The 121819-nt window shown below is 35.0% G+C and overlaps 6 protein-coding genes and 2 pseudogenes across 6 annotated transcripts; 1 reads left to right on the plus strand and 7 right to left on the minus strand.

The window, feature by feature from the left end:
* Window positions 1–43338: 43338 nt before the first annotated feature.
* LOC142524094 (heparanase-like protein 2) lies at window positions 43339–46146 on the minus strand. Its single transcript, XM_075627830.1, has 9 exons — window positions 45696–46146; window positions 45559–45595; window positions 45046–45229; window positions 44796–44944; window positions 44477–44710; window positions 44214–44403; window positions 43952–44077; window positions 43769–43868; window positions 43339–43657 (listed from the first exon to the last, which is right to left on the minus strand). The coding sequence occupies exons 1-9, from the start codon at window positions 45900–45902 to the stop codon at window positions 43352–43354; spliced, it is 1533 nt and encodes a 510-aa protein (XP_075483945.1). The 5' UTR covers window positions 45903–46146; the 3' UTR covers window positions 43339–43351.
* A 584-nt stretch (window positions 46147–46730) lies between these two features.
* LOC142524093 (pentatricopeptide repeat-containing protein At2g20540-like) lies at window positions 46731–48650 on the plus strand (annotated as a pseudogene).
* Window positions 48651–48755: 105 nt separating this feature from the next.
* Window positions 48756–52380, minus strand: LOC142524095 (uncharacterized). The gene is made up of 11 exons (XM_075627831.1): window positions 52150–52380; window positions 51343–51496; window positions 51137–51208; window positions 50832–50903; window positions 50311–50382; window positions 50060–50203; window positions 49891–49971; window positions 49720–49791; window positions 49549–49620; window positions 49119–49190; window positions 48756–49029 (listed from the first exon to the last, which is right to left on the minus strand). Exons 1-11 carry the CDS (start codon window positions 52250–52252, stop codon window positions 48939–48941), a joined length of 1005 nt encoding a protein of 334 aa, XP_075483946.1. The 5' UTR covers window positions 52253–52380; the 3' UTR covers window positions 48756–48938.
* An 18735-nt stretch (window positions 52381–71115) lies between these two features.
* Window positions 71116–73510, minus strand: LOC142525525 (putative inactive purple acid phosphatase 2). The gene is made up of 2 exons (XM_075629838.1): window positions 72789–73510; window positions 71116–72548 (listed from the first exon to the last, which is right to left on the minus strand). Exons 1-2 carry the CDS (start codon window positions 73479–73481, stop codon window positions 71280–71282), a joined length of 1962 nt encoding a protein of 653 aa, XP_075485953.1. The 5' UTR covers window positions 73482–73510; the 3' UTR covers window positions 71116–71279.
* A 691-nt stretch (window positions 73511–74201) lies between these two features.
* Window positions 74202–76490, minus strand: LOC142524637 (putative SNAP25 homologous protein SNAP30). The gene is made up of 5 exons (XM_075628683.1): window positions 76246–76490; window positions 75198–75665; window positions 75031–75124; window positions 74772–74899; window positions 74202–74614 (listed from the first exon to the last, which is right to left on the minus strand). The coding sequence occupies exons 2-5, from the start codon at window positions 75615–75617 to the stop codon at window positions 74417–74419; spliced, it is 840 nt and encodes a 279-aa protein (XP_075484798.1). The 5' UTR covers window positions 75618–75665; window positions 76246–76490; the 3' UTR covers window positions 74202–74416.
* A 2773-nt stretch (window positions 76491–79263) lies between these two features.
* LOC142523621 (uncharacterized) lies at window positions 79264–82162 on the minus strand. The gene has a single exon (XM_075627322.1). It carries the CDS (start codon window positions 81256–81258, stop codon window positions 79708–79710), a length of 1551 nt encoding a protein of 516 aa, XP_075483437.1. The 5' UTR covers window positions 81259–82162; the 3' UTR covers window positions 79264–79707.
* A 14619-nt stretch (window positions 82163–96781) lies between these two features.
* LOC142523735 (beta-glucosidase 6-like) lies at window positions 96782–99149 on the minus strand (annotated as a pseudogene).
* Window positions 99150–101186: 2037 nt separating this feature from the next.
* On the minus strand, window positions 101187–102361 carry LOC142523736 (uncharacterized). The gene is made up of 3 exons (XM_075627468.1): window positions 102085–102361; window positions 101629–101809; window positions 101187–101334 (listed from the first exon to the last, which is right to left on the minus strand). The coding sequence occupies exons 1-3, from the start codon at window positions 102359–102361 to the stop codon at window positions 101187–101189; spliced, it is 606 nt and encodes a 201-aa protein (XP_075483583.1).
* Between the last annotated feature and the right edge of the window lie 19458 nt (window positions 102362–121819).

A 121819-nucleotide genomic window follows, 5' to 3' on the forward strand; every position in this document is an offset into this window, starting at 1 on the left:
TGTTTGCAGCAGAATAAAATTCTGTACGGAAGAAAAGCTTAAAAGTTAAAGGATCTATGGAAGGCATGGGAAGACTAGTAATTTTTATTTGAGTAGGTCTATTGTGAGACGGTCTCATGAATCTTTATCTGTGAGACGAGTCAATTCTACTGATATTCAAAATAAAAAGTAATACTCTTAGCATAAAAAGTAATACTTTTTCATGGATGACTCAAATAAGAGACCCTTATCAAAAAATACGACTCGTGATACCGTCTCATACATGACTACATTTCAAATGATGATGCAGATGTATTGCGGCATTCTCCTGCTCGTAACATTTTTCCTCATTCTTCTGCACCTCACTCTTTTAGATCCGGTTGGATCAAACGAGAAGGCTCAGACATGATTGGGTTGGCTAGACTATTTGAGCCAAATAGAATAATTAGTTTTAGTCGCATTGGTTCATAACTTAGTAGCTGGAGCTGGGGTTATAGGACTTCTTTTATAACCTAATTCCAATGTCCCTTCAGGGTAAGTACCGCACACTACTCAGGCGAGGCAAAACAATATATATTATATATGTTTATTATTTTATGTATATATATTATATGTATGAATAATATATATATATGTATGAATATTATGAATAATATATATATATATGTATATATGTAATATAAAATCATAATATATAAATAAATATATATTTAAGTTTTTTTTTTTAGTTTATATTTGTTTGTTAAAATTTTATAAAAGTAATGTATTTTCTAAAAATTAATCAAATTATTGTGAAATTTGACGGTCAATTTTTTTTATAAAATATATACCAGAAGCAGAGATAAAATAATATGTAATATATTTAATTAAATACGCCCATTGATTGAGTTCAAGCTACCCAAACCCTTAATCTATTTACTCATATTTGGTCACATTAGCGCAATAATTATTAATATTACATGTGTTTATGTATGGATCCTTAGACATACCATTTTGATATTATCTTAATGGTAACATCTCATTAACTCTCCACATCGATGTACTTAATCTTTAATTGAGTTTCAAAAAAAAAATCTTTAATTGTTTTTATTTTAAATTTTTTATCATGCCTTAGGTAAATATTTTTTATATTTTAAATTATTGTAAAGATGGATAATTAAAAATAATTAAAAAATAAACAATCCATCAAAGCAATAGTAGAATATATATTTGATTTACATTTAGATAAAAAAAAAAATTATTATAAATAGTAAGTTCAAAAATAAAATCTTCATAACTATACAAAAAGATATTATTTTTATATAATAAAATGAAAATAGTAAAAATAATTTATATTTATATTTATAAAAAAAGTATTACAAAAGTAAATTCTTAATAACTATAAAAAAATAAATACAATATTATTTTTATATAATAAAATGAAAATAGTAAAAATAATTTATATTTATATTTATAAATTGAAAATTATGTATAAATCAAACATATATTCTACTATTGTTTTGGCAGATTTTTTTATTTTTAATTATTTTTGTTTATTTTTAATTCCCCATCTTTAAATAATTTAAAATGTAAAAAATATTTACGTGAGTCATAACTATAATTTTAAAATAAAAATAATAAAAGAATAAGTGGAGATTTAATGAGATGCTACCACTAATATGTCTAATGTTCCATATCTCAACACATAAGGTAATATTGAACTCAATCAGGTGTATTGAATTAAATACATTACACATTATTTTATATACATTTTTGTATATAATTTTTTTTTAAAAAAATGACAGTCAAATTTCACCATAATTTGATGAATTTTTAGAAAATGCATTACTTTGATAAAAGTTTAACAAACAAATATAGACTAAAAAAAAACCTAAATATATATACTCCTTGGGCAGGGCAGCATGAATTATTATATTTTTTTTAAAAAAAATATCGTACTTTGATAAATATTTGAAAACCACGTTACTTTGATAAAGATTTTGTAAAAGTACGATAGACTAATAAAAAAAACCCCAATAACAAGAGCAAACCAATTCGTCCATATGGGGTGTTAGAGTTAGAATTAGTAAATGTTTGGCAATGATTATATGTTCTCTTTATCAACACTTTTTCGAATTATGATATAGCACAACGTGTACGAGTGCAATTTACCCAACCATCGTGGATTTCAGACTACTGTATTAATCTTTTAATCCAAAAGTTTATATCATAAGCATTGAAAAGTTGTGTGCGAGTTTCATCATTATCTTAAAAAAATAAAATGAAAAAGAACACAACTCAAGATCATGAAAATGTATGGATAAATATGTTTTATGTTGTTACAAAAGCATGCGGATATAGTCATTTATATTTTAAAATTAATTGCACAATAATAGATTAAACAATGATAAAAGAAAATTTATATTACATTATTTGACCATGTAATTTTGATGATTTCATCCTTTTGGTCGTTGATCAATCTCAGTTGTAACCATGGCACAAGACAGCGAGGCAACATTAATCACTTTTCCGTTATGTACCTTGACCTAGTCGGCGGGAATATCAACGACACTCTAATCCCATCAACCGAGCATCGGCCTTACATATCACCATATCCTTTCGATGGAAATTCGATCGTCGTGCTCCCTCTGGGGCATTCTCCCATAAACAGGCTCCCTCTAGGGTCTCGTCCCTCACGAATCCCCATTTTCTTACCGTCACAATTAAATCAATTTTTTCAAAACATTTTTTCTTGTTTCCATCACTTTAGAAAAATACATAACTTTAGAAAAATAAATATAATATTTTTTTCTTTTAAACCAAACATGCAACACGTCTTTTAGCATTATATTTTTCATCATAAAATCCCATGAACTTTCAATATAAATATTTTAGCATTCATTACAGCATTCAGCTCACTGTCAGGACGTCTAAATTTGTAGGTATAAAATGACCGTTTTGCCCCTGAAACCCCAACTTTCCTAATTTATCCTTAAGCCTTAAAACTACCCAAATCCATCCAAACTTAACATAACACCTTGAAATACACCCATAAACATTTCTTAGAAGTCAACTTAAGCTCCTCGACTAATTTCTTCGTTTTAAAAATTAAACCTACATCCCGATTTTAATCCGAATCAACTTGAAATTTAACCAAACTTGAACCATAACTTACTAGCACCTAACCATACCCACCCAAATAAATCCAATTATAACCCTTGAACAAGCCTAAAAAGTTACTGAAAATTCTGTACTCATTAATTTGAAACCTTAGCTTGATCAACCGACATGTCCCTCGACTCCAACCCTTAACCACCATGTCTAGACCCTAAAAAACCCTCTTATGACCATGACCAACCCCTACAGACCCTGCTGGACCGAGCAAATGACCTAGAAGCCACAGCCCCCCAAACCCGATGCTACATGATGCGCACGACCACCCTTCAACCTACCGCCCTTCCTCCTTGCACCAGCCTTCCCTCAAGTCATCTAGGACAATGACTAGACCCTATCAGGACCCCTGAATGTGACCCTACAGTAGCACATGGCCTGCTCCTTCTTGGCCCTCAAAACCGAAACCTTAGTCCCATAAAAATCAAATTTTCGTTCAGCATGTTGCCCTATCTTGTCCAACCCTTAAACATGCATCTATGGATCCTTAACCTTGTGGAAAAACGTTCCTTCCCATAGCCCTACCATGGCACCCTCTTTGTGTATCATAAACATGAATTTAGAAACATAAAAACTCAAGTTTTGTTCATGTTTTGCCGTAAAAACGAAAATATAAGAAAGTGTATCATATTTCTCATACAATAATATTAAATAAACATAATATAGTATGAACGATGAGTGAAGAAATTAAAGTGTGCATTTATGTGTTTCACGCACGAAAAACAATCCTTGACGCGAGGGACGTTGGAGCCGAAACGAGGGAGAAGACCTTGCTGAATTTTTCCTTCAAATTCATGTGAATAGGCCTTTAAAAATAACGTGTGTGTGGGTGTGCTGATGGAGGAGGGGTGGGGGAGAGAAAACCCTAAGTTACTTGTGTGATACGAAGTGCTTTGTGGTTTAAAAATCTCCATAATTTGATATAAATAATTGGATATTAGTTTAGGGCCAATAACCTTATTATAATTGGCCCATTAGGCCCATTTATTGTAGGTAAAATATTTCTTTTAAGAAAGTTTTCGAAAATATTAGCCGAGTTCCAAAAAAGTCCTTATTTTCGTCAAAAATTGATTACTGTGTTGTTGATTGGTGTTGACGACACTCGAAGAACAACACTGCGTGAAGTGTTGGGTGAAGAGTGATTTTGTTTGGTTTTAAGCAATACAATTTTTGGTTTATGCATCTAGTATTTTGTTTGATTTTTTGATGCATTTTAATTCCTTTAAGTGTCAAGTAATTTAGTTTTGTTAATTTCACTAGTATTGTTTTGTGTGAACGACTTATATATTTTCTAGTGAATTTTTTCCATGAGGCATTGAACAAATATGTGTACTTGTGCATAATTTAAATCTGGTGTTTATTTATTAAAAATTTGTGTGTGTTAAATAATTAGTTTTCGCTGCATGTTGTGTATTGGTGTTGACAACACCAGAGCACAACACTAATTCTGATACACATATCATAATTTATTTCATGTTCGTTGTTGATCAGCAACACCCTTTCAAGTGGTATCAGAGCGAACTCTTGATACACTAAGTGATTGATTCTGGTTTACTGTTTTTTTTTTTCCAGGAAATATAACAAGAGCTCAATGGACGCATTGGCTTCAAGTGCTGCCTTTAGACCACCGATCTTGGATGGATCGAATTATGCGTTTTAGAAAGTCAATATGAGGATGTACATAAAATCCGTCGAGGAAATATCTTGGCAAAGGGTTCTAGACGGTTGGTTACCACCTAGAATTGTTGATGCAGATGGTGACAGCCGAGTTAAACCTGAGAGTGCATGGTCCAATGATGAGGTTCAGACCTCAAATTTCAACTCAAAGGTACTAAATTCCATCTCTATCTATGTTGATCTCAACATATTTAGCCTTATTACCAATTGCACATCTGTCAAAGACGCTTGAGACATTCTCCAAAAACACTGCGAAGGATCAGAAAGTGTTCGTAGAACTAAAATGATGATGTTGACCTCCAAATTTGAGAGCCTTGGGATGGAAGAAAATGAGACCATTGTTGAGTATGATTGACGACTTCGGGACATAGCTAATGAAGCTTTTAGTCTTGGTGACCCTTTGTCTTATGAAAAGCTTGTCAACAAGGTATTGAAATCCCTTCCAGAACGGTTTAACATCAAGATATGTGCCATTGATGAGTCAAAGGACACGTTTACATTGAATCTGGAAGATTTGATAAGCTCCCTCAGGACATTTGAGATGAATTTAGATCTACAAAGAAGAGATAAGAGGAAGGCCATTTCATTACAAGTTTCTGCTTACTCCTTCAACAATCAAATTCAGGAAGCAAATGAATCTGATCTTGGTGAGGAGTCAATCTCCTTGATTACTAAGAAGTTCGGTAATTACTTGAAGAAGATAAGAGACAAGAAGAAAATTATGCAACCACCAAAACCTTCTTTTGGCTATTTTTGCAAAAATAAACTGCATACACCTGCTCAAGGGTATTTTAAACCGAGAAATAAAGTTATGGCTCGACCAGAAACTAAAAGGTTGGACTTCGTACAATGTAGAAAGTGTTCTGGATGTGGGCATTATGCAAATGAGTGTGTCAATCGACTTCGTAGAAATAAAAGCATATCAGTTTCCTTGAGTGATAAAGATTCTGATGAAGAACTTGAATCCAGTAAAGGAGATGATTTCACCTCTCTGTCTACCATTTTGAAGAATACACACCAACTGCAAGTCAATCCACTTGGTGTTGCCACTGGTGTTGAAACACCGGACCGCAACACCATCTCAAAGTCATTGTGCCTTAATGCCAAATCTCTTCGGAACTCAGATTGTGAAGAAATCCAGGAATATGACCAAGAAGAACTTACTATAGAGACTGTCAAGATGATGTATGAAGAACTGTATGATGATTGGCTCGAAAGAAATGAGACAAATTTGATACTTTCGAAAGAAAATACTGAGTTAAAGAGTATTTTGTCTCGACTTGAAATCTTATTGCGTAGAAAGGACTTTGAACTTTGCAAAGTCAAGGATGATCTTGACTTCAGGCCTCAAAAACTCTTGCAAAATTCAACTCAAATTCATCAAAGCTTGACTCAATGCTAACAATGGGAAATGTTACCAGAGTTGGTCTTGGATATGTTGAAAATATATATGAACATGGTGAATCTTCAAACTTCGGATCAAAATCAACTGTGTTTGTAAAGGGATGTGAAGACAATTTAGTCTCCTTAATGGTTGACCCTACTGTGAAGACTCTGCCAACCCCAAAGCTAGTCTTGGAACAAAGGCCCAAACAAATCTAAGTTCCCTCGACTCTTTTGAAAGTTGATACTTTAGTGAAGATGTCACAAACCAAGAAGTCAGTGTCAACTTCTAAACCAAAGCAAAGAAAACGACAATTTATCTGTCATTGATGCCATAAGACAGGGCACATCAAACCCTTCTGCTACAAACTGAGAGATGACTACCTGAATTGGCAATCAAATCGGGTGTTGCAAAAGGTGTTCCAAAACATCAAGCACAACACCGCAATCAAGAAATCTTGCACCAGGAAAATATGGGTACCCAAAACTGTTATTCGATGCAATGCAATTTATACTTCTTTCAAAAACAACATTGCAGGTGTGTTGTACTTTGACAATGAGTGCTCGCGCCACATGATTGGATCTAAAGAACACCTCACGGATTATGTTGAAGTAAAAAGTGGGCGTGTAATGTATGGTGGTTGTGCTAAAGGAAGAATTGTAGGCAAAAGAACCATGAATGTTGATGGACTTCCTGAACTTCATAATTTTATACACGTTGAAGGAATTGATAGGATCGATTAACGTATCAAGAGTGTTTAGAAGGGGGGGGGGTTGAATAAACACTCACAATTAAAACTGATCTTTTCGAATTTTGAGTTCAGTTTGGTGAAAAACTGATTCTCGGAATCTTGTTGGTCAATGACAATCAGTTAAACTAAAGTAGTTGCGGAAAGTAACTGACTGAAAGATAGAATACGAAAATAAAATACACAAGGATTGTTTCTGGATGTTCGGAGATTTCAATTACTCCTACGTCGCCCCTTCTATCTCAAGGATAGGATTTCCACTAAAAAACTTTGATCGAATACAAGATTTGTACTGACCCACTTCACTTTGGACTTATCACTGCCAAAGGCTGAAACTCTTATTATTACAAAATGTTCTCAGTGCGTAACTGATCTTAGCACTATCGAATTTAACGATTATTACAAAGTGCTAGTGAGCTCAAATTGTAGCCTTGACTGCTACGAATAAATCAAGTAAGAGTGAGCTAAGATTTTGGCAGAATAACAGCAAGCTTTGAATGGAATGATCTTCTCATTTTCTTCAGTTGTTCTTCTGTCATATTTATATGTTTCCCTTCCAACAGTAACTTGAGATATATTTGAATCTTTGTATCCGTTGATTGCCACTTCATTATTGTTTGCTTCATTTATTGTAATGCGGCGTCTTAACTGCTTTAGCCGAAATGCGTTGTTCTAAGCTGTATTGATTGAAGTGCGGCGTTTCATATTCAGTTGCAGTCTTCTATATCTCTTTGTCGGTTGAATGTTCTTTTCCGAGACATGTTCAGTTGAAGGATGCTTAGCTTAAAAGCATACGGCTGAATGTATCAACTGATCGGTTTTCAACTGATCAGTTTTCTTTATTAGATCAGCTGATTTCAGTTGTTAAGTCTAGTTGCTGAATATAATCGCGCGTATCAGTTGGTTGATCAGTTTAAAAGCATACGACTGAATGTATCAACTGATCGGTTTCCAACTGATCAGTTTTCTTTATTAGATCAGCTGATTTCAGTTGTTAAGTCCAGTTGCTGAATATAATCACGCGTATCAGTTGGTTGATCAGTTTGTCGAACTCCAGAATTTAGAGTCTGGTTTTCAACAATTTCCCCCTTTATGGTGTTTGACAAAACTTAGCAAATAATAATAACTGAATAATGAACTTTTTGTGGATAAAATAAGATCTGAATTTCTTGAACGGATAGAGGTCTTGATTCAATAACAGCTGAATCTAATAATCTGATTAACTGCTTTTTAACAAGATGGTTTCTTCTGCTGTTTCTCAAGATGCTCTTTGATTTCTTCCCCCTTTTTGTCAAACAAATCCATCTTCTCAGATAATCTTCGAACGTCAGTGGAAAGAATTTTGACATCTGAGGAGATACTTGAGACAGCAGATTGTAAAGAGCCTGCAGTAATTCTATTTTATTATAAACAGAAGTTTCCAATCGCTCAACTCGTTTGCTGATAACGTCTTGAGTGATGGATAGACTCTCAGCCAAACCTCTGTTATTTTTCATCTCAAGCACAGTTCGGGTAAGAGACTTAATGTTTGTTTGAATGGCTTTCAGTTTTGCTGAATCAAATTCAATTGAAGAATCCAATTTGACAGTATGAGACAATTGTGTGGATTGAATTTTCTTGATTTCAGTAATCATCTGCTGCATATTGTGCTGTATATTCTGGATTTCTTCAAGGACAAGATCCATTTCTGTGGATTGAAGAGGAGGTGACTGATCAGATGTTCTTGGTTCATATGAGACTTGATCAAAGACCACCATGGTCCTATCAGATGGTATCGTTTCAGGAACAGTCTGTGCTGGAACATCTGTTTCAGTTACTGCTACTTGGACTGGAGGAGATGAGGATTGATGTTGATCAGGCAATTGGGCTTTCCTGCTGAATAAGATCTTCAGTGAGAGGGTCATGAACTGATACATCTATTTGATAGTCCTCTGATATTCATGTTGGTTCATCAGTTGGAAGTTTTTCAGAAGAAATCAACAGTGCCTCCATATTTTCAGCAATCTGTTGATTTGGTGATTGTGTAGGCACCACTGTTTGCTCCTTTAGTTCAGAAACAGCAGGCTGAACTGGTGCTTCTGTTGAGATAGGAACTTCTTGAGTGATTTGATCAGTTGAGTGATCAACTTCTTCAGAAATGGGTTCACTAATAATAGATTCTGTCACCACTGCTTGAATAATTTCATCAATGTTGGCAAAATTCAACTCGGCTTCAGAGTACAGCTGATATTCCACAGCAGATGATTGTGGCACATCCTGAACTGTTTCTTCAGTTGTAACAATAGTTTGTTCTGAGGATGGCTCTTTCTGCTGAGAGGAGGGTTCTTCTTCTCCTTCTTCTTCAGAGGCTTCCTCAGGAAGAACTAACTCCTGATCCATTTCCCAAAATCTGATTTCCCTTTGTAGGCCACTAAGATCTGAGTCCAGTTGGGTGAACACAGCTCTATCATGATATGCAGTTGGACCTATGGGATTGTAGTTGAATTTCAGCTTTTCAACCATTTTGGTAAGCTTTTTGGCTCGAATTTGATCAAAGAAATATTTTTGCCTCTCCAATGCCTGGGCAATAGTAGCAGCTTTGACTATATCCAACACAATCGCTTCAAGTTTAATAAACTTTTTCTGTTGGGATTTGTGCTTCAGCTCTTTGGCAAATATCTCAGTCCTAAAACTCTTCCAACTATCAAAAGATTTAGTTTCGATGTGGCAAATGCATTTACCTGTTCCCAAACCAGGTCAATGTGAGTTTGGATGGCATTAGATGATCTTGGCTTTCCAACTAGCGTGACCTTTCCTTTTTCAGTAGTGAGAATGTGAGGAATATCCAAATCAGAGTGAGTGGTTTCCACTTGTTCCCTCAATATAACGCCTTTAGATCTGGCCGGAGGCAAAATGGTAGGGCGATTTACATGAGTCAAGGGAGCTCTTACTTTAGCGGGTGCCTTTTCTTCAGTAACTGAATCATCATGTGGAACAACCTGCAAAGGGATAGCCTGAATAGGCTGTTGGGCAGGTGATTGAGTCAATCTCTCAGTTGGAATGAATTCCACCGCTGTTATTGGTTTAGTTCTTTGCGTCCTCGATCTCTTGACAAGCTTAGGAGAAGGATTTTTCTCCGAATCTGATTCACTGATAATCAGTTTTCGTTTTGCAGTCTTCAATTGGGCCAAAGTTTTGGCCTTCTTGACTGGTGTTGGAGCAGGTGGTTGCGTCCCAACCTCCTGTTTGGTTTTCAAAAACTGTTTGGGAGAAATGTCCATTTTAGTCTTTGGCGGCAAGATGTTCTTGGCAGTGAATACCTTGAACTTTGATGATTTTCCAGCATTGTCAGCTATCAATCCCTTTAGTTTCAGAAGATAACTGATTGGAATAGCAAAGCCTCTTGATTGTTTGGTAGATTGAAACATATTTTTCAGAATATTGAAAATAATATGCCTCCAGTTAGCTTTCTTCTCTCCCATGATGATGGTCATCACTTGGAATTTTTCAAGAGTAAGGGCAGCATAAGAGCCGGCCTTACCCATTATGTCCTTCGCCACAATGTCGGCTAATAACTGAATTTCTGATTTCAGCTCTTTCTTTGGATCGAAAACTTTGATTTTCCGCCCATCAGAAGACAGTAAAGATTGCATTTCCTCAATGTCAGATGTTTTGATTTCAGAGAAGTTGACGTACCCATCAGTTGGCAAAGAGAAAATTTCTCCGAAGGCCTCTTCAGATAGGATCAATAGCTGATCATTGACAGTTACAGAGATACTTCCATCAGTAGTGACAAACCCCTTCAGATAGAATTCATTTACTTCCTTGGGGTATATTTCCTGCGAAGATTGTCCCAAAAACATCATGAGACCAGCAGATTCAATCTTCAGAAAGACGTTCTTAATTTCAGCTTCTTGAACTGATAAAACTGAGTCAAAATCAATGGCCATAGCGTTCAACACGTGAGCTGGGATTTGATTCGCCATTTGGAAAGATAAAACGATCTGAAATTCGTAAAAGATAAGCTCTGGAATTAGTATGCTCTTAGGAACTGATTGTATTCGTAAGAAAGAAAACTGAATTGAAGGTTGCATAGTACATTTTTACGTGACTATTCAAATTCGGGACACGTGTCAGTCCATGAAAAAATTTGAATAAAATATGTGTACGTGTGCTGCAAGCGTGTGTGCAAAAAAGTGAGCGGTTTAAAATAGGCCACGTTATGAAACTGCAGTCACGTCAGTTGATTTGGAATATAATATGATTAATAAGTTAACTTATGTGAGAAGATTAGTGAAATTCTCAACTGAACGATCAGTTGTAAGACTGTGTCCTTTCAGTTGAGAGTTTACTAACATTTGTCTTCTCAGTTAACCTTTTAAAAACTGATATTCCCCCTTAATCGGTGCATAGAATAATTAAAGTGACGATATAAAAATAAATTTAAAGGTCAGAAATATTATCGTTTGCTGAAACGTTGATGGCCCTTCAGCGTCCATGATTTTCGGCTATAAATAGAAGTAACACGGTTAGTTTCAGTCATATTGGTGAAAATATTCAAGACAAAAAGAATGGCAGATACGAGTAGCTCGAGTGCTTCGCCGTTTGCTCTGGAGATCAGGAAGGCTGTTATAGAAGATGAAGTCTTCTATAAGAGTCTTCACTACTGGGAAAAGTTACAGAAGCTTGAGTTCCTGTATAATACTGGAGATGCTACCACTCCCGAACTGGTGGCAGAGTTGAAAAGAGTGCGGGAGCACTTGAACATAGCTGTGTCGGTGGACATCTTTAAGGATGGTCATATCTATCAGCTAATGCTTCGAAAGGAACTGAAAATCCTTAAGCGCATAGTTGTTTCTCAGAGCTTTGTCAAGACATCTACCGCACCTTTATCCACTTAGTTGAAAATATGGATAATTTTTGTAGAAGAAAAATATGAAGATGTAATCCCTGCAAACGTTTATGGTTGAATGAAGTATTTATATAAGCTTAATTTTGCTTTTCTCTTTCCTGCAAATGATAAATTTCATTAGTTGTTATATATGAATTGCGAACTTAAGCAGATGAGTTGATGAAAGACTAACTTATATAAGTTGACTATGAACTGAAATCAGTTAAGCATTAAGTAATAAATGACAAACTGATATCAGTTGATAATGAACAACTGATAAATAAGAAGCCTGGGTAAATGAGAAAACGCTTCGGTTGACTTGAGACTCTTTGGTTTCTTCAACATTTAATGTCATATGTTTATAAACAAGACTGAGAGAGATAAAATGTGAGACAATAACAGTTCAATATGTCGGATTCAAGTAATTCTGATGCATGCAGCAGTACGCATATTCAAGTTACTGAACAATTAAGTCCTTATTTAGAAGAGTTGAAGAACACGATGGAGGAATATGTCTTGACGAAAGTGATGTCAACATGGTTCAAAATTCATGATTTGCAGAGGATAAGTAGTAGTGGTGCTGCTCCTTCTCGTGCTCAAGCAGCAACAGCAAGAAAATACATTGATCGTTTTGAAGTCAGGCATGTTACAGACCTGGTTGATGACAATGTTCTGTTACAAGCAATCCTATGGAAGGAATGGCATGTGATTGAGAAGATTTCTACAACTGAATCATTTTCTAGAATCCGAATTTATGAGTTGAATAATTGGATTACAGAATGGCAAGATTCAGTTGGTTCTAAGTTGTCTTCTGTAAGATGGAATCTATTTTATTCTTAATAAAGTATCATTTTCAATTTGTTGTTGTGTTCTTATTTTCTGCAAAGAATTTTATTAGTAAAACAACATCAATAATAATTTTTAGGACAAGTCAATTAAACCAAGAATATTGCGAAAGTAAGAAAACTTAGTCTCAGGTAATGGTTTGGTGAAGATGTCAGCTGCTTGTTGCTCAGTTGAAATATACTCCAGTCTAATGTCCTTCTTCAAAGCATGATCTCTAATGAAGTGGTGCCTGACATCTATATGCTTGGTCCTTAAGTGAAGAACTGGATTATAGGTGATGGCAATTGTGCTCGTATTGTCACAAAATATGGGCGATTCATTTGTAATTACTCCATAATCTCTCAGTTGTTGCTGGATCCAAATCAGTTGTGCACAACAACTACCAGCAGCAAGGTATTATGCTTCAGTTGTTGAGGTAGCTATGGATGTCTGCTTTTTGCTGAACCAAGAGATCAGTCTGTCTCCTAGAAATTGACAAGATCCACTTGTACTTTTACGATCAAGCTTACATCCTTCATAATCTGCATCTGAATATCCAACTAAATTGAAAGTAGAGTCTTTAGAATACCATAACCCAACATTTTGTGTACCCTTAAAATATTTCAAAATTCTTTTAGCAGCTGAGAAATGTGATTGCTTAGGATTTGCTTGAAATCTAGCACACATACAGACAGCAAATACAATATCAGGACGACTGGCAGTTAGGTACAACAATGAACCTATTAAACCTCGATATAATGTCGCCTCAACTGATATTCCCCCTTGATCAGTGTCCAATTTTACTGATGAGCTCATGGGAGTATTTGCAACTGAACATGATTCCATGCCAAATTTCTTCAGCAGCTCCTTTGTATATTTAGTTTGACTGATGAATATACCACTCTCCAGTTGCTTCACTTGCAGTCCAAAAAAGAATGTCAGTTCACCCATCATACTCATTTCAAACTTATCCTGCATTAGCTTAGCAAACTTTTCGCATAATTTGGGATTAGTTGACCCGAATATGATATCATCAATATAAATTTGAACTAATAAAATGTGATCATTCTTGGCAAATTTGAACAAGGTCTTATCAACTGATCAAACAGAAAAATCATGATCAGTTAGAAATTTTGAAAGAGTTTCGTACCAAGCTCTGGGAGCTTGTTTAAGACCATTTAAGGCTTTGTTCGAATGATATACATGATCAGGAAAGTTGTGATTGACAAAACCTGGAGGTTGTTCAACATATACTTCCTCTTGCAACTGGCCATTTAGGAATGCACTTTTTACATCCATTTGGTAGACTTTGAATTTCTTGAATGAAGCATAGGCAAGGAATATTCTGATTGCCTCCAGTCTTACAACTGGTGCATATGTTTCATCGTAATCAATTTCTTCCTCTTGCCTATATCCTTGTGCTACGAGTCTTGCTTTATTGCGCACAACTGAACCATCCTCGTTCAGTTTATTTCTGTATACCCATTTTGTACCTATAATAGTTTTTGAAATTGGTCTTGGAACTAAGTTTCAGACATTGTTATAAGTGAACTGATTTAGCTCTTCTTGCATTGCATTTACCCAGTTAGGATCAGTAAGAGCTTTATCAGTTTTTTTCGGTTCTAGTTGTGAAACAAAAAGCTGAATAGATAAATAAATTTAGCATTTGATTGCGAGTTCTTACTGGATCAGATGGATTTCCTATTACCAGTTCAGGTGGATGTGATTTTCTCCATCTGTACTCAGTATTTGTTGTATCAGCAATTTCTTCAGTTGGTAACTGAACACAGTTTTCAGTCTCAGTTGGTGCTTCGTCAACTGGTATTTGAATGTTATCATTATGCTCTATCAACTGATCATCAGCAATGACTTCCTGCACATCTGATTGGTCCAGTACTTCTGGTTCAGGTGTTTGAAGTATGTTTTGATTTCCATGACTTTCATTTTTGTCATCATCTTCCAAACTGATATCTTTAAATCGATCAACTAGCTAGTTGGCTTATCAGTTAGTTCAGTTTCATCGAAATCAACATGAGCAGATTCTTCAACATTTAGGGTTTTCTTGTTAAAGACTCTATAAGCTATACTAACTGATGAGTATCCAAGAAATATTCTTTCTGCTGATTTAGCATCAAACGCTTTTAAATAATTTTTACCATTATCAAGAATAAAACATCTGCAGCCGAATATTTTGAAATAAGTAATTATACTTTTTCTTCCATGCCAGATCTCATATGGTGTTTTCATATGATTTTTATTAATCATTGATCTGTTCTGAGTGTAACACGCAGTGTTTACTGCCTCTGCCCAAAATCTTTGAGAAATACCAGAATCAGCAAGCATCGTTCTAGCAGCTTCTTTAAGGGTCCGATTTCTTCTCTCAGCTACACCATTTTGCTGAGGAGGTCTGGCTGCTGAGAGCTCATGCTTAATTTCAGTATTTTCTAGGAAGTTTGAAAGAGTTTGATTGATGAATTCAGTTCCTCGGTCAGATCTGATTTGATCAATTTCAACTGATTTTTCATTTAAAAGTCTTTTGAAGATCTTTATTAGTTGCGAAGCAGTATGGTCTTTAGATTTGAGAAAAATAACCCAAGTAAATCTTGAAAAATCATCTACGACTACCAAGGTGTATTTCATCCCCCTAAGCTCATGACTGGTATAAGACCAAAGAGATCCATGTGCAACAGTTCTAAGCATCGGGATGAAAATTTACAGCCCTTGTTTTTAAAAGATGATCGTACTTGTTTACCATACTGACATGCTGAGCAAAGTTTTTCTTTTGAAAAGTCTATTTTGGGCAAACCAGTTACAAGTTCATGTTCACTCAGATAGGCAATGGATTTAAATTTTAAATGATTTAGTCTCTTATGCCACAACCAGTTTTTAGATGATTTGGAAGCAATAAAACAAACTGGTGCATAAGTTTGATCATTCCAACCGACTTTATATGTGTTTCCACAACATTTGCCAGTTAGTATGATTTTATCAGTTGAAGTTTTGACTGAACATGAATTTTTGTCAAATTGTACTGAGAATCCACTGTCGCATAACTGACTGATGTTAATCAAGTTATACTTCAGGTTTTTTACTAATAGAACATCTTTAAAAGTAAAGTTACCATGGATAATCTTACCCTTACCCACAGTTCTACCTTTGGAATTGTCCCCGAAACTGATGTTTGGACCACTGTATTTGATCAGTTGAGATAACGCACTTGCATCTCCTGTCATATGTCGCGAACATTGGACTATCCAAATACCGTATTGAGTTCTTGTTTGTACCTGTTACCTGCAATCACACACATAATATAACTTGGTACCCATGTCTATTTGGGTCCTGAACTGATTAGTCCCTTAAGAACCCACACTTGGATTAGTCTAACAGACTTTCCAGTAGCTGTATTCCAAATGGTTTTTCTCGGCTTTTGTGTGCTTGGTGTGTAGTGTACAGATGATACAATATGTGTTTTAGCTTTATTCAACTGATTATTCAGTCTATATCTCTTCTGAACTGGCTTGCATTTATAGTAATTGAAATAGCTATTTGAACAGTTCTTGTGAAACCTCTTTGATGATTGAATTTGTGAATCAGTTGAGAATTTTTTACTATAACTAATCTCATATCTTCTAGCCTTGTTCATATTCTCAGTAGATTTCTCAATCAGTTTACGGGCTCAATTTTTTCTTGTACCTCTGTTGTTTTGACAAAGTGAATGTATTTCCCTTTGTCTGTTTTTAACTTTGATTGAGTATCATTTGGATACATTTCTCCTTGAGTGTTGAACCCTAAACTAGTTTTATCAGAAACTGATTTTTGTGAATTCTGCATCTCATTCAGTGCAGTAGATGACTTGTTCCAAGACTGAATGAGCTCAGTCTGTTTTGAGTTTTCAAGAATCAACTTCTGGATTAATGATTGATTTTTGTCTCTTTCTGCTTTTAACTCAGCAATTTCCCTTTGTAGACTCAACCCATCAACTGATTCATCAGTTTTGGTTTTATTGTCTGTGGGATCAGTTTGCTTTGCTTTGATTTTTTCAAATGATGATGCAAGCAAGCTTTTGATACTCATTTACCATGTCATGTAGTGTTAGAATGAGTTCTTTTCGTGTGAAATCAGTTGAGCTGAAATCAAATACCTGTTGGCTAGATGATTCTTCTTCTGCATCATTAGCCATCAAGCACTTGACTTCCTCATCATCACTAGAGCTGCATGAGCTTTCTGGTTCTGACTCTTCACTGTCAGTTTCTGCCCATTTAGATTTTTTTTCTTCAGCTAAGAGTACCTCATGTTTCTTTCTGAAGGACTTCTTATCTTCCTTGGGTCTTCTTTTGTGCTCATATGATTTCTTTCTTCTATCAGTTGAGCCTTGACTATCCTTCTTGGGTTTAGGACAATCAGCAATAAAGTGTCCTGTTTTGCCACAGTTGTAGCAGGCATTTGATTCATCTTTGGAGCTGTTTCTTTGGTATGGCTTCTGGAAGTTTCCTTGATTCTTTCTCATGAACCTTCCAAATTTTTTGATGAACAATGACATAGCATCACTGCTCAATTGATCAGCAGATTTCTCGACTGAATTGATTGGTTCTGTTCTGACAGCAGCTAGAGCAGTTGTGGCTGCAGGGGTAGATGGTTCTCCTTCTCTGGTCTGCAGCTCAAATTCATAAGCCTTTAAATCAGCAAATAGATCATGAAGTTCAATCTGGTTCAGATCTTTGGACTCCCTCATTGCCATGGTCTTGACATCCCATTCCTTGGGAAGACCTCTCATTACCTTCAGTGCAATCTCTTTGTTGGTATACACTTTTCCAAGTGCATTTAACTCATTGATGATATTGCTTACTCTTTCATCATACTCGTGCATTGATTCTCCTTCTTTCATTTTGATGTTATCAAACTTTTGAACAGCAATAGAAAGTTTATTTTCTTTGGTTTGATCATTTCCTTCACACAGCTGGATCAGCTTTTCCCAAATTTCTTTTGGCTGTCTTACACATCTTTATTTTGCTGAAGGTTACTTTGTCCAGCGTTTTGTACAGAATGACTTTAGCCACACTATCAAGATTTGTTTTTCTTTTATCTTTAGTTGTGCATTCATCTCTGGGCTTTTCTATTCTTTGTGGTGCCCCTTCTGTTATGGCAACTGCTGTATTTGATTTTAGGATCTTCATGGGTCCATCAGTTATAACATACCACATGTCATCATCTTGTGCAGCTAAATGAGCCTGCATTCTGATTTTCCAATCATCAAATTCTTCTCTGGAGAACATAGGAATTTTGTTGAATGAAGTCATGCTAACAAGTTTATAGATCAAAAGTATTCAAGAACAAGATTCAACCGCTCTGATACCACTTGATAGGATCGATTAACGTATCAAGAGTATTTAGAAGGGGGGTTGAATAAACACTCACAATTAAAACTGATCTTTTCGAATTTTGGGTTCAGTTTGGTGAAAAACTGATTCTCGGAATCTTGTTGGTCAATGACAATCAGATAAACTAAAGTAGTTGCGGAAAGTAACTGACTGAAAGATAGAATACGAAAATAAAATACACAAGGATTGTTTCTGGATATTCGGAGATTTCAATTACTCCTACGTCACCCCTTCTATCTCAAGGATAGGATTTCCACTAAAAGACTTTGATCGAATACAAGATTTGTACTGACCCACTTCAGTTTGGACTTATCACTGCCAAAAGCTGAAACTCTTAGTATTACAAAATGTTCTCAGTGCGTAATTGATCTTAGCATTATCGAATTTAACGATTATTACAAAGTGCTAGTGAGCTCAAATTGTAGCATTGACTGCTACGAAAAAATCAAGTAAGAGTGAGCTAAGATTTTGGCAGAATAACAGCAAGCTTTGAATGGAATGATCTTCTCATTTTCTTCAGCTGTTCTTCTGTCATATTTATATGCTTCCTTTCCAACGGTAACTTGAGATATATTTGAATCTTTGTATCCGTTGATTGCCACTTCATTATTGTTTGCTTCATTTATTGTAATGCGGCGTCTTAACTGCTTTAGCCGAAATGCATTGTTCTAAGCTGTATTGATTGAAGTGCGGCGTTTCATATTCAGTTGCAGTCTTCTATGTCTCTTTGTCGGTTGAATGTTCTTTTCCGAGACATGTTCAGTTGAAGGATGCTTAGCTTAAAAGCATACGGCTGAATGTATCAACTGATCGGTTTCCAACTGATCAGTTTTCTTTATTAGATCAGCTGATTTCAGTCGTTAAGTCCAGTTGCTGAATATAATCGCGCGTATCAGTTGGTTGATCAGTTTAAAAGCATACGGCTGAATGTATCAATTGATCGGTTTCCAACTGATCAGTTTTCTTTATTAGATCAGCTGATTTTAGTTGTTAAGTCCAGTTGCTGAATATAATCGCGCGTATCAGTTGGTTGATCAGTTTGTCAAACTCCAGAATTTAGATTCTGGTTTTCAACAGGAATTAATTCGAACTTAATAAGCATAAGTCAACTATGTGACGATGATTTTCATGTTAGGTTCAATAAAAATAATTGTGAAATTTTTAATAATGTCAATGTTTGTGTAATGTTAGGTGCTCGGTCGGCTTACAATTGTTATCAATTGGGAGAATATCATGATTTTCTAAGTGCCAAGGTAAGTGACTTGGACCTATGGCATCAAAAATCGGGATAGGTGAGCTTCAAGACCTTGAAGAATCTGTGTAAGATTGATGTTGCGAGAGGTATGCCGAATTTAAGTTCAGGTAATGCATATGTATGTGGTCCGTGTCAGAAAAGTAAACGAACTCATGTTGCACACTCGGTGTTGCAACACTTTGGTACAACACGGTGCTTTGAACTCTTGTACATGGATCTAATGGGTCCAATGAATGTTGAAAGTTTGGGTGGTAAGAAATATTTATTTATTTGTATTGATATTTTTCTCGTTTATTTGGGTAAGTTTTCTTATAGGAAAATTTAATACTTTGGAATTTTTTTTAAGAAATTGCATGCTAGACTAACCAATTTGTCTGAAGTGAGGATGGTTAAAATAAAAATCAATCATGGTAAAGAGTTCGAAAATTCTCATTTTACTTCTTTGCTCTTTAAGAAAGGAATCATTCATGAATTTTCAGCCCTGAAGACCCCACAACAAAATGGCATAGCTGAAAGGAAAAATCGAACCTTTCAAGAAATGGCTCAGGTAATGCTAAGTTCCAAGAATGTATCAAAACTTTTTGGGCTGAAGCTTTAAATAAAGCATGTCACATTTCCAACCGTGTATTTTTAAGGAATAGATTTATCATGACATCCTATGAAATCATCATGGGAAAGAAACCAAACCTTAAATATTTTCATATATTTGGTTGTGTTTGCTACGTTTTGAATGATCGAGATCATCTTGCCAAATTCGAGTCTAGAAGTGATAAATGCTTATTTCTTAGATACTCAATGAATAATCGGGATTACCTTGCGTTTAATTTGAGAACTATGACAACTATTGAATCAATTAATGTTGTGTTTGCAGATCTAACAGGAAAAACCAAGGATGATGATACTGAAGAACTGCTGGATGTAAGTGAGCCACTGACCAGAAATGGTGTTGAGTCTGGGGTTGAAACACCCAGCACAACACCACCACTTGAACAGAAACACTAGAGAATGATGACAATGATGATGGGGTTAATAATGAAGGAAATGATAGTCCAAGCAAGATTCAGAAGAACCATCCATCATCACAGATCATTGGCCAGGTGCATGATGATGTTCAAACAAGAAAGAAGGAAAAAGTGTCTACCGCAAAATGATTGGTTTAGTATGCATGAGCTCCAGGTTTTCCCAGGTAAGTCACTTTTGTTTTGTGTCTCACATTGAACCAAAGAATATTAATGATGCACTAAAAGACGAATTATGTGTCAATACAATGCATGAAGAACTTGAACAAATTGTGCGCAATGATGTATGGAATTTGATTCTTAGACCATCGAATATCAATGTTATTGGAACAAAATGGATTTTCAAAAATAAAACAGATGAATTTGGTAACAATGTTCGAAACAAGGCTCTGTTGGTAGCTCAAGGTTATACACAGGTTGAGATGGTGGATTTTGATGAAACCTTCGCTCATGTAGCCCGAATTGAGTCAGTCCGACTGTTGCTTGTCACTGGCATGCCACATGCGCATCAAATTGTCTCAAATGGACATTAAGAGTGATTTTTAAATGTAATTTTAATTGAGGAAGCATATTTAAATCAACCAAAATGATTTGTATATCCAAATCGTATGGACCATGTCTACAAGCTGGAGAAGGCTCTCTATGGACTGAAACAGGCTCCTCGAGCATGGTATGGTAGGCTGATTTTTTTATCAACTTGGGCTTTAAATGAGGTGAGGTTGATAAAACCCTCTTTATTCAAAAATTGAAGCATGATATTTTGATTTGTCAAGTTTATGTAGATGACATTATCTTTGGTACATCATCACAAAAAATTGTTGATAACTTTGTTGAGTGCATGTCATCGCAATTTGAAATGATCATGGTAGGAGAGTTGAATTTCTTCCCTGGATTGCAAGTTAAACAAGTACATGATGATATATTTATGTGTCAATCCAAGTATGCTAAGAATCTGGTTAAAATGTTATCAAATGATAATTCTAAGCATATGAAAACTCCCACGGGGTCAAGTCAAAATATCTCTAAAGGTGATGTTGTCGACGGTGTTGACAGCACCATGTACCGCAACATCATCGGTAGTCTTTTATACTTAACTGCTACATGCCCCCAATATTATGTTTAATGTCTTTTTGTGTGCTAGGTACCAAGAAAATCCAAAAAAATCACACTTAAAAGTTGTGAATCGAATTCTCAGATATATTGCAGGTACACTAGAGTTAGAGTTGTGGTACACACAAGAGACAAACACAAATTTTATAGGTTTTTTTGATGTTGACTGGGCCGGAGACCTAGATGATAGAAAGAGCACATCGGGTGAGTGTTTCTACCTAGGAAATAACCTTGTGTCTTGGTACAATAAGAAGCAAGATTGTGTGTCCCTATCCACAACCGAGTCTGAGAATGTGGCAACTGCTAGTTGCTGCTTACAACTTGTTTGGATGAATCAAATGATTGAGGACTATGGTTTTCACAGCGACATCATGACTGTATATTGTGAAAACTCTAGTGCTATAGACATTTCTATAAATCATGTTCAACACTCTCGAACAAAGCACATATACATAAGAAATCACGTTATTCGAGATTTGATTGAAAAAATGTGTAATTCGACTGAAATTTGTTAGTACTGAAAACCAGCTGGCTGATATATTTACGATATCTTTCGACTTTGAGATATTTTCCAATATTCGGAAGTCTCTCAGCATATGCATACAATAATCACACATCCATGTTTCATTGGTGTTGCCAACATCGATGATAACACTATTCATGCATGTCTATTTTTAGGATGCTAGTCATACTGCATAATTATAATCATCCTATTTTAGTGTGTTATGTGTACAAGTGATGGCAATCTCCTAGTGTGCACCCTGATATAGATCTATCTTCCAATTAAGTTTTGTAGGTGTTTTGTGCTCAATCTCAATCATCAAATAATTGAGGAATCTTAAGATCTTCTTGATCATGTCCAATATGAAAATGGTGACTTAAAAAAAACTTGAGCGGTTTGGTGAAAAACAGAAAAGATGAAGAAAAGAAAATTAAACAGATTAGAAGAAAATGAAAAAAACTACTTAGAGGAGTTCTTTGAAGATCGTTCTTCTAGTGTGAGAGCTACAACGTCTAATTCAAAATAGAGATGGAAAAAGCTATCTAGATGAGTCCTTTGAAGACCGTTCTTCTAGTGTGAGAGCTATCATGTCTAAACCAAAACATTTTTGTGGAAGTATTGACTCATAACCAGTGGTGTTGCATGATGGTGTTGCAAACTCCAAGTTTAAACACAACACAAATTATACATTGCCTAAAAATTCGATAATTCATCATATTGGAGGCATATTTAGGACATCCATATTGATTTTTGTTCCGTGAATTCATCATGTGCAGTGACAAATCAATGTCTGACCTTTGATAGTTGATAAAAACCTTGATTACCAAGATTTTGAATTTATGTGACAACTTGTGTCAGTGGGTTATAATCGACGTGGGTTTTAACTGGATAATCTTCTGAAATCGTCGTAATACGAGTTTGAATCAACATTACTATATGATTTAGGGGTAAAACCGTGATTAGTGTTTTTGGTTAATTTCATAAATATTACCGTTGGGGCTGAGGGCATCTATTATGGGAGTGCGATAATTATGTTTTTTTTTACCATTTCCCTATCTTGTTATTTATGCTGAAAGTGTTTGCATCAAAATTACTTTACCGATTCAGGATTTTGTTCTCTTCTTCTTCGCATAATCGCACTATTCTTGAATTATGTTTATGTTAACTCTCTTTCATTCTTGCTTAATCTTATAGATGGCTGACAATCAATTCAACCCATTGGATATAAAGAGTGAGATGACTGCCAGCCGTGGTGTTCCACCTGGTGTGGAAACACCGCCCTCAACACCACCACCAACACACCCCACTGAGAATCTGCTACAGATGGTTGATGCTGTCCCGGAGGCCATCCACTAGAAATTTTCCCTCCGGGTGAACCTGGTAATGAATGGGACGTCTAAAATCCACCGGATTACGAGGCCTATCAAAGGACTTTTCCCCCTCAATCTATGCGGAAGCGCTCCAAATGACAAATAGGGGTATGACCTTGATTTTACTCCAGCGAAGAAACCTCGGTCTCCTTTTTCACTACAAATGTTCTGGACCCATATTTCTCTTCTCGAGATGATTCCAATGATGAAGATTTTGAACTAGTGGCTCGTCCGAAACCATTTATTGCCGAGAAGCCCTCAAGTTCATTTTCTGCAGGGCCAAGTAATGTGTCTACCTCCTCTATCGATGAACAAACACTAGCTAACATCTTTGCAAGCTAAAAGGAGGAAAAAAATTAGAAAGCATGTAGAGGAGGAGTCGGATGATGAGCCAGACCAAGAAATGATGCGATCATGGTAGCCGTTAATGGGTTTATGAGCAGGCGAGGAGGGCTTACGTGCAAGGAGCAAAGTGCCGAAGGGGTCGTGATGCATGGAAGTACGTCGAGAGGCCAAAGGAATATCATTCAAGCATTGTTGGAGACGGCCGAGACTACACGGACGTGTACACCGACCTGCACACGGGGTCCGTGTCCTTTACAGCCGAGGATGAAGAATTCCAGAGTCTACACGGACCCGAGCACGGACCAGCACACGGGGTCCGTGTCCTATGACATTTGCGAAGACCGAGTGTACACGGACCCTTACACGGAGGTGGACACGGGGTCCGTGCCCCTTGTTTCCAGGTGAAGGTGATTTCCCGAGAGTACACGAACCCGTACACGGATGTCTACACAGGGGTCCATGTCTGAGACGGCTGCGCGAGAATATTTTCCTTTCTAGAGTTTTAATTATTTTGGAGACTGATTTTTGATATCTTTTTGACATATAAATATGTTTTGGACGAAATTTTACACACAATTCAGATTATTATTGATATTTTATCATTGTTCTTGAGTTTTCTCTCAAACAATTAAAGCTTTTGCTTTGTCAAACAAAAATCAAACTTATCAAAGTTTTTAACTTTGTGGCGTTTGTCGATCGTGCTTGTGCGGATTGTCGTCGACTTGTTCTTCGAAGGTTCGTTATAATCTCGGTTGTTTATCTCGTGATTATTTGTTGCTAGACTTTTCATAGTTTAGAGGTGAAAATCACAACACACACACTTGATTCAAAAGATCGGGACAACAACGATTCTTTGTTCGTTATTGAATTGAGGGCGCTGATTTGATTTTAATCGTGTTTGCTATTCGTCGTACAAAGATTCACATCAAGAAATTGCTCAGGAATTTGAAGAGAATTGTGCGGGTTCTATGTCTGGTTCATCCTCTGCCTCTGAATTTGAGAGTGAAGAACACATTGAATCAGATTCCTCTGATGAAGATTCTGAACCAGCCGAAGAAGAAACTGATGTTGCTGCTGATGTTGCCGCTCGTGTTGGCAACACCACGGACGACACCATCATTGAAGATTATGATCTATCTACTGGCTTCTCCAATGACTTTTACTCTAAAAATGTTGTAGCCAGATTGTATCTCTATGTACGCAGAGAGTTTGTCAACAAAAGGAATATCGATACCGACGCCTATGAAAGGCAAAATCCAATCTCATTCATCACGACTCAAGGCCTACTCGTCACGGTGACTTGTGTTATGCTCTACCCAAAGAGGCCCTTGCGAGAATTTTACTGAAATCTCACTGCTGATGTCGGAGATATGAACTCTGTCTAGTTTGGACGAGTATTTGTTCGTGATGCTATTTGCCAACTCTCCCCTGATATTATCAATGAATACTACCAGACTTCTTCTTTTGCTAAAGACCTTCCTCATGCTGATATTGATGCCATCACCACTGTGCTAACTGGAGTCATCACCAAATTTCCAATCCAACCGCACCGACTTGCTACTGCAAATTTGACGTCTTGTTACTATGTTCTCCACAAGACAGCGAGTAAAATTGGACACCATCGTCTAATACGACAGTGGTGACACGTCCACTGGCGTTCATCCTGTATGCCATTGCAACAGGTGGCGGATTTAACTTTGGCAATCTTGTGTTCCAGACTGTTTTGCAGTTTGCCGAAGGTGAACTGAAGTCCACTCAACTTTAATTCTCATCTCTCATTTATGGAATTTTAGAGTCGCAAGGATTTGTCAAGGAAGATGATGAACACTTGATAGACATAGGTGAGTTGCTGAAAATTTCCCCAGCTTATTTCAAAGGAAATCGCAAATTAGATCTTCTTTAGTCTGCATCTGGTGTTGTCACTGATGTTGACAACATCACTTCCTCCTCCACCATAACACCGCATGGTTATCTTCTAGTGTCTCCTTCTGTTTTGCATGCTCAAATAGATGTTGGGTTGAAACAGATCCAGAATGCTAAGGAATTGATCGCACACTATGAAGACTAGATTGCCGAGTACAGGTTGCTCCTGGATGTGGCAGTCCATTCTGGACACAAAAAGGGAGTAACAAAAACAACTGATGCTGATTAAGATAAATCTGATGCTGCAGAAGCTGCAACAGAGGATACTGATTGCTGATTGGTTTTGTTTTGTTTATTTTTTGTCATTGGTGGTTTTGTCTTTTTTCATTTTTCTGGTTGTTTAGAGCGTGAGTGTGTTAATGTGTAGGTTGGGTCCTAGGTGTTATAAAACTTTCATTTGATTCTTTGTTTCGTAATGTGTTCTGTATTCGTGTTGACTCACAAACTGTGCTAACTTGTTTAATTCAGGAGGATAACTTAAAATGAATCAATTATTCAGGGGGGGATATTCTTTTGCTCACGGGGAGCTAGACTGAATGCGTAGAAGACCATTTGTGTCATTTTTGGGATGCTGTGTACAGAAATGCAAAAAAATGGAGATTGAAAGGAATATTATATTCCTAATTAATTTTGTCTTTTATACAATATGGAAATATTATATTTAAAGGTTTTGCAATTTTGAACTAATTTGACTTGATCTAATAATGAGATTTATTCCTAGATAATTTATTCTTGGTAATTATCTTTAGATAATGTATCTTTGGTATTTATCTCATATAAGTTATCTTTGATTTAAAAAGAGTTTTGTTCTTAATAAATTCTTGTTTCCATGTTTTTAGGATTGGTTTTATAGGAAGATAATTAGGCCAAGATATTGTTAAAGGATATATATGAAATATTCAGAGAAGAACTGTGTGCAGCTGTTGAAGTTTTCTCTGAGCATAAGAGTTCGGGGTTGAAGATTTTCGTATGAAGAGTTTGTGCGATTGATTCACATAATTACCGTGTTGCTGATTGGTGTTGACGACACTCGAAAAAAACACTGAATGAAGTGTTGGGTGAAGAGTGGTTTCGTATGGTTTTAAGCAATACGATTTTTGGTTTATGCATATAGTATTTTGTTTGATTTTTTAGTATATTTTAATTCATTTGAGTGTCAAGAAATTTAGTTTTGCAAATTTCACTAGTATTGTTTTGTGTAAATGACTTACATATTTTCTAGTGAATTTTTGTCATGAGGCATTGCACAAGTATTCGTACTTGTGCATAATTTAAATCTTGTGTTTATTAATTAAAAGTTTGCGTGTGTGTTAAATAATTAATTTACGCTGCATGTTGTGCATTGGTGTTGACAACATCAGAGCATAACATTAACTTCTGATACACACATCATAATTTATTTCATGTTCGTTTTTAATCGACAACACTATGATGCAAGAAGTGAATATCACAGTATGTTGATTTAGTGATGTGAGGTTACTAAATAATTAAAGATTTTTAAAATATTAAGTATGACATATCTTGGATATAAGAAGTCCAAATGATTTGAAATTTGGAGATGACATAGAAAACTAAAAAATATAGAAGTTTCATGTTTTGAGTTTTGAAAAATTTGATCGTTTAACTGGTCCAAAGAAATATATCGATGTTAAAAATGTTAAATATTTTATATTATATTATATTATATTATTAATATAATATTAAAAAAAATTTGAAAGTGACGTACATGAATTCTATAGAATTCAATTGGCAGATAGGGACGAGAGAGGTGAGAGAAAATAAAAAATAGAATTTTCGATTTTTTTTTTCGATCTTGAAACTTATCGGTTTATCCAATCGATGAATCAAATTCAGTTCAAAACAGAAAATAGAGTTTTCGATTTTTCTTTTCGATCTTGCGACTTATCCGTTTATGCAATCGACGAACCGACTTTAGTTCTAAAATTGTTGACATGAGATCTTCGATTTGAGGTATAAATTTTATATTAGGTGATGTTTGAAATTCGTTGATTTCTGAAATAAATTCGATAAATTGTTAAATCATACAGAAATTGAAGATTGTTGAGTAATGTATGATTTTAACGAAGTATAGAAGATTTTAGTGATATTGTTTTGAATTATTCTTAATTTATTATAACTAGGGATTTTAATAATTGAATTGAAACTGGAGAGTTGTTTGTCAATTGTTATTAATTCTGATTATATATTCGGAGTTTACGAAATATAGACTACATGTTGATTTAAAGTTTCCATAATTTAACAGATCTTGTAAAATATCCTATTATTTGAAATTAATTGATTAGGGTGTATTTGATGATAGTATTGTGAATTAAAAACATCGGAATATTAAATTGATATAAGATAAGAATTTATAATCTCAAGATTATATTTTGTTGAATTAATTGTTGTTCGGATATTTGATGTTATATATTGAGGCTGTTATGATTGTGTTGATACAGTGACAATGATCTGATAATTTTTGTTAAATTATTTAGATAAATCACAAGACTCAGGATCACAGAAGTAGCCAGATTTTATAAATATACTCGATTATCAGGTATGTGTTCACGTACGAGCATACGCTGTTATTGTTTAGTAATGATAATATACTATTGTGTTGAACGATGATAAATCACCGGAAATAGGTGGTTTGATATTATATTTGTCGTTGATTATTATTGTTGATGTTATTGGTTGTCGTTTATTGGGAAAAGTAGTGTTAATGTTGTTCGATCAACGATATTGTTGTCGTCAGAGTAGAGGTGTGACGTATCATTGATGTTGTTCGATCGACGATATTGTTTTCGTCATAGTAAAGGTGCGACGTATCGTTGATGTTGTTGGATCGACGATATTGCTGTCGCTGGAGTAGAGGTACGACGTATCGTTGATATTGTTATTGCAGTAGTATGGGAGTGATGTCGTTGATAGTTTGATTGTCCAGAAACAAAAAATAGGTATTTTTGTTATGATTTCAGTTATATTTTATGTTGTTATTAATATAATTCTTATGTATTAAGATGATAATTGTTGTATATGCTCACCCTTTGGGGGCTGTTTCTGTTGGATATGTTACAGGAGTATGCCGTGAGACATGATAGAAGTGAAGGAATAGGTGTGTCTAGTCAAATAATCATGTAGTTGATAGTAGATAGAGATAATATAGTTCATTGTCTTATTTGAGTTGTGTGTGTATCTATTATACTGTATCTGCTATACTGATGTAGATAATGTGATAATTGCACTATTTTGTCGTATATGGGTTATATTATTGCGTTGTTGAAAAGAAAATTTTTATACATATGACGTCATTTATTGTATGATTACGTGACGAAGTTTGGGGCGCCACAAACACCCTTTCAGAGTGTAACAAAAGATCTTTACATGTATATTATATAAAATATTTGAACGGAATATCGAACCTTTTTCCTAAAATTGTCATTATAATGCATAGATATGTAAATTTAATTATTTATATATATGTGTGTGTAATATATCATCAAATATTTCATATTTTTCTAAATATGATAGGTTAAATTTATTTTTAATTTATCTCTATATTATTTTAGATGTAAAAAAATTAAAATTAAATCAAATATTTGAGAGTTTTTTATATATATGTATATACAAATCATGACTAAACTAATTATTTTAAAAATTAAAAATTACATTTTATATGTAATGTATAAGACTAAATATATTATATTATGAACACGCATCGCGCATTCGGTGATGTTAGTATACATAGACACACAGTCCTCTCCAAAAAGATTATTACATGAAAAATTGAAAAGGAAAAGTCCAAAATGAGAAGCATGTTGAAAATATGAAAAATATTTGTGTTGAAAATTATAATGTTAAATGTTGAAAATTAGGTAAAATTAGGTGTTGAATATTGAAAATTAGTGTGTGATGATGTATGTAATGATGAAATTGTTTTTGGATTGTTTTCCAAAGAAATCCTATAAATAGGTCTCCATTTGTAAAGATTTGATACAATTGAGTAGAGAGAAAAATATTAAAAAGTGTGTAGTTTGGTAAATTTTGAGAGTTTGAGATTTTTACTTTTTACCATAAATTTTTACTTTTTCACAACACATTATCAGCATGAAGCTCTAAAAGTCCTTCATACTTTTCCAAGCTCCAAACAGAAGAAAAAGGTAACAAAAGTAATAATATTTATTTTACTGTTATTTATTTATTGTGTATATATTTAATATATAATATAATGTTATTATTAGAAATAATAAAAATAAATTTTTCAAAAACTTGTTATAAATCCTGGGAGGATGTTAAGACGACATCCCACACTCCCGGTAAGGGATACGACAAGTATAAAAGCCTATAAGGTTTTTAAACAAAATAACTTATGACACTTCATTATAATAATGTGATATGATATACATAATTATGACTAATATTATATACACCATATTATTACCATAAAATTATACAAATACATACATTTATTTTTTTGTTCACCAACGGTAACAAATGGTTAGTTTTTGCCCTATAAATATGATCTCACAAACTCTTTCAATCACTCCAACTTTCTCCTATTCTCTAAAAATTATTCTTCATCAAATTTTCGAAGAAAAAAGAAGATGGCTTTATCAAGGTTATTTTTAATTATTTTGATTGTCATACTCACGGGTCTTTTATTTATCGGAGAATATCCTCCTCGTGTTTTTTCTTTATTTTTACAAATGTTTGTACTTGTTGTTTATCCATTACTTTGTATTGCAATATTCATTAACTAATAAAATGCATCGTAAATTTTTTTTAGTACCACCATGTCAAATTTGACAAAGCTCGAATTTGTTGCGCTCGACATCACGGGAAAAAATTATATGCCATGGACTCTCGATGTAGAAATGCATCTTGAGTCATTGGGTCTAAGCGAGACCATTAAAGAAAATGGTATATCTTCATCACAAGAAAAAGCAAAAGCTATAATATTTTTGCGTCGACATCTTGATGAAGGTTTAAAATGTGAATATCTCATCGAAGAAGATCCCATGGCTCTGTGGAAAAGATTGAAAGAAAGATTTGAACATATAAGGGAAGTTATACTTCCGACCGCCCGTGATGAATGGAATATGTTAAGATTCCAAGATTTTAAGAAAGTCAGTGATTATAATTCAGCGATGTATCAAATAATCTCGCAGCTAAAATTTTGTGGACATGAGGTTACAGAATCGGAAATGCTTGAAAAAACATTTTCCACGTTTCACGCATCAAATATAACTTTACAGCAACAATATAGAGTGCGTTGATTTGCGAGATATTCTGAACTCATCGCCTGTCTTCTTGTGGTGGAAAAGAACAGTGAGCTATTAATGAGAAATCATCAGTCCCGATCCACTGGATCAACAGCATTTCCAGAAGTAAATGCTGTGAGTAAAAATGAATTTAAACCTGGAAACCAAAATCAAATCCAGAGACAAGGTTTTGTTCGAGGTCGAGGTCGTGGTCGTGGACGTGGACGTGGAATTGGTCGTGGTCGTGGTCGAGGCCGTGGTTTTGAAAACAATAGAGATAGTTATTTTTATAACTCATCTCAAAAGGGCGTCACGAACCATCCACAGAAAAGGCATCATGAGAACATGAGTGTTAATGAAAATCACTCGGAAAGATTTAAAAGTTCTTGTTTCAGATGCGGCACTCCAGGACATTGGTCTCGTATTTGTCGAGCCCCTGAGCACCTTTGCAAGCTCTATAAAGAATCGATAAAGGGGAAAGAAAAAGAGACCAACTTCACTGAACGAAGTGACCGTTTGAGTGATTCAACTCATTTTGATGCTGCTGATTTTATTAATGATTTCTCTGAAAATGATCAATATGTTGGTGGGATAGAAATGAAAATATTGATGCTACAGATTTTCTCAATGATTTCTCTGAAAATGAACAATATAATGGTAGAATATAAATGTACAATAATTTATTTTTCATGTATTCATATAATAATGTTTTATTGTACAATTATGATATGTGTTATATTTATATATGTATTGTCAGTAATTTTATTTCATGGCATATTTTTTTTTAAGTTCAAATATGAAAAATGCTATGAGCAAAGCTGAAGTTTGCATATCTGATAGTGGTACAACGCACACTATCCTCCAAGATAAAAGATATTTCTTGGAACTAAAACCAACAAAAACAACGGTGAATACAATATCAGGTCCTGTAGACTTGATTAAAGGATGTGGTAAAGCACAATTTTTGTTACCTAATGGTACAAAATTTTTGATCAATGATGCTTTATATTCACCACAATCGAAAAGAAATTTGTTGAGTTTTAATAATATATATTCACATGGTTATGATACTCAAACAATGAATGAAGGGAATGAGAAGTATATGTGTCTTATCACATATAAATCAAGAAAGAAATATGTGATTGAAAAACTACCAATGCTCCCTACTGGATTGCATTATACACATATAAGTCTCATTGAATCAAACATGGTAGTTGATAATTCTTCAATATTAACCAATTGGCATGATCGATTAGGACATCCTGGTTCAACAATGATGCGAAGAATTATAGAAAATACACATGGTCATCCGCTGAAAGACCAGAAGATCTTTCAGAATAATAAGTTTCAATATAAAGCATGTTCTCTTGGAAAACTTATTATAAGACCATCACCAGCCAAAGTCCAAACTGAATCACCAATGTTTCTTGAACGTATTCAGGGTGATATTTGTGGACCAATCCATCCACTACCATTCAGATACTTTATGGTATTGATTGATGCCTCCAGCAGATGGTCACATGTATGTTTATTGTCAACTCGAAATGTTGCATTTGCAAGATTACTTGCTCAAATAATAAAATTGAGGAATCAATTTCCCGATTATACAATCAAGAAAATTAGACTTGATAATGCTGGTGAATTTACTTCCCAAACTTTCAATGATTAATGTATGTCTATGGGAATCATTGTTGAACATCATGTTGCTCATGTACATACACAGAATGGATTGGCTGAATCATTGATTAAACGTCTGCAAATGATTGCCAGACCAATGATTATGAAAACAAAGCTCCCTATTGTAACGCCCCGAAAATTTAAAGGTCCACGCGAACCACATGCATACGATTTATTAAATTCTTTTGTATTTTAATTGCATGAATTAATTATATTTTATACATGGTTGCATTAAAATGTATTTTTAAAGGTTATTCGAGTTGCGATCGAGGAACGGAGACCGAGGCTGAAAAAAATAGAAAATGTTTTTATTGGAATAGTTGCTTTTAATTATTTAAATTATGGGTGATGCTTTTTTCTTATTTTTGAAAATATGGGGTTTTGAGATGATTTAATACGCCGGGACGAAAATTTTATCGGTGCTGGTTTTTCATCAAAAATGCGAACTTTTTAGCAACCCGGCTATTTAATCTACAAACTAATTTATCAAAAACTATTTTAATATTCTATTTAAATCCTAATTAAACTAATGGGCCTAATTGATGGCTTAATATGCCTAAAAGCCTTGTTAGTGTTAATTAGTATATAATATATGATTAGCACCCCAAAATCCTACAATTCCTACACAAACACACGGCCACAATTCTGAAAAATTGCCCCACCCTACACGGCACACACATGCTTAAACATTGAAGTAATTTTCGAGAATTTGCCAAGGGTGATTCAAGCCAAAGGTCTTGCTCCGTTCTTCGTCATCGTCAACGGTTTTTCGTGCGTTAAATACGCAAAGGCACTCCATATTCTCCTTTTACTCATCATCACACCATATTATGTAAATATGTTTGAAATTGCATGAAAATAAGCTTCAGCCTTGGAAGATTTTCGTAATTGCATCCTACATGATTTTTAAAACATGTATCTTGATCCAAAAATCATGAAAAACATGTATTAAGGGGCTTCCATGATTAGGGTATGGATTAAGGGTTGTTTTATACAATTTTACGGGCCTAGAAACATGCACAATTAGCTGCACAAAAATTACAGAAGTGGGAATCCATTCACGTATATGCTATCTTGAGGGCTCGATTGATGGGTGCTTGTGGCTTGGCTCGGCTGGGGCTGGACCAGGCTGGGTTAGGGTCATGTGTGGGTCAAGGGAAGAGTCCTAGCCATGTTAGGACTCGAGACCATGGGCTGGGGATAGGACTCCTCCTGAGAGTTTACAAGGGTAGCGCAGGTGTTAGCTGGTTCAGGGAAGAAAGAGGCTCGGTCAGGGGGCTTAGGGCTGGGCTAGGCTAGGTTCTTAGGGTCCTAAGAAAGTGCAAAAGGGTCTGGACATGGGTTGGTGCGGCTGGGTTCGTTGTTGGCTCAGCTGGAAGTGGACAGCGCAAGGGAAACACTAGCGCGCAGGCAGTTTTCTGGTTCAGGTGCTTCGGGCGCGCGGTCCAGGGCTTGGGTTGGTCTGGGCTCGGTCTGGGCATGGTCCAAGGAGGGTTAGTGTCGTGAGGGGTCGAGTGGTTAGGGCTTGGAGGTGTCCTAGTTGACAAGGGAACCTAATACACAAGGGTACTAACTCACGCACACATGCAGAATAATAGAGTCTAGTTTCAGAAGGTTTTGAGCGAGCATGGGCCGAGTTTTTGGGGCTGGGCTTGATCAGTAGGGTCCCTAGATGGGTTTTCTAGGTTTTGGCTCAAGGTGGCTCGGGCGTGGCTCGAGTAAATTGGGAGATGGCTCGGTGTGTTCGTCGAAGGGTCAAAAACGAAAATTTAAGTAGGAAAAATTGATCCAAGGGTCCACGGGGGTGGCTCATGACTTGGAAGGGTAGAATAAATCATAAAAATGCTATGTTTAAAATTTGGGATCAAAATAATGAGTTTTGGATTTATTCGGGTTTTAATCGCCGCACGAAACGTTAATTAACAAGTTAATTGAAACGCCTAGTTTTAATCTTTATAAAATTATAAAAATTAGGTTTAAGCTTAAATAATTATTATAAGTCTAATTTTTTAATTTGTAAATTTTATATTAAGGTTTGGTTTAATTTGGGATTAAAACGCATTAATACGTCACATTTAAAGATTAAATTAAAAGTCATCGATTTATGCCAAATAAATATATGAGAAAATTAATTTAGGCTTAAATAATTATTTGGGACATGTTAGAGTCAATGAATTCAAGAAAATATCAAAAACTAGAAATTATACGTTCAGGGGTAAAACGGTCTTTTTACACCTAGAAATTAGTAAACGTTGTGGCAGTGTCCTGAATGCTGTTTTATGTGATAATATGATCATTTTCAATGGTTATGTATGTTTATGAATTTTTATATGTGTAAATATGATTTTGAAATGTTCATGAATTATTAAAGATTAAATTGGACATTTAAAAGATATGTTGCATGCTTGGTTTCAAAATAAAAATGATATTATGCATGTTTTTATTAAGTGATGATAACCTGTTGAAGAATGTGAAGAGATTGTGACTACTGAATATGTTGGAAATATCGTGAGGGTTATGGTCCCAGTGGGAGCCCGACGATCGTGTTTCCTTGGATACGGATACGAATACGAATACGTGATACGAATACGAATATGTTAATACGTAGGCCAAGGACCAGTTGACCGGTGAGAGTGTTGCTGGTGTCCCCGCCGCCCAGTACTATGGTTTTTTAGATGGATCCATCGCCCAATACGTTTAAGAATACGAGTCACAATCACGATCTGAATTCAAGAAACACGAACATGAATATGAATACGAATATGAATATGGATACGAATATGAATATGAATATGTTTATGTTTTTATGAAAATGTTTTTATGCATCATGAAAATGTTTACGAAAATGTTTATGTTTATGCATCTTCATGAAAATGATATTTTAAGTACAAATATTTTTCACTGTTATATGTTTACTGTATTACGTATTACTTGATATCAAGGATATGACGTGTTGAGTCTTTAGACTCACTAGGTGTCTATGATGCAGGTGATTATGATAATATGTTAATGGAGGTCTTGATGGTTGATTTGACTGGACTGGAGGTGCACATAACCCGAGGACCGACGCTAGTTTTCCGCACTAGTTATGATTTATGATTTTAAGTAATGTTAAAGATATTTTTACGACGTTTTATTTGCGAGTGGTTTTTGAGAGGTTATAGTATGGGCTATACTTTTCGAATAATGTTTTTAGGTTGGTAAAATATTTGACAATTTTATGCTTTAAAATATTTTCCTTTGGATTTTTAAATAACAGTTGGATGTTTATTTTTAAAATGATGTCAAAAATATTTTATGGTTCGGTCGATGCTAAGTGAGGTTTTTTAAAAAAAATATATAATTTCTAGTACTTTTTAAGAAAACGAATAAGGAGACGTTTCAGTTGGTATCAGAGCAAAGGTCCTGTAAAGGGTTGTGTCACCATCAGCACCGGAAAGATCAGTCGTCAAGCCTCAATTTGTAAGTTTACATGCTTTATATGATTTTATGATGTTACCTGCATAAGTACATGGCTTATATGTTCACGTCACATGTTTAATAGCATTATGATGATAAATGTTTTATATGCTCTAGAATTTTTATACGTGATATGATATGAAATAAGAAATTATTTGATTTCAACGCATGTTGGCTTCGTGGTGGAATTGGACTATGTTGATTTTGGGTTTTAGTATTGACGTTCTACTTTTTGGGCTATAAGTTAATCGTGAATATTATGAATGTTTTTGGGACACGTAGATTTTCTAAGAAAGTATTTTTTGATTCATGGTTACTAGTCGAAATAATTTTTGAGAATTACTCATAAGAAATAATGATTCGAGGATTTACAACGACTTTGGGAGTATAGAAATGTATAAATTGGGATTTTAACTTTTGACAAAAGGTAAGATTGGTTATAGAAATTGATTTTGGGTAAATAAGTTTAAATTTATCGAAATTATGCTATGCGAAACCTGTAGAAGAAAATTAAGAATGCCAAAAATTTATGAGTTAATTAAGGAATTTGGGGATTAGTTTAGCAATAAGTGCGAATTGAATGGGTTAAATGATAAGAATTTCGATGATTTAGACTTTTAAGAATATTCAGAACCTTGGGATATCTTGGTTTTAGTATTATAAGGAATTTGAATCAAGGGTTTTTAAGGATGAATCGATATTAGGCTTGAAAAATATAAGCATTAGCGGATGTGTTTGGGATTTTAAGATTGAAATTTGTTAAGTTGATGAATATTTTAGGTATAAAATAAGGAAAATAATATGCGATAAGGATAGTCATCCGTCTTTTAATATTGGGAATTGTAAGAAAAGTTGTGATTCGAGGTTATATTAGTAACAACATAAGTCATTATGGGTCTTTTTAAGTTGCAAATCAAAAATAAGGATTTAGAAGGTAAAATTAATTGGGATTTAGTTAGACGTAAGGACGTTCTAGAACTTAAGCTTAATTAGAGTAGCACAGCGGAAGAATGGATTTTTGGGATACTAGAACTAAGTCTAAACTTTGGGTTGTTAAGGATAAGCGAATTTCGAGGACGAAATTCAATTTAAGGGGGGAAGATTGTAACGCCTCGAAAATTTAAAGGTCCACGCGAACCACATGCATACGATTTATTAAATTCTTTTGTATTTTAATTAAATGTTTTAATTGCATGAATTAATTATATTTTATACATGGTTGCATTAAAATGTATTTTTAAAGGTTATTCGAGTTGCGATCGAGGAACGGAGACCGAGGCTGAAAAAAATAGAAAATGTTTTTATTGGAATAGTTGCTTTTAATTATTTAAATTATGGGTGATGCTTTTTTCTTATTTTTGAAAATATGGGGTTTTGAGATGATTTAATACGCCGGGACGAAAATTTTATTGGTGTTGGTTTTTCATCAAAAATGCGAACTTTTTAGCAACCCGGCTATTTAATCTACAAACTAATTTACCAAAAACTATTTTAATATTCTATTTAAATCCTAATTAAACTAATGGCCTAATTGATGGCTTAATAGGCCTAAAAGCCTTGTTAGTGTTAATTAGTATATAATATATGATTAGCACCCCAAAACCCTACAATTCCTACACAAACACACGGCCACAATTCTGAAAAATTGCCTCACCCTACACGGCACACACATGCTTAAACATTGAAGGAATTTTCGAGAATTTGCCAAGGGTGATTCAAGCCAAAGGTCTTGCTCCGTTCTTCGTCATCGTCAACGGTTTTTCGTGCGTTAAATACGCAAAGGCACGCCATATTCTCCTTTTAGTCATCATCACACCATATTATGTAAATATGTTTGAAATTGCATGAAAATAAGCTTCACCTTGGAAGATTTTCGTAATTGCATCCTACATGATTTTTAAAACATGTATCTTGATCCAAAAATCATGAAAAACATGTATTAAGGGGCTGCCATGATTAGGGTATGGATTAAGGGTTGTTTTATACAATTTTACGGGCCTAGAAACATGCACAATTAGCTGCACAAAAATTACAGAAGTGGGAATCCATTCACGTATATGCTATCTTGAGGGCTCGATTGATGGGTGCTTGTGGCTTGGCTCGGCTGGGGCTGGACCAGGCTGGGTTAGGGTCATGTGTGGGTCAAGGGAAGAGTCCTAGCCATGTTAGGACTCGAGACCATGGGCTGGGGATAGGACTCCTCCTGAGAGTTTACAAGGGTAGCGCAGGTGTTAGCTGGTTCAGGGAAGAAAGAGGCTCGGTCAGGGGGCTTAGGGCTGGGCTAGGCTAGGTCCTTAGGGTCCTAAGAAAGTGCAAAAGGGTCTGGGCATGGGTTGGTGCGGCTGGGTTCGTTGTTGGCTCAGCTGGAAGTGGACAGCGCAAGGGAAACACTAGCGCGCAGGCAGTTTTCTGGTTCAGGTGCTTCGGGCGCGCGGTCCAGGGCTTGGGTTGGTCTGGGCTCGGTCTGGGCATGGTCCAGGGAGGGTTAGTGTCGTGAGGGGTCGAGTGGTTAGGGCTTGGAGGTGTCCTAGTTGACAAGGGAACCTAATACACAAGGGTACTAACTCACGCACACATGCAGAATAATAGAGTCTAGTTTCAGAAGGTTTTGAGCGAGCATGGGCCGGGTTTTTGGGGCTGGGCTTGATCAGTAGGGTCCCTAGATGGGTTTTCTAGGTTTTGGCTCAAGGTGGCTCGGGCGTGGCTCGAGTAAATTGGGAGATGGCTCGGTGTGTTCGTCGAAGGGTCAAAAACGAAAATTTAAGTAGGAAAAATTGATCCAAGGGTCCACGGGGGTGGCTCATGACTTGGAAGGGTAGAATAAATCATGAAAATGCTATGTTTAAAATTTGGGATCAAAATAACGAGTTTTGGATTTATTCGGGATTTAATCGCCGCACGAAACGTTAATTAACGAGTTAATTGAAACGCCTAGTTTTAATCTTTATAAAATTATGGAAAATTAGGTTTACGCTTAAATAATTATTATAAGTCTAATTTTTTAATTTGGAAATTTTATATTAATGTTTGGTTTAATTCGGGATTAAAATGCATTAATACGTCACATTTAAAGATTAAATTAAAAGTCATCGATTTATGTCAAATAAAAATATGAGAAAATTAATTTAGACTTAAATAATTATTTGGGACATGTTAGAGTCAATGAATTCAAGAAAATATCAAAAACTAGAAATTATACGTTCAGGGGTAAAACGGTCTTTTTAAACCTAGAAATTAGTAAACGTCATGGCAGTGTCCTGAATGCTGTTTTATGTGATAATATGATCATTTTCAATGGTTATGTATGTTTATGAATTTTTATATGTGTAAATATGATTTTGAAATGTTCATGAATTATTAAAGATTAAATTGGACATTTAAAAGATATGTTGCATGCTTGGTTTCAAAATAAAAATGATATTATGCATGTTTTTATTAAGTGATGATAACCTGTTGAAGGATGTGAAGAGATTGTGACTACTGAATATGTTGGAAATATCGTGAGGGTTATGGTCCCAGTGGGAGCCCGACGATCGTGTTTCCTTGGATACGGATACGAATACGAATACGTGATACGAATACGAATATGTTAATACGTAGGCCAAGGCCCAGTTGACCGGTGAGAGTGTTGCTGGTGTCCCCGCCGCCCAGTACTGTGATTTTTTAGATGGATCCATCGCCCAATACGTTTAAGAATACGAGTCACAATCACGATCTGAATTCAACAAACACGAACATGAATATGAATACGAATATGAATATGGATACGAATATGGATATGCATACGAATATGAATATGAATATGTTTATGTTTTTATGAAAATGTTTTTATGCATCATGAAAATGTTTACGAAAATGTTTATGTTTATGCATCTTCATGAAAATGATATTTTAAGTACAAATATTTTTCACTGTTATATGTTTACTGTATTACGTATTACTTGATATCAAGGATATGACGTGTTGAGTCTTTAGACTCACTAGGTGTGTATGATGCAGGTGATTATGATAATATGTTAATGGAGGTCTTGATGGTTGATTTGACTGGACTGGAGGTGCACATAACCCGAGGACCGACGCTAGTTTTCCGCACTAGTTATGATTTATGATTTTAAGTAATGTTAAAGATATTTTTACGACGTTTTATTTGCGAGTGGTTTTTGAGAGGTTATAGTATGGGCTATATTTTTCGAATAATGTTTTTAGGTTGGTAAAATATTTGACGATTTTATGCTTTAAAATATTTTCCTTTGGATTTTTAAATGACAGTTGGATGTTTATTTTTAAAATGATGTCAAAAATATTTTATGGTTCAGCCGATGCTAAGTGAGGTTTTAAAAAAAATATATAATTTCTAGTACTTTTTAAGAAAACGAATAAGGAGACGTTTCACCTATTTCTATATGGGGACAAGCAATTTTACATGCTGCTTCATTAATTCGCATCAGACCAAGTGCATATCATAAATACTCCCCATTGCAGCTTGCATTTGGTAAAGAACCAGACATTTCTCATCTGAGAATTTTTGGATGTATGGTGTATGTGCCTATTGCACCACCGCAACGAAAGAAAATTGGACCTCAAAGAAATGTTGGAATTTATATCGGTTATGATAGTCCATCAATCATTCGATATCTTGAACCTCAGACAGGCGACGTGTTCACAGCACGTTTTGCTGATTGTCATTTTAATGAGGAAATCTTCCCAATGTTAGGGGGAGAACAGAAACATACCGAAAAAGAAATTACATGGTATGTATCATCATTGTTACATCTGGATCCAAGAACAAAACAATGTGAAAAAGATGTACAGTAAATTGTGCACTTGCAAAGAATAGCAAATCAAATACCAGATGCATTTGCAGACACAAAAGGGGTAACTAAATCATATATACATGCTGCAAATGCCCCTGCTCGAATTGAAATTCCGAAGAAACAAATTGAAGATACTCATGATGTCATTAAACGCCTGAAGCGTGGAAGGTCAGTCGGTTCCGAGGATAAAAATCCTCGAAAAAGAAAATTCATAGAGAAACACGATGATCACAAAATAAAGAATGATGTTCCTGAAGAAACACATGATGATCACAAAATAGAGAATGGTGTTCCTGAAGAAACACATGATGATGAAAATGTTCTGTCAGAACCACAAACTGACGAGAATCATGAAATCTCTATCAATTATATTAATACTGGAAAAATATGGAACCGAAAAGATATAGAAGAAATTGATGATATATTTTCTTATAATGTGGCAATCGACATCATAAATAATAATGAAGATCATGAACCAAAATCTTTTGGTGAATGTAAAAATCGGCAGGATTGGATAAAATGGAAAGAAGCCATCCAGGTTGAATTAGATTCGCTAAATAAACGTAATGTTTTTGGACCTATAGTCCTTACACCTGAAGGTGTAAAACCTGTTGGATACAAATGAGTTTTTATTCGAAAGCGAAATGAGAAAAATGAAATAGTAAGATATAAAGCTCGACTTGTTGCGCAAGGTTTTTCTCAAAGGCCTGGAATTGATTATGAAGAAACGTATTCTCCCGTGATGGATGCAATTACGTTTCGGTATTTGATTAGCTTGGCAGTATCTGAAAATTTAGAAATGCGTCTTATGGATGTTGTTACAGCTTACTTATATGGATCACTTGATAGTAATATATATATGAAAATCCTGAAGGATTTAAGATGCCTGAAGCACAAAGTTCAAAACCCAGAGAATGTTATTCTGTGAAATTACAAAGATCATTATATGGGTTAAAGTAATCCGGTCGAATGTGGTATAGATGACTAAGTGATCACTTGATGAAAAAGGGATATGTAAATAATTCAATATGCCCTTGTGTTTTCATTAAGAAAACAACATCCGGATGCGTAATTATTGCTGTATATGTTGATGATTTAAACATCATTGGAACGAATAAGGAAATTCAAGAAGTTGTGTCATACTTGAAGGAAGAATTTGAAATGAAGGATCTTGAAAAAACCAAGTATTGTCTGGGTTTACAAATTGAACAAAAAGAATGTGGAATATTTGTTCACCAGAAAAATTATACAGAAAAGATCCTTAAACGTTTTAATATGGATAAATCAAATCCTTTAAGTACTCCAATGGTTGTTAGATCATTAAACATAGAAAAGGATCCATTCCGTCCATGTGAAGATGATGAAGATATTCTTGGTCCAGAAGTACCATATATAAGTGCTATCGGTGCCCTTATGTATCTTACAAATTGTACAAGGCCTGATATATCTTTTGCCGTAAATTTGTTGGCAAGATTTAGCACATATCCAACAAAGAGACACTGGAACGGAATTAAACATATATTCCGTTATCTACGAGGAACGATAGACTTGAGACTTTTGTACTCAAAAGATGCTAATCCAAGTATAATTGGTTATGCCGATGCTGGATACTTATCTGATCCACACAAGGCACGTTCCCAAACTGGATATGTATTTACTCGTGAAGGCACTGCAATTTCTTGGCGTTCACAGAAACAAACGCTTGTAACAACTTCATCAAATCATGCCGAGATTATTGCACTACATGAAGCAAGCCGTGAATGTGTGTGGTTAAAATCAAAGAGCCAACATATCCAAATCTCATGTGGATTATCATTCGACGAGAAGCCTGTGATACTATATGAAGATAATGCTGCATGTGTAGCTCAAATGAAAGAAGGATACATAAAAAGCGATAGAACTAAACATATTCCTCCTAAGTTCTTCGCATTCACCAAGGAGCTTGAGAAGAATAAATGTATTGATGTTCGTCACATTCAATCAAGTGAAAACTCATCAGATCTCTTCACAAAGGCACTTCCTACGACAATATTCAGAAAGCACATATATAATATTGGGATGCGCAATCTACGAAATTTGTGAAGAATTGTTCATGTCAACATGAGGGGGAGTTTACGTGACTGCACTCTTTTTCCCTTACTATGGTTTTTATCCCAATTGGTTTTTCCTAGTAAGGTTTTTAACGAGGCATTACAAAATCACGTAATGAAGACATCATCGTATCATGATCATCATCACAAGGAGGAGTGTTGAAAATATGAAATATATTTGTGTTGAAAATTATAATGTTGAATGTTGAAAATTAGGTGTTGAATATTGAAAATTAGTGTGTGATGATGTATGTAATGATGAAATTGTTTTTGGATTGTTTTCCAAGAAAATCATATAAATAGGTCTGCATTTGTAAAGATTTGATACAATTGAGTAGAGAGAAAAATATTAAAAAGTGTGTAGTTTGGTAAATTTTGAGAGTTTGAGATTTTTATTTTTTATCATAAATTTTTACTTTTTCACAACAAAGCATACTTCTTCTTCCCTTCCTAAATTTTTTATATATTTTCCTTATAAAAATATCATTTAAAAAACAGAGAATAAGAACAAGCTTTTAAGCACAAGCTGGTGCTTTGAATCCTTTAACAGTGACAAAAACAATCGAATTGGGTGCTAATGTAACAGGAAATTTAGCGTCGGCAATCTTTGGATTCAATACAGGAATATCAAATGATTCTGTGAGCTTCAGTGGAGTTCCATTTAGCAACAACACATCACTTAGAATATTTCCATCTTTTGGAGCCAAATGGTACTCTTCCCTTTGATTGTATTGTCCAGCATACAAGTTCACGTCATTGGTTATCGAAACATCGAATGTCGTTGAATTCGACATGTTGATCAAAAGCACAGATATTCCTGTCTGAAAAAAGGCATCATATTTTCTCAGATTTTAACTGAACTTCTTGTAGGTTGTATAAAAATGAATAGTTTGGATTATTTTTTCACATTTCTTGTTTGTGCATGAACTCACTGTTTTCTTGGAGCAATGAGAGTAGGCACGCAAGAATGGGGAGCCATTGTGAGAAGCAGCGAGCACTTTCTTTCCCATCAAACGACTCCATAAAAGCGCACTATAAACGACAACAAACTTGCATGTAGATGATAAAAGTTACTTAAAAAGAAGAATTTGGAGAATTGTCGGATTGAAACTGACCCATAATAATCCGGATTAGGGATGAATGAAGTCGTGTTCAGTAGGCCATAGTTTCCTCCAATTAAGGTTTGTCTGCAGAAAACCTTGTGGTTGAATCTTGATGCCATTCCCAGTTGATCCAAATACCTGTTTTTTCAATAAAATCTTGTTCTTAGGATCATCAAAACAATCAGAATACTGGGTCATTAACATTTTTTTATATCATAAATTTTTAACTGCTTGCATATATTTCTAATATATAGCAAGAAGAGATGTATTATACCAAAATCCATTAACAAATGTATGTGAAACATCCTTGCCACCACTGTTATAAGCCCCACCAGCTTCTCCAACCCATGCACTTGCCCACGGTCCAAATGAACTGATGCTGGTTGAAATATCGCTATACATTTGAGAGATTCCATCAAGAAAATTGGGATCTCGAATCTTGTCGATAAGACTTGGATCATTACCTGAAGAAGATCAAATAAATTGAAATGCACAAATGCAAGAAATTAGTGTGATGAACCTTGTTTATGCACAGACCTGCCCCGAGATTGTAGATATGGTGTGTTAAACCATCAACTACATTCGGTCCCGAAGCCTTCAGGAATGTTTCAAACCATTGCTTCTCGTAAAATCCACCAGGGCCTAAAACTTTAGGTTCTTTAGTTGGATTCGGGTACAAATTCTTGATTAGTTTTTTTAGTGCAATCATATCTTTGCCATATTGTTCTGCTTCTATTCGTCCGCCTATCCCACTTCCACATAGCTCATTTCCTATATATATATAGATATAGTAGAAAAAATCTATGAGGGGATGCCTCTATTTGCAAGAAACTTATGAACTTTTCAATAGTTTTACCAAGTTCATATGAATCAATCTCGTATCCTTTATAGGCAGAGTACTTCATGAAAGAGTAGGCGTTTCTCCAATTCCAGCCACCGCTGTAAAGAGAACCATTGGTCTTCTTCCTTCCAATGAGGGCATTCAAGCCAAATGTAATCTTAGCCCTGCAAGAATACCATTGTTTCCTCTCAAGTACGGTGTGATTCATTCTTAGAAAATGAGAGGAGTAAAACCATGATATTCATTTCAATGTCTGGAAATATACCTGGTCTCGCCGAATAATTTGTTCATGAGATCCCATCTATCCAATTGAAGACAACCTATTGAAAATCCAAACAATCCATAGTCACTTCTTCTGAAATGCGGGCATTTTTGGGCGAAAGTTCCGATTTTGTACAGAACCTGATCTTGCAGTGAACCTCCAATTCTGATCCGAAGAGGGCTGAATGCTGATTCCCAGGCATAGCAAATCGAATTTCAGTTATGTAAACTCATGAAATATACTTGGTCCTCCGAATGAAAACAATCCATAAAAGTTCAAAAATACCCAGTTACTGATAACCAAAAGTAACAGGGATGGATCAGCGGGCTAGAACAAGTTCAAAATTCATGCGTTTGTTCGTCATAATTTACATTTCACACCACATTTGAAAGTAACTGAGACTCTCGTATTATAAATGATATATATCTATAAATATATATAGATATATACAACAGAGTGTATCTCAATGATGATTTTAACAACAAATTAACAGTAGACCACGTTCCAAACACTGACCTTTGATGGCATTTGCCAGAATCTTGTTATTCAAATCCTGGAAAAAAAAAAGGAAGACAAAAGAACAAAAACATGACCACAAATTTCTTCTGTATTTCACAATAAACTGAAATCTAAAACTTTCAAGAAAACAGTACCAAACTGAGAATGCCCACTTTTCCCCATGGGCATTGGTTATAGTTACATTTAGTTTCCGGCCACCAATCCAGTGTTGCACATATGAAGTTATCATCTGTCTCGGCTATGGAGTTTACTCCCTTCACTGTTAACTCCACTTTTTCCTCACTTGAAACACACAACAATAATGATAAAAGACAGCAAACAATAACACCCTTTAATTCCATTTTCAGAAAGTTTCGATCTTTGGGCCAATCCGTGAAGATAATGTATTCAAGTGATCCAAATCTTTTATTCCATCCCTCTTATTCTGTGTTCAATACTCAACATTGGTATTGTTTCCTAAAGTAACTAGAATAAAGCAGAGAACCCTTTTGAAAAAAGAATAAAATAAACACAATTGTCAAATACAACTTGGCAGTTAGTATAAAAAAAATTGAAGATTGAAAACGATAATGGTTGGATATGAAATAAATAAAGTAGTGTATCCACTCTCTATATGCCCCCATGGTCCCAAATCAACAAGACCACAAGACTTTTCTTCATATGATTTAAAACCCTCTATTATTATTCAATGATATCTCGATCGGTATATTTATTTTTCATGTCCATTTATGATATTTTAATCTTTTACTCAATTAAGATGACTTGAATACATATCTTTTTCACATTAAATATGATTGTTTATTTCTTCATGTTCGTTAATTAGCATCCATGAGAAAGAAAATATTGGCAAACATCAGCAGTGATTGCTTGAGTCGCATGTTGAGTCGTAGGGGTCAATATAAGTGTCAAAAAATAACTAAGGAGCCTTAAAGCTGATTTGGATCATCTGTTGTGGTCGAAAACACAGCACCACTTTTTACACGAGATGGTCAGCAAAAAAGCACAATACAGGTTCAGCCACGAGCTGCTAGCAATCATATTTTTGACAGTAGAGATTTAGAGCAATATTTTTTAAAATTCACATGTAATTTTGTATATATTTATTCTTTTCAGTAGATTTTTAGCTTACTTTCAAAGATTTTAGCTTTCTAGATCTAGATATATGTAACCAAGTGAACGCAATTACACAACGGCTGTAACGCCATAACCTCAACACATGCGCTTCTGTACCACAGCATGTTTATTGTTTTCTGACTTACATTTTCGGCCGTTTCGAATCTCTTCTTCTGATGTGTAAACGTGGGACTGGGAGAACTTGGTAATAGAAGCAGATGACAAACAGATGCCTTAATCTGTTGGAAAAATGTCGGAGCATAAAACAATTAACGCAAGCTTATGCACTTGTGATCACATGCGGGCTTGGTAGCAATTCCTTTGCTCTGAGCAGGATCTTGGCATTTTGCTCGGACCCTTTTCATGGCAGCTTATTTTATGGCCGAAAAATATTTGAGCGAATTGAAAACCCCACAATCTGCATATGTAACACAATAATTAAAGCTTTTCTGCTCAAAGATCAGAACGTCGAGGCTTTGGAGATATACAGAGTCATTTTGAGATATGGGATGTTCCCTGATAATTACACATTTCCTTATTTGTTGAAAGCTTGTGCAAACATGAAAAATTTTAATCTTGGAGGGTTGATGCATGGCCATGTTATAAGCTGGGTCTATTGTTCAATAATTTTGTGGGCAACAGTATGATTGTTATGTATTCTGCTTTTGATGATATGGAAGCTGCAAAATGCGTGTTTGATGAGATTTCTTGCCAATGTGTTGTGTCTTGGACCGTTTTGATTTCTGGGTATTGTAAAAATGGGGATGTTTATTCAGCAAGATTGATGTTTGATGAAGCCCGTGGGAAGGATATTGGAATTTGGGGTGCTATGATATCAGGGTATGTACAAAATAATTGTTTTAAAGAAGGTTTGAAATTGTTTAGGTTGATGCAGATTCATGGCATTGATCCCGATGAGGCAGTTTTGGTTAGCATTCTTTGTGCTTGTGCTCATTTGGGCTGTCTGGAAATTGGATTATGGATCCACAGATATGTAGAAAAACACACAAAATTGTTAATTAGTGTGAAATTAGGTACTGCACTCATTGATATGTATGCAAAATGCGGGAGCTTGGTTTTGGCTGGGACTATGTTTGATAAAATGCCTAAAAGAGATCTTATTTGCTGGAACACTATGATTTCAGGGTATGCAATGAATGGTGATGGAGAAAGTGCACTTGAGTTGTTCGATGAAATGCGGAAATTGGGCGTTAGGCCAGATGAAGTCACATTCATTTCTTTGTTCACTGCGTGTAGCTACTCAGAAATGGCAGAAGAAGGTTTAAATTTGTTGAATATCATGTGTAATGTGTACAATATTGAGCCCAAGAGTGAGCACTACGGATGTATAGTTGATTTTTTATGTCGTTTGGGGCATATAGAAGAAGCTTATAAAATAGTTCAAAGGGTGCCCATTTCAGGTTCTGCAACTGAAGAAGCTATAGCTTGGAGGGCATTACTCAGTGCTTGCCGTAATCACAGGCAGATCGATTTGGCAGAGGCTGCCGCTGAGAGACTTGTGAAATTAGAACGTCACAGTGGAGCCTACGTGTTACTGTCAAATGTGTACTCAGCTGCAGGAAGACACGACGAAGCACGGAGGATTAGGACAATGATGACAAGGCAAGGGGTGGAGAAGACGCCAGGTTGCAGCTCAGTTGAGATTAACGGTATCGTTCAGGAATTTGTCGCGGGAGAGTGGACACATTCCAAAATGGATGGGGTACACAGTATTCTAGAGGTGATTAAAGGGGAATTCAATTTCTTGCAGTGCAATCCAGGTACAATTCATGTACGGTATGACTTCACATGATTTCAGCAAATTGGTGTTTCATTCTTGGAAGGAACCCAATTTTTTAAGGGTGTTTCTTTCAAACATGTATTTGATTCTAATAGTTAGTCAGCTCTAGCGGGAAATCCATATTTATTCATTTAAAAGTTATCGATTCAAGATAAAACAATTTGGGGTTTGTTAGGTTTAAATTTCCAAGAGGGGACACAACAGGAGAGATTTAGGAAGATGACCTAATTAGCGTGCGATCAATTCTGAATGATGTATGAAACAAAACCTCGGAAGTCTCAAGAAAAAACTTCAGAAAACTGAAAATTAACTGAATCAAATGCTATATGTACACTTCCAGCAACATAGCAGAACCCCAAACTTCAATCTTTTTTTTCACTATAAGCTACATTTTACATAAATCTAGAATGACAAATAATCAATGAAAAGAAAACTGGAAGACAGCATCAATTGATTCATTTGCCTAGAATAGGAACTCTGAATCAGAAAGTTCCAGGACTTTGTGGTCGCCAATAGGTTTCACACCAGGTCGGAATGAATTTCCTTCAATATACCTGAACATAAATCAAACATCATGATCGAGATATAAATCTACAAATAATTAAGCTTCTTTATCAAGCATATTTTGACGTGCGGAACTAACATCTCCTTTAAAAATGGGTGCTTGTAGAAGGCATCAGGAATCCTCCCAGAAAATTGATTGTGATCCAAGTACCTGAATCCAAGAAACAGCTTCAGATAGGGAAAAATTCAAAAAGTTTTCAGCTAGTCATGATACATTTCAAGTTCGGCTTAGTTTCAGTGCAGGGAAAACACAAATATACATGAGAGAGAAGGTGACTAGAAGCAACATAACAAGCACAAAATGCACAAAGTTCGGGTCTGCCTGTCCTGTTATACACATATTACCAAACTAGACCGTCCATCCAAGTGGGGCAATAATCTCTGAAGAACTACTAATTTTTTTATCAAAAAAAGTCAGATTAGAAGCAAACAAGAGACGAGCCCCCTTTCAAGCCAAATATGGTATCTAAAGATCAATTGATGCAAAGATGATGACAAAGTACACTTACAAGTAAGTCAAACGAGGAATATGAGCTGGCCCAAATGGAATAACACCAGACATTTTGTTATGTGATAGATAACTGTGTCGACAAGAGAGTTAACTTCACAAATTAAGAGCGGTAGATGAAAAATAAATTAAAAAACTCATAAAAATTCCATCGACAGATGAACAAACTTACAGAATCTCCAAGTTCGTCAAATTTGCAAGCTGTGATGGAATGCCCCCAGTAAGGTAATTGTTATAAAGATAACTATACCATCAAAACATATTGGTCTCATCAAAGACAGCCTAGATAATTGAAATTAGCAAAATAAATGTAATAGTCAAACAAAATAGTGCCAAAGCATACAGATTACGAAGTGCTGGGAAGCATCCTTCTATGCGAATAAGTTCTCTTATAGTCCCAATCAAATGGTTGTTACCAACATCCCTAGAAATAATAATCATATAAAGATATTAGGTAAACAGAGAAGACCTGTAACAAAATGCACACTCTAAGTCATAGTAGGTAATATTACAGGTGGCGTAGTTTCGGCAAAGTTCCCAATTCAGGTGGAATTCTCCCAATCAAACGATTCTCATGTAGTAGAAGATAACGGAGCTCGGGAAGATTTGCAAGTTCCTTAGGTATTTCACCTTTGAAATTATTAAAACTCAAATAGCTGCACACAATTCATACATTAATCTTTCAAACACGCACACAAAAAAAAAGCTTTATGCGAAAGTAGTCCCCCACATATTTGAACCGTCAAAATATAATATCACTTACAGATGTGTTAGCTGCTGTAGTTCACCAATTTCAGAAGGAATAGCATCTTGAAATTTATTCCACCTCAAATTCCTAATGAAAATAGGATAAACCACAAAAGAAAAAGAACAAGTCAGAAAAGTGATAAATATTGTACTCATAAAAAAAGAAAGAAAAGAAAATGAAGAGAAGAAACCCAATTGGACTCTCTTTGTGCTTAACTGGATCATCTTTCATAAAACTAATTTAGACAGGCATTTTTTATAAATCTTTATGAAAGGAAAGAAGCAATGGTGTTAAAAAAGGTGAGCAAAGCCAAAATCCATATCATCAAGTAAAATCAAGCGTGACTTATATCACTTAAAGAGACAGTTGCCTGACATGTACATCTCAATCAGAGATTCTCTTGCACATATCTTAAATATCACACGCATACACAGTTGCATATTTTAAATCTATATACACCAAACAACTAAATGATGCCACACGAGTAAGCAACTGAAAACATAGAGCTTATTGAATTAGAAAGTAAAAGAATTTACAGAATTTTGAGATGCTTCAAACGCCCGATTTGTGATGGAATTGGCCCATTCAGTTTGTTATTATGTAGATCCCTGCCATCAGAATGCTAAGGGGTGAAAATTAGCATATGCAACTCTATATTTCCTGTAATGTCATTATTCTTTAGAAGTGCATTATTAGTTAGTTTATGATGAGGTAGATCAGTTTCCAATGAAGTCATTGAAAATGGTTTTCCTATCTCAAATACAATTCATTCAAAGCCAAGAAGAATCAAACTCAAAATCTCAGTTTCAATTAATTAGAGGAAGAAGATGGAGTATCATACAGCCTCGTAAGATCCACGAGATTCGTAACTGCAATTGGAAATGGACCAACCAGGGAAACAGCATAAACTTCTCTGCCAGTAAACAGAATTGAAAGAATGCCACATGAGGTAGTAAAATTAAACAATAAGCGAAATAATGTTACTATTTGAAAGCTACTGTGAAATAACATGTTCTTCAGCAAACTGTATAAGGACCATAAACTCACAATTCAGTAACAACTCTATAGTCACTCCCACTAACAATGGAACATGTGACACCAGACCATGGAGGCAAATCGCCATCTCCACAAGGGTCATCACCGACCCAAGCGTAAACTACCCTCCATCCAAGTGATGCTTTTATTTCGTTCAACGCCTTCACTGCAATCGATAAACATTAGATCGGAAAATTTAGACACACATTGATCAGCATGCATATTCAATCAGACCTGACAAACCACCCGTTCTTCTTCAATTTCATTGAGAAAACACAGAGCGCGTTATGCAGAGAATTAAATATTCGTGAAGACGATGAAACTGAAAAATAACCGACAGTATTGACACACGGTAGTTAGGAGGCCTCAAATATGTTATCCTTATACGGGAAGAGAAAATATCCAATTGAATCGTCCTAAACGATCCAGTAAGCCCTGCTTCGAGATTTAAACTCAGGAAAGGCCATCACGTAGCAAACACAACACCTACACTTCTAGAATTGGGTGTAATGAAAGTCTGAAACTGCTCCAAAACCCAATCAATCGAATTTTCATGTATTCCAATCAATTAACGAATCAAACCCAAGACACTCCCTGGATCAAAATAACATCTTTAACAGCATAAATATCAACAATATTAGTAATTACTCAGACAGTAACAAGTTAAAACCTACTTCAAATGATCCAGCCCATCAAAATAACTAAAAAACCCAATCACAATCAACATTCATTTCATCACCAATCAGCTCCGTTTCTTGCATAAAGTGAACATGGTTCAACAGAATAGAAAGTGAGAAAACACCGGATCTGAAGCTTTACCATCTCGTTTGAGGGTTTTGCTGTGAACGATTCCGTTCAGGAGCATAGTTATCACGATAACTAGATGCCACACTGTACAGAGAAAACGGAAATGAATCACCATTTTTGGCAATCTTTTACTGCAGCGGTCGAAGTTACCGACAATACATTACAGAGCTGTGTGAGACAGACGATCAGAATGGGTTGAGATCCCAGATTCAGGTGTGGAGACGCGTTCGATATTTTTGGATCCATTCCAAATAAATATTTATATGGTAAATAAGTATTTAAATTAATTTAGAAAGTGTTAAATTAAATTAATATTTTACACGTAAACTATTAATTTAATTAAAAAAATATGATTTCATATGCAGGATACTTCTGTTTTAAATATAATTATACTCCAGCAATTTTGTAATTATAATACAACATGCTATCAAAAATTCATTTTGTATTACACCTCATATTTCATAAGGAGTAGGTCTTTTGTGAGATAGTCTCACGAATCTTTATATGTGAGACGGGTAAATCCTACCGATAATCACAATATAAAGTAATACTTAGTATAAAAAGTAATAATTTTTCATAAATGACCTAAATAAGATATCTGTCTCATAAAATACGACCCGTAAGATCGTCTCACACAAGTTTTTGTCTTTAATAAGTCGGTGAAAATAGACCAAATGAAATATGGATAGTTCACGCAGTTATGGGTACTAAATTTATATATAACAAAAAAAATCACGTATGATTTAAATTGAAAAGTTTACTCCCCTAGGCATATAGAATTTCATAAAATCTCGTCATGAATTCATTTTGTGAATATATAACATAATAATAGTATATACGATCAAACGTTCTATAGTTAGTGATAATAATATAATTAAAATATTTTAATTTATATAACAATCTAATATAAATAATTATTACGCTCCGAAAATTTAAATATGGACAGTGATATAGAATATTTTAATGTATAGATAATAAACGAGGTATTGACTTTGATCCAATTGACAGCCCCAGGCTTGTCATAATTTTATTTTGTTGTGTTCTTTCAATTACTAATAATAATGTTGATAATCCGTTGTCGTCAAACAATATATGGCAATTTATTTTAAATAAAAACTATGATTTATCATGCACACAAGGTATAATGTACTTGTTAGCCATACATCACATTTAAATAACAGTGAACGACGACAGTAGTTTCGTGCATATAAAGACAAAGCACGAGACAAAAGAAGTATGATGTTTGAGGTAAAAATATCATGTATATAAAAACAAGAACAAAAGTTAAATCAAACTGAGGCATGTAACTGTTAGAAAAATGAGTTTTGTACTCACTTAGAATCGATAAAATAATTTGAACGAGCTACGTAGCGAACGGAATTATTTCTCGATTACCAATTAAGGTGAATGAGAAATTAATTGAAGTCAAATTTTATCGAGTAAAAAGATTGAATCGAAAAGATTATATATATATATATATATATATATAATAATATATTGTGATATTATATAATATATATATATATATATATAATTAAAAATATATATTGAAATTTCAATTGAATTGTGGATTAGACTTGGCCGAAAGGCCATGTCTCTTTGATTAAAAGGTGCAAGTTTTTTTGTGAAATGGTGTATCATTTCATGAAGTGACATGTCTTTTGATTCAAGCCTTTTCATCTGTTATAAATAGGACATCCCCCATTTGCATTCATTGCACCAATTTCTCTTCTTCCCATTTCTCTCTAAGTTTAGTTCTATATGCGAATTTTTAAGCATTAACACTTAAAGTTCAAATTTTCAAGATATAAAATCTTGAGTTTTAATTTTCTAAGCTTATACGTTAAATTCGAACTTTGGAATTAAATTTGAGAGTTATCTTCTAGTTCTGAGTTTTTTAAGTATTTAAACTTAAATCCAAGTTTTGCAAGATTTAAACTCTTGGAATTGGAATTTTAAGTTTAATGGTTAGAATTCGAAATTAGAAAATTTGCATACCATATTGATAGCGTTCTAAACATCTCAAGTTCGTGTGGCTTTGAAATTTGTAGTGCTACTATTTTAAAGTCGTAGTCGTTGTATCTTGGGAAACGAATTGCCAACAACCGTGATCATCGGGGCGGGGCAATATCGTTTTAAAGAAAAATAGTCAAACTCTTGCCTCGACTATTTTCTCTTAGCCATTTGGTTCACTCATTTATATCCCTTGATTTCCCAAGATAAAATAATACAATACCAACAATCTTAAAACGATATTCGAACTAAAATGGCCTCAACAAGTACAACAACGACTCCAACTGTCCATCATGGAGACAAACCTGAAAAGTTCCATGGTATTGATTTCAAGCGGTGCCAACAAAAAATGCTCTTCTACTTGACCACCTTAGCTTTGGCGAAATTCCTCAAAGAAGATCCGCCGCCTACAACGATGAAGGAGAACAAGATACTCAAAAGAGTGCAGCCGTTGATGCATGGAATCATAGGGACTTCCTATGCAAAAACTGTATTTTGAATGGACTAGACAATACACTATACAACGTGTATTGTCAAGTGAAAACGGCAAAAGAGTTGTGGGAGTCACTTGACAAAAAATATAGATCTGAGGATGCCGGCTTGAATAAATTCATTGTCGGACGATTCTTGGATTTCAAGATGATTGACTCCAAATCGATTATGGCCCAAGTGCAAGAGTTACAAGTAATTCTGCAAGAAATTCATTCGGAAGGAATGACCCTTAGTGATTCATTCCAAGTGGCGGCCATGATTGAAAAGTTGCCTCCTATGTGGAAAGATTTTAAAAATTATCTCGAGCATAAACGCAAAGAGATGAATCTTGAAGACTTGATTGTGCGTCTAAAAATTGAGGAGGACAACAGGGCATCCGAAAGGAATGACGGAAAGAGCAACTTTGAGGTGAGAGCAAATTTGGTGGAACAAAATGCTAGCAAGAAGAGAAAACACCAAGGAAATGTTTCAAAGAAAGGAAAGGCCAAAAAGTTTAAAGGAAATTGCTATAATTGTGGCAAGCCTAACCATTTGGCCCGAGATTGCCGAGGTAATCAAAAGAAGTCAAGGGACCAAGTGAACATCGCCGAAGATGAGAAATTGTCAAATGACATGACGGATCTCATGTTTTCTGCTATTGTGTTTGAATCCAATCTAGTGGACAATCCAAAAGAATGGTTCATCGATACAGGAGCAACAAGGCATGTTTGCGCCGAAAAAAAAATGTTCTCTACCTATACCCCGATTAATGGACGACAACTCTTTATGGTTAACTCTATTACGTCAAAAATCGTGGGACTTGGAAAGGTGGTGCTCAAGATGACATCCGGCAAGAAACTAACTCTTATTGATGTGCTACATGTTCCGGACATTCGAAAGAATCTTGTGTCGGGATCAGCATTTGTCAAGGCTGGATTTAGACTAGTGTTTCATTCTATCAAATTTGTACTATCTAAGAATGATATGTTTGTAGGAAAAGGCTATCTAGAAAAAGAGCCTTTTCAAATTGAATGCGATTAATGTACTTCGTAACATTGAAAGCAATAAAAGTACCAATTTTATTTACTTGGTTGAGCCGTGTGATTTATGGCATGATCGTTTGGGTCATGTAAGGTATAATTCATTACGTAAGCTAGTAAATTTAAATTTATTGCCTTCAATTGACGTAAACAAAAAACACAAATGTGATATTTGTGCTGAGGAAAAATTTACAAAGGCCTCGTTTTCATCTGTAGAAAGAAATACAACTCCTCTAGATTTAATTCACACTGATTTATGTGATTTGAAGTTTGTGCAAACTAGAGGAGGAAAAAAGTATTTTATTACTTTCATTGATGATTGCACAAGGTATTGTTATGTCTATTTGCTACGTAGCAAAGATGAGGCTCTCGAAGAAGTGTTTAAACACTATAAGAATGAGGTTGAAAACCAATTTACTAAACGAATAAAAATTATTTGCAGTGATAGAGGTGGAGAATACGGAGCACCATTTGAAGAATTTTGTTGCAAAAGTGGCATTATTCATCAAACTACTGCGCCATATTCACCACAATCAAATGGTATCGCTGAAAGGAAAAATCGCACTCTTAAAGAAATTATGAACGCAATGTTATTGAGTTCAGGATTACCCCAAAACTTGTGGGGGGAAGCAATCCTTTCAGCCAACTACATTCTTAATAAATACCCCACAAAGTTAAGGACGAAACTCCTTACGAATTATGGAAAGGCCACAAGCCTTCCTACAAATATTTAGAAGTGTGGGGGTGTTTGGCAAAAGTTGAAGTGCCAAAACCAAAACAAGTAAAAATTGGACCTAAGACAATAGATTGCATATTTATTGGATATGCAAATAATAGTAGTGCATATCGATTTTTGGTACATAAATCTGAAATAAGCGATGTGCATGAAGGAACAATTATTGAATCAAGGAATGTTGTCTTCTTTGAAACAACATTTCCTTGTAAAGAAAATAAAGAAATAAGTTCTCGAAAAAGGACTTATGAAACTACGAGCGGTGGAGTTCAAGAAGAACAACAAGAACCACGACGTAGTAAGAGGGCTAAAACAGCAATAACCTTTGGTCCTGATTTTCTAACTTATATGTTGGAAAATGAACCAAGGGCAGTTAGTGAAACACTATCAAGTCCTGAAGGCCCCTTTTGGAAGGAGGCAATGAACAATGAAATAGAATATATCTTGCAAAATCATACATGGTAATTTGTTGACCTCCCTCCGGGAAATAAACCATTAGGATGCAAGTGTATTCTTAAAAGGAAATACAAAATCGATGGATCTATTGAAAAATATAAGGCTAGATTAGTAGCCAAATGATATAGACAAATGGAAGGTCTTGACTATTTTGATACATACTCACCAGTGACGAGAATAACATCTATTCGTGTATTGATAACAATTGCGGCATTACATAATCTAGAAATACGTCAAATGGATGTGAAAATGGCATTTCTCAATGGGGAACTTGAGGAAGAAATACATATGAAATAACCCAAAGGATATATGGTTCCTGGACATGAGAAAAAAGTGTGTAGACTCGTTAAGTCATTATATGGGCTTAAACAAGCGCCAAAACAATGGCATGATAAATTCGACAAAACTATGTTGTCGAATGGCTTCAAAATTAACGAGTGTGATAAATGTATTTACATCAAAGGCACACCTGAAGCATATGTGATAGTATGCTTGTACGTTGATGATATGTTAATTGTGGGAAGCAATATTAATGTCATCAAGACTACTAAGAAGATGTTAACAATAAACTTCGATATGAAAGATATGGGAGAAGTAGATGTCATTTTGGGAATAAAGGTTACCAAAACATTGGAAGGACGTGTTTTGTCGCAATCTCACTATGTTGAAAAAATATTGGAAAAATATAATGCGAAAGATATGTCCTTGATCAAAACATCTGTAGATCCAAGTTTGCATCTTTCCAAAAATATAGGTGAACCCATATCTCAATTAGAGTATTCGAAGATCATAGGCAGTCTGATGTATCTCATGAATTGCACTCGTCCAGATATTGCTTATGTTGTAAACAAACTCAGTAGATTTACAAGTAATCCTGGCAATGATCATTGGAAGGCATTAACAAGGTTACTTAAATATTTAAGATACACCTTAAATTATGGATTACAATATACGAGATATCCCGCGGTCCTAGAAGGTTATAGTGACGCAAATTGGATATCAGACACAAATGATTCTGTACGGCCCGAGATTTTAATTACTGTAATCCGAGATTAATCTGAAAAGATTTATTGATTAATTGATATGATTATAGACAAAAAAAGATCAGACCGGGAGAGCCGAAAGAAGATTTGACACGAGGTGCAAGAAGAGTCCCCGCGCACATGCGTGACATGTAAAGGCGCACATGCGCCAGGAAGACAGAATCATGCGCGCACATGCGCGGCTCGAATGCGCGCACATGCGCGGAACGTCCAGAGAGTTCGGCGCACATGCGCGGCAGAAGGCGCGCATATGCGCAAATGGTGAAGGCACGAGACAGTAGGTCTCGCGCATATGCGCGACTTATGTGCGCGCATATGCGCGAGCAGTCCGGTAGTTCGGATAAGGCTTCCGGCGCATATGCGCGGCCTTGTGCGCGCATATGCGTGCGACATGCAGAAGGAAAACAAGCCACTTGCCTCTTTTATGTGCGACGTGTATATATATATATATATGTATATCCAAGCAATTTCCTCAGAATTGAGAAGGGAAGCACCGAGGAAGCTTTGCGTGAGATTTGAGATTTACGAGCGAACCGTCTGTTTGATTTCTAATCTGACTTCAGTACTGTGTTCCTATCAACGCAGGCTACAACTGGACATTGGGTATGGACAGAGTTGACTTCAATACTTCGTCTTCGTCGGACCGAGAAGTTAAAGGTATAAATTAATGTTGAGGTGGGATTGCACAACTCGAGTGAGGTTTGGCTCGAGTTTCTCTAAATCACATACTTTACCTTATCGTATTGATTTGATTGATATACTTATTCTCTTGATTGATAGATAGCAGGTATTAGACGAGTAATCTTGTGACAGAAGCGCCTGATAGTGGCGGGATCGCCACAGGCACATTGCACGATGTCACAAGATAGTGTATTGGCGATAGTGCCAAAGTCTGTCACCGGATGATTGGCTATCGATGTGGATAGAAATGTAGCTTCTTCTATTACTGGTGATCGGTACTGTATCGATGTGGATAGAATCGTAACTCTTCTATTACTGATGATCGATATCATATCGATGTGGATAGAATCGGAGTTTCTTCTATTACTGGTGATCGATACTATACCGATGTGGATAGAATCCGAGCTTCTTCTATTACTGGTGATCGATACCATATCGACGTGGATAGAACTGGAGTCTTTTCTATTACTGTTGGTCGATATGAGAATACCCACATCTGGAAACCGGGATCCCTAGACTAGGATTGAGTCTAGTCTAAAATGCGGAGTCATGAGTCTAATTGACAGTTTATATTGAGTTACGTTGAATTATGTTCCTGATGGTGGTACATGTTTAGAATAGGATTTATTCTTGATATGGATTTATATTCTGATTTGAATACATGTTAGACATATCTGTTATATGCTTTTATATTGTTTTTATGATTGCATGTATACATGATTTATACTGAGAATGTAATTCTCACCGGAGTTATCCGGCTGTTGTCTTGTTTGTATGTGTGCATGGCAACAGGTGGGATAGGATCAGGGTCAAGAAGAGAACGAGGCTGGACTAGATAGCGTGGAGATCCGGGCTTCGAAGCAACTTAGGATTCAGCACTGATATATAGTTGAACCTAGTTGAATTCTTGTAGATAATACAAGATTTATATGTTTATGTTTAGTATGTAATCTGAATTGAATTACATTATGTTTCCGCTTTGTATTTTAAAACAAAATTTAGACCCTGTTTATTATAATTGTTTGAATTATTCCTAAAGACGATTAAGGAATGAATTAGCGTCCGGGTCCCCACAACAGGTGGTATCAGAGCATTAGGTTCCAGAACAGTAGGTTCTAGAACTGTAGGTTCTTGAGATTGAGATAGAAAAGAGTGAGCGGGGTAGATTGAGTTTTCTTTCGTTGCATGTGATTGCTAGCATGTGATTACTTATAATGTGGAATTACATTGTGTATGCTAGCATGATATTATGTTTACTGCTTTTAAATACATGTTACCTGAATACCTGAGTTGATTTGGTAATGTATTTGATTTGAAAATGAATCAGAACCAATTCTTGATCAGAAGGTAAGCTGATCAGCAAGGGACTAAGATTGATTTATCTCATGTGATGGCTAACTCTTGTGGTAAGCAGATATACCTCCTCGAAGAATTCCTGAAAGAGGTAGTACTTCGATTGAACAGATAGATATATCAGAAACTCCGATGGAAATACAGTTGAAGAAATTTCAGTCGTTTCAACCGCCGATTTTGAAGGGTACTGAGATGTCTGAAGAGTGTCAGAATTGGTTAGATGACATAGAACTGTTGTTTGATTTGCTTAAGTATTCAGATGAATGGAAAATTAAATTGGTGCCCAACCAGTTACGAGAGGCCGCCAGGAATTGGTGGATTACAATCAAGGGAGTGACTAGTAGTTGCCATATTTGTAGACAGCCGGGACACTTTGCGAGAGTTTGTCCTCAGAGAAGTTCCCGAAGATTTTAGGGAGTAGAAGACCGAGGAACAGACACATGACACACCTGATGATATAGTGGCAGGTACTGTTCTTTTATGATTATGTTGCATAGATATTGATATATACTAATGCATTCCCTACGATTATCTTTGACTGAGTTGTATTGATATATATTGTACCTGCTGGGTCTGTATTACTGTAGTATTGATCTTTGTACCTTTTGGGGAGAGGAATTGATATCAGTGAATTCTGTTATATATTATGTACTGCAGTAAAAAGAGAATGAGATTGAATTAGATTGTATTGTACTTGTGTTATCTGATTCTAACTACATTATTGATATTAATATGCTAACAAGTACAGAACTATTATAGATTCTTGCCAGGAGATGGTAAGATTCGGACCTGAAATGGCCGATGAACGAATGATATACGGTAAGGATTCTCGATTTTGAATTCCTTGATATCTGTATTATGTATGATTCGATGATTATCGAAAAGAATGGAGTAATTCCTTATGTATTCAGTTGATTACTGAAGTTGAGCCTATCTGGAAATGATTTGTCAGTAGCAGGAGAGTTGCTATAGTCGTTCCAGATGAAATTCCGGGTTTGTCTTATATCAGAAAGAGAAACTTCAGCCTTGATTTGATATCAGGTATGAATTTCATTTTAGACTTCTGTACAGAATGATATTGATTGAATTGAAAGAATTGAAATGTCAGTTAGAAGATTTACTGCCTGAGAGTTAGAGTTACATCTGATTATGTGTTTCTCTGGGAAATACTTCAGTTCTGTGTATGGGTTGATAAATCATGTGTTCCGAAGTGTTCTGATGACCGTATGCTCGTTTTATCTATGATATTTTGAGATATATTCGCAGCATATGATTGATTGAATCGAACAGTTGAAATTTGTATTGAATATTCTGGGAACTGAGATTGTTGTATACAGAATTGTTTGGCTATGAATTCAGATTGCAACAGATTGTATTCAGAGTCTGTGATATCTGAAGATAGTATACTGATTGATTGTAGCACAGTTGAGACAGTGATCAGTGGCTGAAAACGACATTAATAATGGCAGAACTTCAGAACGTTCAAGCCGGCTCAGAGCTGATGTTGAAAATTACAGCAGTTCCGAAGTTTGATCAGATTGTTCAGAACTTGATTTCGATAGTCAGAACAGTGTGTCAATCGGAATACCAGGTAGGTAATGCTTTATTTTATATAATTAGCTGATTTGTTTGTGCCAGATATTTCGAATTTGAAATAACAGGTATTGTCAGAGGCACACAGTAGTAGATTCAGTATTATTCTGGTAATAGAAAATGTGTGATAATTCGAATGGACAGTTTCGATGTAAACAAATGAAATCAGTTATGTCAGAATTTGTATTGAAATGTCTAAATCGCTGACAGATGAGGACAGGAAGATAGAAACCAGGAGATTGAATATACAGATTATCGATTCCTGAATAGAAATAGGAGTACAATTCTATGGATCTGGTGATACTTACCAAAATATTGCCAAGAATGTACCAGGATGTGGTTATGATTGAACGATTGTTCAAATCTGCATATGTATATTGTACAGGATGACGTACAAATATGAAAAAACGACTGAGAGGTATGTCAGAAAAGGGGTCAGATTGTATTGAATGCCAGAGTTAATTATATCATACCGTGATTTTTGGTTGATTTTATACTTTTGGCAGAATGTATAGCATGATTTTTTATCTATGGTTTATAGATGGACGGATAGTCGGAGCGAACTATCTAGATACTGGAGGATATCCAGGAACTGTAGTGCTGGATTTTAGCACTAGTGACCTGAGATCTTGTCACTTTATGAATTATTGTACAATGATAGCTATTAGATGAATATCGAAATAGCTTTAGTCGAGATATTGTACAGTGAGAACTGCGAATTTCCTTCATATGGGGATGATACTGCGGTGATACCTGAGATTAGATTTGATGGGATCAAAGATCTGATAAAGAAAATGAAACTGATTCAGGAGCAAAGGAAGGTAGCTCAGAAGTTGACATGAAATATGCCAACGTCAGGTGATGACTGTTGGAATTTGAAGCCGAGATTGAGTTCTTAAGAGCTATTGATTGGTATATACGGATATTGTATAGCCAGTATTCGCAATTGATTTTATCAGAATGATCTTAAGTAGTATGATGATATTATACTTCTTGAATTCTTCTTCAAATTGAAATCAGGGATGCGTGAAAGAATGAAAATTCAGAATGAAGACTATTCTGTTGTTAGAAATACGGTAAAGTTAGCAGGGCATTAAGAGAGACAGAATCTGATATGAGATTGAGATTTCAGAATGATTTTATAGAATAAATTTCCTGAAGTAACCTCTAGTATACATTTCTTCCTTATCTGAATTGATTGCCTGTGATTTCGAGGACGAAATCATATCTTAGAGGGGGAGAAATGTAAGGCCCGAGATTTTAATTACTGTAATCCGAGATTAATCTGAAAAGATTTATTGATTAATTGATATGATTATAGACAAAAAAAGATCAGATCGGGAGAGCCGAAAGAAGATTTGACACTGAGGTACAAGAAGAGTCCCCGCGCACATGCGTGACATGTATGGGCGCACATGCGCGAGGAAGATAGAACAATGAGCGCACATGCGCGGCTCGAATGCGCGCACATGCGCTGAACGTCCAGAGAGTTCGGCGCACATGCGCGGCAGAAGGCGCGCATATGCGCAAATGGTGAAGGCACGAGACAGTAGGTCTCGCGCATATGCGCGACTTATGTGCGCGCATATGCGCGAGCAGTCCGGTAGTTCGGATAAGGCTTCCGGCGCATATGCGCGGCCTTGTGCGCGCATATGCGCGCGACATGCAGAAGGAAAACAAGCCACTTGCCTCTTTTATGGGCGACGTGTATATATATATATATATATATGTGTGTGTATATCCAAGCAATTTCCTCAGATTGAGAAGGGAAGCACCGAGGAAGCTTTGCGTGAGATTTGAGATTTACGAGCGAACCGTCTGTTTGATTTCTAATCCGACTTCAGTACTGTGTTCCTATCAACGCAGGCTACAACTGGACATTGGTTATGGACAGAGTTGACTTCAATACTTCGTCTTCGTCGGACCGAGAAGATAAAGGTATAAATTAATGTTGAGGTGGGATTGCACAACTCGAGTGAGGTTTGGCTCGAGTTTCCCTAAATCACATACTTTACCTTATCATATTGATTTGATTGATATACTTATTCTCTTGATTGATAGATAGCAGGTATTAGACGAGTAATCTTGTGACAGAAGCGCCTGATAGTGGCGGGATCGTCACGGGCACATTGCACGATGTCACAAGATAGTGTATTGGCGATAGTGCCAAAGTCTGTCACCGGATGATTGGCTATCGATGTGGATAGAAATGTAGCTTCTTCTATTACTGGTGATCGGTACTGTATCGATGTGGATAGAATCGTAACTCTTCTATTACTGATGATCGATATCATATCGATGTGGATAGAATCGGAGTTTCTTCTATTACTGGTGATCGATACTATACCGATGTGGATAGAATCCGAGCTTCTTCTATTACTGGTGATCGATACCATATCGACGTGGATAGAACTGGAGTCTTTTCTATTACTGTTGGTCGATATGAGAATACCCACATCTGGAAACCGGGATCCCTAGACTAGGATTGAGTCTAGTCTAAAATGCGGAGTCATGAGTCTAATTGACAGTTTATATTGAGTTACGTTGAATCATGTTCCTGATGGTGGTACATGTTTAGAATAGGATTTATTCTTGATATGGATTTATATTCTGATTTGAATACATGTTAGACATATCTGTTATATGCTTTTATATTGTTTTTATGATTGCATGTATACATGATTTATACTGAGAATGTAATTCTCACCGGAGTTATCCGGCTGTTATCTTGTTTGTATGTGTGCATGACAACAGGTGGGATAGGATCAGGGTCAAGAAGAGAACGAGGCTGGACTAGATAGCGTGGAGATCCGGGCTTCGAAGCAACTTAGGATTCAGCACTGATATATATTTGAACCTAGTTGAATTCTTGTAGATAATACAAGATTTATATGTTTATGTTTAGTATGTAATCTGAATTGAATTACATTACGTTTTCGCTTTGTATTTTAAAAAAAATTTAGACCCTGTTTATTATAATTGTTTGAATTATTCCTAAAGATGATTAAGGAATGAATTAGCGTCCGGGTCCCCACAGATTCAAAATCCACAAGTGGTTACGTATTTACCATTGGTGGTTGGGCTATATCATGGAAGTCTTCTAAGCAAACTTGCGTTGCTCGATCCACAATGGAATCGGAATGTATAGCTTTAGACAAAGCTGGAGAAGAAGCCGAGTGGATTCGAAATTTCTTAGAAGAAATCCCTTGTTGGAATAAGCCAGTGTCCTCAATAATAATTCATTGTGATAGTCAATCAGCAATTGGAAGGACACAAAATACTATATATAATGGGAAGTCTCGACACATCCGTCGTAGACTTAATACCATACGACAATTGATCTCCAATGGCATTATCTCCATTGATTATGTAAAATCAAAGGAAAATCTAGCGGATTCACTAACAAAAGATATACCGAGAGATCAAATGAATTGTCTATCAAGAGGAATGGGATTAAAACCCCAAAATTAAATCTTGTAGTGGATACCCAACCTAGTTGACTGGAGATCCCAAGATCTAGGTTCAAAAGGGACAACTAAATTACAAGATTGGTAGAAACACCTTGGAGAAATCTCCTACCTATTCCTATGATAAGTGGTGTTGCCCACAAAGGGGTATGCGGCTAGGTTTTACCTTTAATGATTCCTAAGATATACTAATACGTATGTTGGAGTATAGTGGGATACTCTCCTAGGAGATCACCGGCGTAAGTGCGAAGTGTGGCCGCTTCAAATATGAAAAGCACTCGCGAAACCAAGCGGTGTCCATGGCCGAAATGGACCCAACAGTGAGAACATAATGAAATGTTAGAAATGTTATTGTGTGAATATAATTGTCTTGGTTTACACAAAATGGCGAATAGTTCAAGGCATCACGTCCACTAATTGCCAAGTAAATCCGATTATATCTTACTAAGGAAGGTTCAAAGCCAAAAGCTACATATCCTGATGCAATAATATTTTTCTAGAACGCTATTTGTCGAGTCAGCATAGTCACATGCAATAATTTTCATTCATGTGGGGGATTGTTAGAAAAATGAGTTTTGTACTCATTTAAAATCGAAAAAATAATTTGAACGAGCTACATAGCGAACGGAATTATTTCTCGATTATCAATTAAGGTGAATGAGAAATTAATTGAATTCAAATTTTATCGAGTGATGTCATTTTTTTATTTTTTTATTTTTCAATTTATTTTTTAATTTATATATCAAAATTACAGTGTAGTCTCTCACTATTTCTTATATTTATATTTTGATCCTCATTTAAATATAAATCAAATGAATTATAAAAAAATATTATACAAGCACGCAATGCGTGCGTCGGTGCACTAATATATAATAATATATTGTAATATTATATATATAATTAAAAATATATATTGAAATCACACGGCCAATGGCCGCGTGATTTCAATTGAATTGTGGATACAAGTCTCTTTGATTAAAAGGTGCAAGCTTTTTTGTGAAATGGTGTATCATTTCATGAAGTGAATTGACCATGTGATTTCAATTGAATTGTGGATCCAAGTCTCTTTGATTAAAAGGTGCAAGCTTTTTTGTGAAATGGTGTATCATTTCATGAAGTGACATTTCTTTTGATTCAAGGCTTTTCATCTATTATAAATAGGACATCCCTCATTTGCATTCATTGCACCGATTTCTCTTCTTCTTCTTCTTTCTCTCTAAGTATGGTTCTATATGCGAATTTTTAAGCATTATCGCTTAAAGTTCAAATTTTCAAGATACAAAATCTTGAGTTTGAATTTTCTAAGCTTATACGCTTAAATTCGAACTTTGGAATTAAATTCGAGAGTTGTCTTCAAGTTTTGAGTTTTTTTAAGTATTTACGCTTAAATCCAAGTTTTGCAAGATTTAAACTCTTGGAATTGGATTTTTAAGTTTAACGCTTAGAATTCGAAATTAGAAAGTTTGCATACCATATTGATAGCGTTCTAAACATCTCAAGTTTGTGTGGCTTTGAAATTTATAGTGCTACTATTTTAAAGTCGTAGTCGTTGTATATTGGAAAACGAATTGCCAACAACCGTGAGCATCGGGGCGGGGCAATATCGTTTTAAGGAAAAAGAATCAAACTCTTGCATCGACTATTTTCTCCTAACCATTTGGTTCACCCATTTATATCCCTTGATTTCCCAAGACAAAAGAATTCAATACCAACAGTAACAAGTACAGTTTCCTTAAAACAAATCCGTCAGCTTCGAAATGTGCTTAGAGGATCAAAATGAACGATTGTTTCTCAAGATACAACGGGCATACATGTAACAACATTAGCACAAAACGTCGACGAACTGAATTAGTGCATGAAATTTATCGACATATTATTTAGAACCATAAGCAGCTTACACAGTGAGCAGGGAGAGAAAGTAGGAACAAGAGATGAGTTTGATTTGGCGGTGTGTTTGAGAGATTGGGTCAGTTATATAGGTTGATTGCATCCATACGAAAGGTAAAGGTTGTCATCAATAATAAGCCAGCTATATGAAGCACCAACAACCCTCCACATGCGAGAGAAGCTTGACCAATCTTTCTTACACTTTCATAAAGTCTAACTCGATATAAATTCACATATATCACTTTTATTTTCCTATGTGGGACAAACTCATCATTCCTAAATTTTCATTCATATAAATCGGAAACTCATTAACAAACACAACCCAATTATATATGATACTAGTTATTCTGCACACGCAATGCGTATGTGTATAGTTTTTTTTAATCATTATCGATGGACTAAAGTGAAATTTGACAAATTATGGAGTGACTGAATTGATATTTGAATTGTTGAAATAAAAAAAATAAAAATAAAAGTGTGTTTTTAAATTAATAAAAAAAAACAAAAGTGTAATATTAGTATCATATAAGGGTAAAGTTGGTGTCCTTCATTGCCAGTATTGACATATAGAACGGGACTCAGGAATTGATCTATGGTCAATTTTTGAACACCCTAAACTCATTGACTTCCATTTCCACCTTTCGAAAGAGAAAGTCATTTACGACCAAAAACATTAGTTACTATCATGTTCTTAACTTTAATAAAATAAAATATATATGTATATACAATCCAACAATACTTTTACGGTAACTATATCGTGCGTGCATGATACATCATAGTTTTAAAATAATATATTATGTTACTAAATTATTTATCATCTTGTGATATAAAATAACTTAGAACAACGATGAAATAAGATTAATTTAATCGACTATATATGGATAATTTGAGTAGAATATTTCAGAAATATATGTTTTACTTTTTGATGAAAGTAAAACAACGATGAAATAACTTAAAACAACGATGAAATAAGATTAATTTAATCAACGAGGAAATATATATATATATATATATATATATATAAATTTGATATACGTTTTGATGTTTGACATATAAGCATAAGAACATTTTACAATAGTCCTGTTGATTGCGATCATTGCAAAACATAAGAGTAGTTTTCTTGTGAGACGGTCTCACGAATCTTTATCTGTGAGACGGGTCAACCCTACCGATATTCACAATAAAAAATAATACTCTTAGCACAAAAAATAATATTTTTTCATTGATGATCCAAATAAGATATATGTCTCATAAAATATGACAAGTGAGACCGTCTCACACAAGTTTTTGTCAGAACATAAATAGACATGAACTAATCACATATTTTTGTTTCATCCAATATTAACATTGGGTTTAAGTTGCACCAAAAATTAGTGTTATAAACTATGTCGTTGTCCATGTGTATGAATTTATCATCGATATATACAATATAAATATGAATACATCTATAAAAAAATGATCAATGATTTTATCTCCACTTTATTTAATGTTGTATATATTTAAATTTTGTGAATAAATTTTACACATAAATAAGAGTGTAGTAGGCTGAATCGAACAAGATAATACTATTCGTAACCTAAAAAAATAATTTGAACATAAATATCAATGAATGAGACTAGTAATTATTATTTCAAGTATATTAATAATAAATTGACAAAAGGTGTGATCACATTAATTAATACACTGGAAAAGCACATGAAAATACCTTTATGCCGCATCACAGCTCAAAAATCATGAGATTCATGGGATTTTCTTGAATCTGTCCTCTCGTTTCTAAATTTGAACCTTTACAGAACTGTACATTTTCTCCAAAGAATTAATTACACACAGCGAAAATCAGAAAAAGTTTTACAATTTCCATGGTTGTTTTTCTGACTTTTTTCTGCTTCCACACCGCAAGCCCCTCCAATTCTCCACAGCAAAGCAATCAGATATCTTTCAACTTCTTCGCGTACGCAGACCTTGATACGAGCTTGGAAATCTCCGTTTAGTTTCTCATGTTTCTGCAGGTTATAAATGAAACAACAAACAAAATAGAAACAAAAAAGAAAAAGAAAAAAAAAAGAAAGAACTGTTTTAGGTGTACGTCTGCTGCATGCCAAAAAAAAGTTCAAGAAATAATGCCAAAAAAGGAAGAGTCGATTGAAATTCTTGAAAAGTATGGGAAAAAAAATTAAAGAAAAGAACCAGGGAATTATGATCATCAGAGGGCTGAGATTCAGTTATGAAGAGGGTTTGGTCCAGAAGGGACTAATCTTTTCTCCACACCGTATCTTGGATCAATCTCATGGCCACCACGGGGCAGCCGAGGCGGCGGCGGAAATGGTGGGCAGTGACAGATCAATAGTTTTTGAAGCTGAAAACAGACGGTAGGAATCTGATGGCCGGTGGAAATAGGGTGGCAAGAATGGTGACGCCGCCGTGCTTGCTGCTCATGTGTTTTGTGATGATGGGCTTGAGGATTTGAGGATTGAGTGGCTGATGTGACGATCAGAAGGAGGGAAAGAACTACGATGAACGATACAAGAATTCTGCTGCTGCGTGGGAAGCTACTACAAGCAAGAGCGCTCTTCATTATTGTGAAGTCGGTGAATTTTTTGGAGGAGAGGATTTTACGTTGGTGTGTGTGTGTGTGTGTGTGTATATATATTTCAAATCTTTGATTATAGTTTAGTCGAATGGATAGAAGACTCGAAGGGATATCATTCATTTGATACGTAAAAATGAAATCAAATCAGGTCAAATATTTCGATCTAAATGTAATCTAAATTATTGTATTTTTCGAAAAAATAAGATTGAAATTTCAAATTTGTTTGGATATATAGTGGGTTAGGGGTGGTTGGGTGGGGATTATTATGATTTAGAATTGACTTGTGATTAAGATAGAGAGGCAATATTTTAAGCTAAACACTATTTCACTTGCCAAGGGTTAGAGGGTCTATGAGAATGACTACATGTACAAGTGTTTGATATTATATTTTTCAGGTCAAAAACTTGTGTTAGATGGTTTCACGAGTCGTATTTTATGAGACTGATATCTTATTTGAGTCATTCATGAAAAAAATATTACTTTTTATGTTAAGAATATTACTTTTAATTGTGAATATCGGTATGATTGACCCGTCTCACAGATAAAAATTCGTGAGATCGTCTCATAAAAGACCTACTAATTTTTTAGAATATAAGTATGATATTGTTCAGATTATGAAGATATAATGTAATTATCCGTGTTAGAGGGTCTACGAGGATGACTACATGTGCATGTGTTTGATGTTATGTTTTTCTAAAGATATAATGTGATTGTCCTTACTATTGATGAGACTTGATATTTGTTTATTTGGGCAAAGAAAATACAAAGAAACAACTAAATCTATTTCAATAAATTAGAAAAAATACCTGTAATAAGTGAGACTCAAACCTGAAACCAACAACTCTCAAACATCAACCTTAACCATTAGGCGAAAACATCGTTGGCATTTCTCAATCCTTGATTTAAACATAAAAATTTTAAATTTTTAAAAAACAACTAAATATTATTCTACTTAAAATATTTATTTTAATTAAATTATTAAAATAATCTTTAGAGTTTTTTTAATCTATAATTTTTTTATTGAAAAATATTTAACAAAAAAATTATTGATTTTAAACATAATTTTTTTAATTTTTAAAAAACAACGAAATATTATTCTACTTAAAATATTTATTTTAATTAAATTATTAAAAAATAATCATTAGAGTTTTTTTAATCTCTAATTTTTTTATTGAAAAATATTTAACCAAAAAATTATTGATTTTAAACATAATTTTTTTAAATTTTAAAAAACAACGAAATATTATTCTACTTAAAATATTTTTTTTAATTAAAGTATTAAAAAATAGTCTTTAGAGTTTTTTTAATCTCTAATATTTTTATTGAAAAATATTTAAGAAAAAAAATATCGTACACAAAAAACTTATTTTATATCCACATGCAGAGAGGCTGATTGTCTTATCCGACTAAACTAAAAAAATTCAAGAATATGATCAAAGGTACAAGTAAGATCACAAAGATCCAAAACAAAATTAGCCAATTTGTCCAAATTTCTTATCTTATTTTGCTCCTTTTTTCCTATCCCTTAATTATAATCAAATTATTGGATTTATTTCCAGATGAAAGCTATTTTTGGTTGACCCTTTATATATTATAGGAAAATTCTTATATTTAAAGTGTAGTAAATTCAACAAAGTAAACTCAAGATAAGAAAATTACAGATAAAAATTTATAAATCCCCACCAAATGGCATTCCAAGAGTTTTGTTTCCTTGTTTTGATTGACAAACCATGCACGTTTATATATGCAATTAAATCAAGTAATCAAAAGTCCATTCCTTTTTTCTTTTCTTTTTGAAAGAAAAATGCCATTCTTTCATACTACTTCATTCTTCAAAGGACTCCAATTTTTGTCCACAAAACCATGTCTTCCACCATATAAAATTTTCCCAATCACATAACCAATTAGAACCAAAAATAGAATACTTGAACTTAAATCAGCATGCCATGAGAAACTAATGAACTCTGACCACCGCCCCATCGCCGTCTCTCCGCCGCTACTCCTCACTACTTCACCTGGTGGTGCAGCTATCTCCACCGCGTCGTGCACCTCTCCATCGTGATTCCCCACATAATAAAGCCCGAGTTTCTCCCTCGTAGCCACGAGCCTAGTGTACCCAAACTCACCACTTCGATACAAAGATCGTACGGGTTGTGGAAAAATGGGGTCATCGGGATGACCCACCCTTGTTTCCCACAATGGCTGCGAGTCCTGCCCTGCCATCCCAATCACAACATGCACCGGAAACGCAAGCCATTCAGCGCCCTTATTTTTGTCCAACTCCCCACAAGAAAAATTATTTAGAGGACAAAACCTTTCATATCTGTGAACATGACCCCATAACACGAGACTAACCTTATTCTTCACAAAAAGTGGCTCCAAATGCTCGATCATCCTGGCCCTCAAACCCGCTTCTCTGTTTTTATTAGCTGTTGTGTACATTGGCCTATGCCCTTGTACCACCACAAAAGGAGTCTTTCTCCTATCAGTCGTACCCAAATCGCGCTTCAAGAACTCATACTGCTTACTCCCTGGTAAGAAGTTTGTCTCAGTAGATAGATACACGAAATGGACCACTCCCATGTCGAATGAATAATACAGATTTCGGGTATCAGGGGCCCTCATTCCGGTTAGTTCTGAATCATTTCCAGGCATGTTAAAGCGAAGACTGTAAGGCACTCCACATTCCCCTCCACTGTCTTTCTTGTATACCGAACTAGCCCATTTTGGTTTCCACGGCTGCAGAGGCCAGTTGTATTCGTGATTGCCAATGCAAACGTGGTACGGGACTCTAGAGGCAATAGGCTCGATTTGAGTGAAGAAAGTGTCCCATAACCAAGAATAGCCTCTGGCATAGCTGATATCTCCAATGTGCGAGATCATCATGGGCTTATTACCAAAGGATTCAATGTCACGTTTTATCCATCTGATCGTGGACAAGCTCTCTCCTTGTGTTCGATCAAAGGTTTTGTATGGTGCCGCTGTTCCCATATCGCCTAACATGAAGGCTACTGTTTCATCCGAATCAAGATTCTGCGAAATGAAGCTGAACTTGACGCTCCATCCGCCGGGATCACTTCCAACCTGCGTTTTAGAACACAAATGAACATGTCCACCAAGAATTTACTCGTAGGGTATAATCAACAAGCATGCTCAGAAGTTCATCTGACAATTTAATCAAGCAATATCATTCATTATCATGGTAAAATAAAAGATTCACAACAAGATGAATCAGCAGTTACTTTTTTTTTTTGGAAACAAAATCAGCAGTTATTTTGAGCAGCAAAAAAATGTAGCAAACATTATAATAAAGTAGTAATTAACCTGATAATAGTATCTTTTCCCTATCTCCAAATTGATCATGACACCATCATGAATAAATCCGGGATCCCTCCATCCAACACTCTCATTCGCTGGAGAATCGCACATATCTTCCCTCTCATACCTCGAAACACGGGTACCCACCACCCGGCCCATCTCTCTCCGGGTCAACCCATATCTCACAAAACTCTCTTCCCCATCATGGGTCACGAACATCACCCGCATTTCCCCATCCTTACCCGTCAAGGACAAATGCACCTGCTCAGGGCCACGACCCGGCTCGAACTCGATCTCCTCCGACTCTGCTAGCAGCTTCTTAGTCCCTGGCAATGGGTTGTGATCGTTGTCCAATCGGGTGGGGTCGACTTCCGACTTGGTCCAGTGGAAGATCCGGAATTGGTACTTGGATCGGAGGTTGACAACGGGGAAAGTAAGCGAACCCGACCCGGATCTCCATCCCATGGAGGTGGATAGAAAAATATAACCAATGAAGTTTTCATGGGAGGAATTTGAAGGGGAGTAGATCCCGAGCCAATCAAGCTTGGAAGGTGAGTCGACACCGGACCAACGGATCGTTATCGGATCACCCGACTTGGACAACAGCTTATGACTGACGGAGATTGAAACCGAACCGTGGCTTACGTAAAAGAGAAGGCAGAAAAAATATACGAAGAGGAAGGCAGTTGGAGTGATCATGGCTTGGGTTTCCGTTTTAGTAACGTAGGACTTGCTTATATATGGAAAGCAGTGAATTTAAGATAAGGTTTTCGAACAGCTTTCGGAAAAATACTAAAATATAATTTTGAAATAAGTTAATTTTTGTGACATGGTTTCACCAATCTTTATCCGTGAGACGGGTCAATCATATCGATATTTACAATAAAAAACAATATTTTTAACATAAAAAGTAATTTTTTTTCATGGATGACCCAAATAAGATATCTGTCTCACAAAATACAACCCGTGAGATCTTTTCATCTAAATTTTTATCCATTTGCTAAATGAAGGTAAAAATAATTTTTAATTATATGATGTGATACATACATATGTAGTAACTGAATTGGGTAAAGCTTACATTGTATGGTCCTATATTATAGTAAATTTTTTTAAACTTAATACTCGATAAATTATAAACTTCTCTTAAATAACATTTTTTTGTAAAAAGTTTATCTGATGTATATATTTTATCTATCTCCCATTATAAGATAAACTTAGTATGTCATGTTTGTGACAGGTCTTTTCCGGCAAGATCTGAATTTCAACATATATCAATGATATATATATATATATATACACGAATGGGACTACATGCTAAGGATATAATTTAGTATGGGACTACATACTTGGGCAAACACTAGCCTGCATGCAAGATTTATATAATTTAGTATGGGACTACATACTTGGGCAAACACTAGCCTGCATGCAAGATTTACACACACACACACACACACACATATATATATATGAATAATGCCATTATTTACTGATGATATAGCTCTTAGAAAACATTTTTACAATTAATAAAAAAAATAAAGCAATGAAACGGACACAGCTTCAAAGATATCCCCCGTCGAAAGATAATTGACCAAGTACCAAAATCTAAAGGCAAGTGTATAAGTGAGTTTATTTCATCACTTGCCAATCAAACGTCGTGCACGTTGATTGGCACCTTTCACTCTAGAATGGAGTTCATCAACATCTTGTCCAAGGTGATCCAGGGCCTTGTTTTGCCTGTTCAATTCGCTTCCCATATCGACAGCCATGCCTTTTAGTTCACCCAATATATTGCTAAGGTCTGAAAGTGCATCATCCTGCTTTCCTTTCTCCAACTGAAAACAAGACAATACAAACTATTTACTTGGAGAAAAGGAGAGGGGGGTTGCCGAAACTAACTTGACACCAAGTCGCTGAGCGTGAGCTTGAGACTTGGATATCGCCCATCACTTCAGATCGTATATGGCACGATTGATGTGCACAAGTATGTACCTCAACTTTCTGCAGGGCACTAGTTGGCTCCGGAGGAGGTGTGCGCGAGCCACGTTTTTTGGGTGCCTGATCTAAGCCCAACTTTTCTCTTTGCTCCGGGGTACTTCTTTTTCCTGTATCACTATCATCTGTCGAAAGTCGCAAACTCGTCATCATTTTTGAAACAATTGATTGTGACTACTCTACCTTTTATGTTTCAGGTAAACAATCGCATTAATGAATGAATCCATAAGTAACTATCAAGGGAGATGGAAGAAACCTTTTGAAGTTAAAGGACCATTGATCGCCCTTGTCTTCTTTGGCTTCCACGGCCTCGAAAACATGCCACCGAGATTATTCAACAATTTCTCTCCCTGGACAAACACATTTTCATTTGTTTAAGAAAACCTTAACACAAAGATATGATAAGATCAAAGTTACCCATACCCGGCTCAAATCTCGGTCCATATCCACAGCCATCACGTGTGTCCTGTGAATTTGCTCGCCCTGCTGGTTCAACATGTCCAGTGTCCTAGTAGCATCTTGTCTCATATCCTCTGCAATCTTTAAGCAATTGTTCACCGAGTTAGTGGTCTCCCCAGCCTTGTTCATAGCATAATCCTCCAATTCTTGAACCGACATTTTATCAAAGTCCTTTTGCTTGCTCGCAGATGGCGGCCGCCTCCCGAAAAAATCATCATCATCATCATCCAGTGTCACAGGTATGGGCTCGGAAGATGTTCTTCTAGATGGTGTGATTGTGTTTTTCTTATCTGATTCGGTATCTGAATCAAAAGGATTGGTAGGATCTACTGATTTCTGAGTTGGGGGTTTGTTGTTGGCCGGCGATTTTCTGAAGCCAAACATTCTTGCGAACTATTTATCAACCCCGCCGACAAATTCAAAACTTGGCTCCTGCGGACAGAATATTTTCAAGACCAAAGCTATTTCGGAAATTTCTTGAAATTCATACAGAAAAATAGCCCATTATACTAAAAAGTCAGTAGTCACCATTGCTCGAAGAAAAAAGTAACAATTTGTGACCCCGTGAAACATAATTAATTGATCATAAACACGCAGCCCACGCTCCAAATTTAAAGCATGATTTTTGTTTATTCAGTCATTAATAATTAACTAAATGAAACATGGAATCGAGATAAGATTAACAACTGCAAACGAATTTCGACAAAAATGAAAGGAAGAACACACAAAAGTATGAGAAATGAAAAAACCAATCTTTTGCAAAAGATTTTGGGGGGCATGATAGCGTTAAATTCCCCCTTACAAAAATGATGTTTCAACTAATGGCACACGATCTAAAGATCCTCAAGCAATTAATCCCTGAATAAGAATCGAATTTCAAGAAAATCTTAACAGAACCTGATCGTCACTGTATTAAAAGAAATGCGTCTCTGCTCCCAGAAATGACAAGACAAAACAGGGGAACAAATCAAAAAATTTAAGCAAGCTAACGCAGAAATCTGCCGAAAATCACCTGATTGATGAATTCACAGCAAAAGGGTCTGGATGAATTCAAATAACATTTTTCTGGGAAGAAGGAATCTTGCTTTTTATCGACTACATAAACGAAAAAAAATCTAGAAATGCAGGAGAGGGAAATAAAGAAAACGAAGTCGGAAAATCTGGTTTCCAGAAAATCGAGGAAAAAAGATTGTGAAATTGGTTCGGATCTGTTGGTGGAAAAAGGCATAGAAAATTTCAGAGGCCCAGCGGATAACGAGGCGGGGTCATTTTTTGACCGTTTGAGCTTCATTGCCCTTTCTAATTCGTTATATTATTATTATTATTATTATTATTATTTTTTGGAACAGATAATTATTATCTTCTCTTTACTGTTAGCTTTGTCTAGTATTACGTGATAATCGAATGATTAATAATTTAATTTATAAATGTTTGATATGATAAGATATGTAATTTGATGGATAGATATATTACGTGTGATGTGAATTTAACAAGAGAGATAACATCGTAATAAACATATTTATGACCAAAATATATTTCATATTATATTTTCATTATTTCCCATTCATTGTTTATTTTCCCCCAAAGTTGTAATTTTTCACGTTTTACTCTCGAATAAGCTTAAGAATTCTTTAGATTTATCCAAAAAATGAGGATTCATGGTAGGCCCCTTTGAATTTGGAAGTCGCGATTTATCAACGGTTCCTCTCCATGCTTCTTCTGAAGAAAGAGAATTAGTTTTACAAGACCCGCTTGCTATTTTTTGATTTTCATTGAGGGGTATTTTGGTTATCACATTGTGTCAGTGTTGGTGACTGTAACCGGATATACACTGTCCATCTTCAAGGTATATATTTGCTTTCTAAGATAAACAATGAAATAGTCAAACATATAATCAACGTAAAGTTTATAAAAAAAATCAAACAAAGTACTAAAAATTAATCCGAGCTTAATCATACCTTCCAAACTGAGCTTTAAGGCTTAATATCTTATTTCATGGATTATGATATTGTGTTACTGAATATATTTCTCTCTTTCAAAATACCGTTATTCGTCATATCTTTTAACTCCATGAAAATAAAATAAAATATAATCAGATAAAATTCCTCAAAAAATGATATAAAATTTAAAGGATGATGAAGAAATGTATAATATTGAGATAATAATTTAAGATATATGGAAAAAGAACGATGTTTAAATCCAATCATTGTGAAAATTCGAGTTGAAAGTTTATGAAACAATTATGTACAAATACATTATATATATTAGTGCACTACAATACTTTTATGATTCATTTTATTTATATTTAAATGACTATCAAAATAAATTTATAAGAAATATTGAGGGATTAACTGTAATTTTATATATGAATTAAAAAAATAAATAGAAAAAGAAAAGAAAAAAATTAAGAACTATGTAGGAATTGAATCGACAACTTGATAATTAAGAAACAATATATATGACATCCATTAAAGTTTTAATACTTTGTTATATATATAATTATTAAAATAGATCATGATATCAAAATTTAATTACTCTAAGTATCTCAAACTTAATAATACGGATTGTGACAAACGCAAAATGTGTTTGTAAAAAACAATAAAGAACAAAGTATTTTAAAATTTTAAAATAAAAGTTATAAAATTTTGAAATTGAAATGATAGTAGATAAAATAAAATATAAAGTAAAACATCATTAAAACACAGTAAAATTATATAGTTAATTTGATAAGATATATGACGTTTTAGGCAAATCGAAAATTACATTATGGCTTCATATATATTATGCTCTTGTTATGGTAATAAATATATAGTAATAGATACATATCTTATCATTTGCATCAAGAGAAAAACTTGTATGAGACGGTTTTACGGGTTGTATTTTGTTAAACGAATCTCTTATTTGGGTAATCAATGAAAAAATATTACTTTTTATGCTAAGAATATTACTTTTTATTATGAATATCGGTAGGGTTGACCCGTCTCACAAATTAAGATTCGTAAAACTGTCTCACAAGAGACCTTGCATTAAACTGTATCTAGTATAGAATACATGTATACAATGCAAATACATGTATACAATGCATTTATGTTATATATATACATCGTCTAATTATTATGAAGTTAAAAATACAAATTTTTTCTGTAAAACTTAAATCAAGAACAAAAGTGGAGGTGGGATTAATTTTTTAATGGTTTTTTCTTAATTTCAAATCGTAAATAAATTATTTCTTGTTCACCTTTTTCGTAACTTGAATCGGAGAAATTATAATGATTTGAAATTACAAAATTATTATTATTTTATTTCATTTTATTTTTTTTAAAAGAAATTTCGAAATGTTTAAACTTGGCGTTCGTGTGATGTCGTACGACTACAAACTAATTAGACTAGTCGTTGGGTGTGGGCTCAAAACCGATCCAACATGGCAGATAAAGTAATAATGGGCCCAACTAATTTCGGAGGACAATATGGATGAAATGACACAAACAGTCTTCACATAGATTCACCAACCCTGTATCAGGCGAATATTTACACCTATTTAATAAATATAAATTCTCTCATTTAATACATATCAAGTCCCCACCCCCCAACCCTTAATTATTTTTTTTAGAGCTGCCTATGTATGATTATATAAAGATGATGTTTCTATCAAATTCATTTAATAATTTGCAATCTTGATCTTCTTATTTTAGAGTTTTAATTTTTAAAAATAAATAATAGGTATCTTAATAAATAATAGATGATTCAAATAAGAGAGCTGTCTCACAAAATATGACCCATGAGACCGTCTTACATAAGTTTTTGTCTATAATTAATGATTTATGATGCACATATTTTCTTGAAATTTTCATCCCATGGTGGTAACTTGTGTTCCAATGGAAGCGAGCAATTCAAAGACAAAACTCAACTTCCTTGCCAAACACTTCGAGTTCACCTTTTTGTTGTCTCCTTCAATTGAATGAAGAACAATGAATTTGATTTATGACAAAAGGACAATCATAATAGTTCCTTGGCTAAATACAACAAGCCAAAATAATAAACGAAATGTGGCTGAAGGAACCAAAGAAGGTTTGGTTAAGCTCGAGAATTTGATATTATAGTCAAGATTGAGACCTGTTCAGCATCTTCAAATAGAATAAAGGCGAGGAAATAAACTCCGAAATAACATGAAATACCTCCATATAAAGTGGTCTGAGCTGCTAATCTGAAACCTGTGAACTTGCTAACTAACAAATTATATTTTCAGGTGTCGCGATTCAATACTTAAAAAATCAAAGAAAGTAAACTTGAAAGAGTCCAAAGATTTGGCGTATGCTCTTGAAGCATGATGCAGAAAATGGCATGAAATGATTAAACATGAAGTGAAACAGGTCAAGTGCGTTCTTAGTACCATTCTTGATCTTTGCAAGAGTGTCTTTATACACTAAAATCAACTGAATTTTGACTTGTTGTCTTGTTATCTTCAAAATACCACTTAAAAGAACCGGCCTCGTCCATCATCTTCATCTTCCTCAGGAGCAGGAAGATTGAGATCGAGCAAATTGTGAGGCTCGGTCTTCTTTTTTCGACTCCGATTCTGATTTTCATAGTTGGAAACGATAAAATGTGACCTCTTGTGGCCGCCTAAGGCCTGACCATTCTTAAAAACTCTGTCGCAGAAAGGGCAAACATGCCCTTTGTTCTTTTTAGGCTTAATCTTTAGCTGAGATGAACTCTTAGCACTTGGTTTTCTGTTATCAGTTGTTTGGACGTCGGTAAAATCATTAAGAATATTTTCACCACTTTCATATCTTGATTCGTAGTACGCGTTGCTCCTCTTGTGGCACGGTCTGTGCCCTCCAAGAGCCTGATATGACTTGAAGGTCTTTTTGCAGTTGAAACATTCATATTTAGTTTTCTGAGAATTACTGCACGCATCACCCTCTATATGGCCGTTTTTCATCGACCTGGTCGTGTTATTCCATGATTCTGGATCTTCATAACTACGCTTCCTCTTTCTTGATTCAATCCTAGCAAATTTTGACGCAATAGCAGAATTATCATACTCATTTTCCTTGCTGAATTCATTTCTTAGTTCTGGTCTAAAATTCTTCTTTCTATTCTCACTCCTCCCAAACTCAGCTCCATACTCCTCAACCCCTCTTCCAACTGATGCATCGGACTCAGCCTTAGCACATTCATCCAAGAAATACCCAGAATCCGAATTCTCCATTTTCGCAATTTCAACGTTCAAAGAAGTATCCTTTAACTTCCTATCCCCAATATTCTTCACTTGAGGAGTTTCCTCACCAATGTAAACGCCATTTATGCCTTCATTTTTACCCAATCTCATGTCAATTGAAGAAGACTTTGTCTCAAGAACAACAGAAATGTTATCAGAAGATTCGACAACCGAATTGACACCAACCTTATTCCCAGAATCCTTCGACAACAACATTAAACACATAGCTACTTCCTCTTGATCTTTTCCATCAATCTCGGAAACAAGTGAAGATCCATTGTTAGCTAATGAAAATGTAGGAGACTTAACATCAACCTTCTTGCACTTCTTACTTTTAGATGATCCAGTTCTTAGCCCAGAATCATCAACTTCTTCGGTATCTGAATAACTATCCAACACCATCTTCTCATTCTCACTAGTCCAAGAATGATCATCCTTCAAACCTCTATCCTTCTCAGAGTGGCAAGCCATGTGACCACACAATGCTTTCATCGATAGAAACCCTTTACCACATTGCTTGCAAACTCTGTCTTGTACCAAAGGGAAAGTTGAATCCACAGCCCTCCAAGTTTTCCTAGGATTTTCTCTTAACCCGTAACTAGACTGCCCATTTCCAAGTTCAGCAACCTTCGATTCTGACATGATATGCTGCTGCCCAGCAATGTTGGCCTCAAAATTTTCATCAAAATGAGACGAATTTGCTATTACATGAGACCTCATATGACCGCCCAGTGACTTCCCACATGGGTACCTCTTGTTGCACAACTTACAAACAAACCTCAAATCTTGATCCTCCTCCATCATATAACTTGATTCACAAACGAAAACAAGAAAACCCAGCACCAAAATCAAATCAGAAAACAGATACCTGAATTAAAATACTAAACCAAGTGACGAACCTGCATTTCTATCTCTACCACAGCCCTAACACTTGAACAAACAGAGGAACAAAAAAAGAGCACCACCCCAGATCCGAAAAACAGAACAAAAAGCACAAAAGCGAAGTCGGAAAGGCTAAAATCTGAACTACGAAGTGGGGGCACAGATCGCTAGGAGTATACTGAAGAATCAAACTTGTTCGGATGTGACAGTTTTAAAGGAAGTAAAATCACGACCCAATACGCAAAGAAAACAATCTTGAATACCACATCTGCGTAATCTCCCACACAATACAGAAAAAAAAATAAAAAAGAAAGAAAGTCACGCGTATTAATGCTCCAAGATTTCCAAGATTTTAATGCGGAAAGAATCAAACTTTTGAACAGATGGGTCGCTAATGATGGCCTTGAACCAGCCTTAACCTATCAAGATAAAGAACTAAAACAGAAAACAAGGACTCTTTCTTCCCCATTTTTCTCTCCCGCATATACATACACACTCTCTCTCACCATATATTGTATATACATCTATTTCCTGTTTTGTGGGTGTCATAGTAGGAGGAGAATTCCATGCATGGAGGCAAAATGTGTGTGAGAAAATAGCTTGGAATTAAAATAGAGGCGGCACGTGTTCTTCTTGGAGGAGAAATCGGACGGCCAAGATCCGCTGGATTGATAGCTGCTCAACAAACGCCAAATCGAAAAGGATTTTCCATATTATTTGCAAAAATATGTAACTTCCAAAGTTTTATGAACTAATTAATGGCTTTGTTTGTGTTTGTTCAAACGTCCACACCAAACCGAAGAGACCTAATTTTCAGCTATTATGTGTTGTCGTATTCCGATTCCACCCCAGTCCCAATTTTACTTGAAATCAAGACTCTTAGCCATCAAAATCGAACGAATCGAACCGAACCGAACCGAATCTTATTTATTTGGCTTTGTTTTTAGTCGATCGTGATTCGAATCGGTTTTTACAATCAATCAGGTGAAAAAATTGGTTGATTCAAGATTTAGATAATAAAGGATATAAAGCTCATCGAATCGGGAGTTGGGGGCGATATTTTTGTCACCAAATTGTATAGGTATGATATGTAGAAAATTAATATCTTTATTTTTACTTTATAATATTATAATCGAATTTTTAAACGATATAATATTTTCATTTTAAAAAATAACTTAAATTTAAAATAAATTATCCAAAATGAACGTAATGAAAATTATTGATGTGATTTGGTTTGATAATAATTCATATTCGGGATTTTGTTTGATATATCGATAAATTTAATTTGGTTTAATTTTTGTACAACCAACAATGCATTATACTGGTCATCCTCGAAGTTACATGTTCCAATCCAGTTCTCATGGTTGCTAATTACCATGGGTATTTTAAATGGTTGTTTTACTTTTCCAATTAATTTATACCAAAAACATGTGTGAGACGGTAACATGAGTCGTATTCTGTGAGAAAGATATCTTATTTGGGTCATCTATAAAAAATAATTACTTTTTATGTTGAGAGTATTACTTTTTATTGTGAATATCGGTAGGGTTGACCTGTCTCACAGATAAAGATTCGTGAGACCGTCTCACAAGAGACATAGTCTTACTTTATACATCATTATATTATATTACATGTCAATTTTATGATACGACTTTCTAACCCAACTCGACTCATGAAATAATATTATTTTTATGTCAAAATTATTACTTTCAATTGCATTTATGGATAAGACCAACTCTTTTAACATATCCATTAGATCATCTCACAAGAGTCTACTCTAATTTATACGAGTCAAACTACATGTTAAATGAGAGTTATACATTGGGTTACAACGAGTATTTAACTATCCTAAATATTTTAGAAAGAGTTTTCCAAATAAAACGTAAGAATAATTTTGTTATTTTAAATGTATTTTCGAACTCTCATTGTACATATATCATTTTCCAATTTATATAGTCAAAATGGATACAAATGTCCTCTTTAATTTCAAGTAATGCTTCCCCATGATTACTCTATATGTTTAAATGAATTGTTTTTTTTTTAAAATTAAATCTAAATTTGATATATTTAGAGGTGAATCTGGAGAAATAAATGACATTTAAAAATCGAAGAAGCATAGGAAGTCAAATATTGTCCTTAATAGAATATGAATGGTTGCTTCCAAAGAATTAATAAAGTTTGGATAATGATATTAGGTGTGATATATTTATATTAATGTTATATATTATTGACATGTGTACATAGCATAATCATAATATAATAAATAAAAATATGGAAAAAAAATAATAACAATATGAAAGTTTATAATGATGTCATTTTATGTATAATAACTACTAATTTTACAAAGTGATACATCATTTTGTGTTATTTATTTAATTTCTTTTAATTAATTCATGATTTTATATATTATTATTTTATTGAAATATAGAGGGAACCAAACCGTAAAGAAAAAGCCAAAGAATCAAATTATAATTTCCATTTATTTCACATTCCTTGAAATATTGTGATTATCGCATTGTGGTTTTAATTGGAAAAGATTTCCTTTTGATGGAGAAAATTGATTGCTTTACAAAGGGAGATTACATGAAAAAATCTTTAGCAGATCTACTCCCATAAATTTAGTCAGTAGAGAAATTAATAATTGAAGGTTGAAGCAATTATCGTGTGTATAAAGTGTTTTTTTATTTAATTTAAAAAAATGATGTGATTTATTTTTAGTATAAGGGTATTATTATCATTTGAAATTTATTTTATTTATGGAGAAAAAAATAATATTGATATTTAAAAAATGGTCGAGACCAAATAGATTCTTTACATAATATTATACCTATTTATTGGATCATAGACAATCGACATAAATTCCACAAAAATATAATGGAATTTTCAGGTATTTGATGGATAACAAAGTCTTTATTGACTTTGTATTAAGTTAATTTTTTTGAACTCATTATGTTATCTTCATCCTTTATTAAACCATTATTACTTTTCAAACATCATAAACATGACTTACAAGTAGGGGTGTCAAAATGCGACACGACCCGTCAACCCGACACGACCCAACACGAAAAAAATCAGGTTCGGATTGAGGTTTTTCGGGTTCGGGTTGGGTTGATTCGGGTTAGTGCCATGTTAGGCGGGTTTCGGGTTGGGTCGCGGGTTGACCCGCGAACTTTTTTTTTTGAAAATATTACCTATATTTTTATATATTGTATACTTGAACAAAATTTATTGTATATTTATATGATAAATTTTCATCATTTAATATTTATTTGCATATTTTTATTTTTTTAACAATTTTTTATTTGATTTAGTAAATATACTTTTAATTTTCTACGATTAAATTTTCAAATTTAAATCGGGAATTTTGTTATTATGTGTTTAAATTAAAATATTATTATTATTTTTTATTTTTTTGAATTTTTTTCATTAATTTTTTTAAAATTTTTTTAAAAAAATAAATAAAATTCGGGTTAGGCGGATTAGACGGGTTGAGTCGGGTTATACGGGTTCGTGTTCGGGTTGGGGGTTTTCGGGTTACTTCGGGTTCGGGTTGGGTTCGGGTTGAAAAAAAAATAAAAAAAATTTCGCGGGTTGACCCGAAACCCGACCCAACCCACCCGGTTGACAGCCCTACCTACAAGAGTTCATATTAGATGTCGTCTAACAATTTTTACTACATAACAAGAAGATTAGGTTTATATATATATCTTAAATGTCGATATTCGTAAGACGGGTCGACTCATCTATACATGCAATTAAAAATAATATTTTTGACATAAAAATAATATTTTTCCTGCGTCGAGTCGGGTCAGAGATATATCTCACAAAAGTTAACTCGTGAAACAGTCTCATATGAATTTTTTTGTGTAACAAAAGAATAAATCTTTTACGAGATGGTCTTATAGATAAATATATGTGGCAAAAACTTGTGTGAAACAGTCTAACATGTCGTATTTTGTGAGACTGATATCTTATTTGGGTCATCCATGAAAAAGTATTATTTTTTATGCTAAGAGTATTACTTTTTATTGTGAATATCGGTAAGGTTGACTCGTCTAACAGATAAAGATTCGTGAGACTGTCTCACAAGAAACCTACTCAATATATGTTCACTACTGGGAAAATGTTACAGAAGCTTGAGTTCCTGTATAATACTGGAGAGGCTACCACTCCCGAACTGGTGTCAGAGTTGAAAAGAGTGCGGGAGCACTTGAACATAGCTGTGTGGGTGGACGTATTTAAGGATGGTCATATCTATCAGCTAATGCTTCGAAAGGAACTGAAAATCCTTAAGCGCATAGCTGTTTCTCAGAGCTTTGTCAAGACATCTACCGCACCTTTATCCACTTGGTTGAAAATGTGGATAATTGTTGTAGAAAAGAAATATGATGATGTAATCTGTGCAAACGTTTATGGTTGAATGAATTATTTATATGAGCTTAATTTTGTTTTTCTCTTTCCTGCAAATGATAAATTTCATCAGTTGTTATATATGAATTGCGAACTTAAACAGATGAACTGATGAAAGACTAACTTATATAAGTTGACTATGAACTTAAATCAGTTAAGCATTAAGTAATAAATGACAAACTGATATCAGTTTATAATGAACAATTGATAAATAAGAAGCCTGAGTAAATGAGAAAAACGCTTCGGTTGACTTGAGACTCTTTGGTTTCTTCAACATTTAATGTCATCTGTCTATAAATAAGACGAGAGAGATAAAATGTGAGACAATAACAGTTCAATATGTCGGATTCAAGTAATTCTGATGCATGCAGCAGCACGCATATTCAAGTTACTGAACAATTGAGTCCTTATTTAGAAGAGTTGAAGAAAACGATGGACGGAATATGTCTTGACGAAAGTGATGTCAACATGGTTCAAAATTCATGATTTGCAGAGGATAAGTAGTAGTGGTGTTGCTTCCTTCTCGTGCTCAAGCAGCAACAGCAAGAAAATACATTGATCGTTTTGAAGTCAGGCATGTTACAGACCTGGTTGATGACAATGTTCTGTTACAAGCAATGCTATGGAAAGAATGGCATGTGATTGAGAAGATTTCTACAACTGAACCATTTTTTAGAATCCGAATTTATGAGTTGAATAATTGGATTACAGAATGGCAAGATTCAGTTGGTCCTAAGTTATCTTCTGTAAGATGTAATCGATTTTATTCTTAATAAAGTATCATTTCCAATTTGTTGTTGTGTTCTTATTTTTTGCAAAGAATTTTATTAGTAAAACAACATCAATAATAATTTTTAGGACAAGTCAATTAAACCAAGAATATTGCGAAAGTAAGAAAACTTAGTCTCGGGTAATGGTTTGGTGAAGATATCAGCTGCTTGTTGCTCAGTTGAAATATACTCCAGTCTAATGTTCTTCTTCAAAGCATGATCTCTAATGAAGCGGTGCCTGATATCTATATGCTTGGTCCTTGAGTGAAGAACTGGATTATAGGTGATGGCAATTGTGCTCGTATTGTCACAAAATATGGGCGATTCATTTGTAATTACTCCATAATCTCTCAGTTGTTGCTGGATCCAGATCAGTTGTGCACAACAACTACCAGCAGCAAGGTATTCTGCTTCAGTTGTTGAGGTATCTATGGATGTCTGCTTTTTACTGAACCAAGAGATCAGTCTGTCTCCTAGAAACTGACAAGATCCACTTGTACTTTTACGATCAAGCTTACATCCTGCATAATCTGCATCTGAATATCCAACTAAATTGAAAGTAGAGTCTTTAGAATACCATAATCCAACATTTTGTGTACCCTTAAGATATTTCAAAATTCTTTTAGCAGCTGAGAAATGTGATTGCTTAGGATTTGCTTGAAATCTAGCACACATACAAACAGCAAATACAATATCAGGACGACTGGCAGTTAAGTACAACAATGAACCTATTAAACCTCGATATAATGTCGCCTCAACTGATATTCCACCTTGATCAGTGTCCAATTTTACTGATGAGCTCATGGGAGTATTTGCAGCTGAACATGATTCCATGCCAAATTTCTTCAGCAGCTCCTTTGTATATTTAGTTTGACTGATGAATATACCAGTCTCCAGTTGTTTCACTTGCAGTCCAAGAAAGAATGTCAGTTCACCCATCATGCTCATTTCAAACTTATCATGCATTAGCTTAGCAAACTTTTCGCATAATTTGGGATTAGTTGACCCAAATAAGATATCATCAACATAAATTTGAACTAATAAAATGTGATCATTCTTAGCAAATTTGAACAAGGTCTTATCAACTGATCCAACAGAAAAATCATGATCAGTTAGAAATTTTGAAAGAGTTTCGTACCAAGCTCTGGGAGCTTGTTTAAGACCATATAAGGCTTTGTTCAAATGATATACATGATCAGGAAAGTTGTGATTTACAAAACCTGGGGGTTGTTCAACATATACTTCCTCTTGTAGTTGACCGTTCAGAAATGCACTCTTTATATCCATCTGATAGACCTTGAAGTTCTTGTGTGATGCATAAGCGAGAAAAATTCTGATTGCTTCCAGTCTTGCTACTGGAGCATACGTCTCATCATAGTCAATTCTTGTGCCACTAATCTTGCTTTGTTGCGTCCAACTGAACCATCCTCGTTCAGTTTATTTCTGTATACCCATTTTGTACCTATAATAGTTTTTGAAATTGGTCTTGTAACTAAGTTCCAGACATTGTTATAAGTGAACTGATTTAGCTCTTCTTGCATTGCATTTACGCAGTTAGGATCAGCAAGAGCTTCATCAGTTTTATTCGGTTCTAGTTGTGAAACAAAAGCTGAATAGATAAATAAATTTAGCATTTGATTGCGAGTTCTTACTGGATCAGATGGATTTCCTATTACCAGTTCAGGTGGATGTGATTTTCTCCATCTGTACTCAGTATTTGTTGTATCAGCAATTTCTTCAGTTGGTAACTGAACACAGTTTTCAGTCTCAGTTGGTGCTTCGTCAACTGGTATTTGAATGTTATCATTATGCTCTATCAACTGATCATCAGCAACGACTTCTTGCACATCTGATTGGTCCAGTACTTCTGTACTCAGTATTTGTTGTATCAGCAATTTCTTTTGTTGGTATCTGAACACAGTTTAGAGTCTCAGTTGGTGCTTCGTCAACTGGTATTTGAATGTTATCATTATGCTCTATCAACTGATCATCAGCAACGACTTCCTGCACATCTTATTGGTCCAGTACTTCTGGTTCAGGTGTTTGAAGTATGTTTTGATTGCCATGACTTTCATTTTTGTCATCATCTTCCAAACTGATATCTGTAAATCGATCAACTAGCTCAACTTGATCAGTTGGCTTATCAGTTAGTTCAGTTTCATCGAAATCAACATGAGCAGATTCTTCAACATTTAGGTTTTTCTTGTTGAAGACTCTATAAGCTATACTAACTGATGAGTATCCAAGAAATATTCCTTCTGCAGATTTAGCATCAAAAGCTTTTAAATAATTTTTACCATTATCAAGAATAAAAACATCTGCAGCCGAATATTTTGAAATAAGTAATTATACTTTTTCTTCCATGCCAGATCTCATATGGTGTTTTCATATGATTTTTATTAATCATTGATCTGTTCTGAGTGTAACACGCAGTATTTACTGCCTCTGCCCAAAATCTTTGAGAAATACCAGAATCAGCAAGCATCGTTCTAGCAGCTTCTTTAAGAGTCCGATTTCTTCTCTCAGCTACACCATTTTGCTGAGGAGTTCTGGCTGATGAGAGCTCATGCTTAATTCCAGCATTTTCTTGGAAATTTGAAAGAGTTTGATTAATGAATTCAGTTCCTCGATCAGATCTGATTCGATCAATTCCAACTGATTTTTCATTTAAAAGTCTTTTGAAGAGCTTTATTAGTTGCGAAGCAGTATGGTCTTTAGATTTGAGAAAAATAACCCAAGTAAATCTTGAAAAATCATCTACGACTACCAAGGTGTATTTTATTCCTCCTAAGCTCATGACTGGTATAGGACCAAAGAGATCCATGTGCAACAGTTCTAAACATCGGGATGAAGATTTACAGCCCTTGTTTTTAAAAGAGGATCGTACTTGTTTACCATACTGACATGCTGAGCAAAGTTTTTCTTTTGAAAAGTCTATTTTGGGCAAACCAGTTACAAGTTCATGTTTACTCAGATAGGCAATGGTTTTAAAGTTTAAATGATTTAGTCTCTTATGCCACAACCAATTTTTAGACGATTTGAAAGCAGTAAAACAAACTGGTGCATAAGTTTGATCATTCCAACTGGCTTTATATGTGTTTCCACAACGTTTGCCAGTTAGTATGATTTCATTATTTGAAGTTTTGACTGAACATGAGTTTTTGTCAAATTGTACTGAGAATCCACTGTCGCATAACTGACTGATGCTAATCAAGTTATACTTCAGGTTTTCTACTAATAGAACATCTTTAAAAGTAAAGTTACCATGGATAAGCTTACCCTTACCCACAGTTCTACCTTTGGAATTGTTCCCGAAACTGATGTTTGGACCACTGTATTTGATCAGTTGAGATAACGCACTTGCATCTCCTGTCATATGTCGCGAACATCCACTGTCCAAATACCATATTGAGTTCTTGTTTGTACCTGTTACCTGCAATCACACACATAATATAACTTGGTACCCATATCTATTTGGGTCCTGAACTGATTAGTCCCTTAGGAACCCACACTTGGATTAGTCTAACAGACTTTCCAGTAGCTGTATTTCCAAATGGTTTTTCTCGGCTTTTGTGTGCTTGGTGTGTAGTGTACAGATGATACAATATGTGTTTTAGCTTTATTCAACTGATTGTTCAGTCTATATCTCTTCTGAACTGGCTTGCAATTATAGTAATTGAAATAGCTATTCGAATAGTTCTTGTGAAACCTCTTTGATGACTGACTTTGTGAATCAGTTAGAGAATTTTTTATTATAACCAATCACATATCTTCTAGCCTAGTTCATATTCTCAGTAGGTTGCTCAATCAGTTTACTGGGCTCAATTTGTTCTTGTACCACTGTTGTTTTGACAAAGTGAATGTATTTCCCTTTGTCTGTTTTTAGCTTTGGTTGAGTATCATTTGGATACATTTCTCCTTGAGTGTTGAACCCTAAACCCGTTTTATCAGAAACTGATTTTTGTGAATTCTGCATCTCATTCAGTGCAGCAGATGACTTGTTCCAAGACTGAATGAGCTCATTTTGTTTTGAGTTTTCAAGAATCAACTTCTGGATTAATGACTGATTTTTGTTTCTCTCTGCTTTTAACTCAGCAATTTCCCTTTTTAGACTCAACCCATCAATTGATTCATCAGTTTTGGTTTTATTGTCTGTGGGATCAGTTTGCTTTGCTTTGATTTTTTCAAATGATGATGCAAGCTTTTGATACTCATTTACCATGTCATGTAGTGTTAGAATGAGTTCTTCTCGTGTGAAATCAGTTGAGCTGAAATTAAATACCTGTTGGCTTGATGATTTTCTTCTGCATCATTAGCCATCAAGCACTTGACTTCCTCATCATCACTAGAGCTGCATGAGCTTTCTGGTTCTGACTCCTCACTGTCAGTTTCTGCCCATTTAGATTTGTTTTCTTCAGCTAAGAGTACCTCATGTTTCTTTCTGAAGGACTTCTTATCTTCCTTGGGTCTTCTTTTGTGTTCATATGATTTCTTTCTTCTATCAGCTAAGCCTTGACTGTCCTTCTTGGGTTTAGGACAATCAACAATAAAGTGACCTGATTTGCCACAGTTGTAGCAGGCATTTTATTCATCTTTGGAGCTGTTCCTTTGGTATGGCTTCTGGAAGTTTCCTTGATTCTTTCTCATGAACCTTCCAAATTTTTTGATGAACAATGACATAGCATCACTGCTCAACTGATCAGCAGATTTCTCGATTGAATTGATTGGTTCTGTTCTGACAGCAGCTAGAGCAGTTGTAGCTGCAGGGGTAGATGGTTCTCCTTCTCTGGTCTGCAGCTCAAATTCATAAGCCTTTAAATCAGCAAACAGATCATGAAGTTCAATCTGGTTCAGATCTTTGGACTCCCTCATTGCCATGGTCTTGACATCTCATTCCTTGGGAAGACCTCTCATTACCTTCAGTGCAATCTCTTTGTTAGTATACACTTTTCCAAGTGCATTTAACTCATTGATGATACTGCTTACTCTTTCATCATACTCGTGCATTGATTCTCCTGCTTTCATTTTGATGTTATCAAACTTTTGAACAGCAACAGAAAGTTTATTTTCTTTGGTTTGATCATTTCCTTCACACAGCTGGATCAGCTTTTCCCAAATTTCTTTGGCTGTCTTACACATCTTTATTTTGCTGAAGGTTACTTTGTCCAGCGTTTTGTTCAGAATGTCTTTAGCCACATTATCAAGATTTGCTTTTCTTTTATCTTCAGTTGTCCATTCATCTCTGGGCTTTTCTATTCTTTGTGGTGCCCCTTCTGTTATGGCAACTGTTGTATTTGTTTTTAGAATCTTCATGGGTCCATCAGTTATGACATACCACATGTCATCATCTTGTGCAGCTAAATGAGCCTGCATTCTGATTTTCCAATCATCAAATTCTTCTCTGGAGAACATAGGAATTTTGTTGAATGAAGTCATGCTAGCAAGTTTATAGATCAAAAGTATTCAAGAACAAGATTCAACCGCTCTAATACCACTTGATATGATCGATTAACGTATCAAGAGTGTTTAGAAGGGGGGTTGAATAAACACTCACAATTAAAACTGATCTTTTCGAATTTTGAGTTCAGTTTGGTGACAAACTGATTCTCGGAATCTTGCTGGTCAATGACAATCAGTTAAACTAAAGTAGTTGCGGAAAATAACTGACTGACAGATAGAATACAAAACTGAAATAAAATACACAAGGATTGTTTCTGGATGTTCGGAGATTTCAATTACTCCTACGTCACCCCTTCTATCTCAAGGATAGAATTTCCACTAAAAGTCTTTGATCGAATACAAGATTTGTACTGACCCACTTCAGTTTGGACTTATCACTGCCAAAAATTGAAACTCTTAGTATCAAAAAATGTTCTCAGTGCGTAACTGATCTTAGCACTATCGAATTTAACGATTATTACAAAGTGCTAGTGAGCTCAAATTGTAGCCTTGACTGCTACGAATAAACCAAGCAAGAGTGAGCTAAGATTTTGGCAGAGTAACAGCAAGCTTTGAGTAGAGTGATCTTCTCTTTTTTTTTATTCAGCTGTTCTTCTGTCATATTTATAAGCTTCTCTTCCAATGGTAACTTGAGATATATTTGAATCTTTGTATCCGTTGATTGCCACTTCATTATTTCTTGGGCATTGTTTGCTTCATTTATTGTAATGCGGCGTCTTAACTGCTTTAGCCGAAATGCGTTGTTCTAAGCTGTATTGATTGAAGTGCGGCGTTTCATATTCAGTTGCAGTCTTCTATGTCTCTTTGTCAGTTGAATGTTCTTTCCCGAGACATGTTCAGTTGAAGGATGCTTAGCTTAGAAGCATACGGCTGAATGTATCAACTGATCGGTTTCCAACTGATCAGTTTTCTTTATTAGATCAGCTGACTTCAGTTGTTAAGTCCAGTTGCCTGAATTGCGCGTATCAGTTGGTTCATATTTTGTCAAACGCCGGAATTTAGTTTCCAACAGGTTAGGTTGTGAATTTGGCTAGAGTTACGTCTAGGACTACTTTTAAAAATGTTTTGGGACATTTTAAGAAGTTTGGTAAGCTTCGGGTCAATTTTAGAGGTCCAGTGGTGAAACGATTAATTTTTGGGTTTCTAGGGATAAAATGGTCATTTTGCACCCGGAGTGATATTTTGGTACTGGCAGCGCCCTGAGCATAAATTTATGATATTTTAAATGTTTATGCATCATGTTTATGATTTTTATGAAAATATGATAATTACGGTGCATATTTGGTTTAAAGAGAAAATTACGTATATGCATGCTTTTGATTAAGTGATGAATATGATGACACGTTTTGAAGGAAGTGATTTAGTTGTGACTAACACTATGAAATGATGATATGATTGGAGATATCGTGAGGGAAAAGGCCCAAAGGGAGCCCGTTTACGGGAGAAGGCCCTAGTGGGAGCCCGACGATCGTATTTCCATTGATATGATATGATGATATGATAGGCCCGGGCTCAGTTGACGGGTGAGAGTGTCGCTGATGTCCCCCGCCGCTCGGTACCATGGTTACACGTAGATGGATCCATCGACTGACATGATGACATGATGATACGAAAGTCATAGCTAATGAACAGAATTCAAATTAAGATTTTAACACATATATGCTGATACGATGATACATGCTATTACGATGTTTTGACAGGTCACATTTATGCATACGATATGATAACATGATAAGATATGTTTTGACACGTTACGATTTTACACGACACGCTTATGTTCATGTTTTTATGGTGAAATCGATCGACATATGGATTTACTTGGGGAGGACTGCTGGCTTTTTACATCATCATTAATTTCGTAATAATTTTTTTACACCCCCAAATAATGGAATAAGAATATTTATGATTCTAAATTAAGTACTCATTAGCTCGAATAGGTACTTATGAGGCCAAAAATACCTATTGACTGAATTAGGTACTTTAAGTACCAATTTAGGTATCATATTTTAACTTCACGGATGCCACCAAAAAAATCCACTCTAATAGGTATGATATCAAATTAATTATTCCTTTGTTATTTTGTGAATACCAACAAATATTTCAGGCATATGACCTTTGTGCATTCGGATTCTGGATTTTATGTTCAAATAAAAGTTATAGAACATTGTCTTGTCTTCAAAATGGAACCAGATTGGCTTGATTCCATTGGGTATTGAGGAAATAATACTCAAAATACTAAAATGTGCCAGAGATGTGCTGATGCAGAATTCACGAGAATTATGTTGTATGTTTTAGGTTACGAACGACTAGGTAAATGGCTTCATTTGGCAAAACCTTGTGAAGAATAATTGTTGGACTTCGAGTTTTCTTGCATATCTAATTTGCGGATCTTGATTTGAGGCAGTATTGAATTAATTATGAATTTTGAACAAAAAATGCTCTATTTGGATAATTGATCTGAGTTCTTGACTTATGTATTTTCATATTCGGTTGAAGTATTAACTTGGGTTGGCTCAATATTATTTACTTTAAGTTGGTTAGTAGCAATCGAGGTTTGTTTATCGATATATAATATTTTTAGTTGGTTTTGGGTCGAAATCTTGGATGGAACAAGAATTTAGTTGATATTATATTTTTTTTGATATTATAGTAGATTTCGGGGGTTCAAGACTTCTCAACCACATCTCTCGGTCTCTTTTTGATAATAATTGAAAGTTATGTTACGGTCGGTAAAATACGAGGTAAAAATATCATTTTTATTTTAAAATATAAATTATATGGCTCGATGAATTACTTGTGATTTGCTGATGATGGTTGTCTTGAGATGATCTTATTATGATATTGAGTTTATGATATTGATTTGAATCATTGCATTGCATCTTGAGCTACTTTTCAATTCAGATTTGATATGGAAGAGGTCACCTTGATTTGTTGGATGTATGAGGATATAATTGAGTTGGTATAGTGTATGCGGAGGTCGCTGCTATGACCTGAACATTTTCTATAGGTGCACCATAGTCCTGGGATTGTAGAACACAACACCTCACCCCGAGCGGATGAAAGGATTGAGCAAAGCGACCGGTCGGGTACAGCACTGGCTTCCTTGAAGCCTTACAACCTTCTGATTCTCTTCCCTTGGGTATCCTATGACCAAATGATTCACTTGAACTTGAGATTTATTGATAGCCGTAGCTTCTGATCATGCATTGAATCATATTGCATCTTTATGGATTTCATATGAACTAGTTGTCATTTTAATTCTCATATGTTATTGATTGTATCATACCTGGTTTATACTCACCGGCATGTCGGCTACCTCTTGTTTTTTTCATGTGCTTAATGGTAGGCGAGGTGAGGCTTGGGATGCTAGAGTACAGCTTCAAGCGATGAAATGCGAGTTAGAGTGTGATTCCCGGGTCTTAGGAGCTATTTGATGATACTTGGATTATTTTGGCTCACTAGTTTATTTTGGCATGTTAAAAATTATATTTCAAACATTTGAGACTTGTAAATTATTTTGTCAATGTTTATGTCGGTCTATGACACACAAGTTATGTGTTTTACTCAATCGTTTGCTTAGTTAGAGTTATCTTTGTTTCTTTGGCTTTTGCTTAGAACATGTTTTTTATATTTTTGGATGCTCATATTTTAGGTGAGATGCTGCCGTTTTATTTTAGAAAAGTTTAAAAAAAATTCCTCATGTATAATTATTAGAATTAGATGTTGGACTCGGGGCCCCATAGATTTCGTAAATATATAAGAATAGAGAATGAGAATAACTAACTATGCAAAATAGATTGAATAATTATTTTCATTCTCATTCCAAAGCTCTACTAAGTTTCAGCATAAAAAATGACATGTGGATGATATTTTTATTATCAAGCAAGGATGGATCTAGACAATGCACCAACCACAACATTTGGTGTTGTGGATATCTAATTGGCTTTTTGATTTGGGCTTCTTTTTTTTTTCCCCACTTATTTTCCCTCTCTTTTCCTCTTTTATTTTCCTTCCATTTTTTTCCTCTTCCACAAACATTAGCGGATAGTAAAATCGGTCATTTTACGACGGTGAACATTCTTGAATAGGTGACAGTGGTGTTGTGGATATTTAATGGGCTGTGTTGATTTGTATTTATTTTAAAATAGTTTTTTAGGTTTATTTTGTTAATCTCGTCTTCTTTTGTCTTTTTTCTTGTTTTTCTCTCTCGTTCAATTTTATTATTTTTTTAATTTTTGCAGAAAAAAATATAACATATAAGGTTCGATTTTTTTATTCAGTTAAATGTCTAATTCTTTTTCTAATTGTGTGGCTATCAAATTTTTTATTTGGTTTTGATATATATATGTATGCATGTATAACCATGTAAGATTAGATTAGCTCATGATATTCAATAATTCTTGGTAATGATGATGATTTTTCTTGGTTTTTTTGCTCGTGGCTTTGTTTCAACATTATTTTAATTTTTTTAAGAAGAAAATATATGCTTCTGATCTGTATTAAATTAGTAGATTATATATATATATATATATATCAAATATTTAATCAATAATTATAAAAAAAATATTGAAGAATGTATCGGGATTTTAAATTATGAATTTTCCTTTCATTTTTGCATAGACATGTTAATAGTTTTATATTGTTTAAATTTTTATTCATTGAAAAAAATTAATAATACTCATAAAATTCGAAAAAATGATATGGTTTTTCACATGTAAAAATTTAATATAGTAATATTTAATTGTAAAATTATTAATTTAACATAAAAAATTAAAATGTTTATATTTAATTGTAAAATTATTAATTTAACATAAAAAAATTAAAATGTTTGTTAAATAGTCGTTGTGGTATCTAATCCGCTTCTCGTCCTTGAGAGCATCCTTAATGGACATGAATGGGTTGTTCGCATCATCCATACCTTGAAAAAACAAGTGAAGTATGAAAAAAAAAATCATTAAATGCTGCAAATGATAAATATCCCAGAAATAATCTAAGATATGCAACAGAATACGTCAAGTAATGCTAGCTAATGAGATGAAATATGTAATAAAGAACATACCTAAAGAAGAAGCGCCGGAATCTGCAAGCTAGGGAGTCGTTGAGCAAGACGCCGATGATGTTTGTATGGCTAACGTTTGCGTATCATGTGATGTAGTGATTTATGCCTATTAAATCAAAGGAACCCTTCAATTGTCTGGACTCAGCCTCAGTAAATCTTGGCAACCGGCTTCCCACTGTTTTTTTCATTGAGCTTGGATAGTCACCAAATATCATAGGCTCGACAAACATATAGAAAAAAGGTCGTCAAGACATTATATACATATATATCGGCGACTCGAATCAGTCGCGATAAGATCAAGCGCGGGAATAGAAGTACTTACCAACCCAAGCTGAAATCTAAGGTCATTTGTCTTGCTTCGATGTCAGCAGGGGAGTTTGATAACGGCTTATACCAAAAGATATCCAGGCTTATTCCAATTGAACCATGTTGATATGGCTAAAGATAAAAAAAAAATCCCAAACAAACCTTAATTATGACAATAATATAATATTATTAATTCATCAGAAATTTCTTATCTAATTTCGTATGATTTATCATTTGGTATACTTAAAATAACATAAACCAAGCACAATCCAAGAAAGAATCAGAAGAGGTTTGGTCTGACACTCAAAATTAAGATACCTGATATTTTTGCACGTAAACATCCACCACAGAAGCATGAGAAAGAAGCACATTGTGGCCAACAATGTAAGGCTCTGTGGCCGAGTTCCCAGCTCTGCAAACTGCATGAAGAAGGATCGAACATCGGCTCGGGGCCTGAATCCCGATATCGTATCCTTGTGCAGTAAAGGTGTGTGGCTCATTGAAAGTGATCCAGTGCTTCACCCTATCGCCAAACTCATTGAAACATGTCTCCGGAAACGTCGTAAAGTCTTTTCTGTAAACCATTTTAAGAGCATTTAATTGTAAGAAAGATGTCTCATATATTCGGCACAGTTTTATTTTTATTTTTAAAAAAAAAAAGAAAAGAAAAGAAAAGTTGGGAATATGGAAGAGATGATTGGATCATTACATGCTTTGCGAGCCTTTGGGGAAGATCCCAGTGGTATAGTGTCACATATGGTTCGATCTCTACATATAGAAAAATATGTTTAATTAAATGAAATAAACTTATAAACTAAAGTACTAATTAATATACAACATAAAATTTGTGCCAAGATAAAATAATTTCATAATTAACAAATATAATGGTCACCATTGCCTAATAATGCGTCGATGAAATTTTGTAGTGATCGACTCCAACTTGATTGATTTCCCCAGTTCCATCTGATCGTGAACACTCATTAATTACAAGCTTAATTACGCAAATTAAAAAAAAAATGCAAATTTTATGATTTATGCTTGACTCTTTACTACTGTAATCATATATGTTATCAAATTTTAGTCGCTAACATGTCTAGTGTCATGTTAGCACTTCCACATAAAAATAATGACCAAAATTGAAAAAAAATAAAAAAATACAGAAATAAAACTCAATTATAACAACATAGCGAACCGAAATTTCAAAGAGCCTAACATATAGGAAAAACAATTTTCATATTTATATATGTGTGTGCACGAGCGCAGAATCAACTTACTAGGATAAATTCGGGACCAGACAATTGAAAACTTGTAGGCATCCGTGCCCATATCTTTCATAAGTTGTATATCTCCCTGTAAATACAACATTAAACTCATATTGCTACTAATTTTCAAGTCAATTCTTCCATATATCATGAGGATCGAAGCGTTATTTTTAAACCGGAGAAGTTAGTGCAAAGGGATAAGAATTCAATTCAAATTTTTTAGTTGGTCATGTATATTTTCAGTTTTTTTTTTTGCATTCGTGGCTCTCTATGTTGTCAAATTTCAGTTTTGTCCGTTATCTTTCTCTTTTTACAATTCTAGTCATTTTTTTTCTGAAGCGGTGTTTATATGTGTACTGCCATATTATATCAAAGTTTTCGCTGAAAATGTCACACCAAAATTAAATAACGGTAATTATAATTACAATTTTGAAAACTGTGAGTCGAATGAAAAAATGCCCGAATTTACGAGAATGATTTTACCAAAAGTAAGAACAAATGTGTCCCATATACTTTGACCTCTTCCATCCTCTCCTTCACAGCTCCTTCATACTAATTAATCAACAATAGAACAAGTCTGAGCTATATATAAACATGATAAGCACAAAAAGTATTGCTGTCGTGTATTTCATTTCACGTAGTTTTCGTGCTCATTTTTCTTGTTTGCATCATATTTTCACTGTTATTCATTGATATTGTATTTGACAAAAACTCAAAAAGCTGGAGAAATTGGTGAAAACAATTAACAAATGGATGTCACATAAGCAAAGGCCTCGAGAACTGCGGGAAAAGTTGGGGAAATAGAATGGTCAAAGTTGACTCAAAGGCCAATAAAGAACCCCAGTACATTAGGTGTGTCAATTGACTCAATAACCCAATAATTAAACAACCATATAATTAAATCCATAAAACCAACACAATCAACAAACCCAATATTTCTCCCCAACACCAAAATCCAAAGAATAACTAAACCAAAAGATTACCTTAGCTCCTTGAATCCAAAAGAACCTTGTTCTCACTTCAATAATCCAACAATAAGCTTGAATCAAAGAAAGGAAATAAAGAAATGTAGGAACCCTAGTCTCCCTTGAGCTGAAATTTCGAGAAGTGAGGAGAGAAATGAGGAATTAATGAGCCAACTCTTGTCTTATAACACTTAAACCAAAACACGCTTTTACTGTATATGCACTGCGGGTGCGCTAAGCCTTGGACCGCGGGTGCGCTGCGTGTACTGGAAAACATTCAAAAATCCGAAACAGTCGACAGCGGGTGCGGTACTTCTCCAACCGCGGGTGCGGTATCGCCTCTGCTCAATCACCGCGGGTGCGGTGCCTTTTCCAGTGCGGGTGCACTCTCCTCTGTAGCCAACAATAAACTCTATGCAACAAAAATCGAATCGCAACGTCGCTTCTCCTCATAATTCGTCACCACTCTCAACATGAAAGTTGCACCTCTATGTCTTATCTAACCACTTCCAACTGGCCTCATACCAATTGGCTCAACATACAAATTACCATGAATTAAACCGCAACGACGCTACACTATGACTACGCACCATCTATAATCAACAATACTACAAATCATAAATCCAAATTCTTAACATCTAAACTATACTTAAACTTAACCAAATAGTTCATAAACATAAGAAATCTTAAACCGTACCGTTCACCAAGCTTGGATATTACAATTTTCATAACAATAGGAACGAATATATCATGCCGATCGAATTTCAAGAAACATACATGATGTATTTTTAAGCAATTATGGATATACTTACGAAAAATAAGTATATCGATATATATATCAAATAGTACACTTATAAAATGCAAGTTTACGTAAGTGTATATCAAAAACTCACTTACTTGAAAGATTGTTCCAAAATCTTGGAATGAACTAGTTGTAGTTTGACACCGACCAATCACTTTGCAAAAATGTTTGCGCCTAATTGAACAGTTGGATCGATATGAATTTTTGATATGTTGCTCAAAACACGTGTAGGTGTATTCTGAACAGTGGAGATCGGATTTGGACGTGAAAAACTATGAGCAAAACCTTCTGAAATTGTGCAGAATATTTGGTACTCGAAAATTGTAACTTTTGGAGAGAACTTTTGATGTTGTTTTGGTGTGATTTTCATTCATTCCTTTTGCCACTATTTATATGCACCAATATGACTTTAGGCCTTCCCCCTCCATGCCAAAGGTTGCATGGTTTGAATGAGTTTTAATTCATGCAATGTGACTTTAGTTCTTCCCTCTCCATGCCAAAGGTTGCATGGTTTGAATGGGGACTTTAGGTCTTCCCCCTCTATGCCAAAGGTTGTATTGTTTGAATGGGTTTTAATTCATGGCTTTGTGTAGCTATTTCTTTGGGTCTTCACATCCTTCCCACCTTATGAGGAGTTTCGTCTTCAAAACTTGGCTATACACGATCTTCAAAGAGATAATGATATTGTTTTCGTATCTTTTCTTCCAACTCCCAAGTGGCTTCTTTTTCTGTGTGATTGGACCACTGTATTTTGACATACGGAATTGTTCGTCGCCTCAGTACTTGATCTTTGTTATCCACAATTCGGATTGGAACTTACTCGTACTTCAGTTCTTCATTTAGATTGCCCTCAACCAGAAGTGGTCCAGTCTCCAGAATATGAATTGGATCGAAAATATATTTCCTTAGCTGCGAAACATGGAAAACATCGTGGATTCTTGACATATCAGGTGGAAGTGCTAATCTGTAAGCATGTTTTCCCACTTTCTCAAGAATTTCAAAAGGTCCAACATATTTGGGATTCAGTTTTCCAGCCTTATTGAATCGGATTACACCTTTCATGGGTGACACTTTCACATATGCTTTTTCTCCCAATTCTAATTTCACGGGCCTTCTTTTCAGGTCAGCCCAGCTTTTCTATCGATCCTGTGCAGTTTTCAGTCTCTCTTTGATCATAGCAACTTTATCCACTGTTTCTTGGATCAGTTCGGGTCCAACCATGGCTTTTTGGAAACTTTTCCAGAATCGGGACACAAACCTTGGATCCTTATCAGATAGTAGACTTGCTGGAACTCCGTTACTTACTATGTTGTCCATGTATAAGGTGGCTAATTTATCTAGGTTATATTTCATTCGCATAGGTAAAAAGTGTGCCGATTTGGTCAGTCGATCGATGATAACCCAGATCCCATCATGGTTTTGTCTTGACTTTGGTAATCCTACCACAAAGTCCATGAAAATGTGCTCTCACTTCCATGTTGGGATCTTTAGCGGTTGTAAGAGTCCTCTGGGTCGTTGATGTTCGGCTTTGACTTGTTGACAAATTTGGCATTTAGTTACAAAGTCAGCTACGTCCTTCTTCATTCCATTCCACCAGTAATTTTGTTTCAAGTCTCGATACATTTTGGTACTCCCAGGGTGAATTGAGAACTTTGCCTTGTGTACCTCAGACATTACTTCTCGTCTTATCTCTCGAGGTCTGGTACACACAAACGTCCCTTCATCCACAGGACGCCTTTCTCATCAGTTTGGAATTCTTGAGCTTTTCCTTCTTGAAGTTGCTCCTTAATTTTTTTTGCTATGGAAGGATCGTGATTTTGCTTCAACTTGATGGTTTCTTGAAGGCATGGTTGGGCTGAAAGAGCCGATAAATTTACTTTTCCTACGTCTCTTCGGCTCAAGGCATTTGCTACCTTGTTGGCTTTACCCGGATGGTAGTTGATTGTTATATCATAATCCTTCAAGAGTTCAATCAATCGTCTCTGCCTCATGTTTAATTTCTTTTGAGTGAATAAGTATTTGAGGCTTTGATGATTGGTGAATATCTCGCATTTAGCACCATATAGATAATATCTCCATATTTTTAGTGTAAATACGATGGTTGCTAACTCAAGATCATGAGTTGGGTAATTTTTCTCATAATGGTTTTAATTGCCTTGATGCGTAGGCAATTACCCGACCTTCCTTTATAAGTACACACCTTAATCCTCCCTTTGATGCATCACTATATATGGTGAAGTTCTTGCCATCTTCGGAAAGTACTAGCACTGGTGTAGATGCAAGTTTTCTTTTTAAGAATCTGAAAACTTTTCTCCCATTCTTCGCTCCAAATGAATCTAGAGTTTTTCTATATGAGTTTGGTGAGGGGTATGGCTATTGAAGAAAATCCTTCAACGAATTTCCTATAATATCTGGCTAAACCCAAAAATCTTCGAAACTCAGTTACTGATTTTGGTCGAGGCCAGTCCACAATTGCCTCTACTTTCTTGGGGTCCACTGAGACACATATATCAGAGATTATGTGTCCCAAGAAGGCGATACTTGTTAGTCAAAATTCATTTTTTTAAAATTTTTCATACAGTTCTTTTTCTCTGAGTATCTATAGGGTGAGACGAAGATGTTTATCATGATCCTCCTTACTTGGCGAGTACACCAGGATGTCGTCTATGAATACGAGCATGAACCTATCGAGTTATGGTTTGAAGACTCTATTCATGAGGTCCATGAATGCTGCTGGAGCATTGGTAAGACCAAACGATATTATATTAAACTCGTAATGGCCGTATCTCGTCCTGAAGGCTGTTTTAGGAATATCTTCTGCTTTGACCTTCAGTTGATTGTATCCTGACCTTAGATCGAGTTTTGAAAAGACCTTGGCTCCTTTCAATTGGTCGAAAATGTCATCTATCCTCAGGAGAATGTATTTATTCTTATTTGTAATCTTGTTCAACTTTCTGTAGTCGATACATAATCTCATACTCCCGTCATTCTTTTTCATAAATAGTACAGGGGCTCCCCACGGAGATGAACTGGGTCGGATCTGCTTTTTATCCAACAACTCTTGGAGTTGATCCTTTAGTTCCTTTAACTATGCTGGGACCATTCTGTATGGTGCTTTTGAAATTGGTGTAGCCCAGGATCAAGTTGTCTCAAACTTCACTTCACGGTCAGGAATCGTGATAGGCAATTCTTCAGGGAAGACGTCCGGAAATTCCTGAATAACTCGAATATCCTCTATCTTCAGAGTAACTTCGTCATTTACCTCGATGATCATTGCTAGTCAGACTTCTTTGCCATAATCCATGGCTTTCTAGGTCTGAGAAGCAGAAAGGAAGGATTTTTGTTCCTTATCCTTGACATGAAATACGATTTAATCTTGGATTGGAGTTTGACATTCTTACCCCAACAATCTACCATTGCATGATTCTTTTTCAATCAATCAATTCCCATAGTACACTGAATAAACTCGGCACTGAATATATGCGTATCCATACTTATTTTATTCTGTCTTAAAATTATCACGATTACTATCTCAAAACTTAAAACCAATATAGAATCTTAGAACATAACTATTTATCAGCTTATTGACTCAAGTCTCAATAATTATAACCTAGTTAAAATTTCTTTCAACCTTATACGGAAGAAACTAATTCCTCAAATAATTCTTCTTTTACTAAATATTTCCTTAATCAAGACTATGAGCCTAGCATGCTTTAACACAAACAAGTTTCATCGGATGTCTTTTTCCTTAAATCTCTTTTTTTTTTACTATAAGAAGTGTCAAAACTTATTATGTATGCTACACTTCCTCGATGCCAATCAATATCTTACTTTATTTTCATAAGAAAATGACCTAAAAATAATATAAATTTCTCACTAGATATTATTTCTTACGTTCATAAGATATTACAAAATCTTATATATTTAAATCTAGCACTTAGTATCCCAAATTTAATGTACATACCGTTAATTTTTTACGCAAAAATCAACTTCTGCAACTGAATATCAAAGCTTATATAATTCTTATCTCATATTTTCATAAATAATTTATTATCCCCGAGTCAAACATTTCATCTTAAGTCAGAAGCTTATCTTCGATAGGTAAATTCCCAAAAATGTAAGTCAACTTATATCAGATAGGTGTATTCTCCAAAATATGAGTCAACTTATATATGATAGGTACATTCCCAGTATAATTCAACTTATCTTTGTACATTCCCAAAAAAATGTTACATTTCTTTCTTTTCGTATCATATAACTATAATACCAATCTAGCATATCTTATCATCTCTACATCATCACTGCTCTTTTTCCATTACATCCATAGGTACTTCTTCTTCTTCTTTCACGTTTGCCACGACAAGGTACATATGGTTATTTTGTTCTTGCAGTCTATCCATAGCGCCATGAAGCTTGGTGATATAATGTTCTTTTTTGCTAGCAAGGTATTCTTGTTGATGACGAGAGTGGTTAGCAAGATCATTCTCAGTTTCAATCCTTACTATCAACTTTCGGTTAGGGGAAACTAGTCGTACCACATGAGATATGTCTGGCTCTGCTCGATTAAGATGATGGGTGAGACATTGTACATCAATTTGAAGCATGTTCCTAATCTCCAAGAGTTCTTGTTTATCTTGTTTTCCTCTAGCGAGTTGAGCTTTTAGGGTTTCAATTTCTCATACTTGGTTTTCAATAGTAAATTGACGCATGCGAAGGACGGCTTGAGCACGAGTACAAGAGGTGGCCATTTCCAATACATATCGAATGAAAAAGGGATCAAAGTTTCATTATCAGAAAAGCAAGGTATTTGTATCAAACATAATGAGATTTTCCAAAAGTGAAAGAAGGGGTAATTTCACACATATTGAAAGAAGTTGGCAAGATTGAGTTTCAAGAATCTATGCGAAAGTATAAGCCATCCAATTATGATGACATCTTAAATTCGAAGATTTAAACAAACAGAGATGATTGTGATATATCAGAATGATTTGGATGGGAAGGCATGGGCTAGCTAGAAACGGAGATGATTGTGATAAATCATGAAAGTCTCGATCCCATCCTACAATTAACTAGCTAGACTATGGATATAAAATCGTCGCGTGATTCATATACAATCAAAACATTTTTCTATTATTTCTGCACAGTCCAAGTCAGATTTCCGTCTTCATCACTTATTAATTTGAAATAAATTATTATGAGCTATATCATGTAAACCAAGATGAGTTAAGATGCAATAATTATCATTGATGGGTTGATAAATCGAAACTTGATATTTGATTGTTGTACAGTTTGAAATATTATTAATTAATCTTTGTATTTTATCTAAATCGATTTATCATTGATGAGTAGAGAAATCGAAACGTGATACTTTGGTTATTGTACGGTTTAAAATATTCTTAATTAATTTTTGTATTTTATCTAAATCTACAAATAAGGGTTTTGCATTTCTAGACTAATTTGACTTGATCGAATAATGAGACTTATTCCTATATAATTTAATATTGGTATCTATCCTACGTAAGGATGGCAATGGGCCGGGGCGGGGGCGGGTTTGCCATCGCCATCCCCGCCCCCGATTTATATCTCCGCCCCATCCCCGGCCCCATCCCCGATTCTACCAAATCGGGGAATCCCCATCCCCGACCCCATCCCCGTCCCCGCTTGAATTTTTTTTTAATTATGAAACTTTAAGTTTTTATTGAATTGACACAAAAATATTTTAATTTGACTTAAAAAGTATTGATACAAAAACTCAACGACATACATAAAACTTACATAACATTAATAATCCATAGTTCAATATTCTCAAAAAAAAAAAAAAAAAAACCATAGTTCAATGGGAGAATGAGAATTGAGGGGTTATGTTAGATATTTTTTTATTTTGTATATTTTTATTTTTGTTATTATTATTATTATCGGGGCGGGTTCGGGGATGGGGATATCATCCCCATACCCGCCCCCGAATCATTGCGGGGATTACCATCCCCATACCCGCCCCCGAATCATTGCGGGGATTTTAAAAATCCCCGAAACTGAAACCGAAACCGATAGCTCTCCCCCGAAACCGTCCCGTTTCGGGTTTTCCCCGCGGTGACCCGAACCCGCGGGGAAAATTGCCTTCCCTAATCCTACGTGATTTGTTTTTGGTATTTATCATTAAGATATAATATCTTAAATTTGAATATAGTCTTATTCCTAATAAACTTTTTTTTCATGTTTGTAGGATTTGTTTTATGGAGAAATAATTAGGTCAAAATATGAAGATCTATATATACGAAATATTGAGAGAAGAACCTAGAGGAATATTTACGCAGCTGCTGAAGTTTTTCCCTGAACATACCCGACGTTCAGATTCGAAGATAATTTCATGTTGAAAACTTTGTGTGACTGATTCACATAATTACTGTGTTGCTGATTGGTTTTGGAGACACTAGTTGAAGAACAACACTGATACAGAGTGTTGATCGAATAGTACTTCTTTTATTTGTTTTAAGCAAACTTCGGTTTACGCATCTAGCTTTTAGTTTGGGATATTTTGATGCATTTTAATTCCTTAGAGTGTCAAGGAATTTGGTTTTGTTATTTTTAGTAGTATTGTTTTATATAAACGATTTATATAATTTTCTAGTGAATTTTTGTCATTAGGCATTGTACAAGTATTTATACTTGTACATAATTTAAACTGCCCTTTATTTATTAAAATTATATGAGTGTGTTTATAATTAACTTCCGCTGCATATTGTGCACTTGTGTTGACAACACTGTGTCACAATACTAAAACTCTGATACACACAATATATTTATTTCATGTACGTTTATGATCAACATTCCTTTCAGAAAATTGTCTAGTTTAGGAAAAAATTACAATTATATATTTGTTTTTTTTTTTCACACCTTTATCGTCAGATTTATTTAGGTTGATCATATGTGTAGTATTTTATTAATATTCTCTATAAAATAACTAAAATTATAAGAATCTAAAGATATAGGACTCAAGACTCAATTTGATAAAATAGAGGACCAAACTTGCAAAGTATCAAACGTACAAAAAGCGAAAATCGTAATTTTTTCTTTAATTTATATAAATATAGTTTTGAGATTTGGTTGCCTGATTTTACTAACATTGGGTGGTCGTTAGATGGTGACCGGTGATTAAGATTGTTAGGATCGATGAAATGTTTAGAAGGAGGTTGCAAAAACACTTCAAACTTCAAATTCTTCTGCTTCTAAAAAGTGTTCTTCTGAAATTTTTAAGAATTCAAAAGCTGATCTCATTCTTTGAAAGTGCATCATACTACTTTGATGAGTGAGGAAACAGACCGCAACACTTTAATGAAACTAAAAGAAGTTGAAGACAGTAAGACACAAAACTTGTTTCTAGAAGTTCTAAGGACAAAACTCTTCTATTTCTCTCATTCTTCTTTTTCCAAAAAATATCACTAAAAGACTTTGATTGATACATACTTGTACAAACCCAATTCAAAAAGTCTTACCTTTGTCTATTGATACTCCTAGTATACAACACAACACTTAATAAATTTAATTATGGGAAAGAATCTTTCATCAGATTACAAATACTTCACACTTTACAGTAGTTAAAACAATAAATGCGTATGAATAAATATAAGACAAATGATATTTTGAATCTCATAAGTCTTTAAAGCGTGCATTGATTTTCCGGGGCTTTGAAAAGCTTGTGTTTTTTAACGATTATTCATTGTAAATTCAGAGTTCAAGAGTTGGAGAGATTTTTTGTGAATAATCTTCGAGAGAATTTTATAAAGTTGATATTTAACGTCCAAGAAAGAAGGACTTTTTCCCGGTAAGATTACCTGCATCTAAGAATAAACTTTGTTAAATAGAGTAATAAATAATCTTGTATGGTTCACTTAATGTCATTAAATGAAATTTACGGTTTTTCAGAACAGTCGTATTAAATATGGACATTCACCGATGAAAAGTACACACAAAAAATATATCACAAGTCATTTATTAAGGATTATATGATTTGATTTTAGTCTGACCTCTTATTATAAATACCAGCACGAATCATACAGCTTCTGATTATAAACCGTTGTAATCTATATTTGCTTAAAGTATGATATTGACGGTCTACTCGAGTTTTTTCTTAGCAAGTGGTTTTGTTTTCCCTAAGATTCTAGTTTTCCTTGAGGTACATGTTTTCCTTAATATTAGGTTTTTATTAAGGTACTGGTTTTTCTTAGGCAACATCACCACGATTGAGATGACCTTAATATTATATATACACACACGTGAGAATGTGTTCAAATTTTCTTTTGTAATATCCAATTTTATCGTAGTGGAATTTAAGGGTGGTGACTAATAGACGTAACTCTCACATTGAGAAAAAACAATAAAGATATTGTGTTTTCTTTGTGTTTTTTGGGTAATTTATTATCAAATTTTGATAATAGGATTATGATTTTAATCTATATATAAAAATGTATGAAGAATAGGGGAACAAACAATTTACTTCATAAACTGACATAAATGACCGAATCAATTTAGTTCTTCTTATTTTGATTTGATTATGTATAAATTGATTATCAATTTAGAATAGGTCTCTTGTAAGACAGTCTCACGAATCTTTATCTGTGAAACAGGTCAACCCTACCGATATTCAGGATAAAAAATAATACTCTTAGCATCAAGGTCTCTTGTGAGACGGTCTCAAAAATCTTTATCTGTAAGACGGGTCAACTTACCGATATTCACAATAAAAAGTAATAATTTTCATGGATGATCCAAATAAGAGATCCGTCTCACAAAATACGACCCGTAAGACCGTCTCACACAAGTTTTTGCCATCAATTTATAGAGAACCTAAACTAAATAACTCATCAGTAAATTTTTTTAAGAAAAACTAAATAATTCATAAAGAACCGGGTTTTCTTCCAAGTTCTTTTTTTCCCGATATAAACTAAAATCGATCCACTTCAATAAGCATTAATGTTAGTTGTGAGATGGACTCATTTTTGCTATGGTGTTTGTAGTTTGCTTATGAATTAATGGTATATGGTTAAAATTCAAGTTTAGAAATAAATACTTGAAAATTATCTAGGTGGCCAAAGCCAAATATTACAAAAGTTTCTTTATATTTTCCCCATTTACTCAATCCATAGTTCCATACACCGCCTTTGCTACTATCTTCAATTTTTTAATCTCATCAGTCATGACTAGTTGATATATCCATTATTAGGTAAAAAAAATTAGAAACTAAAATTTTCATTTCTTATTTTTATATCAGCTCAATTATTTTTTTAGAAGTATTTTTCAAAATTTATCAATTAACCGCATAACTTGACATTAATTTCAGACAAGTATCTATATTTCTATATTATAAGGAGGGAACACGTTTGAATACTGCAGGTATTGTTTTGAACCAATGCTCCCTCAAGTCTTGTTATATATTCAATCATGGTTTTCATTTCTTGGGTGCAAAGTAAAGAACCTTTAGGTTTTAGTTGGTTCAGTGTGCCGAATCCTCGTCTCGAGTCTCTCAACTATTTTACAAACACATGCTTTCATCTGTCATAAACTAATCCTGAATCCGAAAGCGAGTACTTGGGTTCTCCCAATAACTGAAAAGTGTCCTCTTTTCAACTCTAACTCTCCCACTCCAGTCTTTCTTGGTATTCCGTCTGTTTTCTGGGTTTGGAAAAGTGTGGATTTTCAAGAACGAGCTGTTTTCTGTATACTTTCCCCGGTTCGTTTGAATTCAACGGAAAAAAGGCGTGGAATTTGAGTTCGGCACGACACTCCAACCACGAGGATGGTGACGATTCAGCTCCGTTCAATTACTCGACAGTCGACAATATGTAAATAACTTTCATACAAAACGACTACGTTGTATAGTCTCTATGCTTCTAGAGATGACGAACAAGATAACAATACAAAAACGCTATTCAGGATTTCGAAATTAATGAACATTCGTGTAAGAATATGTCGAGTTAGTAATGACTACAACAAGAATATGTAATTTTTTGTGCTAACTGTATTACCACCCCAGTAAAAAATCAAAACATTATAGAAAAAATTAATAAATAAATAAAGATTGAGAGACGGAGAAGCATAAAGGGACACTTTTCTTTGTAATTAGAGTCATCTTGAATTTGATTTTTTCGTGGAAGGGATCCGAGGCATTAAAGTATATATGTCAAATCTAGTTTTATTTTCTGTTTCCAGCGTACTTTTTGTTACTTAAAAATACTAATAATCAACCTCAACATCAAACTTTTTAGATCTGCTTTTGAACCTCCAAGTCATATCGTTTTCCATGGTAATGTTTTTATGTGAACTCAATGTGAGGCCCGGGGCCGAAAAGGGCGGAAGGTGATCGTCGGTGTCATGAGGTTGCACGGATAATAAGCGGCTTCTGGTAGGTTTCTAGGTGAAGGGAACATGAATAAACCGATCTCACACTGGAATGAGAGAGATTCCAAAACTGTTCAGGTATGAGACTGTGCAGTTGAGGAGGGCTTAAAAAATTTGATTGGTACTACTCATATCAAGAAGGTGCATTTTCTTTTCGGCAGCTCATCACATAAGAACTCCAAAGTTAAGCGTGCTTGATTGGGACAATTTTGGGATGAGTGATCCCCTGAGAAATTTCATAGGGTACGTGTGAGTAAGGGCATAAGCATGCTGAAAAGACATGTCTTGGTACAGTTAAGTCAGTCGTCGAATCTCGGGCCTTATACTCAAAGGCATTTGTGAATAAGATATTAAATTACTTGTAGATAGAGCTGTCGCAATATTCATAAAGTCACACGAGCAACCATATTTTGACTCCTGCATATGAAGGGAAACAGTGTCGTATTTTACGGCCAAACTCGAAGTTGTGACGGTTCAACTATGGCACACTATATTAGATTTTGCAGTATTTTATGGGTGTTGGATGCATTTTTTTGCCCGATCCTAAGTCATTGTGATCGCATCTCTCCTGTTTTTCATCTAAGTTGAACATACGAATAATAATGGAATCATAGGTCAAACTTAGCACTTGCACGTACACGGGACAATCTATAAAACATAAGATCTACTGTGAATATTAAAAATGGTCAAACTTAGCACTTATACGTCATGGCACACGCCAAGTTTTCACAACTCATTTTCCAATTGAGAATTGGTCATATCATGTTAAAAAAAAAAAGGAATTTGTGTTGTATCGTCCCGAAATTCTACTACTTTGAGTTTCGGAGGCTAATTCGGGTAGAAATCGAAGTACGATAGTTAATGGGAGATGTGAGAATTAGAGCTTCCAATTTTGGAAATTCAGAGGGATTAAAACTTGTTATGACTCAATACCAGGGTTAAGGAAGTTGATCGTCTTGCACCATAAATAATTCTGAACTTTTACAAATTAAACTTCTGAAAATTCATATTTCACTTTCAGGTATATTTTATAATATTACCACATCCCACAATTTCGGGAGTCTATTGCATTAGGTGTACAATGACTAAAGAGAGAAGAATATCTTATTTTGTATAGACCATCATATTGTAAACTTAATCAGGTATAACTTTCTTTGTGTTGGCTATGAAAAATAAATAAAATAAATTTGATGGTCCAAAGAAATATATGAAGTGGAAGCCCAATAAAAATGAAATATTTCCAGCTCACTGGGTTAAATCCATTAAGTCGGAAGAATTGGTCGTTAAAAGCTTGGTCACGACCAATGAAAATGGAAGATGGGTTAGATCGGTCGGAAAAAATGAACAAAAGTAGACAAAAATCATCAAAAATAGACTTGCACAACTCATCAATTGGCAACTCAAACAAAATGCTCTATGCAAATTTCATCAATTCCGGTTAATTTTAGTTCGGTTATTTCAAGTTTTATGATATTAATTCATTTATTTTTTAGCATATTCCTTCACCTTTTTATTTTAAATTCTAGTTGTAAAAGATTGTGATCTCAATTCATAATATCACAATTGATTTAGTTGTTGTTCATGAATGTTTTTGTTCAATTTCTTAAGTTAAAAAATTCTTAGTTTTTGTGGCTTATCAATGTACTTAAAACTAAATACTGATTCAAAAATCACATCACTTGTTTTTTTAGAAGTCGGATTTTATATTTGACACGATTTTATATCTAGCACAACCAAAATTTTCGTGATAAACACTTCGTATATCTCATGTTGGTTGAAGTTTATTCCAAATTTTATCTTCAACAATTTATAATATAATATGTATTTTATTTATATTGGGAAATGATATTAATATATTGATTTAATTTAAAAGTTATTTATATTTATTATTTGAGAGAAAATTTAAATTCTCATCGAGGCATTTTATGAGTTTGCTGACCTAACCAACTAAAGCTGTAAACGAATAGAGACAATTCATGAACATTTCGAGCTGACTCGATAAATATTGATTCATATTCAATATTAATTTTCATGCTTTCGGGCACTCATTCTCGAACCTTACTATCCAAACAATAGTTCGAAGGCAAAAAATTGTGTGAGACGGTCTCACGGGTCGTATTTTGTGAGACGTATATCTTATTTGAGTCATCCATGAAAAAGTATTATTTTTTATGCTAAGAATATTATTTTTTATTGTGAATATCGCTAGGGTTGACCCGTCTCACATATAAAGATTCGTGAGACCATCTCACAAGAGACTTACTCTAATTCGAATAGCCTGCAAAAGTAATCATTGGCTGAAATCTCTACGCCTCAAATTTATTGTTAATTTTTGCACATATAACGTATGTACTTTAGCCAATATTTTAAGAAAGTATAAATAAATCAAAACAAAAAAGGATCGTGTGTAAAAAAATTGACATTAAAAAACACATAATGAAAAGAAAAATAAAAAAAAAATTGTCTTTCACATTAAATGGTCAAGAAGTTCCTTGATTATTGATAGCTATACAATGATGGGAAAATCGAAATTATTACAAAACATTTGGGGTCACCTGTACTGCCCAAATTCAGTATACATATAACCTATGCATTATTTAAATTGTTAAATACTTTATTTAAGTTTAAAGTGAAGTTAGTGATGCATGATTTAATTAAATTGCATTATTTTAATGTTTATGTGATGCACGTTAAAATGTTTTTCAAGTTTCATGTTTCAGGCGATTATTCGAGGCGGGATCGAGGAAAAGACCGGTGACGATTTGGAAATTTAAAATGTGGTATTTTATTTTAAGTTGAGGATGAGACATTTTAAATGAATTATAAAGTTTTAGTATTTTAAAATCCTAATATATTGATTAGGTGATTTTTACGATGGTAACTTTTAAATATTTAACACTTGTGCGAATTATTTTAAATTGAGGGATTTTATTAAAGTTTGAAGAGCGTTAGTATTTTAATTAGTTGTAATTATTTAATTAAGCAATAATTTCCCTAATTTAACTACACCACTCACGCACACACACACACTTTTACACACACTTATTCACGCCTATACACACACCCCATCTTCCTTGCACTTTCATTATTATTTTTGAGAGCAGAAACCTAGGGTTCTAAATTTCAGAGTAGCCGCCCCTATCCCCTTCAATTTCGAGCACCTTTTCGTTGGTTCCCTTCAAGGATTTTAGCGCCACGTTCGTCCCGGATCAACCCTCACTACGTCTCCGCTTCGATATCGTCGGTTCGGTAATTTTAATATCAAAGGCACGTATATTCTGTTATTGCTGCATCGATCTCGTCATATTATGCGTTGTGTTGTTATTTATGCGTAAAAATACATGTGTGATGTGTAGAAGTTTGAGCAATTATGTCTATATCACTTTTGAAACCATTTTTAGATCTAAGATTTTCGTTTTTTCTGTATTTTTAAATACTGCGATTTTTCGGTCGTGATTCTGAGAAAACTTTCAATATAAAAATTGTAGAACTTTTCGATACCTTCGATTTGACAGTAAATTCGAAATATTTGGATAAAATTTGAGTGAGTTATGACGTTTTTCGAAGGACTGCTCAAACTTCGTTTTTCAGAAAATTATGTATTGATGTGTTCTCGAGATTTTATTGTTGCAGGATTCGTTGGGAATCGACGGGTGATCGTTGCTGCATCTAGGTATGCTTAGTATGATGTTGAGTTGTTATTTGATATGTCGTTTAGTGTCGATAGGCACTCGAATACACTAGAAGTCGTAGGAATCGATTTGGTGTCAATTGCCACGTTTTTTAATTGTATGTGTCGTAGGGTGGACGTCGTTGCTTTGGGTGCTTGTACGAATTTGGTTCGATGTCATGGCATGCTAGGATGGGTCTCGGGGTGTCGGTTCATGGTCCGTACAAACGAGTCTAGAATGATAAGCATCGTATGTATTAAATTTTCGTGAGTTTTCGATTTGCGCAGGTACACGGACCCTCTTACGGACCCTTACACGGGGCCCGTGCCTTTATATCCTTCGAAGTGTATTTTTACCGAGCCTACAAGGACCCCTACACGGACCCATGCACGGGGTCCGTGCCCTTCCCCTTCTGCACGACAAATTTTACCGAGTCTACACGGACTCGGAGCCGGACTTGGGCAAGGGGTCCGTGTCCCTTCTTCTTCCCGAGTATTCCTTTTGCGCATCTACACGGACCCATACACGGACCCATGCACGGGGTCCGTGTACTTCATAAATTTGGGAAATTTTATTGTGTCTTGGAGTTTCATGTCTTGGGTTAGTACGATGATTAAAAGATGTCAAGTCCCGAGGGAACTAGAATGTCATAAGTTATTTATTGAATTCGGTGGTGAGCACGTATACCTACGTCTAAGTTATGCAAGTTAAGTGTCTAAAATTCATGTTAGTATATGCAGCAATGGCCCCAACCGAAGTCCAACGAATCCCTCAACGCCAAGTAAGTATGTTTGACGTGCAAGAAAATATTTTAAGTTTTTGAGGTATGCTAAATGTCTTGTGACCAAATTATGTTTAGTATTGGAAAGCGTTAAATTATGAACGGGGACCAATCCGCCCGTTAAATTATGAACGTGTTTAGATCAGGATTGGAAAACGTTAAATTATGAACGGGGACCAATCCGCCCGTTAAATTATGAACGGGGATCTCATGTATGTGGCACTGGATACGTCCCTATCATCCCAGTACTGTGGTTTAGTCTGATCAGGCGATTATGTTATGGGTCACTTGCTTTGAAACATGCCTCTACGCAAAATGATGAAGTTATGTATGTTCTAGTATGTTTAAGTATGCAAGCATGTTTAAGAAAAGTTTATGTTGATGGCACGTCTAAGTATGTATGTACGTAAGTTCAGGTTTTAAGTATGTATGTTCTATTTTAAAGTTGTATGCGATTTTATAATGTACTACTTGTTACTTCCAGTTTATACGTGTTGAATCTTTAGACTCACTAGATTTGATCGATGCAGGTGAGGATGTTTATGAGGAGACTGAAGGTGGGGACCGAGGAGCAGGCTTGGACTGAGCGAGAGGCTAAACCCGAGGACCGCCATGTTTTAAGTTTTATGAAAACCTTCAATACTTTTGTCAAACTTTAAATTTCAAATCTTTGGTTGCAACAACTTGTGAGACGTACAGTTTAATTCTTTTATCGAATTTTGAAGGTTCACGTTTATTTAAAGAAAATTTTAAATTTTCCGCAAATTTTGAATAGCAAAAGTACGGTACGTTACATCACGTTTACCTTAACGTTTATCTCACAATTAACTTATATAAATGCAACGATGGATTTCAAATATAGTCATTTTTCAAAACCTTACTCAAGTTCAAATCCTCGTTCCAAATCAAATCATCTCATAAAAGTACAACATGAGATGATTCATGTCGCGTACCTGGTTTTTGTTCATAGATAATTCTAAGAAAGATGGGAAAAAAAAATGTAATCCAATTATATTCTATGTATATGAAGTTTATCCGAACTGAGAGTCGATTTTCTTATGACGAAAATAATAATCTAGCTTACTACGGATTACTATTTGGATCCTCTTGGTCAAAAGAGGCATGGAAAACAACTCTCTCCAAGATTTTACCCGAACGAGACTTCAAACTTCTAAAAAAGAGTGCAACTTTAGAAAAAGCAAAACAATCAAATTACTATAAAAAGTTTGAAAATTACAAAGGACTAAAAGTGTAAATACGATTAAGTATAGGGTGGAGTAACAATTATTCCATTTTCTGTTAATAAGAGTCGTTTCTTCTCAAATATAGAGAATTTACACTAGAAAAAGCTGCAGCTCTCTCTTCTCTCTCCAAATGTTAATGCCGAATCGATATACTCCCGTAAATTTCCCATGTTATGCAGCGAACTCACGCGTCAAAGAGCTGCAACTATCTCTCTTGCTCTCTTAATGTGAATGATGAATTAACCACTGCTTAATCTATGTGTGCTCTCCTTCTGTATCTGTGCACTTGAGCTACAGGTGAGCGAAAGCCCGAATTATCACTTTTTAAGGTTTTTTTGTGGCTATTTTATATTTTTGTTGCTTTATGTTTTGTGATAATGCTGATTGTGTTGTTGTAATGTATGGTGGATCTGATGCGAGTGAAGGATCTGAGTGAATTTCTGGGGAAAGTTTTTTGGGATTTGATTGTGTCGAGAAGTGGTTTTGTTGATTTTTCTTAGCTCTAACTACGCAGTCATGAGGGTTTGATTTGTGTTTTCAGACGGAATTGTGGTGGTTATTTGATTTCCGTGTGGCAGGCAGTTCATATGTGCAAGTATAAGTTTGAGTGGGAGGTTTATGTGATCCGAGTTTGATTGTCTTAGCCAAGAAGTGTGAGAACCAGAATTTCCAGCATTTCCAGCATTTCAGTAGCAATGCAAAATTTCCAGCAGAAGATAATATTTCAGAAGCTGGTACTTTTTCAGCAGATTAGAATCCAGCAGCAGACAACAGATAAAATCCAGCAGCAGAAGAACGAGATTCCAGCAGACAATTACTGAGTCAGCTTAGACTTGTAACTGAAGCATTAACATGGAATAAAGGCTCTTAATGACAGATTATGGTCATTAATAGGGAGGCTAACAGTCAGAATTTTGCCTGTAAATAACACCCTCAAGTCTCTGAAATTGTTGTTACACAATTCTTGAGTTATCACTTGAAAATTGAGATAAGAGAGTGTATTTTCGAGCTGTAAAAACCAGTAGCGAGACAAGCAGATTCCAGAATTCAGCAACCGAAATTTCTAGAAAAATACAGTAAGTGGGCTATGTATAAATATCTTGAATCCAGTTTGATGATTTATGTTTTAAAGCAAAGTTTCTGTATGATTGATTTCTGATATCTGATTTTTGAAGCACTGAAACCTAAGTGAACTAATGGTAGGAATATATATTCTAAACATTACTGATTACTGGCCTCACCCCTTAGAGGAGAGAACATATAGGGGACTGATATCAGTTTAGCCATGAGATTCACGAATGTGCTCAGTGCTTACTTGTTAAATTTCTGACTTCTGATTACTGAATACTGATTACTGATTTCTGAATACTGAATACTGAATACTGAATACTGATTTATGTTATGAAAATAAGAATTTTGGTATATGATTCGTATTACTGTTTCGGGATGAAAATGATTTCGAAAACTGGGAGTTATTCCCGCCCCCGCTTACTGAGTGACAATCATATCACTTACCCACCAAATCTATCTCAGATAAGAGCGATGAAGAATTGTTAGAAGCAGAAGAACAACATCAGTTCTGGGGCTGGTGAAGAAAATTGTTATTTTTCTCAGTTCTGATTTATGTAATTAGATTCCGCTGCATCTGTTAAGACAGTATTATGTTTGATTTTATATTTTCGCTGTAAAACATTTGTCCTTTGAATTGTATTAGACAATGAATATTATGAATAAAAGACTAGTTTCTGAATTTTGTACTTCTGAGGCTTGTTGTTTTCGAATGAAAATTTGAGAGCAACACCGGTGTCAACCAACCCCCGTCCCGGGGCGTGACATTGAAGTGGTATCGGAGCAAACCAAGTTTCATAATCTGGGGAGAAGGAACTAGAAATAATAAGTTCTGATAGACTTCTGAAAATAAGATCTGATAAACTACTGTAATAAACTACTGGAATAGACTACTGAAATGATAGACTAACTACGTACAGTTAGGAAAATCAGTAGAGAAACAAATAAGAATACAGTAGAGCTCTGAGTGTTTCAGCAGCATGTCTGAAATAAGCAGCATGTAAAAATAATAATTCAGTAGACCCAAAACCAGTAGCCCGAAACCAGAACCAGTAGATGAAAATCAGTAGATTTGTATGTAGAAAACTGGGTCAATAAACCCGGAATGCAGCATACTGGTTCTAACAGTACTGGAAAGCAGCAGACAGTGCTGGAAAAGCAGCAGACTTATTTCAGTAGCATCAGAATTGCAGTAGATAGTGAATTCCAGCAAGCACATGCAGTAGGCCTTGCAAATTGTGAGGAAGTTGAGGTGTTTTTCGCGCAAACTTCAAATGGCCATAACTTTTGATCCAGGAGGAATTTTTACTATTAAAAGTATGCGTTGGAAAGCTCTCGACGAGGAAAAGCTGAAACGTCCTGTCCATTTTATTGCTTTAAAAGTACTAGAAATTTTTTTTTATAAACACTCGATTTTCGACCATGAAATATATAACTCATGAAAATACTTTTATAAAATATTTTTCCATTTTTAAAATAAAACATCACCCAACTAGTATTTAAAAATCAAGTGAAATAGTCATAAAACTGAAATCGTCTACTGTTTATCAAACCTAAAAAGCAATAATTTGAAAAGAATAGCACATACTAAACCTCTCAAAAATCTCTCAAATGCATAAATAAATAATCTTAAAAATCTTTAACTTAAATAAGTGATCATAAAACATAATGCGGAAATAGTAGCGCTGGTCCTCGGGTTGTGTGCGCCTTCAGTCCAGTCAAATCACCCGTCAAGTCCTCCCTCAAACTCACCTGCATCCATCACACCTAGTGAGTCTAAAGACTCAAGACACCATCATCTTTATAGCAAGTAATACGTAATACAGTCAACATATAACAGTGAAAAATATTTGTATTTAAAATATCGTTTTCATGAAGATGCATAAACTTCAAACATGAACATTTTCGTAAATATTTTATGATGCATGAACTTTAAATAGAAACATTTTCATAATGATGCATCAACCTTAAGCATAAACATTTTCATGACATGTATAACATAAACCTTAACCTTTTCCTTTTTCCTCAACATGACATGACATAAAACCTTTTTAACATGATCATAAACATTTTTTCTTTTCTTTTTCTTTTTTATTTGTTGAATTCAGATCGTTAATTGTGACTTTCCTAATCATGACATGAAGGTCGATGGATCCATCTACATATAACCACAGTACTGGGCGGCGGGGGACACCAGCAACACTCTCACCGGTCAACTGGGCCCTGGCCTATCATTATTCCAATAGAAATACGATCGTCGGGGCTCCCTCTGGGGCCTTTTCCCATAAATTGGCTCCCTCTGGGGCCTTTTTCCCTCACGATATTCCCGTTCTTCTGTTACCACAAAACCGTTACCACATAACCGTTACCACATATTCGCAATGATGGAAACACGATCGTCGGGCTCCCACTGGGACCATAACCCTCACGATGTCGCCAACATTAACGAATTAGTCACAATCACTTCAATTCCTTCAACATTTACATTCTCATCACTTTATAAAAATCATGCATAACATAACATTTTGTTTTTGAAACCTAGCATGCAACATGTCTTTTAAATGTCTTCCTTAAATCATAAAATCCCTTAAACATTTAAAAATCATAATTTAATCATGAACATTTCATAAAAATTTAAAAATAATCATAATATCATAAAAACAGTATTTAGGGCACTGCCATGACCTTTACTAATTTCTAGGTGTAAAAAGACCGTTTTACCCCAAGACTCGACATTTTACGATTTCGAATTTTTCTTGATTTCATGACTCTAACATGTCCCAAATAATTATTTAAGCCTACAAGAATTTTTTCGTAATTTTATTTGGCTTAAAACTTAGACTTTTTCAATTATCTTTACTTAATTGTTTCAACGGTGTTTTAATCCCGAAAAATCCCAAACTTTAATATAAAATTGCTAAATTTAGTCTTTTTATATTATTTTAGCCCTTTGGACCACGACTCGACCCCCGTGAGCCGTTTTCCAATTTTTCTTTACTTAAAACACCCTATTTGACACTTAAACTTCGACCCCGAGCCAACTTCCGATTTTCACGAGTTACCCCTGAGCCATGTTGATCCAACTTGACCAACCTCCTAACTTAACCTACTGGACCCTTAGACCACCAAGAACCCAGCCCAAACCACAAAACGAGCCCTCTTCTCCTTACCCCTAAGCTGGCCGAGAGTTGCACCTAGACTAGGACTCTTGTTTTGCTTCTAGGACTCTTCCCCACGCACCCAACCGCTGAACCCACCTGTTGTACACCCTCTATGGACCCTAAGGACTCCCTATAACCCAACCTTCAAACCCAGGCTGTGCCCCAAAGCCCCTTGCGCGACGCTGAACCCTGCGCGCCTCACATGCAATTTCTCGGGTAGGGTCCTAGCATGGCTAGGACTCTTTCCCCAGCCCCTACTCGCTAGGACTCTCCTCCTGACTCATGACAGACTTTGGTCGAGTGCTAGACCAGACCAAGACCAAGCCGCCCCCTTCCCTCAAGAAAACCGAACCCAAAACCCTTTGAGAGCAAGTTTCTCGGTTCCTGCTGTTTCTTTTCCTTTTTGCTGTGAGTTTGGTGAGTGTGTGCGACTCTAATTCATGTAAAAACCTCTCTTGATCTTACCTTATGTCATGGCAGCCCCTTAACCAATCAATATGCAATTTATTTGAATCAAAAACCATGTTTCTTCATGCATACATGCAATATTACGAAAATTCTGAAAATAAAGTCTTGTTTTTCATGCACCCAATAATTCAAACCATAATATGATATGATGGATGAGAAAAAGAGATGTATGGCGTGCCTTTGTATAATTTATGCTCGAACAATCGTTGACGACGAAGAACGGGACGCGAACCTTGGCTTGATTTTGCTTGCAACTTTCGAAAATTCCTAGCCAATTGGGAGTGTGTGTGCCGTGAGGGTTGAGGGGGTTAGGGATGGTTTCAACTTTTTAAGAGAAGTGGCCGATTGTTTATGCAAAAAGTGTAGGGTTTTAAATTCAATTAATACATTATATACTACTAAATCACCTTCAAGGCTTATTAGGCCTATTAAGCCATCTAATTAGGCCCATTAGTCTAATTAGGACATAATTAAAATATTAACAAAGTTTTTCTTTTAGCAAATATGTGAGTTTATTAGCCGGGTTGCCAAAAAGTTCGTATTTTAGTTGAAAAACCAACACCGATAAAATTTACGTCCCGGCGTATAAAATCACCTCTAAACCCCCTATTTTCAAAAATATGAAAAGCATCGACCATATTTTAAATAATTAAAAATAATC

Source organism: Primulina tabacum, chromosome 14 (genome assembly GCF_025594145.1).
Source record: "Primulina tabacum isolate GXHZ01 chromosome 14, ASM2559414v2, whole genome shotgun sequence".
Taxonomy (NCBI): Eukaryota; Viridiplantae; Streptophyta; class Magnoliopsida; order Lamiales; family Gesneriaceae; genus Primulina; species Primulina tabacum.

Coding starts and splice junctions, on each gene's coding strand:
- LOC142525525 (XM_075629838.1), bottom strand. CDS start 73,481: ATGATCACTCCAACTGCCTTCCTCTTCGTATATTTTTTCTGCCTTCTC. Junction 72,549..72,788: donor GGAAAAGATACTATTATCAG/GTTAATTACTAC, acceptor TCTAAAACGCAG/GTTGGAAGTGATCCCGGCGG.
- LOC142524095 (XM_075627831.1), bottom strand. CDS start 52,252: ATGGTGATTCATTTCCGTTTTCTCTGTACAGTGTGGCATCTAGTTATC. Junction 49,972..50,059: donor TTGCCGAAACTACGCCACCT/GTAATATTACCT, acceptor TATTATTTCTAG/GGATGTTGGTAACAACCATT. Junction 49,030..49,118: donor CACCCATTTTTAAAGGAGAT/GTTAGTTCCGCA, acceptor ATTTATGTTCAG/GTATATTGAAGGAAATTCAT.
- LOC142523736 (XM_075627468.1), bottom strand. CDS start 102,361: ATGAGGCAGAGACGATTGATTGAACTCTTGAAGGATTATGATATAACA. Junction 101,810..102,084: donor CGTCCTGTGGATGAAGGGAC/GTTTGTGTGTAC, acceptor ACTTTGTGGTAG/GATTACCAAAGTCAAGACAA. Junction 101,335..101,628: donor CTATCTGATAAGGATCCAAG/GTTTGTGTCCCG, acceptor ACATGCTTACAG/ATTAGCACTTCCACCTGATA.
- LOC142524094 (XM_075627830.1), bottom strand. CDS start 45,902: ATGGAATTAAAGGGTGTTATTGTTTGCTGTCTTTTATCATTATTGTTG. Junction 45,230..45,558: donor TCTGGCAAATGCCATCAAAG/GTCAGTGTTTGG, acceptor CCTGGGAATCAG/CATTCAGCCCTCTTCGGATC. Junction 43,869..43,951: donor CCTAATCCGGATTATTATGG/GTCAGTTTCAAT, acceptor TGTCGTTTATAG/TGCGCTTTTATGGAGTCGTT.
- LOC142524637 (XM_075628683.1), bottom strand. CDS start 75,617: ATGTTTGGCTTCAGAAAATCGCCGGCCAACAACAAACCCCCAACTCAG. Junction 75,125..75,197: donor TGGACCGAGATTTGAGCCGG/GTATGGGTAACT, acceptor GTGTTTGTCCAG/GGAGAGAAATTGTTGAATAA. Junction 74,615..74,771: donor GTGCCCTGCAGAAAGTTGAG/GTACATACTTGT, acceptor TCTTGTTTTCAG/TTGGAGAAAGGAAAGCAGGA.
- LOC142523621 (XM_075627322.1), bottom strand. CDS start 81,258: ATGATGGAGGAGGATCAAGATTTGAGGTTTGTTTGTAAGTTGTGCAAC.